Consider the following 144,179-nt stretch of genomic DNA (forward strand, 5'->3'; position numbering starts at 1 on the left):
TGCGCTGTGCCAAGGGCAGGTGAGCTGCAGCATTCCTGGAAAAGCTACTTGTGGGATTGATCCAGGCACTCGGTACAGAGACAGGGAGATGCTGGTGGGATGGAGAAGTCCTCTGGGTAATTACAGAAGATCTGAGGGACACAGGAGGTGCCGGGGGGTCATTTTTGGATGCTGGGTGCTGGCAGAGCCACTGGGCTGCTGTGCATCTGCTCATGTGTAGCTTGGTTTAATTCAGCAGTGAGGAAGCTGTGAAGCAGAGAACTTCACAGGCCAATTTCTGGCTGTCTGCACGTTCTTGGTCCCGATTCTGTCACCCTGTAGCAGAGACAGGCCAAAGTGATGGTGACCTGAACTGTGTCTGGGTTGAACTATCCCAGCTCAGTAGCTTGTGTACAATGTCTTACGGTGGAAAACACACAGGTCAGGGCATCCCAGGCTGAGGAACTCAAGATTCACGTAATTAGAAACAGGTCCTCTGCTCCAGCACTGATTTGCAGACCTAGTGAGGAAGACCACAGGCACTGTGAAGAGATTTTCCAGTCCGTACTTTGAGCCTTCCCAATAAGTGGTTGTCAACCCTGTACCTGGTCATCTCCAGTGATGTTGCTTCGGTGGCTTCTCCACCCATCTGATATCAGCGTTTCATTATCCTGCTCATGCCCTAAGAAACGTGCCTCCACTAACTCGCATCTCATTCATTTCAGTTTAAGTCTGCGTTTGTCCTGTCGACTGGGGCATGGAGGACAGTTTCTCTCTATGGACAAGAGCCCAATGATCCATGAATCCCATGGCTTCTCACCCCAGGGACCTTGTCCACCACTGTTTCCTAAGTGAAGTTTGGGCTTACGTAACAGAACTAAGTCCTGGAAGAGAGACATTAAATAAGTTTATTATCTTAGTGTCTACAAAGAGAGTTCATTTCCCTGAGAGTACTTGGCTCCTGAGTCACCCTCATCCAACCACCTGCCTTGTCCCTTTATCAGCCATCAGCACTTTCTAGGTAGATGGGTGACTTTTACAGCATCATCTCACACAAAGGCAAATCCTCTAAAAACAGTCAGCGGAGCATTTAATCGCCATCTCCAAAGCCATGCTCCCCTCCCTAAGCCTTCTTAATCCTTATGCCTCTAATGTGAGATACCAGGCTGAGGAAAATAACATCAGAAGTCCCAATTCTTGGATTAGGCGTCCTCCTGCAGCTTCTGAAACTTTCCTAACCACCAACAAGGAGTTCGTCGTGCTCTGTGGTCTTGTGCAGAAGAAGAAGGTATTTTCACACCAGGAGCAAAAAAAAAGATATAGAAACGAGAACAATATATTAATGTCCTTCACAGAACAGCTCTTGCAGAAATAACCACTCTCCAGGGCAGAGGAGTCCTCAAAATGATGTCAGACATGCACTGGTCACAGCATGGTACATATGGGAAAATTAAGGAGTTTGGAGTGTTAAAGATGTGGAAAAGAGGTTTCCATGGGGATATTTGCTGTAAAATACTTCCCCTTCACCTCTACTCTGACATTTTTATAAGACAATGTAAAAATTTTTATATTCAACAATGCCATTCACTGTTTATTTAAGTAATAACAATCAAGCTTGCAGGCATTTCCTGGAGATAACCTTCTGGCGAGGAGCTTTCGTGTTTTAACTGCTCATTAATCCCCCAGTGAATATCCTGGTTTGACACCATTATTGAGACTGCTATATGTTCACTGTTGAGACTATAATGCGATCACTTAATGGTAGGTTGTTATTTTTCAGCACTTAATTATAGCGGGGTGCTTGTTGTGTGTTGTTAAAATTACTCCACCGTAAAAATCCCCATTCTTAACCCCCTGTTCCCACTCATAACTCCCCGTGTCGCCAGCTGAGTTATTTCCCCCTCGTGCTCCTCAGTCTTTAGCTTGAGATCTGCATACAGGCAAATCACCTAATTTTTGCTATTTTTGCCCCAAAAGTAATCCATTCATTTCTGAGCAAAGGGAGAGTGAAAAAGATAATAAAAATAAAAATAATTCATGGGCCTCATTATGAAAAAGAGCCGCTTTACATGGTCATGGGTTTTCTGTGCAAACCAAAGGGATGAAAGCTGGCCTGAGGGGTATGGTTATTTATGGCACCTTTCCAGGAGCGTGTTGGGACTCCTCCGTAGAGCATCGCTGCTGGGATCATCTTCCCAGCTCATCCCTCAAACACATTGCCCTTGTGACTCCATCCTCCCATTGCCTCACAGTCCAAGCTTGCACCAAACAACGGCTCCTTCTTTTCAACTATAACTCCTTTCTCCGTGTAGCTCCACCCTTCTGCAACCCCAGAGTTTGACATTTTCGTCTGCTTTTTCCTGAACACTCTCTCCAGTCTTCCCTGTGGAACTCCCCTCCAATGCCTGGAAGGCCACCTCTTGCTGAAGTCGGCAAAACACAGGCTGAAAGTCACAGCTTTTCAATTTTATGCTTATCATCCTGCTCACCTCCTTCGCTTGGCTCCTCCGTTTGCTGAGGCCTGCTTGCCACTTGATTCTAAGTTTTCTACAGAAGAGATCATAGAATCAAAGAATCGTGACATGGTTTGGGCTGGAAGGGACCTTGAAGATCACCCAGTGCCACCCCCTGCCCCGGGCAGGGCCCCCTTCCCCCAGCCCAGGGGGCTCCCAGCCCCGTCCAACCTGGCCTTGAACCCTTCCAGGGAGGGGGCAGCCACAGCTGCTCTGGGCACCCTGGGCCAGCGCCTCACCCCCCGCACAGGGAACAATTTCTGCCTTATATATAACCTAAACCTACTCTCTTTCAGCTTAAAACCGTCCCCCCTCGTCCTACCCCCACCCCCTGACCCAGAGTCCCTCCCCCCCATTCCTGTCCCCCCTTTAAGCCCTGGGAGGCCGCTCGAAGGGCTCCCCGGAGCCTTCTCTTCTCCAGGCTGACCCCCCCCAACTCTCTCAGCCCGGCCCCCCAGGGGAGCTGCTCCAGCCCCCCCAGCATCTCCGTGGCCTCCCCTGGCCCCGCTCGAGCAGCTCCGTGTCCTTCTGCTGTTGGGGGCCCCCGAGCTGGCCCCAGCACTGCAGGGGGGTCTCCCCAGAGCGGAGCAGAGGGGGACAATCCCCTCCCTGGCCCTGCTGCCCCCCCTGCTCTGGCTGCAGCCCAGGATGTGGATGTTTTACTTTGCTTAACATCCCACACGCCAAACTGCTAATTCTCACCTGAGGTCCTGATGGCACATACATTATTTAATTGACACAGGAAAATAATTTAGATTTACAATTGAAATGAGAGTAAAGAAACAGCAGTGTGAAGATTTTTAAGTAGCTGTATGGAAATATGGAAAAGCAACTAGAAATTCAGCACATATTGTGTCCTTGGTGCAGGGAATACTGGAGCACTGGAGCATTTTGGCCACCAGGTCTACGCATAAATCATGTTTGATAATGGAAAAATTGAGTACTCTGTTTACCAATACATTCCCAGTAGAAACATGCTGATCTCTGTTAAAACTACTGCAATGTCCATATTCTTATTATGAGATGTGATTCAATACTATTTTAATGAAAAAACATGAACATTAGTCAGCAAAAGTTACACAGGACCATCTGAAGATAGACCAGGCTGGCAGACCTGGTAGTGCACCTTTTTTTTGGGGGGGGGGCAGTGCTTCAGGCCAGTACCAGGACTGGTCGTAAACATGTGGAGCACGTGGTAGGTTATAATATTTATGTACATAAATCTGGAACGTGCTGAAGTGCGATGGTAAGCTCCAGGGCCGGGGGACTACCAGCACTGCATGCTGGCATGGCAGCTCTAGGGTGTCCCAGACCACCTTCTCAGGAGCAGCAGTTCAGCCCCTTCCCCAGCTCCGCACAGACACGTGCACCTATCATGAGCTACCTTGGGCTTCTGTATCACCAGTATGGTCTCACCTCCAGCTCACAGGGTAGGCAACATCTGCTTTCAGCAACCAGTAACAGAGCAGAGTGATACGTCCCGGGTTTGTAACGGTGCAACAGCCTTGCCATGGGACAGAGGATGGGCTCGAGACCTCCCAAGGCCCCTTACACCTCTGCAGTTTTAAGATTGTGTCTTGGAATTGCTTAGGAGCATATGCAGATCTACAGCAGTGATTGTGCTTTAGAGGAAGAAAGCTGTATTGGAGACAGCATGCTCGAGAAAGCGTTCCTCAGAGTTCCCTGTTGCACAGGCAGAAGTTCCCACCACTGCAGTGGTGGGACATTGTGAGGCTAAAGCAACATAATCTGAGCCCAAACCCACTGGAGTTTGCAGCAACCGCTTTGAGGAGTGCAGAGAACTTGGTCCCCCAGCCAGGAGGACTCGTTACCAGCAGCCCGAGGCACCGCAGTGCCGGGACCTGCACCAGCAGCTCTGGAAGTCGGGCTGTGCCGTGGGGCAGATGTAAGGGGTTGCCCTCGCATAGGAATGAGCACAGGTCTGAAAGCAAAACTCTGCCATGCTTTGGTCTGCAGATGATTGTGAGTGGGATCCGGGTATCTGTCATGTTTAGACAACCTGTACAGTCTCAGGAGACAGTACATGCCACAGTGCTGCAATGTAGACAGCCGTGTAAAGCAGCTCAAGAAAATCCCGTGCTGAATCGTCTACAGTTCTCCGTTGAGTACAGAGAAAACCTCTGGGCCCAGCTCAGATGGAGGGCATCTGCGCTGTCAGTGTCTCAGGCCAGCCGACGTGAGTCCCCACCCTTTAAGACAGAGGCAGCGCTATCGAAAAAAAATATCAAATAGCCTGGAGCTGAGGCAGCCCTTCCGGGCTGGAGCAAGGCCGGCGTTCGTGGCTTTGCAAAGGCCATCACCGCCTACTCATCGCTGGAACAGTTCAGCCAAGGAATGCATTTTCTCGGCTCGCCCTGGCTGTTCAGGGCTTAACCACAGCATCTTCTTAAGGCTGATCTCTGCACGCCGTTAGCAAACGTGCTGGTCGTATCGATTGCCGGAGTCTCAAAGCTGTTCCTTGGAGATGGGTATTATTCTACGTGCTTAAATAGCATATTTATCTCCCAGTACCAAACATAAGCTGACTCACAGATCCCCAGATAATGCCTCTACCCGATGTTGTTTCTAAAACACACAATACTTCTATAAAGACACCTCCTGGGAGCATCTTGTTGCTGGAGAGCCCGCTCTGTTTCCATCTGCATTCTCAAAGACAACCGCAGCAGCAGCTACCTTTGTGTGCGCCGAGTCGATCCTTTTAGCAAACAGTTGCCTCACAAGACAGTTCCACTCTTTCCAAACCAATATTTCTTGTTTTGGCAGGTGTCTCTTCACCTCCCAATAGTCTGGAACCTGCACTTGCACGTCAGGGGGAACGTGGTGCCCGTAAGCCACCCCCCGAGCCTGCTGCCTTTGCTGGTGCAGCATCCCTGCAGCATCCCTGTGCAGGGATGTGCAACAAGTAATGTGCTGAATGGGGGCTGTTTTTTTCCCATTTCTCTACTCCCCACCTTTCCTCCTTTGCTGCCTTTGCTGAGACTGGACACTCACACAATAATGGTGTCGAGGAGAGCTCAAAGCAGTGGAAGAAAAAACGGAAAGCCTTTTAATATTTCTTTTCTAACTCACAGCATATTCGACATTTTAGCAATACTAAATTAAAGTGGGAAAATATAAACCCAAACCCAACCCCCAGACCTTTTTGGATTATAATGAGACACGGTTTCCTCCTCAAAAACCCAAGGGATTACATAGCAATATTCCTCTTAAGCCAAACGTTATGCTTCCTTGAACAGCTGCACAAAGCTGAAATCGCAGCGGCAATCACCCCGGGTTGTGCCACAGAGCTGAGATTCGGCAGCAGGAGGTGGGAGCCTGGAGATGTGAGACCCTCTGGGGCTGCGGATGGGGTGGGAGTACGATTTGCACCCCGGGGCAGGGACAACAGGATGAAGCCAAATAGCTGTGGATGCAGGAAGCCAGCCTCGATGACCTGACGGTCCCTCCTTGCCTCCGACTCCGTGAACTAGCCCATAAATCCTACCCAAAACGAGCCCCGTTTTTCCATCTGTTTCCTTACTTTTTGTCTCCCCTCTCCCTTCTTGCGCAAGCGCTCTACCCTGGCACCCCAGATTTTACAGTGACACCCCGCTGAGCGAAAGCTGTTGCAGGTCTGCTCCCAGAAGCTTATTCCTCCTCCCAATGCCTCCCAAAAATCATGCTCTGTGATACTCCTCTTAATGGAATTATACCGATTTAAACAAGTGAAGAGTGAGCATTCTTCCTTCCAAGTTTCACTCACTCATAAAATTGGTTTAATCCTTTGTTAAGCCCTATAATATGTAGGTGTCTGCGGCTGTACTGGAGTTAAGTAGCATGAAACTATTAATCTTGCTTTAGTGGTCAGAGGTGTTGACTGGCCATTTATTTTCAAGCCCCAAATATCGCTCTGAGGTGGACTGAGCTGCTTGGAGGAAGCAGGGAGAGTCAGACCAGGAGATTTCTTCCAACCTAAATTTTTCTATGATTCCACATTTCTGCTTGCTCCATCCATACGACAATTCATCCCTGTATTTTGTGTGTGCTTTGTACGTAATTGTGCATCCTCCTCTTTTAGGCACTTCCTACTCCCTAGTGCTGTTCATGCAACCTCTAGCAAAATACCTGCTCCAATGTTGTTATTATCTTGGGCTTTATTATCCCAATTATACTTTGCACAACTATTTTGCACTGAGGTGCAAGAGGCATTTGGAGAACTGGTTTCAATTTAAAATCAGTAAGTCATTACTGGTTTGGCCTGTCACGATAGGAGGAAGCAAAACCTGTTGATGTAATCTAAAAACCAAGTTCCTTATGCGCTGTTTCAACAGGGCATGGGCAAGCCCATGGGGAAGTTTCACTCTCATTACGCTGCAGGCCCAAGTTTAACTACACGTCCAGCCACTCCCACGGAAGTCAGCCGGACCATTCACCCCTCTTAATTACAAGTCCGCCTGTAAAAATTCGGATAAAGTATAGTTTAATGAACTTTGTATAAATGCTAGGCTCTGGGTCCCAGGGGACCTATGTTTGCTGAAACCAAAGTAGCCTGAGGTGGCTGAACAACAGGATTTACATCTGTTCTGCAAACAGTCCCCAGCCAATTATTAAGTTGATTTAAACCAGCATAATTTCACCCAGGGAAGCCAGCAGCCTAGCCATGTTGTACTTCTAATTTCACCCAGGGAAGCCAGCAGCCTAGCCCGTGTTATACTTAGCACCCCGTGCTGAAGTCCTGGTTCCCTTTTTGCTTATGCTATGAAAAAGGAGCAGCTCTCCCATAGCTGATGGTGTCAGACTGGTGTGAAACAGGAGCTACGTTCAGGCAGGCTCTTCCAAAGCTGGGCAGGCAATGCTCCAAAGCCCGGAGCCTTGCCGGTGCTGGTGTGCTGTGCACTTTGAAAGGCAACTCAAGGATAAGGCATATGAAACCCAAACCAACATTATTTAACACATAATTTAACTCCATTCCTCTGCCAATATCAGAGAGATTCAGTGCACTTCTGCTACACCAGCCTCTGGTGTAAATCTGGCTGAGAGTAAGCAAGGTGCAAAAACTTTAGGGGCATGCCCACTATAGGAGTTAGTGTTAAAAAAAGATAATAAAGCTTTGAGAAGAAAGGTGCTACTGATGGAGAAGAGCCTAAATGCTAGACTCATGTGTTTCTCTTCTCGTAAAAGTCAGGATGAGGGCATTTGTGCTTCCAGAGACTTTATTTTTTTAAACGGTCTCTCTTTTCTCCGTCATGAAGCCAAGTTCCTAACAGCTCCCACCAGCCCTGCATGAGAGCTAACGGTGAACTTATGGACCAGCAGCACAGCGTGGCACAAAAAGGTCACCGGATTGAGCGCAGCGGAGCTGGAGGTGTGGAGCCCTGGGGTTGTTTTTGTCAGGAATATCGAGGAGTCAGCTGTGGGAAGGACTTTGCACCGGCTGGGTTTTTAGCAGGGTGTTTTCGTGTACAGCCACATCAGGTCTTCAGCAGGAGTGGCTCTCCCGGGAGCTGCTAACGAACACGCCAGATCGTTAGCCTCAGCCAAGGGGCAGTTGCTTGAACAAGTGCAGCCAGCCCTGCACCGTCCCCCGGGGGAGCTCCAGAGGGAGAAGGGAGAGCCCAAGAGGTGTACGCTCCAGGTGTGGTTTTTGACAGGGGGTCACCAAAACAGCCCTGAAGCCCGAGGCTGGTGTCTCCTGCCACTGCTGCTTTCCTGGTCATAGCCAGGGCAGGTGGTTAAGGCTTCAACCGGCTGAGAAAATGGAGATTAGCATCTTCTGCCAGACGGTGAATAACATACAGTCGTCTTTCTCAAGAGCTAGAAGGAATCAGCTTGATGTGTGAGCCAGAGGGAGAAAGGGGGAGAACTGGTAGCAAAGCTAGGAGACAGAAATAAAGCTAACCGGTGTCTACGGGTATGTTTGTGCTTCAATCCCACAGTTAATCACTGCCCGTCGGTGCCGTCGCACCCAGCAGAGGTTGGGTATGGCGCAGGGTCCCTCCGTGCAACAGCCAGAAATGCACTTGCATCCCTGGAGAGGTGCCTGACCTCCCTCTGACGGGGTGACTCCTGTTCCCGGGCCGGTGAAAGCCGTCACGGGGACAGCGGTGCCAGGGGCTGATTAGGGAAGGTGTTTCCATCCCGGGTACGTGAGTCAGCCAGAGCCGGGCTGCACGTCAAGGGCAGCAATCGCGTTTCCTTGTAGCAGCCTCCAGGAGGGTTGGGCAGCACCGTTCGACTCCCTCCAGACAGGGCAAAGGCGAGGAGGAGGGTGCGCTTGGCGAGAGCCTCTACGAATGAGCTGGGGAAGAGGAGGGGATGGGGAGGCCCGAATGCGATCGCGTCTCCTTCCCTTCCTCCTCTTCCTCGCCGCTCTGACGGGTCTACGGGAGGCGAGACCGCCGCACACCCGCCCAGCGCCGTCTGCCTCCCTGCCTGCCGATGCGCCCTTGGTGATGCCAGCCTGGCACCCAGCGCGGGGCTGCCGAGGCTTCTCCCTCCACCCAGCCACCACGGGCAACCAGCTGCTCGCCCAGCCCCGGTGTCAGAGCGGAGCGTCGCCGGGCTCAGACGCAGCAGAGATGCTTCTCCGTGAGAAACGCGGAGCGCGGCCCCTAACAATATGCAGCCTGTCTTGGCCTTTTTTTTTTTTTTTTTTTTTGTTGTTTTGAACGCACAAAACTGGCCTCGCCTCCCTTTATTCTTCCCAAGAATACCCCGCATAATGACGGCAGCTCCTCTCCTTTCAGCCCCTTCCCTCCAGCTGAATGTGCAGAGGGTGACATTATACCGGGCTTCGGCGGCGGCGGCTCTGAATGCCTTTCGCTGTCCTCTCGCTGCGCGCCGCTTCGGAAGGAAGGAGGGAAGACAGAGCTATTTTTATAGCATCTAGGCTCTCCCCAGACTGCATCTAACTTGCTGTTGTTGGTCAATGATCTTTCAATTACTTGCTACACTTGGGACTTTGCTCTGTTCTTGCAAAAAAAGGCTGATGTATTCAACATGCTGTTTCCAAAGAGCAGGGTGGAATTGGGTGATTAGGCTACGCAGAAGAGTTGCTCGCAAACAAAGCCTTTTTTTTAAAAAAAAAAACAGTTTGAAAAAGCAGGGGTTTTTTTCTGCGGCAAATTTGCCATTCTGTAGCAGTTTTCAAAAAATATCTGTCAGAGATGGCATGCTGGAATGATTTTTTCTGTTCCCAAGAAGCGCAAGTTATTTTCTTCCGACATTTTCTTTTTTTTTCCCCCCTTTTTCCTCCTTACTCTGTACAGAATACTCTGATTTTTGTTGGGAAGCTGGAGGTTATCTTAAAATACGCCAGGATTTCAGAGGAGTGGCTTTACAGAGATGATGGCTCTGGGCTGAGAGCCACACTTTCCAGGTTTGAACCTAACTTTAGTCCCTGGTCTATACAAATCAACGTTTTCCCAGACACTCTGTTTTCATAGTTACCCAACCTGAGGTAATCAGATGCTGATCTTCAGAGCCTGCACATCTTCCCACTAAAATCAGTTGGCGATATATGGATTAAATCTTTCCATAACTCTCTTCCAAGACAGGACCTGAAAATAGAAAAAACTACAAGAAAAACAGAAGCAGAGCAGATATACAGCGGCTAACTCGGCTGCAGCGATGCTTTTTGCTGAACCTGAATCGATCCAGCAGCCTTTGTGGTGCTACAGAATTGTATAATATGAAATATTGTTTCTTTTGAATTAGATATAAAACTAAGGTCCTAACATTTCTAATCACTAGAGCTCTTACAGGGTTCTGCACAGAGCCCGGTGATATAACCCAGGTCCATGTGGGGTTGTTACCATCTCACTAACCACCATTTCCACAACAGCTTTGGGAGGGCGCAGTGTTCTTCACTTGCTCTCCTAATTTCTGCAGCTCAGTAACATTTCCCTCTGCCCTAAAAATGAAAGATATAAAACAGCTGTGCAGATGCAGGTATTTTTCAGCTATTCATCATTACTGTGCCTGCAAATCTATCAGACCTTTGTTCCCGGTAGCACTTTAGTTACTGTATTTCATTCCTTATTAAGCATATTTTCAAGGGACCTTTGATCATTACCTCCACATCTAAATGGAGGAAAAAGAGAGGTCAAACTAGACCTCTAGCAAACTCTGAATTTATGCCTAAATGTGTTTAATAATTGGATGTGTGTTGTTAAACATGCTCACAGCAGGATTTCCAGGTGGGTGGATAGAAAATAGAGGGTTTCTGTGCTTATTCCTGCTGTCCTGACACTTGTATCAGCTGGGAAACTTCGGTGGAAAAGCTCCTGATTTGCATGAGAGAAGGACTTGTGCCAGTGTGAGGTCTGGGACATGATCACAGAAACCAGAAGAAAACATGGGTGAGTTGTCTGCAGAGAATCTGAATTCTGGAGAGGAAAAAAAACCTGAAGCAAGCCCTTCAAATGACCCAGAGAGTGTTTTGAAGGAAGATCATGCGGCAGTTGTTAAGTGTAGGGCTGGCCCCCACACCTCCCCAGACAGCAACCGAGCATCTCAAGTGAATATATTTTGGTCTGGGCCCGATCCTGTTCAGACTCAGACTTCACCGGCGCTGCAGAGGCGAAGCACTGTGGGAAGAGAAGCTTTTGGGGAAAACGGGGGAAAATTTTTTGAGACCTCTCAGTTGCTTGGCCTGAGGTTGCATTTAATGAGAAAGGCTTTAGTGCTGAGTGTGAGCTGCTTTTTGCAACAGCAGGAATTTCTTTCTTGCTGTGTTCTTCAGCCTGGAAAGGCGAGGAATTTCTAGTGGGGTGCAAGGGATGCTCTCAGTGCTGGATATCCTTTTCCTTTCTCTTGCTGTTTGAAGAGCAAAGAGGATGTTTTGGATAGGGAGCAAGGACACGCTGCTGGAGCCAGACTGCCCCATGACATCTGGATGCAAGCAGGGCAGCTGGAAGGACCTTCAACAGAAGGAGCAGGGCTGGGAGATGCTGAGGATTTGGGAACGTGAGCAGAGGTTGCAATGGGTGGAAACAGCAGGTCAGTTGAGGAACAGAAAAACTGGCAACACTGGGTCATGAGCTAATTGGAACTAGCTGGTTCCAGGCCCTTGGGAAGGTAGTTATTTCTGGAGTTTAGGGCTCCTGTGAAACAGCTCATCTCAATGGAAGGAAAAAAGCATGTATAATGCAGCATTATGGTTATGGCTTCTTATGATTTTTGACCCCAGATATCACCATGACTTGATCCATTTTGAGTTGTGCAGATAAACAGACCAAGCAACCGGCTTCCCAGGGCAGCTCCATTGTTTACACATCCGTGATATCCAGCTCAGCTGTGACTCAGCCATCAGCAATGATGTTCTGACCTTATTAATATCAATGGGAGTCTTCTTAACGAGGACATAATTTCACCCCAGAGGCCAATTCATTAATTAGCATCCCCAGCTATCCTGTCATTGGGCATATGAAGAGGGTAGTAACTTGGCTTATATACTAAGCAAATATGTGCTGAGTAAATATGCATTCAACTGCACGTATAACGACAACATACAGGGTCATAAAAGTTTGGCAGCAAGAGTGGAGAGAGGTGAGTGCAGCTCCTCACTCCAAACATCATTCAGTGCTGGTGGTACTTGCTCATTGTGAACTCTTGTCCAAAATCAATGTCCAAGGAAATGCTTTCTTAATTATTAGTTGTTGATTCCACGTGCTGCATGAAGTCATCCGAGAGTTGATTACGTGCTGCCCTGATGACATTATTTTTTTTTTTTTTAGCTGTGATAGCTGGAAGTCTTCTGTCCCTCAACGCAATACCTTCACTACGTGTGGTTTGCAACACCACTGTTCTGCTGCGCCTGTTGACAGGAAAGGGTGTTTTAATCATTCTAGTATGTCTATTATGAAATATTTCTGATTTCCAAAATAAAAATAGCCTAGCCTGCACTCTGAGCTAACATAACTCCTTCCCTTCCAAATCATAGTCTCATGTCAGAAAGTTGCCTCCTAACAAAAAAAAAAAAAAAAAAAAAAAAAGGGGGCATTTTTGAACATTCTTTGCATGTTAAAATTGAAAGGATTAAACTTAATTTAATAATAATGATCTCTCACAGTTAATGTTTCATGCAGACAGTGACAGGGCACAGTGTGATCACTAACAAGGTCAGGAAAGGATTTCTTCTATTGTGCAACATTCACGGATGTTAGTCTTCTCTGAAGTATTTGAGATTGGCCACCGCAGCTGATTAATGCTCTATTAGCTGGACTATTGGCTTGTCATGATGTGATAAGTCTCTCTCCCTGCTCTCATTTTCTGGATGATCTTTCTTAACTCTTCATTTAAGAGAGTTGAAGTTTGCTCAATAAAAAGCAACCATCGACCACTGCACAGATGTGATTATTTTAGTTATTTGCTAGAAAACCTTTCAATTTACCAATTTTAAGGAATTACTATCAGCAAAAGGGTGCGGAGAGATATAAAGAGAGATGGCATCTTGTGTTTTTCCACCTAGCTGGAAGAAAACCCCCTACAAATTGCTGAGCACACAAGCAGTTCTTCAAGTTTGACACAGAGGCAGAGAAGTTCAACAGAAGTCCAGGATGGGAACAACTTCTCCAAGTTTATTCTCACCATGTTAACCAACGTTTTTACTTTCAATCTCTTGTACAACAACTAGCTATGTTTGGCAAGAAAGAGGGGGAGCAGGTGTTGTGAAAATTTAAGTATTGTTATATCTGATAACAGCAAGCAAATACAAGTAAGTGGAGGGGGAGACAAAGTAGAGGATGGAGGCTGTATCTGACAGCAGATGCCAAGCCCAGGCCTGAGCTGGTAATATCTAACCACCATACGCGTTATGGGAGCCGTGCCAGAGGAGCTTCCACTAGTGGGAACCCTTTGGCTTCAGCTGGTGGGAGCAACTGCGTGGCTGTGTTGGGTTTGCGTGACAAGGTTTTGGTAGCAGAGGGGGGGGGGCTGCAGGGGTGGTTTCTGTGAGAAGCTGCTGGAAGCTTCCCCCACGTCTGACAGAGCCAATTCCAGCCGGCTCCGAGACGGACCCAGCGCTGGCCAAGGCTGAGCCCAGCAGCGATGGCGGTAGCGCCTCTGGGGTAAGGTATTTAAGAAGGGGAAAAAAAAAAAACCTGCACAACAGCCAGAGAGGAGTGAGAATATGTGAGAGCAACAACTCTGTGGACACCCAGGGCAGAGAAGAAGGAGGGGGAGGAGGTGCTCCAGGCGCCAGAGCAGAGGTGTCCCTGCAGCCCGAGGGGAAGACCATGGTGAGGCAGGCTGTGCCCTGTGCCCGTGGAGGAGCAGATCTCCACCTGCAGCCCGGGGGGGACCCCCCACCCGAGCAGGGGGATGCCCAAAGGAGGCCGGGACCCCGTGGGAAGCCCACGCTGGAGCAGGCTCCTGGCAGGACCCGTGGCCTCATGCAGAGAGGAGCCCACGCTGGAGCAGGTTTGCTGGCAGGACTGGTGAGCCTGGGGGGGACCCACGCCGGGGCAGTTCATGAAGAGCTGCAGCCCGTGGGAAAGACTCAGGTTGGAGGAGTCCATGGAGGACTGTCTCCCGTGGGAGGGATCCCACGCTGGAGCAGGAGAGGAGTGTGAGGAGTCCTCCCCCTGGGGAGGAAGGAGCGGCAGGTACAATGGGTGATGGACTGACCGCAACCCCCATTCTCCATCCCCCTGTGCTGCTGGAGGGGAGGAGGGAGAGAAACTGGGAGCAAAGCTGAGCCTGGGAAGAAAGGGAAAGAGGGGGGAAGGCGTTTTAAAGATTTTATTTTATTTATTCTTATCCTACTTTGATTTGATTGGTAATAAACGAACTAATTTCCCCACGTTGAGTCTGTTTTGCCTGTGACGGTAGGTGGTGAGTGATCTCTCCCTGTCCTTATCTCAACCCAGGGGCCTTTTGTTATATTCTCTCCCCTGCCCAGCTGAGGAGGGGTGACAGAGCAGCTTTAGTGGGCACCTGGTGTCCAGCCAGGGTCAAACCACCCCAGTGACACCGAGAGGACAATCCAGAGAGCAGTGTCACGCGCCGGGTGGGTCTGGGAGCCAGACTGGCTTTTGCTGGCAGCACCTCAGATAATGGCAGCGGGTGGTATCTGAATCCGCAGATTCAGGGCACGCTGGCAGTCGTCTGTATCCCAGGAAAATATATGTCTATAGAAACACCCCCTCTGTGCTTCCACCTCTGTATAGCCTAGAAGATATTTGTAACCTATTTCTCATCTCTCGCATCCTTCCAGTTTTACGTCTCCTTTGGATACCAGGTCAGCCTAGCACAGCATTTTTTAAACTGAGCCCAAGATTTCAGTCTCCTTCCTGAGGCCTCAAGCAGAAAAGGCAAAATATATGAACAGTGGTTTTGTTAGACAGATGCTTGACTGATAAGAAGACACAAACTGATCTTCATATTGTTTTCTTTCCTATCTGCTCAACACCCTTCATTATCCCCAGTAACTCACTTAGAAATCACCCAGACTCCCACTGAAGAACCTCCTTCAGCTCAGACAGGTAACTAGTATTTTGATTTCTAAATACACACGAACTATTTAAATATGGTGAGTTGGCCGTTTCCATCCAGTCTGTTGTCTGTCTTTGCATTACTGTACCTAAACCCCAGTCAGCCTTTTTTATAGGAAAAACTGTGAGTGGTAATTTTTTTTGCCTTTCATTAAAAAAATATATTTCTCAGCTGTTGACATCTTTCCACATTTGAAACGAGGTACTAAATTAACTAACTGCAGATACAATCAGATTAATGGAGACTGACCAAAAGCAACATTTACCCAAGAACTCCAACATCCTCAGCTTTCTCATGTCTCCTCCACCCCACTGAAAATGAAAGCCCTGATAATTTTGGATAGCATCTGTGTTTCTGCTCCACCCTTCCTGCTGCTCATGGCATCCTTGCTTGTGTGGATGGAAGAGTCTGATTCTTTGTTCACAAACTCAGGAGAGGAACAGAGATTTAACTGCTTTACTACTTCTCCCTCAGTCCTTTGTTACAAATTAAGGCCTAGAAGTCCTCGGAGGGCATTAGCTTAACTTGTTTTCAAGGTAGGAAGGTATCCCTTTTTGCAGATCCCCATGTTCTTGTTTACACAATTAACTAGTAAGACAGATGCACAGTCCCAATTTTAAACAGGAAACCTTTACTACCAAGTGATGACAAGCGTCCCACGCTGGCGAGCTTGTTTTTTCGTGCTACTGGAATTCCCGCATGAACAGCAGGCTGCTTATTTTGTTTAAGCCAGACCCGATGATGGCAGATCTCAGCACGAACCAGACCGTCACTTGGACAACCCCAAAGCGTACCCTGAGCACGAACAACTCCAGCGTTAACTTTTGCCACTTCCAGCCGCGGTGAACGCAGCAGCATCCCTTCCCGCTGCCCGCATCTCTGCGGCAAAGCCTCGCCATCCTGTAAATTCGGCGGCCCCACTTCTCCGCAGGGCAACGGCCGCCTCAGCCGCGTGTGGGGATCCCCATGGACGGTTCACCCTTCTCCTCCCCAAAACCCCCCGGGTGTGAGGAGCTGGCAGCGTCTGCCAAGCCACGCAGCCGCGGATGGGAAAGAAGCAAGAGCAATAATTTAAAAAACAAACAAACAAACAAACCAAACTTGGCTTTATTTTTCCCTTTGTTTCCCCCCTCCCTCTCCTTCAGCCTCGAGGCCTCCCGCGTGCCCCCCTCACCCGTGCCTCCCCACAGCGCCTTTAGGGGCAGAGTCTTGTGGGGTGGGGGGGGATCAACCCCGCCTCTGAGGAGGCTTTCCGCGGGGAAGAGGGGGTGCGGGGAAAAAAAAAAAAAAAGAAACAAACAAACCAAACCCGAAGAAAAAAAAAAAAAAAAACAATAAAAACCCAACCAACCAACCAAACCCAAAAGCAGCCCGCTCTGTGCTCCTCGCGCCCTAGAGGTGCCGGGCGTGGGGCCGCTCTGCCCGCCCCCCGCCTCCCCACTCGTTGGCAGGAGAAGCCCCGCTGCCAGTGGCCGGCGTGCGGGTGACGTCATCGGCGGCGCCGCTGCGCGCTCGTCCCGCCGCTTCCCCCCCCCCGCTCCCTCCCCCCCCCTCCCCCCCTCCCCTTTCCCCCGTTCCGTTCCGCTCCGCTCCGCCTTCGCGGCCACCGTAGCGGGAGCGGCGGAAGCCCCCTCACCGGCCACCGTCCCCGGGAGGCGGCGGATGGTCCGCGTTGTCCCGCCGCTCCCCGCCCGCCCCTCTGGGAGTCGGCGGCCTCGGCGGCGGCAGATGGCGGGGGAGCGCGGCCCGGCGTGGCGGGGAAGGAGGCCGCCGCCTCCGCCGCCGCGGCGGCTCCTCTTGGCGTTGCTGTTGTTGTGGATGCCGGCGCTGCCGGGGTTGGGCTCCGCTGTTGCCGCCGCCGAGGAGGCGGTGGGGAAGGAATGCGACAAGCCGTGCGCCAACGGCGGGCGGTGCCAGCCGGCCAGCGGGCAGTGCGAGTGCCAGCCCGGCTGGGTGGGCGACCAGTGCCAGCACTGCGGGGGACGCTTCAGGTGGGTCCCCTGAAGGCTGAGGGGCCGTGGGGTGGGGGGGGGGGGAGGGATCTCGGGGACGTTTCGGGATAATATGGCCCGTGGGGGTGAGGGGTTTGGTTTGAGGAGGGGGTCGGGTGTGTGTGGGGGTTCGGTGGCTTTGGTTCGAGGTGGGTGCGAGAAGCGGGTTTTGGGCCCCAAAAGGTGTGGGAGACGCCCCGGGCTGAGGGTGCCCGGGAGCGATTCTGAGGGCTGTGGGTGCGAGGGGCAGATCCCGGTGACAATAAGGGTGTAGGTGAGAGAGCTGGGTCGGAGCCTGCGGAGGGAACGAGAAGGGTTTGGGTGTCCCTGGGTGAGTTTGAGCGGGGGCAAGGTGTGAGCATGAGGGGCTGATCCCGGGGGGGTGCGGGTGTAAAGGGCTGTTGGGGGGGGGACAGCAGGGGTTTGGGTACAGAAGAAGGTCTGGGGGGGCATGGGGCTGTGAGGAGGGGAGGCTTTGAGGGGTGACGGGAGTGTGGGTGCTAATGGGCTGAGGGGGAGCACAAGGCCAGGTGTTTGGGGGGACAGTAGAGGATGCAAGCGGTTGGGGTGGCGTGGGGGGAGGGTGTCTGGGAGTAATGGGGTTTGCGTGTCGGGTGCCCCACCGAACAGCAGTTGGTGAGTACAAGGTGTTTGTACCGTGAGGAGGTGGCTGTGAGGGGATGGTATTTTGAATGTTGGTTGCACAGGGGTGACTGGGGTTCAGTAGGGTGTCTGAGGGGCTGTGGCTGTGTAGGAGCAGGGCTGTGGGTGTAGGACATGGAGTAAGTGTGGGTCTGGGTGCAATGGACTGTGCAGGACAGAGCCTGGGAGATGATGGGGTGCCAGTGTGAGTAACTGGGTTCACGGTGTAGTAGGTGTGGAGAGAGGAGTGAGGCTGGGGGAGTGGGGATTGGGTAGCGGGACGTATTGGGAGCAGCAAGGGCAGGTTGGGGGCCTGCAAATGTAGAAGTGCGAAGGGTGGTGGGTGAATGGGGGCTGGTTTTGTGTGTGGAGGTGGGTGGGAGCAGTGAGGAGTGGGGCCAGTTCCTGAGTGGGGGCAGATGGGGGACTGGATCTGCCTGGGTGCAGGTTGGAGTGGGAGAGGAAGGACATGCAAGGGGGTATTAGGGCTGGGTGGAGGCAACGGAGGTGTTTGTGGGGGGGTTAAGCAAACTGGGCAGGTGGCAGAAGCAGGTTTTGGTTAAGGGTGAATTTGGGGAGAGGTATGCGTGAGGGAGAGAAGCAGCGTCACAAAGGGGGTAGCTGGCATGTGGGGAGGCTCAGCTCTTGGGGCAGAGGGGTACGTGCAGGACTGATGCTGATTTTTGGGGAGGGACAGTGGCAATAACAGCTTGGTAGGAGGAAGCTCCTGGGTTTGCTGAGGGACGAGGCCAGAGCTGGGCAGCCAGAGGCGATAGAACAGGACTGGGGATGGTGTGAGGGTCCTGCCTCTGGGCATCTGGGCAGGGTCTTTTTTTTTTTTTTTTTTTTTTAGGAAAAAAAGGCTAAACACTGGTTCTGGGCGGGCAGGGGGATGGAAACCCTCTGGCTCTGTGCTTGTCCAGTCCATGTGCCTATGTGTGTGTATGGTGTATGTGGGGGTGAGAGGTGTCTGCACAGGAGGAGAAAGGTGATCTTTGGGCTGTGCAATGCTGGAGAGTGTATTGTCTGCTGTGCTGGGGCCAGTTCTGGTGGTGATGCGGTACTCAGTTGGGTTGTGTGTCTAAAGTCTACCCCATAGGACAAGAAATTCAAAATCTTCATGGGAATAAGTTGGAAATGCACCCTGGCTTCTCTATAAATTTAGGTTTTCAGTGGAAGGGGTTTTTGTAAGATGGTTGCCTGCTTTGGTTTTATCAGCTGTGGCAGTGAGAGCCAGCGTGCATGTCTGCATGAGATAGGTGAATTCCCTGGGCAGAGCTGATTCTTGGAAAATAAGGAAATGAAAAAAGGGGTGATTATTCTAGGCAGCGATTGCTTTTTTGAGGAACTTCTTATGGAGAGTACCATTTGATGATTCTTGCTGTAGATTTGTGGGAAAGGGAGATGTCTGTGTAAGCTGAACTCAAGGAGTAGAAACACTTCGTGTGTTTTAGGAATAGAGGTTTCTATTTTTTTTATTTGTATTTTTTCACAGTTGGTAGATGGGTGTATGATGCAGCTAATTTAAAAGGAGGTTTGGGTGGAAACAATGCCAGGCTAGGCAAACACTGGAAGTTGAAAGCTTCCTTTTTAATGTTTTTTGCCACTGTGTCATGATAAGAATTTTCATTTAGTTGAGGAAGAGCATTGTGAAATAGCCACTTACCTGCTACTTTCCTCGAGCGGTTTAGGATGTTGGTCATTTTAAGGGGACTAGATCTGAATAAAGGCAGAGTCTCCTGAGTGACAAAACTGGTGCTTGTTATATATCCACTGCTAAAGGCCTTTTTTTTAGCCTCTTACCTGTTTTGATAAAACTTCTTCTATCTATTTCACATATAATTCCGGTCTAAAATTGTGACCAGAAATGTACTGCGTGTTTTTCTCTCTAGGTGTTTTATTTAGCTGTTTGTTTATTTATTAGTGAGTTGAAGTTGCCAGTAATGTTTTTAAACTTTGAGCTCTGAGGAAAGTGCAAACAAGTCCTTTTAGGAGTGTTCAGAGCTTTGCAGCCACGACTTTCACGTGCCTTGCGTTTGCTCTGTCTCCTGTCAGAAGTGGCACTGCTGGGGTTTTGTTTTGGTGTGTGGCTGTCAAGCGCTTGGCTTTAAAAGGCTTCACATGTTCCTGAATGCTGTAGGTACAAATGGGAAGCAGAAGGGCAGGTGAAAATTATTTTCTAAGTGTGGTGTATTCCACATGCTTATCTGCTTGACTGAGATGTAATTAAATTTGGCATGTTAATCTTCACGCCCTTATCTAGATGGGTATGATGACTGTATTTGTGGCCTTGACTTTTTTGTTTACGTTGAACACTGGGGTTGTCATGATCCAACTTGTGCTTCCCTGACCTACTAGTGCCTCGCGTCTTCCTGTGTTTGCAATGAAGAACCAACATCTCAGCTTCGCGCTGTAGTCAGCTAAGCTTCTACTTGCTGTTTTCATTGGGGAAGTCTGTTTAAATATTTAGTCTGCAGTATAGGTGACAAACCCGGGGTGGACCATTTCCTTTCTTGTTTCACCCACTCCACAAAAGGGGAGATCGTGTGCGATGTGTTACTGTTCTAATGGGGATGTGTGGGGCTTTTCTAAGCACGTGTGGTGTGCTGTGACTTCTTAAAAAGAGAAGGGCGTAGTAGAGGTGTACCTGGATGTGGTTTGTTAGCGATCGTTCTTGGCTGCAAGACTGCCTTCTGAGAAAACACAGAGCTCTGCACGGATCAGCGATGCTCTTGCGGGGGTGAGTTATGAAGGACTTTGGGTGACTTTCTTTTTTTAAGATGTGGAACCAGCCACTCGAGTTCTTTAAAGATAAAGATCTTGGTTTTAAAGGAAGCTGAAACAGAAAATATAGGACGTGCCTGATGCGCTTGAGTTTTCTATTTCTGTACAAACCTCCAGCGGGCTTCTGTGCTGGCCGGAGCCTGCTGCAGGCCAGTGGCTTCGCGCTGCCGTGGTCTGGGCAGGAGAGGACCGGTGCTGCGAGGCTGTCTGCTGGGAGGGATGAGCAATCTCCAAGTCACAGAGCTGCAGCAGCACGTTGGAGATAATGTTTCCGAGCAGCGGGAGCTCAGGAGCACCAAATGGGAGAGTGAACTTGCCAGCGTTGGGTGTTGCACAGTCCAAGGGATGCTGCGAGCTTTGAGACCGCAGACTCTTCAGAGCTCTTTTGCAGCTGGGTGACACAACCTCTTGCCCTTCTTGACTTGAATTGTTTCAGCTGCCTGGCTGCTGAGGGAGGTAAAGCACAGGTTAAGATATGACCACTGTTTTACGTAGATATATTGATCAGAGATTGTAGAGGAGTGGATTAACAAATTCAGGATAGTGCTTGGCTTCTGGAACAGTGATTGTACGCGGATTGTGTATATAGGCATGCTGATGGGCAATTTGATGTATGATTGTAGCTGAAAATATGAACAGGCTATACAGGCTATATTTTGACTATGGAATGAAATACCAACTGATTCCAGAAAACTGGTTTTTATGTGTAAAGGCACTGGTTCTCCTTTCATGGTAATACTTTTTTTTTTTTTTTTTTTGAGCTGGGAGATGGAAAATGCTAAGCAGTGCTGAACAGTGCAACATGACAGTTGGAGAGGAAAAAAAAAAAAAGATTAGAGTGTATCTTTTAAACTACCTTTTTATTAATTTAATGGAGGCAGTTATGGGCTGCTGATTGAACATTATTAAGGAGTTGGTGGTAATACAGTGTCCTTGGCCAAAGAATATTACAGTGAAGAGGAATTTTATCTCTAGGAGATTTGGGTAAATCATAACCTGAGAGAGTTTCTAGCTGGCAAAAAACTATCGCAGTTCCCGTTCTTAAATGAATGAGAACTTTTAGTCAAAAGCTAGTATGCGAAACCATTGTCTTTAAAAAACTACCTGAGGCAGTTTAAGGCTTTAGAAAAGTCAGGAAACTACTTAATATATCTAAGGATGTTGGCAATTTGAATCAAATCAGTTTAAGTGCTCAAATTAGATTTGGGTTCTGCATTTGTGCCTGATCGCCATTCTGTTTCTCTCTTTTCATTAGTACATTATCGTGCTTTAAAATGATTTTCTCTTCCATGTTGCTGTGTGAAAGGCTCTCTCAAATGTTGTGCACTGGTAATAAAAGAATAAGCTATTCAAGTAGGAAATAAATATTTAAGCATTATCAATTTTAAAGAATACACTAGGGGAAAAAGAACCTTTATATGCTTTTATTTAGTTCTTGGAGGCATTATTTCCAACTCTGGATTTATAATTTTGCTAGGAGGTGTGTGTGTATATCTGTCTACATATGCGTATCTCTATTTCTGTCTATCTATGCCTGTATTTAACTTGTCTGTTCATTGAGAGAGAAGCTCATGGCTAATATTTCATCTGAATTTTAATTGTTTTATTGTTATACCCGCTGTTTTATGGGACAGTCTGATATTTTACTGGGGCTGTTTTAAGAACAAAAATTAATCCGTGAAATAATTCAGTATTTTTGCAGTATCTTGAGGTGTTCTATACTTTTTGCCTTGCACTGAATGGCTAACATAAATATTTGACTTGTGTGAGGTTTTGTTAATGTTTGCAGTAAGCTCGCTTCTTATCATTACTTTTCAGTCTGCTTTATAGCAAGGAGTCAATAGCGGAAAATTCAGAGCAGTAAGACAATGCAGTGCACGCTAGATCCTTCCTGTCATCTCTGCTTCATGCACATCAGATGTCTTCATCGCTGGAGCCTTAGTTATTGGTATTATTGAGCAGCTCATGGTTTCAACCTGTGAGAGAGAGGAGTAAGTAGCATCCAGCTGCTGTCTTCCTGCTCAGCACGTCTGAGCATTGAGATCTCTGGGAACGGCGTGGGTAGAGGGTAACGTTCCTCTGCCTGCCAATTCCAGGAACGTATTGCTGCCTCAGACTCGCTTGCAAATGCCTCCTTTTCTGCAGTGGTCAACACGGAAGACATTTCTGTCTCATTTCTCAATGTCTGTTTGAATATCAGGGCGTAGCTGCGGGCGTCGGTTTAGCAGAAGTTGTCTGACACTGCTCTAGATTTTCCCATTAATTCAGTCTCAGTTACTTTGTTCATTATGGATCCAAAATAAGCTCATGTCCAACTGGGTGTTTGTTACCATCTTCGTCAATTTATACTTTACATAAATGACTTCTATTGAAATATCAGCAAATGACTGAGGTTAGCACTGTTTTCACAGAAAAGGTCTTTTTTTTTTTTTTTTATTAATTAAGCTTTCAAAAGAACTACAACCAGCAATGCTTTTATCATGCGTTCTGATAGATAACATTTGGAATGCATGTAATGGATTTCACTTTCCTGGCTTGTTCCTCTGAAGCTTTCAAGAGCAATCGAATTTAAAACCATGAGCTTACTGTCCCTAAAGTGTCTATGAAGATCCACGCTGAAAATCCTCCGTATACTGAGATAATGCTGCTGACCAAACTGTTGTATTATTGCATTAATTTATGTTACCCTTGGGTGCCCTTTCCTTAAACAGCTGGTTTCCTTGAAGAATTTTTTTCCAATTTGAAGTTCCAAGCACTGCTCTTGGAATTAGTTTCTTGATCTGGTAGATCTTTGTTTTTTTTTTCCCTGCACTCAAAATGTTCTCAGCAAGTAGTTCTGTAGGAGCCCTTACATCACATCTTCTAAAGCATGGTGAAAAGATATAGTAAAAAAATGCAGAAGACGGGATTGAGAATTACTTGATTTTGTAGGTAAAGTGGGTTTGGTGGAGGAATCAGCCACTGCAAACTGGAGTTCACCCTAAGGAAGGGCTGCAACAATTTTTTTGCAGTACTTTGGTTTTGAATAGCCATGTGCTACCATCTGCCTAGGTAACCACTGCGGTGTCTTGAAAGCGGGGCTGGAAAATTTGGTAATCAATTTTACAGCAGAGAACAGAGATAATAATTTGCTTTTGTGCATGGCTTTGAATCACTGAAACACTGAAGCAGTAATGATATTTGCTTTTTGTTTCCTGCTTTTGTTCCCTTGCTTTGTTTGTGGCAGATCCACATGGAGTTTCTTTAGAGTCTACTTGAGACTGTCACTAATGTCCTTCCCTCCCTTTGCTTAAAATAAATATTTATTTGATAGAGAGGCAGGTTGCTGTGAGGATTTGGGTGGATGTGCTGCATGCATACGATTCAGGGCACAGTTCTGGCTTATAGAACCTGAAATCCTTGGGATTCTCAAAATGGAAGAGCTCTGTCCTGATCATGGAATTGTGAAATTGTTAGGGCTGGTAAGAGACCTTAATTCCACACAGCACAGTCTTCATGTGAAAATCTGATGAGCTAAAATGAGAACATCAGAATAATGGGGGATTTTTAGAATAGTGTTTTAAAGAAAATGGACTCTATTTTGGGCTGATAATAGCCTTAGTGCATCTCGCATGATGAAGAGGAATTTAAATGTTTTATTCTTTAGCTGAGCAATATTCCTGCGAAAGAAGCCATGTGATCTCTAAATCAGATTGTATGAAATACTTCTAGAACACCCCAGGATCTAGTTAACATTCTTGGTACTGGTTGTGGCTTAATTCGGTAAAACACATTTCCCGCAGTATCATCAGATTCAGAATTTACAGTTCTCTGAAAATGCATAAGTGGAATTAAGCTGGTTTAAGGGATATCATGTTAGCAGAGGTGGTCTGGGCATTTGAACCAAGGGTATTCCAACATGCAAACTATCTTTTTTTTTTCCTTGCCACGGCAGCTGAACTTGTAGCTGCAGAAGAAACAGTGTTACCGTACACAACACTCATCTCGGGTGTGCATATTGCATATCACAAAAACTCAAATAGGGCTTGTTACTTCGTGTAGGTACAGAGTGTTACATGTCCTGTTACGGGTGAAAATTATCTGTAATGTCTTTTACCATCAGCCAGTGCCACTCAGCTTTCTGTAGAGACTAATGCAGGATGTATGAACGCAGATGTGAAAATCCCAGTTTTTCTCTTATTTGTCTTCTCTTTCTATTTCCTGTGGGTTTTTTGTTTTTTTTTTTTTTTTTTTTTTTTTTTTTTTTTCAGAAACCTTGCGTTTTTGATTTGCTAGTTTCTGTAATTTGAAAGGATGCAAAATAAGGAAGGCTATGCTAGGAAAACACCCTTTTGAAGACTTTTTTATTAGTCAGTGCTTGTATTGCACAAAAATTTAATACCCATCTTCAAGGTGGTGCTTGTTTATTCAAAGTATAAGAAGCTTGGCACAGATGAATTAGCATTTTTTTGTAGACTCCTTTTATGAGCTCAAATACAGAAGGTGAGAACTATTTTTCCATTCAGAAAATTTACATTGGATTTAATATCATTTCATTGTGAAGTAAAAGAATAACTGTGTCCTCAGTTACTCCCCTTTTAAAGCGGTGGTAGTTTTCATCCTTGCTGTTTTTCAGTCATTAGTATTGCTATGAAAAAAAATTACACCTCTAATGGATTTAGCTTTGGTGAGTTGCTGCTGGTATAATTTACAGCTTTGTATTGAGTGGTTTTTCGTTTTTCGTGGGGTTTTTCTGTTTTGTTTTGTTTTTTTACCCCCCCAGTGGCTTTGTGCATGTGTCATTATATCCTTCCTTTCACAGTTTTGTAATGCTCCAAGTGTTGGTATTGTGGCACTGTTGCCAGATATTTTGAATGTAATTGCCTTATCTGGAGAAAATCTGTGATTGAGGTTCACCCTGTGCGCAATTTTTGGTTTTCATTACTGGTTACGATCGAGAACACGTTTGAGTGCTTGTAAAATGAACTTTTCAAGATGGCTTTGTGAAGGTTTTTTTTGTAGCAATATGCAGCACGTTTCCTGCCAAAGTTGTGCACCTGCCTGTTTAATGATTAATTCACACGACCGATACCCTATTAATGCAGAGCGGAGTGTCACATGAATTTTATAGTGATTTCAGAGCTTAGTATCTCCAGTGTCTGCTTTTGTTATATACTTTGATCTTGTGTGGAATCAGCAAAGGTGATGCCAAGAAAAAAATTTCTAGCCGTTGCAAGACCTGAGATGCAAAGTAGTGTGGAACTGAAATGCTGACTGTGCAGGTCGGTGTTACATGAAAAAAATCAGGGAGAACTCCTGTGTTATTTCCCATCAAGGACTTCTGTGCTGCTAGAAGAATATATTCTACTGTATCTGAATTGTGAGCAGACATGGAAGTTTCTGGTCGGCTGGAAGAAAAGTATTGAATTCCAAATAATATATTGGGATATAATTACTTTTGAGGTCACTGATGGTTCTGTGATTTTCATTTTTTTTTTTCAAATGGAGATTATGAACAGGCATAATTGTATGGTCAGTTGCTTTTATTTCTGTTGAAAAATTTGGACCTAAATTTACTGTTGTACAAGATACACTCAGTATTTCCAGATGCAGTTATTTATAGTTGCTGCCTGCTTGCTTGACAGTATGTTAGTGCGCTTTTGTTAACTGATTGATTTATTGCATTCAAACATATAGCAGGCAGATCTTTAAATTTGGGTCAGTCGGTATCTTTCTCACAAGCACAGGTTGCAGCAATTCTTTCAAGTCAGTGTTTTTCATTTTGGGAATGGTAATGGGTGTTTAAATATGCCCTTGTTCAACTTTTGGAGTATGAATCATTTTGTGGAGGTGTTGAAGTGGTTCAAAGTCAAAAACAGAACTTGACTTCCCGCCTATGCACATTTTTTTCTAAAACATCCATTCTAATGTTGCTGGAATTATTATTTTTTTTTTTTCCTAGTGGATATCGCCGATACTCTATTAATTTATTTAATCTGAATTTATATGGTGAGCCCAAAGAAAACTCAGAGCTATGTAGAGCATAATAATGTTAAAGTAGTAATTCTTGGATCATTTGTAGCTATTCTCAGGAACCTGAACTGTTGAAGATTTCTGGGACAGCAGGCGAATGTTGCCTCAATATGTGCATAATTCCCTAATGCGAATGGCATAATAACAATTTCTATGCAGGTTTGGTGCTTGAATGTGAAATGATGGGGATTTGGATTTCTGGTGGAAAACAGGAATGTGTGATCTGACTGGAAAAATGGTAGTGAGTTTTTAGCCTCTAACTTTTCTAATGGCACTGAAGGGGGAATAGAAAAAGGGTTAGGGAGTCCTGAAAAAGCGAAGGGAGTGAATAAATGACGAACTGCCCAAGGTTGGCACACTGGTTGGTTTTATAAAATGCTCAAGTTGTTTCTTCTGAGATGTGTCTGAAGGGGATGCTGGCTGGCTGCACAGCTGGAAATCTCTGCAGGGCTTCTGTCACTGTGAGCTGACACAAGGCTGATGGATAAGGAAATGGGGGTTCCTCTTGCTTCATGCTAGCTGGAGAGGGGCTGCTATGTGTTCTGGTAGCTTGGAGGTAGAGTGTAGCTTTTCTTAGTCCACATTTCCTGGTAATGTCGTCTTAAGCAAAGATGCTCAGGTTTTACATTGCTGTAAGTTGTGGGAGTGGCTCCTCTGAAAGAAAACGATGGTATCACATCTAGCATTGCTGCTTTTTTTTTTTTTTTTTAAATTATTTTTTTCCCCTCCTCTTCAGTTCTGCCAAAACGCTTTATTACTTTATCAGTTTATCTGTGTGGTACTTTGAAAAAGTTTGAGGTTTGTTTTTAAAGACTTGGTACATATATTCAAGAGCTATTAGCCTTGGCATTCGTTGGGCATGAGTCCCTTGAGAACAAATGGCCACGCAACTTTAGGACTCAAACAGAAATATGGTTCATCATCTAATCTTCTTGGTTTAGCTTCCCTATCTATGAAACAAGGACAAGTCATTTACGTTTTAAAGGTGTTCTAATAATGACGCAATTTACATAGGAATCTGGAGGTTTAGAAGCATATTCTAATTTTTGCGTGGCAACTGGTATCCAACTTGTCTATTCTGAGGATAATACTGTCCTACAGAAGAAATGTGGTTAATGTTACTATAAATATGCCTAAATCATCTTCACTGAGGCTTATGAAAAAGGATATTGTGTGTTAAAAGTGATGAAGTTTAAATGTGATCTTAATTTCTCTATTCAGTGCTGACAGGAATTTGTCATGTGGAATTAAAGAAAGAGATCCCTATGTGAAAGTCATGTTATCTGATCAAAGCTGGTCAAGACATCAGAGTATCTTATGTGCCCGAGGTTTGCTTGTTTTCAATACAAGATGAGTACGTATGAGCCTGCATGAGATGAGACAGTGTGCTGAAGAAGACATCCTTTGCCATACTCCCAGCCTCCTAAAACCCACCGAGCTTTCAGCATCTCAAGGCAGCTAGAACAGAAACAAACACGAGTGGAGACGTGAATGTACCATGGCTTTCCCTATAAAATTGTATACCTGGCCTCCTCAAGCAGTGAACCGTGGTAAGCCATATTTTACCGGAAGGTTTGCCAAAGTTGAGGAGCTGTTGCAGGAGGTGGACTGCGGGTGATGCCATCCTGCAGACCCGCTGTGCTGGAGAACAAGCGGCATCTTCCAGAGCACGTCACTATGGCTGGGCTGGAGGTTCTCCCCGGCAAGGTGGAGAGAAGTTTTCCCCTTTTTTTTGTTGGCTGATGTGACTTCATACATCTTGTTCAGGGGTAAAAACAGAGGCTGTGCCATGGGGCTCAGGGCACGCACAGTTGCTGTGATCCAAATAGTCTTGCTGTTTCCATCTTTTTCTAACCTTTGTGTTTCCTCCTCAGTCCCTGGATCTTTCTCTCTGTGCAGGCTTTATGCAGCTTTCTAGGAAGGGGCTGTGTTTCTGTAATGTCTTGAAGGATTTGAGATCTTCTCTTTACACCACGTATGAGGAGAGGGAAGGATGCTCTGCCTTGTTGCTTTGCAGATCCACTGCAGTTTGGAGATAGTAGTACAGAGTGAGCTTCCCTCTGTTCTCTATAGATCCTGATTCTGTAGCATCACTTGAAAAAGAGATAATTTTTTTCCTCTGAGGTTGAAGAACAGGAGAAAGTAGCTCTTGGAACTGGGTTCCTTGCTTTTATCTGTGGATTTGAGGAAGAAATTCTGTAGGAGACAGCTGTGTACATGTCCATTGATTTCTGCTTATACTTCATTTTTTTTTCATACATTTCCCATTGATTTCAAGTTATGATGTAGTCATGGACATCAGCAAATTTGCAAAAGCTGCAGCATTTCATGGCTAGCCTTCACAGGTCTTCTTTGGGCATCAAGGCTGTCTTGCTTTTCTGTAGCAAGGTCGATAGTAAGTGAACAGTCATTCACCGAAGGAAATCTTACTGTTCAGGTGTAGGAAGACTTACAGGATGCTGTAGACACAGCAGGAATTGCTGATTCCTGTAGTGTGTTGTAGCAAAATGATTTTGTGAATGGTGTGGCCAGAAGCAACAAATTCACACTGAAAATTTACAGGTAGCTGGATGAAGGTCACTAACCATCGATCTTGGAGGAGATAAACCACTAGGAATGTTTTCTTGAGGTATCTTTGTCATATCTGAAGAGGAAAACCCACTCACTTTGAGGCCAGAAAGTATTGTGGAAAAATTTTAAGTTCTCCTAATTTACACATGTGATGAGTAGTACAAGGTGCTGTGCCTAACGAACGGACTGAGCATCAGAAGCCCTTTGGGAGTTTGGGCTGGTGATGGGCTTGTGATGGGCTAAAGATTAACAGCAGGTCAGGACTGTGATTTGGCACAAGATGCTTTCCCTTTAATCTCCAATTAAATAAAACCCCCTGATAGCTGTAATTTTAATGGGGTTAAATATATATACACACATACAGATATATATCTCTTTCTCTTTCCTCTGACTGTCTGGCATTTTGACAGAGATTCTCCTTTCTGCTAATGAATTAAAGTGGGAATGACTCTGTAGCTAAGAGTCTTTAGAAGCTTTTTTCGTTGGTCATACACGTTCATTATTAGTTCTTGCATATATACGCAAGGTCTTTAAAAACAAACTGGAAAAATTTGGCTCTAATTAGTTTTGTGTTGCTGTAACTTGTGTGTGGAGTGAAAAATGGTAGGAGTGGTAAGGTTCTAAATTTCTTTGTTGGGATGTTCTTTTGGCAGTTACCTCTGTGCCTTTTATGTGTAAAACACTTGTAGGAAAAAGCTGTACAGTTACCTAGGTGTGGAATTAAAATAACTATTGTGCAGGTCACTTGACATTCCTTAACATATAATATCCTGTTTAAGTGATGGAGCTAAGGAGGAAAGACCACCAGGTCAGCCGTGTGAAATAATTGTCCAAAGTAGTTTTGATATCTGTAATGTAAAGTATGTTATCTATCATCTCATCCTAATCTTGTTTGCAAAGGTTTTGCTGATTATACAATAAAATATCTTAAAGACACGTTTGCTGGCACTGATACTCTTTCAGACATTTACATGTAAACTAAACCCAGACTTTTCACATGTGGTGTTTTGAAATTAAACCCTGCTTGGGATCTAAGAATGTAAGTAAGATGTGACGGGTTGCCTTCTGAGCACCACTGTCCATAGACTGCATGGGAGATGACCGTGCTAACATAGGCACTGAGTATTTTAGGTGACTGAAGTTAGATGATGTCAGCGTGCCACCTTCAGCTTTATTCCAGGTCATCTTCAGAAATGTTTCTGCAGGAGCTTAGCATGTGCAGGTGGAGACAGAGAACAGCATGCTTCACTGCCGCCTTTGCTTCCCGCTGATATCAATAACAAACTCATCGCTGCAAATTGCAGCAGGATTGAAGATGGGGAGAGGAAATCACCTGTCCATCACTTGGTCTGATTTTGGTGTTTTGTTCGCTTGTTTTTGTTTGTTTTTGGTGTTTTTGTTTGTTTGTTTTCCCCCCACAGCTGTGGTTTGTACCTTGACTTCTTCCCCAAGTTTTCAATGAAATTTCAGTTCAGAAGGGTGTAGCACACTTCTCCAAGTGAATTAATGCAGGATAGAATTACAGGATTGATTTATGAACTCGTTAACTGCTTTGATGCCTAATTGATTCAGTACAAGCAGATACTTTGCAGCCCTTGTAGTCTGAGGCTGGGATGTTGTCAGACTTCTCATGCAAATCACAGTTTTAGCTGTCAGTCTAAAACTGGTCTTAGAGAGCTGTTTTCCACACCAGTGTTTTGGCAAATGAAGAGTCCTTTCCCAAGCTGACTGTTAAACTGTAGAGCTCATCATGAGCACTGGAAATGAGAACGTGGTACATATGGATACATATCGTATTACTTATTTGTACTGAGGGAGTATGTAGGAGTCCTAGTCATAACATTTGGATTGTGTTCCCCCTAAAATAGTCTATGTTGTACGTTGTCTTGATTATTTCCACCGATGGGATTCATGTTCACTGGCTCAAATCAAATTTTCTGCCTTTTTCTTTGCTACTCTCTTAATGCTTTGGTTAGGTTTTTGGAAGTTGTGTTATAACCTCAGTATCCTTAATTCACTTTTTAAATCTTTTCTCCATGTAATTATAATCAAATTGTGCCCTTGGGCAGGTGTACTCATAATCTTTTAAGAGCAGTTTTAAAAATAGTGAGGGTGAAGAGCTGGTCATAGAAAGTATTACATTAGTTGAGCCTTTGGACTGTGGAATAGTGATGTGCAATGTCTATTTAATAAAAAAAAAAAAAAAAAAAAAAGTTGTGGGAAAGATGATCTGTATGTCTACAGACCCATCAATCTGACCTTGAGAGCAAATGAGGCTTTAGAGCACATTAAAGGAAATAATGACTGGAGACAGGCAGAAATTGCCAGGTAGGTTTGCTGTTTGTAAGCGATGCTATTTGAAACAAAATGTATCTTTGCCAGGAGTGCTAATGCTATATGTGGGGGGGGGGATGTTTTTTAAGCATCGTTTAGGATGAAGGCATTGTAACAGATAAATGCTGTGTGGACTTTGGAAGCCTGTTTGAGCCAATGTCACCTGGAATATTGTTGAAATAGAGAAGCTGGACTACACTACGTGACATGTGAAGACCTCCTCACCTTTGGTGCGGTAGCCAGGAAAACTGGAATAAGCTGACAACTAAGTTTATCTTCCATCCTGTCATTTCTATTGATATAAAATTAATCGGGCTCCTTCTCAAACGATAGGTATCGAAGGGCAGGAGTTGATGAGCTGTTAAACATGTGGAATTTAAAAGGGGAGTGTTTCGTAAGAAGTTGGAGCTGCAACCCGATTTAATATTTTCATTCATGACCTGGGTAGAATGCACATGTGTGCACCGATTACATCACTTATGACATCGTTGGGGAGCCTGGCTACCGAGATCATGCTATCATCCTGGAAAAACAGGGTTAAAAAAATGACAGAACGGGGATGAAACAGCATTGTGTAACGTGGTGTTACTAAGTGATTAAATTATACAAAAAAGACCCAGATACAGTAATTGGCCTTTGAATGGTCATTTGTCACCGGGATGCATTTCAAAAGACAAAATAAAAAGGCAGTGAGGAGAAGAGGGGAAAATAATATTATGGTTCAAAGCCCTGGTAAGATCATCTCCTGGGTAATATCATTACCCTCTGATCAGATGTTTCTTCTTTTAATCACCTGTTAGCAAAGAGGTTCCTTCCGCTCTTATTTTTAGGGGGAGTGGTTGTCATTTATGCTTAAGTTCTTGATGTCTATTGATTAGCAAATGCTCTTGCCTGCAGCTATTTCTTATCAGCATAAGGAATGGATAGTACTCATTCCGCAATGCTTCACGGGTGCTAGACATAAACTATTATTTCAATTACTGAAGGTGCACTTTGCCAAGCATGTAAAGCTCGTCCTGTGATTTGGAAAAATGGAACACATAACGATTTTTGAAATGAAACAAGTCCAGATGTTTAATCCGGAGGGTTTGATGATTCGAGTTTGATTCACTTCAGCACCAGTCATTGGGTGATGCTGCGCATTGCTCGCGGTACAACCGAGTGACAGCTACTCAGATCTCAGATGTGTTACAAACTGGAAGCCAGTAATTGCAGAACATTTTGTCACGCAGTCTTCCCTTTCTTCCCTTTTAAAACCTATTAAATTGTATTAGAACTACTTTTTTTTTTTTTTTTTTTCCACACGATCTCCAGCTCACAGCTCAGACCGGGAGCAGATAAAGATATTTTGTTTCCTAATCATTACTATGTCAGTATTTTTTCAAATGGAAAAAATATTTTTAGATTCAAATTCAACTATGTAAAAAGTTCTATAAAGGCCTGTAAATCTCTTAATACAGAACAACGGCCTTGAATGGAAACAATTAAAGTAAAATAATGTGTTTATGCTGTTGCTCAGCACTGCCCAACATGGTGAACTTCTGATGGCAGAGCAGGCTGGGTGTTCTCACCCTATGCTTTTGCTCCAGAGCTGAAGTTAACCCCAGACCCACTATTAGAGGAAGCCTGATTTTTCGGGGGCCTCGCAAGAGGTCTCAGGTGCTTTTTTGTATATAAAATTAATTTTCAGGAAGTTCAGTTTTTAAATTGCTTGCAGAACTGTAACATTTGGGGTTTGGGTTTTGGGTTTTTTCAAGTGCAAGGTTTTATGTTTCCAGCTTTCTGCTGGAAATTCTGTTCTCCCAGTTCTGATCATCTGTGTGGTGAACCCAACAGTACATGGCTCTGTTCATGTGACAGAGCGTATGTGCTTAACTGCTTATAGGATTGAAACATTATTTTTTTAACCATTTTGGCTTTTAATGATTTGGAAAATTCAAATAAAATCTCATGTGGGAAGTTACATTATTGGTGAGGAACGGTGGAACCTGTACAGCAGTGATTATATATGTTACAGTTTTTATGTAAAATTTCAGTAAGGCATATTTACAAGTTACTCTTTTTTTCCTCCCCTTGATTTATTTACATAAATGATTTTCTCATTTGTTGTAACCTTCTTCTTTGGTTCGAAAAGCAATTATTTTTAATACAATTATGTTGTTAGTAACCTTGCAGTGGTTTTGCACTAACATGTAATTTTTGTGTAACGCTTCACTACGCTGAGACTCTCAAAATACCCCTCTTGCCCATTCCCCCATGCCTGGGAACCGTGGGAGTGTGCCTAGGTTAGGCAGGATACGAAATGCTGTGCAGAAAATTAGTGGCCAGACGAGGTTTTGGAGTCCCAAGGCTTGTTTGGCAGAGCAGTATATGCTCACTGACAAGTCACGGCACTGGTCATGTAGAAATAATTCTGTCTCCAGAGCAAAGAGGACAAAGAGCCATGGGAAAACATCTGCTTTTCGGTTCGATGTAGAGCGGTGAGGGTCACAGGCGAAAGACAGCTCTGAACCAAACATGTAATAAATGAATCAGCTGTGACTTTTGCTACCCCCTCTCTGTGTGTGAATTAGTTATTGATCGTTACGCCAACCAGCATTAGCAGTATGAAATCCTCTGTCTCACTGAGCCACTAAACCTGCCATGCAAATACCAACTGAATTCATTTGGGTTCAGAAGCAAGAGCAAGCTGTGCTACGTTTAACTCCCAAGTTTTGCACGAACTCTGTAAAAATGTTCTGTTTGCTCTCTGGTGGTAAAAGGGGCTGTTGTGAAGGGTCCCGCCCTGCGTGGGATGGGTCAGTTTAATAATTGTCTTTGGCCGAAGAGCCCTGTCTGCTTTCAAGGATTTTGTATGTTTGCTGTTCATGAAACGCTGTTGGATTCCGCGGTAGAACTGTTGACCGCACATAGCAGAAAACGGTGGCTCGAGTTCAGCTTTTAAATGAATGGCCCAGCTCTTAAAAATGACGAGCATTCAATATTTATCAGTTCTTGCTCTTTCTGTCTTTAAAATACCTTCAGACAATCATTTGGGGGGGGGGGGAGGGAGAGACAATAATGTCATAGTTTGTTATGTAGTTGATGGCAAGGGTTTCAACGCGGCTGGTACTTTCTGCTTTTGTGGTGTTATTGCCCATTAACCTTCATTTGAAACGGGTGGTATGCTTGTACCTAGGGCAGCTGCTGCTTTCTCACCTGTAATATTTAACTAAAGGCGAGCAATTACCATGCTTTAATTTTACAGCTAAAATTTGAATCGACTTGTTTCCCAGGGAAGGCCATTTCATGGTTTGAGAATTGTCGGATGCTTCAAACTCTGCTTGTTAAACTTGCTGAGATGAGAAACGCACCCCCTGAGTAAAGAGTTATGCAGCTGGAGAATCTAACTGAATACTTCCACTTTCCCTAAAATAGGGTTTGTAATTAGTGGAACAATTTGACTATGAGCCAGTTTGAACAGCCTGGCTTAATCTAAATAAAACCAAAATGCTTTGAGCAAGTTTTGTCTCCCTTTTCCCAAATCAGGCTTTAATAAATAAATAACGAGATGCAAAAAGGTCAAAATAGTACTGCAGAGCTCTTGGCAGGCAAGAAAGCATCTGTTTCTGCAGACAGGATGAAGGGGAAAAACAAGTTGGGTCTCCATCCTCATCTTGCTTGGCCCTGTGACAGCTCTCCTTCGGCCCAGAGCTCATCCCGGCTGCCGGTGCTCCTGAGAGCTGGTCACCACCTTTTTCTCTGCTTTCCTGTGAATCACGTTTGCTTTTTGAGGTTGTAACTCCGTGTATTCATGTATAAAAGGGCTCTGACGCGGTCTGGGCGATGGGAACCCCACCCGGTCAAGCGCTCTGTGCTCCTGATACTTGGGGTGCTCGGAGGGGCTCTGAAATTGGCCATGGGAGTTTTAAGATTTCTGAGGAAACATTGTGCAGATGTCATTTGTATGTTTGTTGTTTTTTTTTTTTTTTTTTTTTTTGTCTGAAACCATGCGAACCTTTTGAAGCTCATTATTAAGTCTGTGGAGTCTGCTATGAAACTTCTCCACTGTGTCAGCAGTGGTTGCAAATCTATTAAATGTGCCCGGCTGCCTTTAAACTGCAGAAGACACCAGCCACGTGAATTTTTATTTATACCTTTGCATGGATAATTTTAGCATAAGAACAAAATGGTTCCTGAGAACTATTGTCCAGTGACTGGTACCTTTGTATTTTTCATGTGTCAAAGAGGAATTTATTACCATGATTGCTTCACTTCTTATTCCTTGTTCTATAAATTATCTCTGACAGATTAATTTAAAGCACAGATGAGAGGAAGTTACTGACCTTATGATGCATTGATACGTCTGTGGTTAGGTCTGGAAAGCATTCAGCTTGAAATTTCCTCCCTTTAATAACCTGAAATTTGGTATTTGTTGTGTTAAATAGCAGAAACGAGTACTGAGACACCAAGGTTGCCTTCAGTGCTGTGCCCGTGCTCATTCATCAGCCTGACAGCAAGAGAGCTGCTTCGGGCCAGGAATAAAAGTACAGTCGAGAGGAAAACAGCCTTGTAGATGTACAAGTCACATCAGTACCTTGAAAAAATCCTTCCCACGGACACGGAGTGCGGCCAGCCGGACAATGCAGCAGTGTTTGAGCGTGCTGGAGGGAGGCACTCGACGTGAAGTGGGTTATTGCTTTCTGCTCCGGAGGACTCCGCAGAAGTGGTTCCCCTACTCCATCCTGATAGAGTACATCGAAGTATCACGTCTTAGTTTCAGCAATTTTAAGGCAGGAATTAACTTTTTCTTACAGGGCTTAAGGGCGTTTACAGTAGATGGTTGGCGCTCCTCTTGTAAATAATGTTTTAAGACATCTCGGTTACGAATACAGATAATTAAAATGAAAATGTAAGAAGCTAACTGGGAAGCTGGAATGAGGCCAGATTGTTTTCTTTCATGCTTTTCTTAATAAACTGTTGTGAACAGAGCAACGTTTTGTGCAAAATTCCTTGTGAGTGCAAACATGCTTTTCCTATGGATGTTACTGCAGTGAGGAAAGAAGTCGTGATGACTGAATCCTAAATAAGGAGGTGGGATTTTTTTTTTTAGAGACAGTTAGTTGAGAGGTGGCCTGTAAATCATCCTCAGCTTGATAGTGGAGCAAGGGCTTATTTCAAAACTTTGCATAAGTAGTGTTGAGCCACCGTCTTTGTCTTTGTTGTTACAGATCTGTTGGGAGCAGATGGAATTTAGTTTTTTTATCTGCTACTGTCCAAGAATAACTCCTTTCTAAGTCATTTCAGAGGCAATAGGAAAGGTGCATATGGCAGACGTGGAGATGGAAGCAGTGATTTTTTGGCAGCTACGCCTTCCCTCGGGGAATTTGGCTCTTTGCTGGATTGCTGCGAACTCTGCAGACCTGCCCGCCCCGACTCCTACGTGCAAAGGGTGCCCACAGTTGTGTTATTTTCTGGACTGACCCCAGAACTGGTCAGATAGTTTGTCTGTTGGGTTGATTGTCTTGGGGATTGTGGTGTTTTGTTGTTTTTTTTTGTTTGTTTGTTTGTTTGTTTGTTTTGTTTGTGTTTTTTTTTAATTTATTTATTTTTTTCTCAAGGGAGAGTTTCTTTGCTCTGTAGCGATTATCAAGAGAGCTGTATGTTAGACTCTGCCTTACTACAAGAAAAGAGGAGAAAAAAAAAAAAAAAAGTAACATATGTATGCATACCCGCCTCCGCAACTGAGAAATCAGTAGGCTGGTGGTTGTGACCTTCCTTGCACCGCTGAGCTATTTCCTAGACAAACACTCAAGAGCTACTTATTGTATAAAGAAATGCTAACAGATCTTGGATTATAAAGATATTGTAGCGAGTCTGTTGCTAAGGCTACATTGACACAAACCATGAATTCTGTATTATGTGCCAATGAGAGTACTGTTTCCAAATTTTCAACATGTATTCCAAAAATAAAACAGTTTCCTATAGCCTTTGGTTGATTAAAATTAACTTAAAAAGTCTATTCTTTGTAAGGATTTTTTTCATTTTTTATTTTTTTTTAAAAGAGAGTTTTCTTGCTGCTTCTTCCATCCTAGTAAGGAATCAAGGCTTCGTGTTTTAACAGCCAAGAATCTGTCTTGGTGGGTTAGGAAATATCTGATACGGATTGTAAAATTTATTGTGCAGACGCATTTAATAAAGCATAGCAGTTTATAGTGGCTAAAAACCCCCTCTTTTCCTAAGGGATTTACAGTTGCTGGTCACAGCGAGGCTGTCAAACACGCTCTGATATTTGAAAATTACTCCAACTCCTCACCTCCTTGAGTTCAGAGCTACTGAGTTACTGGATGTCTTTCACGTTTGATTTATTTTCTCAGGCTCTTAAATAAACATTGTGGTGGTTTGAGTGGCACGGGTTTACTTCATTTTTTGCGAGAAGCTAGTGGAAAAGCTTAGGCTAGCTCGTGGAGTAAGCCGAGTGTGGTTAAACCCATCCGTGCCAGCAGTAGAAAGTTTTCATTTAAGGGATTAAGGTGATTTAATCAAATTTGCATAAAAACTATCATTTTCTCCATTCGCTAAGCCAGGGCAGTGGCTGTGTATTTGGGTGTAAACCTACAGATGCCTTCCCTTCTCATAGGTGTGTTGTATCAAGACCCGTATTTCTCTAGAGCGGCAACTAAATAAGGGACTCGTAGAGCATTCATCGCGTTGATCAAGTTTGTTGGCTCTTCCAGAGGAATTTCGCCAGCCGTTTACCTTCCCCTAATAAAAGTCTGCGCGCTGGAGAGTTTGCATAGGTGGATTTTTGTGCTCACCCACCGTATGGCTGTGTTGTGCTCACCTTCTTTAGCATCAGCATTTCTGCTGCCGAGTCGAACATACAGGTTAATGTATAGATGTGCTAGAGTTGCATTTTGATAGCACATTAATTCGTGAGAAGCTTTAGCGTTCTATATACTCTTTTTTTTTTTTTTTTTTTCCCCCCTCCCTCTTGTTTACCATCTTAACGCCAGATTTTTTCCTGTTGGTATGTAACCTATTTTGGCAGCAGTGTGACTGTGTTTGGGGGCGGATCGTGTAGGTTAGCCCAGTATACTGCTGCAGCAGAAGCACAAGAGTGAGAACACGTAGCTGTACGAGCGCCCAGTATTTGCATTTTTAGTATGTAAATGTGGCCTGCCTAAGTACAAGTCATCTGGATTATTCTTTATTTTTGAGTTCTGTTCTACTTAACAAAGGGGAACTTCTCAAGAAAGCTGACTGTGTACATCTGACTTGATTAAATACTCGACGTATTCAATATTTAGCTCCTTTTTTTTTTTTTTCTTTCTCCTACTTAGTGTGAAATTGTTTTCATTAAAAATGAGTCATTTGGGGAAAATACCACTCGTGCTTTTTGGCAAGGGGTTACAAATCGTGCCTTTTCTCGCTGTGATTAAGAATTTAGCATAACTGTCCATGGGATAGAAGAACAGCTGGCTTGAACTGGAAAATGTAAGGGAAGGGGAGAAGGATTGATATACTAAGTATTTATGGAATGTGTATGTGGAGATGAGAAGTCCCTTTGAAACCAGAAATTACAGGAGAGAGCTTTGTGTTCCCATATTTCTTTCCCCTTGGATACTGGCAATTTTAAGATAAATATTGCTTATTCACATTACGAAGGTAGGTGCTCATCTCCAGTTGCTTCTTGTAGGTGCTGAAAGATGTTCAGTGGGAGGGGAATAGAGCCGGAAACAAAACCAGACGCTGCGGTCAAGAACCAACGAGGAGCTGGGCTCACGGCGGTGAGCCGGCGGTCGTGGTCCCCGGTTGAATGACCGTTGATGAGCTTTCAGGTGTACATGCTGGAGGGTCTGTTAGGAGAGAGAGCTCACGTGGCTGGAGAGAATATATCAGGGAGCAGAATTCACTGAAAGGAGGTACAAAATGGAACGTTTGAATCAGATTTTAGAACACCGTACTGATTGAAAAAGCTAGGTTATGTTTATTGCAGGTGCTTTGTGAACTTCTTCATCTCCCCTCAATTAATTTCTTCTCTGTCCCCTCCTGAAAGCCGAATAATATTTACACGTCTTTCATTCTTAAAGTGCTACATGCAAGAAGAACGTTTTTTGGGGAGACAGTATATCCTTGTGTGATACGAACATGCACACTTTATTTCTAGAGGACCACACTTGTCTTGTTCTCCTGAACTTAAATTAAATCCTCAGTGCTTCTGAGGGCTCCTATGGATGTTGCATTATTCATACCAGTGCTATCCTTGCGAACAGTTTCCTTATTAGCATGTTTATCAAGGTCTAATTAGATTATTATCTTATCTGAAAATCTGTTTCATTAATAAATACAATATTTTCTTCCCAGTTGGTGTTTGGATGCTTAGATGTCAAATGCTGACTTGATATGTCACTGGTGTCAAGAACCAGAATAAAAAACTGTGCTGCTTAGTGCTTTTTATTGGGTGTAGGAGCTTTTGTGAATATTCAGTAAAAACTGTTGCAGCAACAAATTGGTGTAAACAAACCCAGCCTGCCCCAGACACACGTTCCAGCCTGGATTTGTCTTAGAATATTGATTCTCTGCTCTTTGCCTGACCTTCTCCGTGTTGCTTCAGCCAGAAGCCTGCTTTAAAATGTTTTCTGTAGGTTCACAAATCCTTATCTGGATCTCGGGACAGACTTTATTATTTTAATGATCTACACCTGAGGACGTGCGTCAAAATCCTTTTTTCAGGTCAGGACCAAATGGAAGTTAGCATTCACACCGAGCTGTTTTCGAACTCTTTTTTTTTTTTTTTTTTTAGGGAACAATTTTCCCAGCAGGTAGCACTGATATGTAGTAGCTTCGAAATTTTTTAATGTCAGGCAGGAAATAAAAGGAATTATTTCTATCCCTGTTAGGAAAGTGGGTCAGGCTGTGATATTTATTTATAGGATGTCTCAATATTTTCATTTTCCTTTTTTTTTTTTTTTTTTTTTTTTTTTTTCTGCAACACTGACTGATCTTTGCCTTGAGCTTTTCTGTAAATGCCGCTATCAGGTACTGTGCTCTGCATTTGGCCTAGAAATCAGCAGTGATGGAGGGGGGACACACACACATACGCAGCTAAACCAGACTTTAAACGTGCTTCCTGAGGGTTCAGATGGAATATTTTGAGGTGCAGTGGTTAGGAAGAATTTGGCAGCGGCCTCACATGTAGCATTGGAAAGGGGAAGGGGCTGCTGCTGCTGATTTTGCTTTTCTAGTAGCGATTTGGGTTTTTGCATGTGTCTTGGCAAAATGCGGCAAGATGATGGTTCTCTGCTCCATGGGGATGACCTTAAACTCCGTTTAGTTCTGATTCCTGCTGGGTGGAAGGTTAAGTCGGCAGCTCAACCCTGTTTCATTTGCAATACAACACACGTCCCACCAATGAACACTTTTTTCCTGGGTTTAAATGCAGGACCGATAACTTGAAAGCTTATCAAAGTAAAGTGCTCTTCAACTGGAGGAGAACATTGACGTGGCTGTCAATTCTGAGCATGTGCTTTAAAAATTTTAATTATGATGCCTTACTTACAGGGTACACAGGTGTGGTGTACTGCAATTTAAATGCTTGTACGTGTACTTAAGATACATTTTTGACTAATTGAATGGGTCTAATTTTGGGAAAGTGCTGAAAAATCATCCGACAAACCTTGTGCGCTATTTGCAACCGAGTGTGAATCACAATTAACTTTTGAAACAGAAGGGAGGGCAGAATAACGAGTGAAAAGTTGGTGACTGCTGGAAAAATGGATTCAAACTGGTAGAATCAGAAGTGCTAACTGTATCTTGAAATGGTCTGAAATAGCTGATTTGTAAAAAATACTGGGTTTTGTGGATTATTAAGCCTTTGAGCTTGTAATATCCTGACAAAATTGGTCTAGATACATGTTAGGTTTGTTTCAGCTTCTGCATAGACCAAATATGTGTAAACTCTTTTCTGTTAAAATTACACTGATTGCATATTACCCTAGTATGAGTTGGAAATCATGCACATATGAATACAGATGATGTAAGCAGAAATTATTAAACTAGAATCTTGCATAGAATTTGTTACATTTTGAATTTCTAGCCAAAATTTAACTAGCGCACGTTTTATTTTTTTTTAGAACAGACTCTGTAACCTTCTGTAATGGGATGATGAATGTAGATAATAAAGGATTCTGCCCTCACCTCTCTAGAAAACTAAACAAAACCCTAATGGTTGGGGCTAAAGTTTGATAAATGCAAAGTAGAACTTGGACGCAAATTAAGAAAAAATAAATAAATTCAATGATATGGGTTTTTTTTTTTTAATCCTTCTGAGTATATTTAGAACCATTATTTTTTCCTAGAAGATATACTTTATTTAAACATAGGTTATAATGTTTGTTTTATATATTACCTGAAGTCAGGCAGGATTATCTAATGCACTGAATTTTTTTTGATCTTCCAGTGGAAGGCCTTGATGGGATCTGTCTGGCTCTGGAGATCTTTCATCGTTAGCCTTTGATGATTCTCTTTGATAATCTCAATAACGTGCTCTCTCCTTCCTTTCATCTTGCACGGTGTTGACTTTTGGGTGATGCTGGGGCAATTCGTGTGGGGTAAGACTGTCTGCAAGGGCTCTTGGTGGCCGAAGGCTGTAAGGACTTGTGTGCAAGGGACAGAGAAGGGTTGGTGTATTCCTTTTGCTGCTGCAAAGTTAGGTGGTTTATGATGTGTGAGCTTTATTTGCTTCTGCTCTGCGCTGTCGTCTCATCCTGCCTGGCGTGAAGCAGACAACTTACTGCTATAAATGCCAGGAGCGGTTCAGGACCTCCAGTGAAGGGTGAGAGTCAGGTTTTTCCAGCAAACGCTTGCAACTAAATTATCTATATTTCGAAGAACTAGGCCGAGCTCCAATAAATGGGTGTAGGAGCAGATGGGGAAAGCATAGTGCAACTGTTAGATCAGCTTAATGGACAGCTGCTGTAGCATACACCACCTGCATGGCCGTTGTCTCAGGTGTGGGCGTTGGATAAAGGTGGGCTTCGAGGGGGCATCGTGAAGTGGCCTTCTGTCATGGTAACATTTCTGTGTCTAACACAGGCACTGGGGAATGTCTTTTGAAGAAAAAGAAGGCTGATGATCAAGATAGGATTTGTTACGGTGTGGAAGCAGAGATCGGTGATAATATAGACAGAGTAGAGTAAAGCCCCAGAAATCTGCACTTAGAGTATACTGCTTGTGTGGAGAAGACGCTCCTGCGGTGTAATGATGAAGATCTTTTATTCTTTGTTTCCCCCAATAAATTTGAATGGGGGGAAGAACTTGCAGTAGTCAAGGTACACAATAAAGTTTACATTTACACTGCAGCTTGGATGTTTGGTTTGACGGAGATAAAGCTGAGGTTGCGCAGTGAGCAGTGCGGTTCTGTAATCTCTGAGATGGGGCTGGGAAGAAGTAGGAGGATAGACAGCGATCTAAATTTGAGGTATTTTCAGTTTGAATTTAATAGCTGGAGAAACTTACAGGCAAGAGCTTCAGGCGGAACTACAGCATGTTTCTGGTGGGTCCAAACACGGGTGTTATTTCTAGGCAGGGTCTCTAACTGGGGGTTGTGAAACTGGGGAAATGCCGGTGTCTTTCGGGATGCACCACAAGTTGGGTTTTTTTTCAGTGCATCTGATATGAGGAAACGGGGTTGGAGGAGGGAAATCAGCTTTTCTTTCACTGTGTCTGTTGTCTGAGTGTTGAGGTTGGATAATTTGGTGTCTTGCCAAATGATTTCTCCCTGGATATAATTAGTTATAATAATAACTATTGGGTTTGTAGGGTAAGAGAGAAAACAAGCTTCTTCCGTAAAGAGGAGCCTAAGTGCATTTTTAGATTAAATGTCTTTGAAATTCCTCTCCTTCCCCAGCAGGAGAGCTGGTTGGGCGAGCGAAACTTTAAAGGAATAACTAGACAACTGGGAGGAGTTCCAGGTGTGGCTCAGTTTATTTAAGCCAAGGAAGGGATGTGTTTCAAGATCGGCGCTGCTGCAAGCAGCTGGCAGCTCCAGCGGGGTGACGGCAGAGGCACCAGCCAGCCCCCCAAAGAGACGACTTGGGTGGCATTCATTTTTGGTGACAGCAGAGGAGCAGGAGCTGGGAGATTGTGTCAAGATTGGGAGCCCAGCGGAGATACTGGTGGCCAACTGGAGAGGGGCAATGTTTGAAAATACTTGCTTTCTAGCATGTTGACTTCATGATTTTTAAGGCTGTAGCATCATTTGTGCCTTCTGATCACTCTCTCAGGCTGTCCACAGTCATACAGTCGTCTTTGGAGCAGAGCTGCTTGTCAGATCAAGGCATATCTTTGAGGAGCAAAGAGGGATTTAGCAGGTTTCTGGGTATTAGTGCTGCGGGTTGCGACTCAGACAGGAGAGGCCGTGTTGATATGTTTTACCTGCTGCATTTTTTTCTGAGCATCCTTTCTCAGAGCTCAAAGGGCTTTCCAGGCTCTGCCCTTATCTCTGATCAGCAGCCAGGAAATCACTTTCCGTATTTTTACGTATCTCACACAGATGGGCAAATTAACTGTGTCAGTCATTCAAAAAATTATTTTTTTTCTTCTGAAGCAAGACAGCTCTTTAGTGTCAATTCAACTGTACCATGGAAAGTAGGATGAAAACAGAAGCTATTAAATGTCGAACATGATCATCACTCCTCTCTGACCTCTTTGCCACGGTGAGATTGGCAGAGTGGTGCGGAGTGACCTTGAAATACCTGATTGGGAGGAAAACTCTGATGAAGGCGATGCAGAGGGTGGTTTTGCTGACGCTGGAATAGCAGCACGCTGCTGTGAGAATGGTTGAAGGCACTCTTTACTTGCAAAGCCATAAGATGTTGTAGGGATTTCATGGCTCCGGGCCTCTCTGTTGGGGAGTATGGCAGTATATGGGATTCTTGTGGGAATTTTGAGCTCTCGTTTTTTATATTGAGCGTTTGGGTCGGCAAGCGTTGTAGCAAACTACTGGGAGGCACCTTCACCTCCACTCGGTGCAGCTCACGGCCCGATGGGAATTGCTTGAGTGCTCTTTGCTGGAACTGTTGAGGAGTTGTCCCCGTTGAGGTTGGGACTGTTACCGAAAATAGTAACCAAGAAAACTCTAAACCAAATGAGGTTTCAGAAAGCCGACATCGGTTTATTGCGGCGCTGGGTGCATGGGGGATCTCTCCTCCTATCGTGCACCCCGAGAGCCAAAGGCGCTTCCTTCATACACATTAAGTAGATGAATACTCATACAGTTTCCATGAATTGCACATCTATTCCCGGAATTCTAATACATATGCTAATACATTGTGAAACTATGCCTATGCGTGCCTAAGATGCTGCTTATCTCAATGAAGCCAGGAGGTACAGAAACATCCCGCTAAAATAATGCTTGTTTTAGCCAGCAAGGTCAGGATGTGTAGACACATGGTACTCATCTTTTGGCATGCTCTGCTTGTTTATACAAGGTTTACGTAAAGGGCCTTATTCCACCTGAATATTCTTTCTTGGCCAAATTTGGTATCGGGACTTTTCTTCAGATCCTGTGTCAACCTGCCACCGCCTGAGGAGGAGGACATCAGCTCAGCTGCTTCTTGAAGAGGGAAAGTTGCACCATCCAGAAGCTCTTACCCCAGAGTTTTGGAAACCACATGGCAGAGCTGTCTTTAAGCTGATGCAGAAACTAGGGTGGTGATAGCACCATGGAGGAGTCACTGAAAAATCATTGGGGTGAAGGAGCCGTGACTTTGCACCCTTAGTTGTAGAGTTAAGGTGATCTGATACGACACTTGTGCGATTTATGGCGACAGCAGTGACTTTTGCATGAGTTTACTCATCTCGGTTGCACTGGAGGCTTCGGACGTGGGAGGGGAGTCCCTGCATACACCCAGAGTAGTTCATAGGCTGGTTGGATACCTCTTGCTGCAACGGTTAAATCCTTATCAAACTTGATTTTGCAGCGACATCATTACCTTCATCGATGTGAGACCTGGCATGTAATTAATTGTATCTTCCCAGCTGTACCTGTGGTGTGGTGCCTGGCTGGCAGAAGAGGGGATTTAGCTGTTATACATTAGAAATTCATGAAATAGAAGCCTAGGTTTTTTTGTTTATCTGCTTCTGTCATCCCCTATGTGGCTGATCGCTATTCCATGCCTATAAATTAGGGCATCTGCTTATAGCACACCCTAGAAGGACATATCCTTTAACCTCCCTGCATTTATTGAGAAAATGAACAAAGCTATATTGTTAATCAATTTAGGCTAGAATGCCATTGTTCTGGTAATAGGCTGTAACAGCCTTTTCTTTATTGGCTTCAACTTCAAATTTACCCGAAACAATGGCTTTTAATTGTGGTGTGCTTGAGGCAGCACAGCAACACTTGGGGAGGGAAGGGGAGAGAGGAGGAAAACTCATTGTTTGCATCAATCTCTAGATTTACCAACTTCAAAATGAGGATAAGCAACTGGATTTTGAGTTTGTTTGGCTTTTTTTTTTTCTTTTCCTCTTTGTTTTTTTAGTAGAAAGGCTGTGCTGCAACTCGCCAGACAATATGCTGATAAGTCTTCTGTGGCATTCTAAGTGTTGCTGCAGTCTTACTGAAAGCAATACAAACCAATTTTGAGATCCATTGATGACCTCCTAGAGGTTAAGGTTAAATGTATTTTATAAACCAAGCCAGCCTTCTTACCTTTTGTGATGAGTAATGAAAGAAAGGCAATCTGTATTTTCTCTTTTGTATATCTTCTGATGAAAATAAATATATTCAACATCCTGTTGCCAGCGTGTAGTGTACCTGTAATGTTGCAATGCTTTGAAAGTAAATGCTGCAAAATGATTTTATCTTAAGTTATAAGCGGTTCTCAAGTTTGTGACTTTTTATACTCAGCTATTAGCAAGAGGGTTGCTTTAGATTTATTAGATGGTAATTAGATAACAGTTTTGAGTCTTTGCCTAGTTGTGCGGTTCGTATCTCTGTAGGAACTTTGTCAGTGTATACTAATTTGTATTTGAAAAATATACACTGCTAGTATTATTTGTGTTATTATTAAAACCACACGGATTTATCTGGTATGCTCCACTACTCAGATTTGGCTTTTTACCCAGGAGATGCCATTGCTTTTCTTGTGTCGGTGCTGGGCTTTTCGGGGGCTCCCAGAACTAGCGGGGAGTAGCTAAATACACAGGATTCTTTTACATAAAATATTCCTCTTTGAAGCCAGCTCTTTTTTTGTGAGATCTTCATTCTTTTAATTTCTTTCCTTTTGTCTTTGTTTTACAAAAAGCTGAAACAGGCAGCACTCAAGGTTCGAGCCCTTTGAATACGTGTGCTGTAGATTCAGGTCCCTAACTCCCTTTTTTCCCTTTTGACCTATGAAATATTGCAGTCCACTTGAAAAATCAGTGAAAAATTTACACCACCTGTGTGTAACACTGTTGCCACTTTCTAATATTTGAAACATGCCTTAAGTAGTGTGTGTATGCACATAAATAGGTATTTTTCAATATATAACTGTATAGTTTTAAATCTGAGTTTTGTAAACAGATCTTGCAATAGTTTTTCTACGCTGGAGGTTTTAAAGTCAATATTGTATCTTTGTAGGTGCTAAATGCCTTATCTGTGCTTTGTGTATCTTTTTCCACCTGCATGTATGTGTGTTTATGCATCACAGAATACTTAAAGGACCTTGCTTTTTTGTTTTCTTAAGGTGTAGCAACTGCTCCTTGCAGAGTAGGAGATGTAACACCCAAGTAGCACAGAAGTGCTTTGTGTAGAGTAGTAAAACGTACTACCAAGTTAGCAAAGACAAATGGGAATCCATACTTTTCCATACTTTATGCAATCTGGTTTATGCATCTGAGCGATAAAATTATAAATATGCACAAAGCATTTAGTAGGGCAAAAGACCCCAGATCCTGGTGGAGTTGGTAGCAGGTTGCCTAGGGGTAAGAGCTCTCTGGTGTACGTCTTGAGAGTGTCATGAAAATGTCCTGTGTTGAAGTAGAATCATAGAATCACAGACTGGTTTGGGTTGGAAGGGACCTTGGAGATCATCCAGTGGCCCCCCCTGCCCCGGGCAGGGCCCCCTGCCCCCAGCCCAGGGGGCTCCCAGCCCCGTCCAACCTGGCCTTGAACCCTTCCAGGGAGGGGGCAGCCACAGCTGCTCTGGGCACCCTGGGCCAGCGCCTCCCCCCGCCGCACAGGGAACAATTTCTGCCTTATATATAACCTAAACCTACTCTCTTTCAGCTTAAAACCGTCCCCCCTCATCCTACCCCCACCCCCTGATCCAGAGTCCCTCCCCCCCTCTCCTGCCCCCCCTTTAAGCCCTGGGAGGCCGCTCGAAGGGCTCCCCGGAGCCTTCTCTTCTCCAGGCTGAACCCCCCCAGCTCTCTCAGTCCGGCCTCCTAAGGGAGTTACTTCATTCCAAGTGTTTTTCCTCCTCGAGTTACTCATGTATTCCCTTCCGGAGACTTTGCTCAAAGGCAAAGCCAAAACATCGCGTGGGACGTGTCCCAGTTATCAGTGCCCACCAGTACCGAACGAGACGCCGTCGCGTGCAGTGCAAACAGGACCGACTTGGAAGGGACACGTTTGCTTTTTTTAGCTGTAGCTGGGCGATCAGTTTAGCTTTCCCTATTGAACGTAAAGATAAAATTCCAGCTTCAGTTTGCTCTTAGTACTTGGTATTTATTTCTGTCTGTCCTGGAGCATGTCTCAGGGAGAGTGTTTATAGAGTTATGTGGATCTGCCAATGTCCTGCCCGTGCCTGGCAGTATGTGGGATAGGAACTTAGTTCTTATGTCTTTTGCTTTCAGAGATTTTAACTTTGATTTTTTTTTTTAATATCCTGTATTTCTTCATAATGACAGCAGCTTCTAAAGTTTAGTAAGGAATCTGAGCAATTTACAGCTAAGTTACTAATAGCATATTAAAGAAATTTGACTTTTTTTTTAAATTAAATCCTCTGTTTTGTTTTTGCATTGCTGAAAGGGGATTAAATTATGTTGATGTTGAAATGCTCTTTTTTTTTTTTTCCCCTCCTTGAGATGTGGCATGGCTGGGACTACAGTACTAACAGGATTATTTTTTTTTTTTTTTTTTTCCATCACTTGATAGCATTTCTGTGGTGAGTGATTTAGTAATTGTTTCCAGAGAAAATTGTTCAAAGAGTTTTCTGAGCAGAGGCTCTTTAAGAGCTTGGCAGATTGCATAAGGTTGTTTTTAGTTTGTGAGACTTGCTCAGGTTTCCAGAGTGTTTACTCTCGGTTGCATGCAAAGTTCTGTCAGTGTTGAAGCACTGATACAGTTTGATTCCTAGCTGTTCCACATATATTAGTTTGAAAAGGATGAATTTTTAGATAAAATGTCTAGATGTTATTGCCTACAACTTGGAATTTGCATCTGTTTTTGCAAAATCCTGTTTGGTAGATAAGTAATTTGAATTTTCAAAGATGTTGAAGCCTTAAAATACATATATGTATACGTGTGTGTGTGTGAGTATGTTTGTTTATCTACATCTATACTTACATCTACATTTATCCATGTCTCCATAGAAAGTACAGATACTTCCTGGGCTGCTGAAAATTAGAGTTGTTTCTTCGCATGTTTAAATGTAGATCTCCTGCAGAACTTCAGTAACTGGCTTCAAAAAATCTTAAGCTAAATTTCTGAGGTTGAAAAGTTTTATAATAAATTAATATGGAGGAAGAGGAAGGTGGATTCCAAAATTGGTGGGTTTTGCCTTTTTAATTTGGATCAGAGATGAATCTTAAAAGCACTCTATGGAAAAGATTCTGGAAAATATTTAAAAAGCATTAGATGATAACATTAACAGGTCGCTAGGAAAAGACACAGCAAAAGGTTCCAAGGTACCGGTTTTGGGAACTTCTGATCTTGTTTCCTTTTCTCTTCTGCCAGATTTGATTTTGCAGAGTGTTTTTTGTTTTACTAAAGCTGTGCTCTGAGCAGGACGATTTAATTTTGCCAGAAGGCTGTGGCTTGCTCCAGCCACGTGCCATAACCTCCCCAGGTCAGAATCCTGTTTGTGGTGCCGGTGTGTGCTCTGCCGGAACGTGGTGCTTGGGCATCTTCAGATACTGCTTCCACTGGACGTCACCCTTCCCTGGGAATGTGTTTGCAACTGTTTCTGCTATATTTCAGCTATTGCTTAAACCCAGTCTGGAATATTTGGACTGATGCGTATGAGACGGGAACGTGTATCCCTACAGTCTGGCTCTTGGGTTTTGTCTTCAGCCCCTGCGTGCTCCCCCCAGCCTCTGTGCTAAGGCAGAAGATGCAGAATGTCAGTACCTGTTTTTTGGGAGCCCAAGTGACGTATCGATCCGCTGCCCCAAACTCCTGCCAGATTCATCTTCCTCAGCCTCGAAGAAGTGCGATTATCTTCGCTGTTGTCCAGGGCCTTTGGAGAAAACATACCTTGTTAAAACCTATGGGAAGGCGAAGTTATAGCTGCAGCCAGTAGATTGCTGCCTTCATTTTGTCTTGCAGTGGGGACGTGTTTGGTTGTCGCGTTTCGAGTAGGAGCAGTGGAAATGTCAAGGCAGGTTTTGCATGGCTTCGCTCAGCCTGCATTCGTGCTCATTACAAGTAATGAACGTACCAAGTAACGAGGAGGAATATCAGTTTCCTCTGTACCACCGCAGAGGGTTAAGCGTAGTTCTGAAATCCGTTCTGAACTTTTCATCAAAACACCCGTCTGAGCTCGGGGCTGGGTTTGCTGCTGCCTGTTTGGACATCCCTTCAAGCAGTGCCTAGACAAATGCGGTCGTCTAGAACTGGCACTGTAGAATGTTTTGCAGATGTTGACAAAAGTTAATCCTTGGCTGGCTTTGTTCCCGTCTCGCTTTCAGTGGCGTCTTGAATTTTTAATGGTTTTAAGTGCTGCCGTTCACTGAGTGTCCCGGGATGCATGATTCCAACTGTACTTTCTGGTTTTTTTCATCCTTCTCCCGGGTCTGTTGCTACTGTCAAGTTCTCACCTCCTGTTTATAGGCGCAGAGGGGAAGGATGTTCACAGCAGAGTCCTGGCGCCATCTGGACGGTGGGGACCGTTCAGCTCTTTGATTTTGATACATAATACGGGGTGACCTGGGGATGGGAACATGCTCCCGAAGGTGGGGGGTGCCTGGGACTGCCGTGCTCTGACACTGTTCCGAGTTATTCAGCCCTTGAGGCCTGAGGAATGAAGGTCTGACGGTGCACTGGAGGGTTATGGGGGTTCAGTCTTCCATTCAGGAGGTTGCCGAGGACTTTGTGAAGAGTCAAATACAGGATGGATGAAATGGACTTCATCTGGACTTTGTGCATGAATTGTGTTGTTTGTCTAAATAAATAGTTTAGGAATAACTTCAGCTCTTCTGTTAGGGAACTCCGTTTGCTGGCTGGATGGTATTAGTCTGTGTATTAGTGTTTGTGGAGGAAGGTTTCTTCTCCTAGGGTGCTGATCTGAAACAATATCATCAGTCTGATAGAGAAACATCACTTTCAACTGGCTGTTCTCTAAGGACTATCATCAGAAAGCGCGTACAGAGAGTTTAACAGGGGAATCCCAATTGCCTGATTGCTTTGTGTTGCATTGTCGGTTTGTCTGTAGTGGCTCTTAAGTAAATGAAAACCTAGTGAGGGATCTTCTAAATTTAGGAAATCCTTTATGAATGTTTAATATCATTGGAGACTAATGCTTTTTTTTTTTTTTTATTTACAGACTCACTGGACCTTCAGGGTATGTAACGGATGGGCCTGGAAATTACAAATACAAAACAAAATGCACCTGGCTCATTGAAGGAAGGTGAGTATAGTAAACATCTTGGTTCTTAGTGTTGCTTGTTGTGACTTTTAGGTGAGGTTTATCTGCATTTTTAGATCTCAAGATTCTTTTATTGCTTTTCTTAAAACTAGATAGGGCAGCACTTAGGTATTCTTGGTAAATAAGTTTTTTCTGTGCAACTGAGCCTTCCTAACTAGCTTCTGAATGAGGTTTGCTGTGTAAAATACCCTTCATGTTGAAACTGCATGTGGAAAATGAGAATAAATACATCTCTGTATATAAATAAAGAACGAGTAACTATTCAACTGCTATTGTAGTGGGCCATTCGGTGTTTGGGATTCACTATAGGAGGGACTTTTTGGCAGTATGAAAAAATAGAGAAAACTGTATTAAAGCCCTTATTCATGAAGAATTACTTCCTGTAATGATACTCTTCAGACACTTATTTACTCATTAGGCTTTGAAGACTTAAGAGGGACCACTGACCCTTTTTGGCAGAGGCCTTTTAAACTGTGAGAAGTCCCTTAGACATCATCCTTTCATTTCCCTGTCCTTCCTGTATTTATTTGATCCTTATATTGCTTATAGTGATTTCTTGCAGAGGTTTTAGGAGTAGCCTGTTTAGTGCATATCCTCTGTTTGTCATCAGACTGATGGTATAGCAGTTCAGAGCCTCTGACTTGTTGAAATATATTTTTCATATTACCAAGCCGATGTCAGAATTGTAAAATCAATTTGTTTAGTCTCTGAAACTTTGCATGGTCAGTTATGACGCTGTGTGTTAACAGCTGTGCATTAAGTCACCTGCCATACTGTTCTCTGAATCTCTAAGTAGAGAGGTTGGTGAACAGGAACAAGTCATGTGAGATCCTGAATGATTTCACTTGCGCTTGTAAGCTGAGATCTCTTGGCGTCTTGGAGGATCAGAACTTACTAAAAGGCCAGGGTGCACTTTTTCTTTAGTCTTCTCTTTATATTTGGGAGGTCTAATGGGTGGGGGGAATTGGTATTCACCTCATTTACTTCAGACATTTATTTTGGATGAGTAGTTTAAATACCTAAGCTCCCAAGATGTTCAAAGGTGAGGACTAAGCTGTTCCAGAGAGCCACATAGAACACTGAAATTGGGAGCCTACCACTCACTTTTAACTATATGAGGAGCCCAGTTCTTTAATGTGGTTAAGATCAAAAGAGAGATGCTGTAAGTGGCAACACCTCTTAATTTTTGTAGCTAATAAAAATACGACTGCAGCCAGTTTGGAATTACAAATAATTAAAAATTGTTTTGCAAGGATGTTATTACAGACAAACCAGCCTCAGAAATTCTAGTGCAGTCAGCTTAACCTTCATACCTTTCTTTTGTAAAGGATAAGGTGATTCATGTTTTCATCAGGAGTGAAGTGCTCATCAGGGTCCCCAGTAATGTCACCGTAACTGCTCCTTCAGCCCTTGGTTGCAAGTACTGAGGGGCTTCCTAGAGAACTATTGCTTCATGGGGTTTGAAGTGAGATCCTACTTGCAGTGAAGAGGTGTACAAAAATATTCCTTCTGCTTTTGTAGCCAGGCACTCAAATCGGTGCCCTTTTCCTGCTTCTGATTGTTTGTACCCTGCTATCAGAGGATGGTGGTAAACAGAAGGGAGATAATCACGCTGATTAAAACAGCTGAAATATGCACCCTTGTGAAAATAGCCCAAGCTCTCTGCCAAATGTGAAATTCCCAGAGAGATCTGGATTTGGAAAACAGCATCTGCAAAGCTGTTAAATTCTGCTGAGTGCCCCCACCTTGTTGCTAGCATACCAGTATGTGGAGGGCTTTTGAGGTTAGCACGTAGAGGTACAATCCAAATGTGCAGTTGAAGATGGTAGATAAATTCAGATGTAAAATAAGCCATGTGTTGCTTACTGTACTCATTTCCTTTTTGCACCGTTCCTGACTCTTCTTGGCTGGTGTCTGTGCCATGTCCTCATGCTGGGGGTGTCCTTTTAATTTTTCCCCAGGAGCATGAGACGAGGCAGATGAGATCCACCCAACCCAAGGATCCCATCTGAGGCAGAACCTATAGCCATGTGCCTCGCCATTCTGCAAATGAGTGCTCTCTGTTAATGAGTTGTTAGCTATAGCAAAGATAATATCTTGCTTTTTGTTCTCGGTCTAAAGCTTTTATTGATTCAGTATTTCTTTCTGCTCTACAGCTGTAAGACCGTTAGAATAGAAGCAAACCCCCTACAATTTCATAGGCTGCTCAGTTTTGAAACGATGAGTGCTTTTTGTATTTTTTCTTTATCCTTGAGTTATACCTGCTGCTCTTTTTCCGAAGGCCTGGAGTAGATCATTGTGCCTATCAAAAGTTATTCTTTTTTCAGAATAACTCCCTAAAGAATTCACCTTCTGTGGCAATGGAGTCTACGGCAAGCTGACATTTTATTAATTTATTTGATTAGGCTGAACAAGGATTTCATATGAACCCAAGGCCAATGCTGTTGAAGAGATCCTAATCACTTGCATCTATCCTTTCAACAGCTACAGCTGTGGGTAGGAAAAAGCAGTGCCGCTATAGATTCACTTTCTTTTTATCTCAGGGTCCAGGCAGAATGTTAGTGGTGTTTTCACCTTCCTCGAGCTGAGCCCTAAATTAGATATCTGCTGTGGCTTCTGCCTAATTCTCTTTAGATGTATCTTTGTATATTAGCCATGAAACTAATGGTATCTAAATTTACATTACTTGGTTATGGCTTAGCGGGCATCTTCTGTGCATGGAGTGAAAGAAATGCTGATGTGTTGTGGTGTGGTGTCTGAACTACTGTTTCTATCCCCACATCAGCTAAATAAAACCTTGTTCTTGCTGATACATCTCAGAAGATCAGGCCCCTTGATGATCTTCTCTTGACTTAGTAAGTCAACAGAGTAGACCCTTGACCAGTGGTGTTAACATCAGGGTGTGCTGGGCCCGCTGCATTCAGGTGAAAGGCAGCAAGTCTCTTCCCAGGACTTCCAGCTCATTCATTCTCAGCTGGTCCCAGTATTTCTTGAAACACATCTCCAGAAGGAAGCCAGACAACTTGGTTAGCGTTTGTAAGGCATGAGGGGCAGTGAGTGGTTCCTACATCTCGACAGTCCCAAGTAATAACCAAAGACCTTCCTTTTGGCAAAAGGTAGAGCCCTAGGGCCTCCCATCCTGGAGAAGACAGGTCTCCTGAATTCTCTTGACCTGTTTTCTCCAGCTTCCAGAAGGTGGTGAGCACGACTGAGAATTTCTACAGTTTGCATCCACTGAGGCATATTTCTAATTTCCAGTTTGGAGGGGCTTCCCTCAGGAGGGCCATCCTGCAGTGCTGCACAAGTAATAAAGTAATTGAAGAAGGATTTCTACCAGCTTCTGGGCAAGTAAATAATCTCAGGCCATCGTAATCATATCAATCTGCAGAAAATCCCTTGAGCAAGAAGAATAGCTCTGAATAATTCCCTCATGGTGTCTGTGATTCTTCATAGAATCGTTTAGGTTGGAAAAGATCTTTAAGACCATTGAGTCCAACCGTAAACATAAGACTGCCAAGTCCACCACTAAACCATGTCCCTAAGTGGCACATCTACATGTGAATGTATTGTCTACGTAGATTTTCCATGCCTACCCCTGCAAAGCCCTGTCATTAGCTGATTCAGTACTGGTAAAGGGCAGAGGGCTGCCAGTGCCTGCTCTTCAATTTCTGCCATCGTGGTGGGGGAAGGTTTAAGGACACAGTTTTTCTGACCATAAAGAATCTGTTGCTTAATACCAGGGGAGCGTCCACACCAGAAAAGAAAGCCACAGCATGTTTGCTGCATCTACAGTTACACTAAGTCCCTCAGTTTTAGTCTTGTTTAGAGAGGAGCTTCACACTGGAGGGGTTTGTTGGAGCGACTTTGCCATGTGTGTCAGGTGGCTCGTCACAAATCTTTTCATTTATTATTCTTTTTCTACAGGCCAAACACAATCCTCAGGCTTCGATTCAATCACTTTGCCACAGAGTGCAGTTGGGACCACTTGTATGTCTATGATGGAGATTCAATTTACGCTCCCTTACTGGCAGCTTTTAGGTGAGTTCCCCTTGGTAAGAATCTAACTGTATGCAATGATGTTTCTTTAACTTGGAGCCTCAATTCTAATGTGGTTTCTAGCAGTATAAGCACGTTCCAGTAATGTAAATATATAATACTGTAAATACAGCACATATAGCAAGTGTCCTTTTGTGCAGTCATCGTCAGCATAAACAATTAAGGAATTGTTTTTGCTTTTACAATGAACAGATCATGTTACTGCACTGTATCATGTAAGCATTATGTTTTCATTTCCAAATCCTGATTATTTGAGAGGGAAGAAAAAGCCTGTCATCTGGTTGAGCTTGAGGTGATTCCTTATGCAGGCTCCTAAAGGAGAAAACTGCCCCATTTATCCTTTTTGAACATGACTTAAAGTTTAACTCCTAGTGTGTCAATGCTGAAGGAAGGCAAAAGCCAAGTAATGAACATGTATAGGACTCATAGAACTATATATATCCTTATGTACCTTTAATTTTTTAAACTCTTTGGAACATGTTCAGAAACAACAACGATGGGTCAGACCACCTTGTAAAAACACGTGTAAAAATATCTGTTCTTCTGATGGATGACGGGTATTTGGCTCATCTGTCTGTGGTGAGAGACCGATTTGTGGAAGCTGGTTAACAGTTGACATTTCACAGAGAGACCTAAATATAACTTAAGCATTTATGTACTTCAGTCTTGCAGTGACAAGCACCACCTTATGTTTTCTATCCTTTTAGCTGAAATTAGAAAAATAATCCCAAATTGTGTACGGAAAAACTAATGGTTCCCTTTGGATTTTGCTTGTTCCAAGTGGCTGCTTAACTGTTTCCAGAATTAACCTTCTGCTGTGCTTCCTTTCATTTGTGAAATGAAATTCTAAAAATACTTCGTGTTTGTTCTAAAAGATCCTTGCAATATCTATGAGAGAAGATCGGCATAGGAACAAAAAGTTGATAAAAAAAATTAAACACACCACTTTTTTTTTTTTGGTCTTCAGCTGAAAACGCAGAGTTGTTTTGTAGTGAAAGAATGCTTTTTGTAAACCTTCAGTCTAACCTGAGGTCAAAACAAGACACAGAAATGAATTATTATGTTATTTTCACTGCATCTGAAGAAGAAGAAACCTTCTCTCTTCTAAAAAACTCCAAAAACCTGGAAGTGCAACCTGGAAGCACTCTCCTGGTGTCATGCACTGAATTGATATGCAGGAAGAGGAAGAAATGTCATCTTGACTCATAGTCATTTTGCTCTAATCGAGCTAATTTTTAATATGCTGTTGAAAAGGTGAAATGATTGTGATTTGTGCCTGTAGTTTCTTGTGTGTTTTCCAAAAATTAATAGGCTTTTTAAATTGAGGTTATAAGTAGTTCACAGCATTAACAGTTATGGTTCAGACTTTAAAATCATCTGTAAATCACTGGGAAGTCTGTGCCTGAGGACAAGCAAGCGTGAGTTTAATACAATAACATTTTTGAGGTAGGAAAAAAATTCAATTATTTTTTTAATTGCTTCTTTAGATGACATTTGAATTTCATCTTCATTAGTAGTGAGCTGTGTTGTTCGGTAAGCCAAGTTCAGGAAATAGCAGATGCTTCTAATTTTGATGAAGTGGAAAACAGCATCTATTGAAAAATACCTTCCTCTGATACCAAAATAAAAGCACTATAGTTTTTAAGAGCGCTGTGCATATTTTATCTCTCTTCTTGGCTTGTGTTAGATTTTATTATTAACCATAACCGTGTTTTACTCTTCGCTATTTTTGCACTGTGCCAGGGGATTTGCAAGACTGAGCTTTGTTCAGTTGGACACTGCAAACTTCCAGAGTTTGTTGATAAAAACTGTAAATTCCTCCCTCTCTAAAGCTCAGTTGTTGCCTCCCTGGCTTCTTACAGCAGTTGCCCGAGCCCTCACTTTTCACTTCTCTCATCTTGTTTTCTTGACCTTCTGATGCTCGCTTATGTTTGTTCACAATATGGTATCTACCCTGAATATAAGATGATCTTGGAAATCCTCAGCACTGCGCTATGGAGAAACTTTAAATAATGGTTTTATAAATTTTTAACTGTGATAAATATTTGCATAATGCAAACATTTACACAGTGCAAGTGTCTGCATAAACTGTTTACTAAACTCCTCGTAGTCTGAGTGCCCCCAGGGCAGCCTGGTCCTGTCCATGAAACTTTTTTTTCTATTAAGCAAGGTTAAAAATATCTTTGCTGGTTTATATTTGTGATCGTAGGCAACATGAGACTGTGTAAATGTGCTGCTTCAAAAATGAAATAAAAGAACGCAGAGGAAATAGAAATCCAGCATGTTCCTTGGCACAGAACGAAGAAATCTGAAGCAGATAAACTACTCTCATCATCCGTGAACTTTGTTGGTTTTGTTTTTAACTTTGCTTCGTGTTAAACATTTACTGGAGCTGCTTTTGCACCTTTATTTTGGTTTTGTGCTGGTCAGTACGTGTGTGGGGAGGGGGGGGTTCCTCTTCAGAACCAGTCATTCCCGTGCCAGCCGTCCGTGGTGGCCGCTGTGGTACCTCCGTGGGAGCTCTTGTGCCCTCAGGTCACGGGAGCTGCTCACCTTCCTTTTGTGACTTGGAGGTGACTGTGGCACTTGCACACCCATCCTTGAGTAGGCACAGGGCGTGGGGTGAGCTGGGTCGGTATCCCAACCCACTCTGATCCCTCGCCCAAAGCAGGACCAGCTCCAGAAGGGGATCAGGCCCTTGCTCAAGACTTTGTCCATTCAAGTGGTGAATTTTTCTTAAGGGTGGAGATCTCCGTTGATCCTCTGGGCCAACGTTCTACTGTTTGGCCACCCTCATGTTAAAAAAAAATTAGTAAATGAATCTTACATCTAGTCACAATTTCCTTTGCTGCAATCTGTGTCTGTTGCCTCATGTCCTTTTTCTGTCAACCCCTGGTGCTATCTCCTTTCTAATCTCTCCTTAGGTAGTCAAAGGCAGCAATTAGGTTTCACCCCATCTTCAATTGTCTCTCCTCCAGGCTAAACAAACCTTCCGCCTGTCCTCGGACATTGTATCGTTGTCCCCCTTCTATTTTTTTTTTTCCTTCTCTTGCTTCAAATCTTTGCCAGAAATTGTAACTCAGGTTGCTGCCATGGGTACACACAAAGGCTCTTGCTGTCCTCAGTGTCCTTCCTGAACTAACCTGCAAACCCTGCTTGCCCCCCTCATCATCGCCTTCTCATATTGGGGGGTTCAGCCTGGAGAAGAGAAGGCTCCGGGGAGCCCTTCGAGCGGCCTCCCAGGGCTTAAAGGGGGGACAGGAGGGGGGGGGAGGGACTCTGGATCAGGGGGTGGGGGTAGGACAAGGGGGGACAGTTTTAAGCTGAAAGAGAGTAGGTTTAGGTTATATATAAGGCAGAAATTGTTCCCTGTGCGGGGGGTGAGGCGCTGGCCCAGGGTGCCCAGAGCAGCTGTGGGTGCCCCCTCCCTGGAAGGGTTCAAGGCCAGGTTGGACGGGGCTGGGAGCCCCCTGGGCTGGGGGAAGGGGGCCCTGCCCAGGGCACGGGGTGCCACTGGATGATCTCCAAGGTCCCTTCCCACCCAAACCAGTCTGTGACTCTATGATACTGCTTAGAGCAAATGATCAGAGGGGTTGCTAAGGAGGATTAATTATACAGGGGAAGGTACCAACTGTGTTGAGTCAGTACTGTTTGTGTTACAAGAATATCCAGAGGAGCTAATCAACTTAGAGCTGATGTTACACAGATTTACAGGAAGAAGTGGTCCTTGCCTCCGGCACGTATATGCAGAGAACAAACTGCGGGTGTACGTGCACTGCGTCAAGAAGACGAAGGGACTGTTTAATGCTCAAGTTTTACTGCTCTGTTCGCTTCGAAGCATGTTTTGTGTGTGCTTCACTCATGTACGTAGCCAGGTTTTTCCCATATTGATGTTCTTGCCCTCCTCTGATGGAGCTGGCACTTGGCATGTCATCGACCATCACCTCCCAAATCAGTTTTTATTCTCCTTCCTAAGATAGGGAATATATTATATCACAGCCCCACGCTGGACTGTGTTGCAATACGGTCATCATGCACACACTCAAGTTCATGGACCAGTCCAGTTGACTTTTTGTCCTAGCAGCCTGTCCTCTAAATAATTATTATTTTGCTCTCTTTGCTTTCTTCACATCCACAATAACTTCTAGAGTATTAAAGTCAAAAAAAAAAAAAAAAAAAGAATATTGATATAAGATGAAGAGCAAATATATTTGGGATTTTGCTAGAAATGGACCTGCTGAATGGGGTTCCTTTGTTCACATTTACTCCATGAGCCCATCAGTGAGCCAGCTGAGCCTTGGATTGCATGAGAATTGATTAATCAAAATGTCTTTGTGGTAGAAAGTCTAATTTCTTAGGGAAATGTAGATGCATTATATCAAAATTGCTTCTGTTCACTAAACCTGTAATCCCCTGAAACCAAATCAATTTGACAAGATGGACAAAGAGAGTTTCTATCTTAGGGTTTTGAAAAGATATGTGAGTTAAATCAAGGCCTATAAAGGAAGTTTAGAGCAGAGAGTTTCTTCAGTCCTTCACTTTCTCAGTTCTTTTTTCTTAAATTGTTTCTGATGGACTGAAGAATGTAAATTTTATTCCATTAATTCAATTATCCTGTACTGAGCTTTGTGGGTATTGTCATCGTTCAGTCTTTATGTTTTAAAAAAGGAAAAGGCATTTGCACCATGGCTGGTATCCCAGTCTGTCTCTCCAGGACTAGATACTAAAGTAATTTTTTTAACTTTTAAAGTATTTCTTCACTATAGTGGAAAAAGAGGTGTTATTTCTTTTGAGGCTTCTCGCTCACGGTTCTCTTGAAATAAGGCTTTTCCAGTCACACTCACCACGTGACGTAATCATTAAAAATTACTGTATGGCTCATAAACCTTTTAATATGTTGATGGTTTGTCTTTGTTCTACTGTCTCCAGAAGGAAGAGCATCTTGTAAGAACTGTGCAGGTTTTGGGGGCCATCCCCCCGGATCCGGAGGGCTCTGTGGGCAGGCAGGCTCGCCCTGCGCCGGCGCTGCAGCAGCTGGGTCCATCTGTAGTGCAACAAGAGAAGATGATTTCAAGAAAAACTGTACTTTGGCATGTCGCCAGCTCTTATTAATGAGTATTTTTTTTTATTTAAATAAGTGCATTGGTTCCTTAGAAGTCCATATTTGGGCGTCATCTTGATGCACAAGATTTGTAGCTTTTCCTTTAAGAAAATAAATTTGAGATGTCTCCTTTTCTCCCCCCCTTTTTTATTTTTTGGCACTGATTTATTTTTAATCTCTTGTAATTTCTATTTTGGGTTTGTTTATTTTTACTCTTGTGAATATAAGTGAGGTGCATGGGCTGTTTTTTTAATAAGGGAGAAATGGTGTCATTTTGCATACATGTGTCCAGATGGATCAAAGTATTTAAAAACTAGGAGAATTGTTTCGCATTGCATTTTGATAGATTGAGAAGCCAGTGTACTACTGATTTTTCAGATGCTTATCCTTTCACTTTGTTGTGATCTGTAGGCTGTATTTTCACCTTTTTTTGTCTCCCATCTTCTCTCTTTTTGACTGTTTTCGGCTCAGTAGAGCGTCTTACGCTTTTGATCTCTGCCACGCAGGCAGGTTGTGTCTCAGGAGAAAATGATGAATACATCGTCACCATAATGCCTGCATAGCAAATCGAGGAAAAGTAATAGAGGAGATGCCCTGCCTTTTAAATAATTCCCATTTTTCTACGGGGTAGGGGAGAGAGCAAGGCAGGCAGTGTGTGCGGGGTGATAGAGAAGGTTGGTTTCCTGGATATTCTTCTTCACTCGGCTGATGACTACAAATCCGGCGCGCAGAAAATAAAAGTTGTTTCAGGGCAAACCAGAGGTTTGCCTTTCAATGTCTACGAAGTGGTGTCATTGGACAGTTTGGCTGAGTAGGAGTATTTATTTGCTTTGGAGTAGTGATGGTTGCGAAATGTTTTGAAACCTTGTAAAAAGAAGTAAAGCGGTACATTGTGAAAGAGGCTAATCTTGGCCGGAGTGGAGTCTCTGAGAGATTCTGGATTGCACTTTAAAGGAAGTTTTGCATAATCCTTTATCGTTCTGATTCTGCCTACTGGATTCTTTTTCATGGCAGATAAGGTAAATTCTGTTTCTGCTGATTTATGCAAAACGATGCTGTGCACACACTAATTTATTCACATTTTCTGAGGTTCAACCTTTCAAGGACCTGATCGTTATCATTGTGTTATGTTCTCTTCATGGCTTTCTCTGAAAGAAATTACAATCTATCTCTTAAGTTTCATCAGCCTGTTTTAAACTTGTGTAGGTGGGATAACATCCTCTTTAGCATATTTACATACGAGTCATTGGAAAATGAGGGAAAGACAGGAGCAAGCGGGAGAGGTGGTGAGAGCATCCGCTGCAGAGGTACCTGTGTTCTTCCCAAACAAATCTCAAAATCGGTATTTTGAAGCGAAAACAAATAATTGTTGTGTCTTAGTCCTTTTATTAAGAAAGGTTATTGGGGGGGGGATTTTTTTCTTCTCTCACCATTGCTATACACTCTGTACTCTTATCCTTTGCTGCTGTTACTCCCCCCTCTCCAGGGCTTTCCAGTTAGATCGCCCTGTAATATCAGTGATAAGTGCTGCAAGAATAAGACTGAAGAAGAAGAATAAACCAGAACAAAGGAATTTTCTCTTGTCCCTAAGCTGTAGTTTGCCTTTCCCTGAAATCTGTTCAGATGTCTGTTTTCCTGTGGCAGAGACTTACTGTCCTACAGTTTGCATTACAAAGGAAAACTATGAACCAAATAGCAAGAAGTTTACTAGACCTTTTTGTTCTTTGGTGTTGTGGGAGTCAGTCTTTTGGGAGAGGTGATCTTAAGATCATAAGTCTCAAATTTTAGAATGAAACAGGCACTTCTTTCACATGGAGAAAAAGGCAGTGAATTTTGCCCTTTAATCCCATATCCTTGAGATCCGAAAGAGGAAAAAACAGTTGGCTTTCTCATGAGGAACTATTTACTGAGCTCAATATCTGCAAATGTGCTGGAGCTGTTTAGCCAAAACATGGGATCAGGTTACTGAGGTTTTATGGCATGTTGGTAAAATGAAGGATATCTTTTTGTCTGCGATAAGACTTGTTGAGCAGGAAGGGCCGTTGTGCAGTTTGCAGACTTAGGTAACACACTAATCTGCTACTCTTGGTGCAAACACCCCCGATTTCTATAGCAAAAGCTTTCGGAAAGGCACACTGGGTGCCTGTGTTATTCTTTGAGCACACCATTGTATTGTATCACAGGGACAGAAAAATTCAGGTCACAAAAATGTGCTTTACAGGCAATGCGAATGGGTTGCTGTGGATATCTGTGTTTTCCTCGGGTGTAGAAACTCGTTTACTCTGTTCTAGGGAACTGTCTTCAAATGCATTTGCTTTCTGTTCTGAATAGATCTGAAAAGAGGGAAAGTAAGTGCTTTTCAGGGGGGAGGAATTCTTTTCATCGTTGCTTTTTTAGTCGACGGTGCCCTCGGATATTCAGAAGTCGCAGGGCACGAAACCAGGCTCGGCTGCTTTCCCAGCGGAGCTGCTGCCCGAGCTGCCTTCGGTTCCCGGCCCGACAAGCTCCGCTCTGGGATTTGGAGTCACTGCTTTGCAAAAAGCTTTGACTTAGCCTTTGAAAATACGACCGAGGCTGGGGGAAAGATGGTTCTGTACAAGAAAATAACCGCTGACTATGAATAGGTGGTGGTAGACAACACGCCTTGCTTAGATAAAGGCTTTTAGAAAAATAAATTCAATAGACTTCAAATTTATGCTTGCTCTTATCGCTTTTGTATGAGGGAGGAATTGACTTCTTTGTTTTGTTGTTGTCAGGCTTCTGTTAAAAGAAGAATAAACATTCCTTTTCAGATGCAAACTATTTTGTGCACTAGGTAAAGAGGGTAGTAGTTACTCTTTTCAAGGGACATTTAATCTCCTTTTCAGCTTACTTCAGGTGTTTTGGCAGATCATTATATAAATATGTACTGCCTCCAATCTCAAATACTGCACATAGTCTGGCCCTCCATCCTCGCCTTGCTCCTCCACCCCTGGAAAAATAAGAGGCTGGAGAATCTTGCACAAGCTGGAAGGGTGTAGAGAAACAGCCAGAGGTGACCAAAAGTGTGAAGCAGTGACTGAGGTGGGAATAGTGAGCGTGACAGCCTTTTAGGACAGAAAAGGCAACAAATGTGGATGCGATGAGTCGGATGGGCTTTTAAGAAAGAGTGGATGTCAGGAAGATGGTGAGTAAGGGTGACTGCACTTAACTTCTCCTAGAGGAAAAGCCCAAGAGGCAGCGGTGGATGATGAGGCAGCGGATGTAAAGCAGAGTATAAGTCCTTCCTTTACCATCGGAGAGTTAGTGCTGACCCCCAGCTGCAGATTTTGCAGGTGAAAAGGGTATAAATGGTCGAGAGAGGATAGAAGCATGGATGAATGACTTATTTAAATGTGCTGACTCAGGTGCATTCCCCAGGTCAAAGCACCTGAACTGTGGGTTTCTGGAAGCTGGATAACACATCGCCAGAGTGTGCCGTACTTGCTTTATTTGTCACAGTCGTTCCCAAGCGTCTGCTGTAGCCCATAGTCAGGGGGAGATGCTGGGCTTGGTACAGCAAGTTTTATGCTTTTGGGACACAGTGATTTCTGCTTTCAAACACGCCACCTTGTTTTAGTAACAGGTCCTGTTTAAATCACTGCAGAATAATAAAGAAGGGAAATCAAATTTTTGGTAATAATAACTGGAATTGTAAAGAGCCTCGGGTTTACTCAGGTTAAACACCTTCAATATACATTTATCTTCCAGAAGAGCCAAGTTGATTACTTCAGGGTTTTCTATTTGCATTCCTTTGTGCAGCTATTCCTTCTTTTAGACCAAGGTCGTGCTTATTGAGGGCAGCAGTAATGCCACCCTCGATAGCCTCAGCATCCTAATTTGTCTGCACTCAGTGGTCAGTAACATGGCCACTGTGTTGCAGATAATTAAGCCAAGCGAGAGGGCTTCATAAACTGGTCCCTGAAGAATGTGGGTTTATCTTTCTGAGAGGGTTATACCTTTGAGAATGAGGTTGTTCTGATGGTTGGTTGAGTATGTATACTCACAATGTTGAGACATTTTTTTTTTAAATATTTAAGGAGTTCTCTTGAAGAAAAACAATCCAATAACACTGCTCTGTGAAAATGATGGTTATTTTATGCCAATGCATTATATTTCAAGTAGATGCAAATGAATACCTTGAGTTTCAATTGTTCTATTCATACTGATCTATTTAGTATTGTTGGTTTGCTCCCTTTTATTTCACTTCTAACCTTGTTTTGTTTGTTTGTTGTGTTGTGTTTTGTTTTTTTGTTTTTTTTCCCTTTTCCAGTGGTCTTATTGTTCCTGAGAAAGACAGCAATGAAACGGTACCAGAAGTTGTAGCTACTTCTGGATATGCCCTTCTGCATTTCTTCAGTGATGCTGCCTATAATTTAACAGGGTTTAACATCACATACAAGTAAGTAGTACCATGCCAAAGTGATGTTGCTGGTTGAAGCAAAAGGAGTTTTCTTCTTTTCTCAGTTTTGTCTTGAAATAAGCAATTGCCACTGAAGCATGTAATTATGAGTAGATACTTGAATTTAGATTTTTATCTTTATTATACCCTTGCAATGGCTAATAACTGTGATGTACTCAACATTAACTTCAGTTGTCAGTTGTAAGCGTGGGCAAATGTTTGCACAAGAAGACATAACATTATTTATTTTATGTTATTAGATTTATTTTATCATATTCAGTCAACCAGAATTGATATATTTTGTGCATGTGTGGGCTCTTATGCATTCTGCAGAGATACTTCTTCACAAACCTGCTTTTGCATAAACACACATTTCACTTGGGACTCTGGACTGTACCTACTGTTGAGGATCCTCTAGCAGTTCTTTTTGGGATGTTCTGTCTTATTCAGTCCTTGAATTGCTTAATCTGTCTCCTTTTCAGTCTGGAATGGTATTGTGATGTTCTTTGGTTCATATTTTAACTATTATAGGTGGGTGCTTTCTGTTCACTAACATCTATTTGTTCCTCATTGATAAGCTTTTTAAAAATAATTCTAGGGTATTCCCTCATTCACTGATTGGTTGTAGAAAGGTTTTGCTTTGAAGTAAATTATTTCAGTGTGGACGAACTAGCAGAGGTGGAATTTCTTGCTTCTGGTGGGGATCATAGACTTCAAATTTTTCTGCTCCAGCAGATACAAATTACGTTTCTGTTGCACTGGGAGATTTTAATTTGAGTGTAATTTAGAAGTTCTCACCTCTCTCTCAAAAAAAAAAAAAAAAATCAGCTGCAAAAATCCTTGGTCACAACTGACTTTTGCAAAAATCGAAATGCCTTAAAATGAGGCGCTTAGTTTTATGAATGCCAGTCCCAGTTCTCTCATGCTTATTAAACAGATAGATATGCAGTGGATTCTTTGAAAAATGCGAGGCGTCTAGCAGCCCTTGAAAGCTCCAGAAGAAAACGAGGAACCTTTGCAAAGTTACTTGAAACAGCAGCTGAAGCAGCAGCATTTTCAAAGTCTGGCTGATCCTATAAACCATGACACCACCTCCCGCCAGCTGTCGGTATTGCATCATTGCAATACACTGGAAACATTCTCGTGGAGAATAACCTGCCTTTTTTAAGTTCCTTTAAGATATTTTAACGTTTCTTCAACACTTTGCTTTCTTGATCATTTCAAACAATTTCCAAGTACTGTTTTGTGGCTTGTTTTTCCTATGTGTTCTGGTCATTAGGTTCCCTCCTAACATTTTTTCAGAGAGTAGATCAAAGGGTGTATTTATTTCCTTCGGTTTAACGGCGTTTATAGTTATTACTGGATGTAGGTGCTTGACAGACACTTGTGAAATTATGGTCTGGGAGGCAGTGACTCCTCACTGTCATGCGACAGGTTGATATTGGGTAGTAATCCCCATCTGTGAGTTATACTGGTTGATATGCTGGCAAAAACTGAAATTTGGAAATGAGTAGGGTCTCTGAATTTGGATCTTCACCAAGGATGTATCTGGTTTTGCCTCAGCTACACTGCAGATATTATAAAATCTGAAATGATTCAAAACAGGCACATCTTTGGCTTGGGATTCATCTCAAGCGTGTTCCCTTGGTAAGCAGATCCCAGAATAGCACGTAATTGTGAGTAGTTTAAGTATAAATTGCACAGACACCACAAAAGCCTTAAGCGCTGATTAAGTTCTTCACTTACTGTTGGGCGTTTTAAGGCAATTCATTTGCATTACAAATGGCTGGAAATCATATTGATAATTTTTTCAGAGGAGTTGTAAGTTTAACTCATGAAGTGAGGCAGCTCTGTAGGTGATAGAGAAGAAATCTCTACAGGCCCGTCACATCAGATTCTAGCTGAGCAGCTCTTGTTGGTTTGTATGTTAACAAACAGCCGTGTTGCATTTTGTTCACCATCACTCTTGTACTCGTTAATAAGGGGTGCAGCTTGGGAATCTGTTTCATTACTGACAAACCTCCTTTCCCTGATGTTCCCAGTTTCAATATGTGTCCCAATAATTGCTCTGGCCGAGGAGAGTGCAAGCTCAATAACAGCAGCAGTGCTCCTGAATGTGAATGTGCCAAATACTGGAAGGGAGAAGCTTGTGATATTCCCTACTGCACCGATGATTGTGGGGCGCCCGAGAGAGGGAATTGCAACATTAATGATACCAAGGCATGTTCGTGCTCTGCAGGCTGGCAGGGTAAGTCTCCTGAGTAATACAGACCAGCTCTTGGATGCCTTTTCTGTGTACGGCTCTTGCAGTTTAATTGGGAGTATTTGACAGTGTTCCGTTTGACAAGTATTAGCGTTTTGACTAGGAATTAGGGTATCTAGCTTTATCATATCAAAAGATCATCCTTCATTTGTAACAAATGCTTTTAAAAGCAGCCGTGCTGCCATACAAAGCAGTACCAACCTGTTGCGTGCAGGCGTGAGATACAAACGTTAAACCTCGTTCCTGTGCACCTAAAGCAGCTTTGGTGGCAGTAGTTAACCTGTTTGAACACGCCAAAAAAGCCTTGTTCTCACGTCCAGGTGTGCTCTTCAGCCAGGTCACTCTTAGCAACAGTTTGGAGCAAACGCACGTGTTTCTTTTGCAAAGATACACTGACGTGGAAGAATTAGTCTGATGGGAAATGCAACCAGCTACAGCACTGGCAGCACCTGCTACCAGCACTCAGCTCTGCTGCAAAACCAGGCAGCATGTTGGGCACTGCGGGGAGAAGCCACGATGGGTATCTTGAGGAGGATGCACCCAGTACGGAGGTTGGCATGTCTGTGTCTTGGATAGAAAACCAGGCACAGGTAATACTTCAGGGCTGGAAGATCACCTCCCCCCTTCTGCAGTGCAGTGCCTCCTGATGCTTTTCTGGGGTTGTGCACTGAAAGCAAAGTTGGGCTTGTGTTTGCGCAATTTTTAGCCGACCTCTGGTTTTAAGCTGGCTTTTATTTCTGTAGTAGGCTAGCGTGTAATGGGGAAAAAAAACCAAACAAACCAAACCAAAGCAACCCACCAAAAAACCCCCCGAAAGCCCTAAAACAAACCGTAGCAGAATGAGATGCAAGCTGCTCTCCCCTTTCTTCCTCTGAAACTTTTTTACATCTGAAAATGGTCACTCTGCCTCAAAAACCAGGTGTTTTTTCAAGGGTAATAAACCAAATTCCAGTCTGCTTTCCTCAACTGGAGATTACCGCTGGTAGAAACTCAGCAAGAAGGAGCAGATACTATCTCTTACAGCTGAGACCACAGCTCTGTTACACAGCGATTCCCTTTTATGACCCCCTAAAGGCTGTCCTGATAAACCTATTCCCTTTCGAAGGCTTGAACCTCTTCAGCAGGTTCTTTGCTCTCGGTTGTTTGTGGTAACCCTGTGTGTGTGGATGGGGGGGGTCACTGGGAAGAAGGGAGAGCATCCGTGTGGCTTTTTATTTTGCTGAGACCTTGCCGCTTCCTGCTCCTCTTCTGCCATGGCTTGGGGAACTGTCAGCCAAAAAAGTTGGTTTCAGCGAAGCAGGAATTCAGGAAAAAAAAAATAAGTGAACAGTTCACAGAAATATATTGCTGAGGAGGAGAGGAATGAAAAGAGGGAAAGATAGCCAAAGACCCTTGGGTTTTTATAGCATATTGCTGAGCAGGTCGCCTGAAGGTTTTGCAGGTTGTGTTGGGGCTTCTGTGGGTACGTGGCAGCCAGATAAGCGCTGGAAGATTCCTTCTTACTGTGGTGTGGGAAGGGGTCTGCACCGTGCCCCCCCTAAAATCACAGTGGGGGAGAACAGCACGGAGTATCTGCTTTCCTGCATCATCTAGTCGGGGACTGCTTTTTAGTTCTGAAAACCGTTTTACATTTGAGGTGTGTGGTTACGGTTGGGAGATCACACACCAGGTCCATCACAGACGGCTGGTGCGGGCAAGGAGTCGAGGACCACAGTTTCCACCTCTTACCTGGCCAGGCACCATCTTTGTCACCGATGGTGCAGGGTGTTGACCTCCACCTGAAATAGAGGCTTTGGGGAAGAATTCAGCTAAATTTTTAAACCTTATTTTCCTCAGGGCCTGGCTGTTCTATTCCTGTTCCTGCAAACCAGTCGTTTTGGACCCGGGAGGAACACTCACTTCCAAAACTTCCCAGAGCATCTCATAAAACTGTAATCCATGACAATAAAATGTGGGTTGTTGGAGGCTATGTCTTCAATCATTCTGACTCTCAGAAGGTTTTAGCGTGAGTATAAACTGAGATAATAAAGTCTAAGTAGAGGAACTTAGATTTGGGAATTATTTTTAGAAAATGCCATCCGACATGCTGTGCTTTGGCCTACGCTCCATCTCCAGGGGAAAACAGCAGTAATAAAAACTTAGACTCATGTTTGAGATGTGGGAACACGCTGCTAAGGGGTGCTAATTTTGGAAAAGAAGAAGTGTAAGGTTCCTGATGTTCAGTGAATTTTTGATTCATCTGCTTATGACAGCATTTAAGTATTCACTATATATATTTCTAGGCTAGCTTCTAAATTTTATCTGGCCTCGTGTTCAAAGAGGTTAATTTTGCTTCTGTGTTTTTAACCCTTCCTTATATCTCTGTGACTTCAGAGTGTTTGGCTTCTTAATTAAGTCATACTGATTACTGTGGATGTTTGCCCATAGTGGATGGGATACCAAACAGGGAGTGGCTTTTAGGATGATGACATTTCTGCAGTTAGTTGAGGAGATTTAACAGTAACTAAGATATCAAATAATAATTGTCTGCCTGGTGGAAATCCCCCACAAAAAACCCCAAACATTTCAAGCCACCTCTTGAGCTTGATAGTATTTGGGCAGATCTGGATTTTTTTTTAGGATACCTGTACACCTCGCTTTCATGAACCTAAGGGAGAGCTGTGTGTTCTGCACTCACGTCCAGAGGTCATAGCTCTTGTAGGGGAAATTAAAGAGGAGCCAAAAATGCACCCTTAGTTGTAGAATAGTTGCTGATTACATCCACAATTTGCTCTTTCAAAGTCATGCCTGATTTTTCAACAGATACCCTGTGGCTTCGTTGAACACTTTCTCAGAGATTATTTTATCTTATAAGGCTGTAAACCTGGCGAGTATAGTTCATTCTTTTATCTAAAAAGCCACAGGCCGTTTTCAGGGGAAAGGGTTTATCTTGTTTCAAGTTCACATAAAAAAATATGCTTGAATGACAAAGACATAATTTAAAAATGCCTTTTAAACACTGGCAGGTTTTTTTACGAAGTAGTTGGAACTTATCTGAGCTTAGCAGAAAGTTTCTCTGCTCTTTTGGGTGGTTTGTGTGGTGTAAGTTGTTATAACTTAACAGGCAACGCATTAGCTCTTGTTTTTGCCTGGGAAAGAAAACTCAGAGTAGAGCAAATCAATATGTCGACATTAAGTAACAGAGCAGGCTTGACTGGATTTTTTTTTTAATTCATAAATAGTCTGTGCATGCTTTGTGCACGTTGAAATCCTGGTATCTAAGACTTTTGTTAAATAATTTCCCACAAATCCTGGAAAGGGTGAGCAATAATTTCCTGAACTTTAATATCTGCTACTTGGGGAATTAATTCCATTTTTATTATACAGGTATGATCTTATTTCTGAAGAGTGGCTTCCACTGGACAACACTGTGAACTCTGTAGAGATGAGATACGGTCACTCGTTGGCATTATATAAGGTGAGTTCAGCACTTCAGATTCACCTCCCGGCTGTTTTCCCCTTCTCCCCTCTGCTCTCCACCCCTTTCCACAGATCCATCTTGCTCTGGGAGAAGCATTTCTCATACAAAATCTTGTCTGTGGTGAGTCCAGCCTGTGTACTCGTACTCCAGGGAATCCTTGGACTCGTATCCTAGGAAGTCTGTAGTGCCTTTGCTTGTGTGTTCATTCTTTGCCCTTTTCTCAGAGATTTTAAGGCTGACTGAGGTTAGTGAGTCCATTATTTCCTTCTTACTGTCTGTGCTTGCAAGATGTGCCTGGCAGCTAGAGTTTACTGGAGTTCAGCTGGTTCCCCAGCTGCCTTTTGTGTAGACCACATAAATATTTTTATGAGCTCTCTTGTCCAAGGCACCAAAGCAGAGCTGATGAATTAGGGATTTTTGGAGCCTGCTCTGCTTCTGCAGTAGACCCATGAATCTATTTTTCCAGCGTCTGAAATGCCAAGTGGATTTGACTGCTTCTTACTTAATTTCTCACCTGCACCTGGGTGCAGGCCATGTGAGAACAGAATGGCAAAGTGTTTGAAAAGGAAATGAGCTAATCCTTTGCTGACCTTTGGTTTTGGAACGTTAATTAAATCATCACAGTGCAAGCCTATATAAAGCATAATTATAGACACTTGAAAAAATCCACACAGCACCATTCACAAGCAGAACACTTGAAGAACCTGGAAGGATAGAAATTCCTACCTGTGAGGGCTCGATGCACATTCTGCAAATAACTGTTTAAAAGTAGGGGATGATAAATGCGTTTACCATCAGTGATGGGCAGTGGTTCTCAGGAATTTCCCAAGAAGCACCAGCTATAGTAGAGAATTTCCCTTTCTGAGATTATCACCTTGTCATTAGGGAGACTGGATTCCACTGCACACTTTGATGGATTTATGACTGACTCTGCCTGGAGAAACCCACAAAGGAAACTGGATAGAGTTTAGGGACTTAGCTTTTACAAGATGATGAATAAAACTCTGTCCGACTGTCCTGGCTCCTTTCTTTCTAGAAGGGTCCTCATTTTTTGTCAGTGCATGAACTTGGAAGAACAAAGCTTTTCACGTACACACACGGAGTGGTTTCCATCACAGCTGCCTTTCTTCCCTGCTATCTTCTGCTGTTTGCATTTGCAAGCTATGGGAGGGGTTTGGTTTGCTTATTAAATCACCCGATTTCAGATGCTTAACTTGGGGTGCCTTTGGGAGCCTCTGAGCTCCGTTTACAGTGAAAACAGACCTAGTCAGTACAGGTGGTGAAATCTGTAGAGCAAGTCAGCTCACCCAAAAGCAGGCACACCTTTGCTGCTTTGGATCTGTTGAATTATTCTCCAGGCTCCACTATAACTTATATATATATATATTTAGACATTCAGTTAGCATACAGGCACCTAAAGTTTTATGTCTGTCATCTGAAGGTCAATCCTGCCCCATGCACTTCTTCCCCTCTGTACACTGATGTAGGGGGAATTGTGTGTGTTTAAGGTATTTTGACGTTATGGACTTTGGGTACAAACCTTGGCAGTCGTGGTTGCTTTTATATCAAATGTGACCGGTGAAGGAGATAGGTTTTTCCTTGAGAGGTGGGAAAAACTTAGGCCGAGAGAAGATAAAATAGAATAACTTAATTACTTAGATATTAGCCCTTTCCTAAATGCCCAACTCGTTGGCCTCATTTTAACTCTAACTGCTTTCAGGATGATATATACATGTATGGTGGAAAATTAGATGCGACGGGGAACGTGACCAGCCAGCTGTGGGTGTTCCACATTCCCACCCAGACCTGGACTCAAGCGACGCCGAAAGCCAAGGAGCAGTATGCTGTTGTTGGGCATTCAGCACACATCGTCACCCTGCGAGACGGGAGCGCGGTCATGCTCGTCATCTTTGGGCACTGTCCTCTTTACGGGTATATCAGCAATGTCCAGGAATACAGCCTGGGTGAGTGGGGCCCTACTTACCGTTCAGTTGGTTTGAAAAGCATTTAAACCATCCGTGTTCACATAGCAAAACGCAGATACGTTCTTCTCTGTGTGTATTTACAAGAAGTTCAGTCTAACTTCCAGTGTTTGTGTAACACAGAGTGAGCAGGCAGCCGCCTGCCTCCAGCTTTATACAGTTTGTTAGGTCCCAAATACAAAAAAAGCTGTAACTGAGAGACGAAGCGGGATAACTGTGGGACAGTTCAGATTCATTTTCCTCTCTCCCTCTGACAAACACTTTTGAAATTATTTTTGTATCCTGTGAATACAAGAGCGGCTGTAACAATTCAGACTGAGCATCTCCTTAACCTGATACCCTTGTCCCCGGTAGTGAATGCTTAGGGGAACGGGCAGTGAGCTTCTGGACTCCCATCTCTCTGATGTGATCCGATCCCCGTATCTCTGGGAACAGTCCAAACTTTGATTTTTCGAATCCAGAGATTTCCAGTATCACCAGCTCTCCAGCTGAACTGAACATCTTCACTTCAGGTGCTCTGAAATGGCTCTCTGGAGGCGTGTCCCTTGTTCCACTGACCTGGTAGAGAGCACAGTTAAGCACAGGATGTTCACAACATGAATATGCTGGTTATTGTGAGAAACACTGGCCCTGTCTGCACTTCCAACCTGTTACCCTTGTCCTTCAGTCCTCTCGATCCAGAGGATCTACTGGAGCTTACTCTGCTTCACTGGTGTCCACGTGAGCGAGCTTTCTTCCTCCAGGAGAAAGCTAGAGAAAAGCAGGATGTGTGGGGCAGTGATTTGTTTCGCTACTGTTCTGGTTTTCCCACATGTGATCTTACAAATTGTTAAATTCCTTCGCCTTTTGTGTGCCTGATTTGCCCTGGAGTTAGGAAGCCTGTGTAGGGTTTCATTCTGCACGTGCTGCAGGGAATTGGTGTGTCTTTCAACATTTTTGTTTCAGTTGCCATTATATTATGTCTAGAGTGCTTCAAACCAATGTTATTTTAGCGAGTGAGATATAGGACCATTAATCACATATTAGTTTTTAACTGCAGGTTTCTTCACAGTCATACTTAAATTGGCTTCAGTGCTGTCTGGCTTTATATATATAAAATAAAAGTGCTCCTGGGTACCATTCCAAATCAAGCCATGGTTCTGACATTTTCATGTCATTGAAATGCAATATATTATTTCTGTACTTTTTTTATCTCTCATTTGCTTAGCTTGTCTGCAAAATGTAATAATCAACTGTAGACAAGATATTTCTGGTCTAATTAAAAATACTTGACAATACTTCTTGACAACAAACTCTTAGAAGGAGAATATTTGCGGGTATGAAGCGATAGAGACAGTGCCTTGATCTGAGCCAAGGGAAACCCAGTTTGCTTCACCACCAGATTTGTTGGTATTTGGAGATAAATTAACCATGGTCTGTCACTCACATTTTTCATTTCTCAGCCACAAATACATGGAACATTTTACAGACGAGCGGCGCTTTGGTGCAAGGAGGGTACGGTCACAGTAGCGTTTATGATCCAAATACAAGATCAATTTATATCCATGGAGGATACAAAGCATTCAGTGCCAACAAATACAGGCTGGCAGATGACTTGTACAAATACGAAGTTGATTCCCGTATGTGGTAAGTAGTTCTTCCTCTACACCACCCCGTCAGTTTGGTTTGTGGAGGGGGGGTATTTGATAAGGGACCTCTGGAGCGTAGTTACCTGCATTCAGGATAGACAGTGTGCTCTTCTGTCTGTTATTTTATGTCCCTTTATGAATAGAGAATCATATAATCGCATATAATCAAGGCTGTGAACAAGCCAAAAAATCCATTTTAATCTATTGTTGTATTAAAGCTGAAAAGAAAATATTGGATGGGATTTTCTTGCCAGCAGTACAGTCTGTGCATATGAGTGCAGTTACTGCAGTCAAGTGAGTGATAATTCATTCTGCAGTTAAGGCCGCAAAAGAATTTCTATTATAACCCCATTTTCTTCTGGCTCTGTAACTGCTGGAAACATTCATTTCTTAAGCTGAAATCTTCTGTGATTTGTTTATGCCCAAAGGTGACTTTTATTAAAAAGCTATAGCAAAACTCCACAACTTTGAGCTATAGAGGTGAAATACATTTTCCTAAATTTTGCGCTTTTCTTAAAGTTGTTTTTAAAGGCTCCTGACACAAAGCCTGATCTTTTGAATTAGCACATGTAAATTTGAGTCGCCACATTTCTCTTTTTGAGGGTTTAAAATATCTTGTATTTCTGCAACAACTGTTTGTGAGTCTGTACTGATGAGTGAAGTAACTAGTGACTAATTTCCCCAAACCTTCCTCCCTGCTCGGTTGTACATGCAGTAATAACCGCGCTTCCTTTCTGGGTTCATTTGATCTGTCACTTCAGCCGCGGAGCGGAGAAATCTGGCTGAATAGGCAGAAAATTTCACAAATGTGACAGTATTCTTCCAAACTGCTGCAGCACCAACTTCCTTTCATCGCATTTATTTTGTCAGTCTCGGGAGGACTGTCAGAGCAGGCGAGCAGTCGCCTTGCAGCGAGACACGTAGGAGTGTCTGCTCATCTTTATCTATACTTTTTTTTTTTTTTTTGGTGCCATTTACTCCTTTTTTTTTTAAGTCTTCAGTAATTTAGGCCTTCTCCCCCTCTTGTGATTTCATGGGAGGGCAAACAAGCAGTCCTCTGATCTTTATTTTGGCAAGTGTGTTTCTCCCCATGTTCCCTCCGGTGTTTCGACTGGCTGTAGCCCTGGCAGGGACAGGGCAGCGCTCAGAAAAGCCCCTGCGTGCCGCGATACCGCAGCTCTCGTGCCTTAGGAGCAGGTCCCTAATTTGCTGAAGATTTCACCCTGCAAGTCGGGGCTTCGGTGCAAGCTGTGTTCTGCAGAGCTGGTGTGACACCGCTGCCCGCGACACAGACGTGGCCACATCGGAGTTTCCCTCCAATCCCCACCCTCTCAGAATAGCAGGGAACTTCTGCGGAGGGTGACCCGTTGTGTTCAGTGCCGTTAATCGTGCTGATTAAAGGTGGGCTCAGTGGCAAGTGTGATGAATGCTTCCCGTGATTTAGTCATGGATGAGGCGTTGTGTTCTGCAGGTATTAGGCTGCAGGGCTCCGTTATTGGCAGCTGCACAGATTTCCTTAAAATAGGTTTGTTAGTTTTGAGCAGCAGGTGATGCCTGGTTTAAAAGAATCCTTTAGGTTACCACAAACGTAGAGTTACTAAAAAATATTGGAGTCCTCCCAGGCAGTGTCCAGATCAGCAGGTTGAGCTGACTGTGCTCAAAAGCCCAGTTAGAGATTATCAAGTTTTCACACTAGGGAAGGAATTAATGATTTTAAGATCCATAGCTTTGGAGAGAGGCTTTCATAGATATATTTCTCCTATAAATTGGCAAGCAGATGGGAAGATGAGACAGTGAAATTACAGGAGGAATTGAATAGTGTGGAAAGTTGATAAATACCTCGTTAGGAGCAGTAGTTAACTGCTATCCCCCCCCTCCTCCCTGCATCCCGAAACCTCCTTCAACTCGGATTTATGGTTTGTTTTGTCTTTGTCAGGTACTAACCAGTTTCGTTAATGCATACGTTTTTATTTCTGAAGGACTATTCTTAAAGACAGTAGATTTTTTCGCTATTTGCACACGGCTGTGATAATGAGTGGAACCATGCTGGTGTTTGGAGGGAACACGCACAACGACACCTCCATGAGCCATGGCGCAAAGTGCTTTTCTTCGGATTTTATGGCGTATGATATTGGTAAGTTCTTGCAGAAATAATAATAATAAAAAAAATTCTTGGATAGTCAAAAAGAGCTGTCGTCTTGAAGACTAATTTACATGCTAAGGATATTATACCAAATGCTACTCTAAGCATGCTGCAGAAGAATGTGTAATCAGGAGAGGCTCATTTAGCTTGCTACACATTACCGAGCAAATGAGCTGGTGCAGTGATTTCTAGGCAAATACAGCAGCAGTTATTTGGTCAACCGTTTATACACAACCATGGGCGTTAAAAATTATTTCTTAAACAGAAAGCATGTTGTTCTACTGCCTCAGCCATAAAGCTATCCTGATGTTTTGGGTGTGTTTTAATCTGCGATTTATCAAAAATGCAGGCTGTTAGGACAGTTACAGGCACTGGACCCTGCTGAAACTCAGCTTATATATTGCACACTCTTGTTTTGCAGGCTGGCTGCCTTGTTTGGCTGCGCTGTTTGTAATGTCAGATTGTTTATATGTGTGCTTTATAAGCATAAATATCCCCATAAGCACTATTTAACAATAAAGCCGAAGGATTAGATTTTATTTGGAAGGGTTGGGTTTTGATGAGTTTGAATAGCCAGAAGAGGGCAGCATTTATTTGTCAATTTGGAATCCAGAGACGGTGCATTTAAGAAGAGGAAAAGAGAAAGAGATGAAATTATATAAAAGAAGGTGCGTGCACATCCAGATAGTTCACGCCGGAGAAAAACACCATTCTGTACTCGTATCACATTTTCCCTTCTGCTCTCAGAATTCCTTAAATGTGGGGTCTCCTGATTGATTCCCTGAAGTAATCACGTAAACCTGAATTCGCGGAGTGACTGACCACTGAGATGTCACTCCTGGTTTGGGAAAGGAATATGCAAGGCATGGATTGCTTTCAGCAGCAGGGTTTGGCATCCTTGTTTCATTTTGCTGTCTGTTACAGGGATCATCCCCTTCTTTTCCTGTGATTTTAGGTTGTATCCCTGTGGAATTTATTGTATGCTCCTAGCTAGCTTTATTTTGAGTTTTTTCTTGAAGAATGAAAATCTTAATTAAGGTTGAAGAATTAATCTTGAAGTATTAATAAATACCTTATTTTAGCTGTCATGGAGAGAGTAATTTTTTTAAACTTTGATGGCAGCAGTGGTAAATTTTTCTTGCTACATTTTGCCATCTTCCCTGACCTATTGAACTCTCTATTAGGTGTAAAACACAAAATTGCGTTCATTTGACAACGTATGAAAATAATTATGTTCATTTTGATTCAGTTTAGTTAACAGGCAGTTTCCTGTTAAATGAAATAAATGTTGTAGTCAATCTGCCTAGTCCTTAGAAGTTTTACGTTGAAAATTAGAACTCGCATTGATTGCCCTTCATGTCACAGGGATGAGAGGTGTTCTGGTGCTCTGGGTACCCTCATTTCTTAGGGCAGAGACTCAGCCTGGAAAGACCAGCCTCTTTTCAGAAAAAAAAAAAAAAAGAATGCTTTTTCTATTCTTTTCATGGCAGGACACCTTAGGCATGATTTGCCTTATCCCATCGGAGCAGGAGCACTACCAGGAATACATTAGGGTGCTGGCTGGTCATCAGTGTCAGAGCAGAAGCAACTACTTGGTGATTCTTCATGTATGGTCTCTGCAGGAATCACACTGATCATGTTCATGCTGGTCTCCACGGGAGTAAGCCCAGATGCTGTGGGGAAGCATTGTAAATACCAAGGACCACCATACGTGGATATGACTATCTCATCTTTAATATTAGCACGCTTATGTGTTTGATATCTGTCCCTTAATGCTCCCAAGGCTCAAGCTACACAGGGGAAAACCAGGCAGCAAGGTCGATTGGTACTGAGGCTTAGTAATTGGCTGCCATACTCCTTAATTTCGTAGTATGCTGTCTTGCTAATTTGCTAATTTTAACATCTTGTTGATGAAGGTAGTATCTTCGTGATGGTAGCGATGGTTGGAAGACTGGAGAAAACTGTGATTAAAACACAGTTTAAAATAAAAGTCTGCAAACCCAGGTCTTCTCTCTAACCTTTGCCATTAAAACTTATTTCTGCAACAACTTGTTTTATTTACCTCATGAGATTTTTTTCCATTTTTCTCTCCTCAAATTTCTGAGTAATCAGACCACACGTATTGGGTGTTGTGAGGACATATTCTCTTCTTTTTTGTGTGTGCGTGGGATGCAAACAGATGTCGCTGAGATGTGCGCTGAGTTTCTCTGGGGGTTTAGCAGATTAGGTAGATCTGAGAATGCATTAATGCTTCACATCTATCCTTTTATCCTCCACTTGACCGTGTTGAGGCATATTCAAACCGAATTGTCCAGGTAATGCCCGGTCCTGGAAGGTTTCGGGGTAGCAATCCGGCTGTCTGTGTGTGTGTGCACTTCTTGTTGCTCCTCGGGACAAGATTTTGGGTTGTGTTGACGTTCAGGTTGGCCGAGTGCTTGGGTAGAGCAGTCGCACGATATTTTTCCTATGTTGCACGCTGCAGTGCCTACTTAGCGCTTCCCATCCCCCAAATCAGTCTCTCTGGCCTCCGTCAAAGGTTTTTCTGCTCTGCAGCAGTTTTGCCTCTGGGTGGACAAAATGCCTTGTTTAATCCTCTACCTCCTCCCGTCAACAAGTCATAGCAGCCAAGGAGCCAGGGGGGCAGCTGCAGCCCCTCCGTGGCTACACGTTCGTCTCCAGGCGTGAAAAAGCGAGGGCTGGGCTCCCCAGAGGGCCACCTCCCTTGCCTATGGGATGTGTCTGGAACAGGAATGGGAACTTCCCAGGCAGGTTGTCTCAAAATGCAGTTACTCACAGTGGTTAAGTAACCATACTTCTCTAAGTAAATTTTAACCTTTTTTTTCTTTTTTTTTAAAATAACTCGGCATGAAATGTGCTGTACTTGTGTAATGATCTTTAATCCCCATGGGAGAGAGGTTAAAGCTTTCCTGTTTACCCCATCAAAAATTCGGTTCTGATGACAAACATGGAAGGAGGCTGGACGTTTTCATAGCATATGTGTTCTATTTAAATAGTCTATTTAATAAATCCTGTGCACTGTAAATTTTAGGCTTGGCTTAACTCATAAGTCGAAAAGGAGAAGATTCTTTGTAGTTCCAGAGTTACTCATTTTTTCCAATACTTGATCTTCAGTTAAAGATGGGAAAGAAGCTTAGAAAGCAAAACATTCCAGGCCTTTTATTAATCTAGAAAAATATGTTTCTTGGACTCACATAACTCACAACTTGATGGATAAAATGCTTCAAATTGCTGTCCAATTTTGCTGAAGTCTCTTGTTAAAGATTGGAGCCATGCATGTTTGTCTCAGAAGTGATGCTGGGCTAAGTGAAATTCTTTGAAAATTGAGCAAATCGTGTTTAAAAATAAACTTCAAAATCACAATTTATCAAAGTATTAAGTCCAACCAACTGGGTCTTATGTCTTTTATTGATAAACACTCTTGAACAAAAGTTTCTGCTCCAGCAGAGGTTAGGATCAGTTGTTTTACCCAACAATTCTCCAAGTAAATTTGGCAAAAAATTATTAAGGTGCTTTTTCTTTGCCCTCTCGGTTATCTACGTAGTAGTTTGGGGATTTTTTTTTTTGTGAGGTTCGGTTCACAGCACAACAGTTTTATCTTGCTTTAAAGAATCTTTGAGTATTTGAGGGCTCTGTAGATCTTCACAGCAGATTGACTTTTCTGTCTTAATTGCATAAATTGCGTGCAACCACCTCTGGGACGTTAGCCCCCAAGATGATCCCATTCTACTTTATGAAGTTTAAGTGATATGAATTGGACTCACTTTTCCTGCTTTTGTTCCTTTGATTGCTCAGTGGGTTATATGTTTCTTAGGTTGTTTTTTTCCACGCTGCCTAAAGGAAGAAATTACCTGAGAAACCAAGTAAAAAATGAAGCAGAACTTAAAAATGTTATGCTAATAGAAAAAGATGGAATAATCTCACATTATATTAAGAGAAAAAAACAGCTACAAATCCTTAAGCTATGATGAGTGAAAAATGTTTTTAAAAACATGGATATCTACCCTCTAGGAAAAATAATTGCAAAGGAGGGGGGGGGGGAGTCTCTGTTCTCAGTGATACTGGTTTGGGGCAAAACTGCACGTAATACATATATAAACAGATAAAACCTGAACTTGTTATGCAGTGAAACATTCCACTAGTAAAGTAGATAAAGCAACTCAAGCCGCCACCGTTGAATTACACGTGATTGCCAAAAAGCTAATAACACCTTCAACACAATGCCCTGAAACTTTCCTTTTTTCATGAGCTCTTTAGCTGATGGAGCAGAGCCGTCACGTCCTTCCCTTCCCTTTGTGTCATACCGTGGCTGGTGGGGTGAAGACTGAGTCTTCAATCTTGCAAAAGATGATAAGGCAGCACTTGGGTGAAACGGGACAGTTTACCAAAGTGCTGCGTTTTGGTGGTGGGTGGAATGGTCTCTCTGTAGTTATTAAAGTTCTTTCGGGAAGAAATGTGCTATTTAAGTTCAGTCGTTAATTATACTGAGGGACTTTCCTGAAATGAGCTTCCTTTAATCCTAGCCTGTGATCGGTGGTCTGTTCTTCCTCGCCCGGGTCTCCATCACGATGTGAACAGGTTCGGACATTCTGCTGTGCTGTACAACAGGTGAGGTTACAAACAACCTGGGGGGTGTTTTCATACCCCCAAAAACTTACACACCTGTGTGTGTCAGTGCACGTGTGTGTTGGTACATGTAGAACACTAACACTGAGACCAGACTGTGGCAAACCTCTCAAAGGTCTCAGATCTTGCAATGTCTTCAGTATTCACTTGTCCATGTCAGCCTTTCTTCTTCAGTGCAGTAAACTGTCCCAGCTCACCTAATTCTTTCAAAAATTTTGCTTTTTTTTTGTATTTCTCTTCCTTTTCTTAGTTATGCCTGTATTTCCATTTCTTACTTACAGTTTTGTAATTTCAATTCTTTCATAATTTTGTAATGTCGTTTATTTCGTATTTCCGTTTTTTATTTAGCTGCAGTGACAGCTTTTACCTCCAAGTCGTAATTTCCCTCACGGTTTCTGAATTCATCCATGCTTCAGTTTACATCGCTTATGCTGTGTGTCTCTTCCTTACCAGTCACATGATGTACACTTTGTAGGTGAAATCATCATGAGATTTCTGCTGTTAAGCGTTATATCTCTATAATAATATCTGTGCTCTCAGGTGAACGTCCGTTATTGTATCTGAGTCTGTGGAACCAAGTTTGAGAAATTATATTTCTTAGGAGTTTTTCATTCCGGTTCCTTGATCCTTTGAGGATACTTTCTGTAAATCAGGAACTTTATTTAAAGCTTTGTTTAAGCCAGGCAGATAACTGTCACTGCCTTGAAAAGGAAAGTGTGCTTCTAGATACTCCTTTTGTCTCTAAAAGCTCACTACCTACTTGTTCCAGCGTGTACTGAATACCAGCTGCATGTTTGCTTCCTTGAAAGATAACTAAGGCTGTGCATTAATTCTTCTTTTCATCCTGTTTTAGGATTAAAATATACTTACTATTCAACCCAAACTTTTATTTTCAGTTGCATTGACTCTTTTTAACTGCCTTTTTAAATGTGCATTTACAGCCGTGGACGCGCAGGGTTTTTTGGGTGGCATTTTTGTGTAACTGATGAAATTTGATGTTTTGCCTGAAGCGGTTGTGATACTAAAGAAGGTTGAAAAAAGCCGCTTCCTGCCCCCAATATTATTTTGTTTTGGGTTTTGTTGGTTTGGTTTTTTTTGGTGGACACAATGACTCTGCTCACTTGCTAACAGCCATGAAAATAACTGCGGTTTTGTAGCGAGACGTGACAACACTGAATTGTTTCGTCACAGTTTCTGAAGGCTGGTTTAGCGGTGTGATACAGTCTCCCTGACTTTCAGCCTCCCCTCCCTTCCTTGCCACTGTTCTTCGCAGGAGGATCCCGCATTTCTGCAGCATTTCACGCATGGTCCTGTTGATCAGGTGTCACCCAGCGTTTTGGCTGCAGGGGAAGGTTGGTCCATGACCTTGGATAGGTTTGACTCTGTCTCAACACCCAGGTGTTGCGACCCTCCGGCTTCTCCGAAACAGTGGGACTTGACTGACCTTTCCTTTAGTGCCTTCCTTAACCAAGAGCTATTTATTTGAATTTATACATGCTGGAGTGTCGTAAAAACACTTTGCCCTCATCTTGAATCGCATCGGCTTGCAGCGGCGCACGGTTAATAAACACGGGCCACAGGTATTTATATCTTTGCTCGCATTTTGTCTAGCACCATGTATGTGTTTGGAGGCTTCAACAGCCTCCTCCTGAGTGACATACTGAAGTACACACCCGAGAGGTGCGAGGCTTTTGACAACGAGACGGCCTGCGTGCGGGCCGGTCCTGGCGTCAGGTGCGTGTGGGCTGCCGCCCCGCCTCGCTGCGTCCCCTGGGAAATGGCGACGGTGGAGCAGCAGCAAAAGGTCTTTGAAGACTGCCCTCCCAAGACAGGTATGTGTCATATTCTTTCCGTTTCCTTTTCCAAAAAGTAGGGTCTGTAGACCCGTGTAGGGTGTTTTGTTTTTTTGTTTTTTTTTTTTTTCCGAATTCCATCTTGCATTAGGTGCGTGCCATTGTCAGATCACGTTTAAGATGGCGGGATGTAGTTCTGCTCCCGTACGTGCCCTGGGACACCTTCCTCTGAGCAAGTGGCTGCAGTGGCTTGGAGATGTTTCCACCTCTCCAGCCCCCTGAAGCCGCTTGCTCGTTAGATTTTTATTTTTTTTTTTTTTTTTCTTCCTACTGCACTGCTTGTACTTACGTACCTATCCCAAACCGACATCCTCAGTCAGGAACCGGGCCGGGACCGTTGCTCTGTAGATGTCTGCTCCAAGAGCTGACCTTGTGAGAGCCAGCAGTTTGCTGATGAGCAACACGGGGCATGGGAGGGGGATCTGGGCCCTGCGGGGTTATCCTGTGCTCTTCAAGAGAGACAGCAGGGAGATTGTTTTAAGAAAAATTGCTTTAGTTCTACTTCTACATCGTTGTATAGATAGGGGCACACAAAAACAATGTTTAAGGTCTGATTCCTCTGTTCTCCCTTATGATAATTTTAAAACAAACTTTTCAGTGCTTTATCCTGATGCATTCATTGCTCTGAAATGAATTATACCCGCCTTGATTCTGTAATAGATGGCAGCCTTTAATTATTTAAAAGAAATTGATGTAAAGGACATTGCTTTGATGGGCTCTCAATGTATAATAAATTTTCACAAAACACAGGCGATAAGTAATTGGAAAGATGAAATGGGAAGCTCAAGCTTTGCATGAAAATGCTTCACATAATTGAAGGCCAGGCTTGCATCAGAATGGGTCTGCGGTGGGAGATGTTCTCCATCCTTGTGAAATGTCCTCGTGAAATGACTGACCATACATGCCTGGCCTTAGCTCGCACGCTTCCATGTCTCGGTGCATTTTCTGGTGGTGTGTTTTACAGCTCTGTGGGCACTAGAAGTGATTGATGCTGCAAATGAATGCAATTTTCTATCAGTTCAATCACATGAAAGTATCTGATTTACTAAGTAGTCGATAATGGAAAATCTACAGGCACTGCTGTTTGGTTGTGTCTTTTGCTATATATAATCAAGTTCTTAGAGCTCTGTCAGGAAATGTCTGTTTTTGGTCATGCAGGTTTTTTTCTTTAATAGTTGTAGACAATGAAAAATGTGATCAGATTACAGACTGCTATAGCTGTACAGCAAATACAAACAACTGTCAATGGTGCACTGACCAGTGTATCTCAATGCATAACAACTGCACAGAGGAACAGGTAAAGTCTCTCTAATACTTCTGTAGTTTAAATTTAGCCTTTTGAAATACCATATTCCTAGATGCCTTCATCTGTCTGTGTTATGACCCCTGTTGTTTTGTTATTTCCAGTGCATGTCTAGCTCTAAACTGCTAATGTGCTTGAATTTTTTTCAAGTTGGTCCATGGGCTTTTCATGGGACTCTCCACTTAAGTTAGGAGGATGGCTATGGCAGGGGAAGAGGTGGAGGTTACACGATGCTGTGATTATTCAGTAAGGCATATAGCCATTTGGGTTTACTGTCGGTAGAGCCTTCCCTAGGGAAAAACATAACCCTGTTGTAAAAGCTCTAGTAAGGAAAATGTGTCAGATGGTGCCTTGGGGGAATATCTTGAATACACAGTACAGGCTACGTCCAGTGTCACAGCTCTTGAATATATAGGTTGCTTTTTGGGTCTGAACCGTGAAGTTTAGTGTGGTAGTCGTGGCTGTTATAAACCGACAGTGGTTGGATGGGAAAAAGCCTCATCTGTGCTGTTTATTTTAGGTTCCTATTACTCTCTATGACAATTGTCCTAAGGATAACCCTGCCTATTACTGTAACAAAAAGACAAGTTGTAAAAGCTGTGCCATGGATCAAAACTGTCAGTGGGAACCTAGGAATCAGGAGTGCATTGCTTTACCAGGTAGGTATGGGTTGTATTTGTGTAAGAAAAAACAAAACAAAACAAAACAAATTCACCTAGTCCAAAAGTTGTGGGGTTTTTGTTTGTTTGTCTGTGTTTTTTTACCCCCAAATCTGTAATCTTCTCATGCTAATCTGGAGTAAGTAATGTTGTTTAATCATACCAGCTTTGGTATGAAACTTTAGTAAATTCAGCAAGTCGTCTGGAACATTTTTCAGTCCCAGTTGTCTGAAGAGGAGTCTGATCGTTTGTATAATTATTAGGCTGTATTTCATCTCTCTCTTTTCATTTGGTAAAAGCAGTACTGTTGATATAATAGGCTTCTGCAAGATATTAGATTTAATAATGCATGCTATTTAATTTTAGAAACTAGAATTGTGCAAAAGCGTAATGGCACATACTGGACAAATTAGGCAAATAGCACCTAAAGTGTATAAGGAAAATTCTCTTATTAGAGTGTTTCCAGTGGGAGCTCACAGGAGTTGATGATTAGCCCTTCTGTAGTAACTTTTTTTTTTTATCCTAGTGTCTGGGAGAGAAATCCAGCCTCTTCAGTGATTCACATTTGCAGTTAGTAAGATACAGAGAAAGGGAAAAAACAACACAGACAGGATGTTTTAATGGGCACGGGAAACCTTTCCCTAGTAACTCTCATAGGTCTGGACGTGTCCAGATCAGGTGTTTGCTACTCTGGAAGAGTGAAAAGCTGAAGAGGCTTCGGAGGAGAGCCATGAGAGCGAGAATAACATCTTTTAATGAGATAGACAAAGAGCTTGGACTGTTTAATTTGTTGTAGAAAAGGGAGTGACTTGCTCATGTGTGTAGAAAGCCCATCTGAAAAATTGACACTTGAGAGCTTTTCAATCTGTTAGCTAAATCTAAACCAAGATGTTGGAGGCAGACAGCAGCTCTGCAGAAATTCACACTGCAAATGTCCATCAGGTGTTTTTTTTTGTAAGGGTGGTTAAGGGTGAGGGAAATGATTAACCACAAAGTCTGAGGAGTTTTTCAGCAGTGGGCATGGCTGTGCTCGAGATGAAACAGGGATTAATCCTGGAAGTCAGATGTTGTGGACAGGATTAGCACAATAGCCCTCTTCTGTCAAGAGGTATCCTAACAACTGCGGTGGAATAAGTGGCTTTAAGCCATCAGCAAAGTATTCATTTGCTTTCCTTTGCTCGCTCTTCTACAATGATTTTACTATTTGATGTCATAAGTGCTTCGACTACCTACTGCAGATAACTAAATGCTGACATCACACTTCAGCTCCCCAAAACAGCTTTCTTTTATCCTCCAGTATTTTTATATATAGATATTTCTAATCATGCCGATAAGTCACGCTGGTTTGGGACGAAGCTTTAGCTTTTCTTTTGATGGAAGGGCTCTTTCACTGCTTTGAACGTTGTAAAGGTCACTTGCATCTCTGGGTTTACTTTCTTTCCCTCCCCTCCCCAGAAAATATCTGTGGAACCAACTGGCATTTGGTTGGCAACTCCTGCTTGAAAATTACAAATGCAAAGGAGAACTATGATCATGCCAAACTGTCCTGCAGATCCAACGGGGCTTTGCTGGCTTCTCTCACGACCCAGAAAAAAGTAGAATTTGTTCTAAAGGAGCTGCAGAAGATGCAGTCTACGGTGAGTGCTTCTCTTTTATAAAAGTCCCTTGAGTAATTAAGCTCTTGCTGTGGAAAAGTCCTTGCTGTGGTATTGTATGCTCTGTACAGAATAGACATGCCTCTTAACCGAAAAGGACTGATTTTTCTTTTGAAATTCAACATACCCTATGGGTGCATTTGAAATGAAATGGTAGAGAATGTAAATGGGCAAGATAAATATAAACATACACGGTGCCTCAAAGGTATCGCTTTCTATAATGAAATCACATGCACATTTCTCTTGTGGGATAAATGAGTGCAGCAGGAGTCCTCTCGTGACTTGTACACAATATTTTATAAATAAAGGTCCCTTTGGGGCACCAGAGGTGTTTAATGCAAAGCATTTAAAGTTATTTATTCCGCTCAGAAAAGCGGCTGTTTAAAATGTCGGCTTCTTACTCTGCAGAGCTGCTTGGCTTATTTGGAGTTATTTATGTTTGATTTAGTGGCAGGTGCTTTTCTGTCAGAGCCAGTGAGGAGTGAATTGGAACCTGTCCCTCTTCATGCATCAATAAAATAAATATATATTTTGTTCCAGTCCTTGGCAGAAGCGCGGAGGTATTCAGGGCAGGTTGTGTAGGTGGTGCTAAAACCCTGACAAAGAACGATGCTGTGCAGCTTTGCTGAAATCCTGGTTGAGGCTGCAGAGCTGCTGTGGCTTGATGGCACATCAGAGTAACTCCTCTTAGGTCCCAGAGGCCACGGTGGGCAGGGCTGGCAATCAAGAAGAGTTTTATGTAGGAAGAATGAGACTGGAGGCAGTAGGATTGCTGCTCTTCAGAGGAGAATGCACTTCAGTGCTAAAGAGAAATATTCCCCGGTTGAAATGAGAACATTCCCTGCTTTGACTCCCTTTGTAATTTTAAAATGGCATTTCAGCAATTACGGGGTTTTAGAGGGGATTCAATTTAGCTAAGAAAAGGCAAGGTGTGTTTCAAGCAAGCTTGTTTGTTAAATCTTTTGTAAAGAGGGGAAGCCAAGCCTGAGATATTCTAAAAGTACGTGGTTTGAACTGCTCTAGGTGTTTCTGGATATCCTAGTAGTTAAGTGTAGTGTAAATTCCTAAAGACACATGGCAGTCCTTCCCTAATAGTGTTTGAACCCTTACACAGGGGAGAAAAAAATTGCTAATTTATGGTTTGGGTTTTTTGTTTTTGTTTTTGTTTTTTTTCATCTATTGTGTCCTTGAAAAAGTGAGCCTTAGAAATTTAAAGAGACTATTAGCCCTGTTTAGTTGATATCAGTATTGAGTGCTCGTGATGTGGGAAAATGCCTTTGCTAAAAATCCAGCCTGTATCTGGTACTGGAACTTCTGCCATTCGGTGGCACGCTGCTGCTGCTGCGCTGGGAGAGGCTGTTACTCCTCTTTTAAGTAAGCTGCATACGGATGTTTTGTAATAAGAAGAAAAGGTGTTGGCGTTGGCACGTAGTGCTGTGTAACCCTGTTGCAGTTAGAAGTTGCTGCTCTAAGGTTTAAGAGTGTGTAAAATCAGTTTGAAGCAGGTGGTGGTTATGTGTAGCACTAAGACGTATGGTCTAAAGCCTCCCTAGGGCAGCCGTGCCACCGAAGCGCTCTGATGGAGAAAAGATTTTAACAGCAAAATAACATACTGTACCAATAGTGTTAAAATGCCTCTCCTCGAAATAAAAGTGCGCCAGAAAATAAATTGCCCGTAGAACTAGTTGTGTCACAGGTTCTTCATATGGAGAATTTTATTGCCAGCAACACTAATTTAGATCTGACCTGCCCTGTCTTTCCGCCCATCCACACATACAGACCCTTAAACAGCGGAGTTCTCCCAGTCAGACTGGAGAGTAGGTAGATTCTATCATTTGATTTGTAGAGAGGGCTGCTAGTTTTCCTCCTCATGTCAAACTGTAGCTCCAGAAATATTTCTTGTGTCTAGCCATTTGCAGGAGTCACAAGCGTATAAAGAGCAACTTGCAGTTAATCTCGTAGTCTCGGACGTTTGACTTGTTCTTCTCCTGGTTTAGATAACTAGAAACGTAGTTTGAAAAAAAAAAAAACCAAACTAATAATTGGTGTTTCCTGAAGGATTCCTCTATCTCTGTGGCATTAAATTCTGATAGCACTAACAATTATTTCCTTTATTACATTTTTGTATCACCTAACCTGGCAAAGTCGTTACGAGCATTATATGGTAACGTGTATTTTCTTTTAATAACTAAGGTAATAAAACTAGGTATTAAATCTACCATTTTCCTTGATTTCTAGCCCAAAACTTTGACTCCGTGGGTTGGACTGAGGAAAATCAACGTGTCTTATTGGTGCTGGGAAGACATGTCTCCCTTCACCAACACCCTGCTCCAGTGGCTCCCCGATGAACCGAGCGATGCTGGATTTTGTGGTTATTTGGCCGAACCTTTCCAGCAAGGACTGAAGGCAGCAACGTGTATCAACGAGGTCAACGGCAGCGTCTGCGAGAGGCCAGGTAACCATAACTGACGTGTGTGTCTTGTGAGGGGCAGGCTGACTAGTAAATATTTATACTTCCTAGAGAGTAAAGAAAACCCCATTTATTCCATTTAAAATGAGCCGCACCACCGCACCATGAGTTTGGCAAAGAAAAGTGGCTCTGGAAAAATGTCTCGTGTGGATATTTCATATAGGAAATGGACATTTTAAAAATAGCTCTACATTTGCCTTGCTAACTGTAAAATGCTTGAAGTACGTTACAGTTTCAATGATTTTTTTTTTTTTTTTTTTTTTTTTTTTTTTCCCAAATTGCATCCCTGAATGTGACATTATAGGTTAATTATGGTATGGAGCAATCTCCTATTTAAAAAATAAAATAAAAGCTACTTCCAGTTGATTTCCACCTTTTTCCCCTCCCTCGCTCTGTAGCCAGAGGAGGATTTTATCAAAGTTTGAAGTGATTTGGCCAAGACACTTTGGAGAGATGAGAACTTTGAAAAAGAAGCTATTTGCTTTCGGGAAAAGTTTTCTAGCTTTGTTGGAACTGCGTATCTTTTAAAAGGGCTTAGTCTGTTAACTCTCCATTTTACCTGATTATTTCTGAATACCAATTAGTGGTTCTACGTTTTAAGAAAGTTGGCTCATGACATAAAATTTCTAAGCAAGCTACACCACTTTAAGTCATTCTTTGTGGAAGTGCAGGATGCAGATCATGAATGTGAAACCTGCACTCAAAATTTTGTATATTTTAATTTGCAGCACTCTGAATTGGTTTGAGCTTTTAAGTTGTGATTTATGGTCTGAGAGCAGTCGCTTGAATCAGATGATAAAGCATTTGCTCACACCAGAACCTCCTGACTTAGTTCTGCTTTCAGTACTCATTTTATGCGTGGAACTGATCAAATAACTTAAAAACATGTCCCAGTGTGCTCACATAAAACGTGGGGTTTCTTCCCAACGCTTTGGCTGAGAGAATAGCTAAGGAGCACATCAACAGACCTGCAGAGAGATAAAGACTGCATTCATTTAAATTGTTTTTAAGGTGAATACCTTGAACTTCTCTTTTACTCTATTCTTGTGTAAAGTTTTATTCTATACTTGTATTGTAGGCTTCTTGACTCGGGTAAATACTTGAAATAGTAGTGTGTGGTAAGAAGAGACACAAAGCAGATAAACAAACTGCTTTTTAGCCTTTGCTTCTGGGTTGGCTCATTTCATCGTTTTAAGGTGAAGACCTTAAAAAGCATGACCACTCGTGAAGGGTACGGAATAAGAGAAATGATTTTTACAGTCCTGACTGCATTTCTCACATTCACTGTGGTGTCCCTCCAGCTCCACCCAGCACCACCGCCCGACAAAACAAAGCGTTCCGAGTCGGTGACGCTGAGCTAGTTTTCAGCCTGAGCAGCAGCCAGGGCTTTTTATCTTCCGTCTCTCTATCTCGGGGGCTGGTTACCCCTTCCTTCCTGGCAGCAAGCTGACTCCTGCCCTCCTGCCCGCAGCAAACCACAGCGCCAAGCAGTGCCGCACGCCCTGCGCCCTGCGGACCGTCTGCGGGGAGTGCACGAGCGGCAGCTCCGAGTGCATGTGGTGCAGCAACATGAAGCAGTGCGTGGACTCCAACGCTTACGTGGCCTCTTTCCCCTACGGGCAGTGCATGGAGTGGTACACCATGAGCAGCTGTCCGCGTGAGTAGTTGCTTCTGCGTCGCGGCCGGAGCTTTGCGATTGCTGAGGTTGGCTAGCAGAGGTGGGCGAGCTCTGCGCGTGGGTTGGGTGGGAAATCCCTTGGGTGGAGGTGACAAATACATGACCCCAGGAGCTTAGAGGGGGCCGGTCAGTCCTGCAGCACGTGAAGCATTAAACAGATCCCGGTTACAGGATCTATCAGTTAAACTAGAGGGTGGATAGGGAAGGCTTTCAAGTGAGATGATGAAATCTCCACTTTTTTTTTTGACGATGGAGAAGCCGTTTCGGTATTTGAATTCCTATCCTTCAGATGAATTGTTGCATAATTTGATGGGATGATCTCCTTTTTGTATCTCTTCTATATCTCTTTTATTCATATATGAAGCCATGTAATTTAGTATTAGATTATCTTTATCAAATCCCTAGTAGGGTTTACACAAGGTTTCATTCTGAAGTACTGTCTGCATACAGCCCGCAGCAGGAATCTCTAACTTACTTTAAATACATTATGTTTGGTTTCCCGCCCCCTCCCCCCCACCCCCTTTTAGGTGGATGTGAGCAAACTGCAAAAGCTTTATGATGCTCTGGAATATTGATTTCTGTTTTGAAACCAGGGTAAAATAGTCTAGAAACGTAAGAAGTGGTCAAACGGTTTTAGAGATTATTTTTATTTATGTTGAATTCTTTAGGAACTAAATGTAAGTAGGCGAGTCAGGAAAGCTAGGGCTCTCGGGGTAGCAGAGGGAGAGGAGTGCCTGTGTTCCCCAGGAGGGAAATTGGGCAGTTTGAGGTGCTGCAGTTGCTCCAGGAACTTTTGGATGCTGATGAGAATAAGCCAGACTGGCTCAAAGTGTTGCAAAATGAGAGATGGAGAAAATCAGTTTCAGGTAACAGTCAAACATGAGAGTGTGAATTTCCTGTATTGCCAGAGGTCTAAAGTTGGAGGAAGCATCAGGCAGGAGATGAGTAGGCTGAAATAATGGAAAACAATGGTATTCTACTACTTTTTTTTTTTTTTTTTTTTAAAAAGGCAAAAATTGTCAATTTAAACATCAAGACAGAAAGCTTGCTCATCTTGGAACACCAAGAATCTGCAAAATATTTTTTAATATGGTATTGGGAAAGGAATAGAAAAACTTTCCTAGATATAATGAGGATATAAAAGATATAATTGTCACCCCTGAAATACAATCCCATTTGAGAAAGGAACAGTTGAAGGGTGACGATGTTTTTTTTTTCCCTGATTCAGCTGATTGCTGGGCCCAGGGGATCTGCATGTGGCACTCTGAGCGTCCTACGAAGACAAATTTTATTCTATACTTGTATTCTACACTTCTTGACTCGGATAAATACTTGAAATAGTAGTGTGTGATATTAAAACGTGTGGTAAGAAGAGACTCAAAGCGAGTAAACAAACTGGTTTTTAGCCTTTGCTTCTGGATGGCTCATTTTATCATCTGATCCGTTGTAAATCAGTAGGAGATATTTTGTACTGGGGAACATGAACCTCTGGTTTTATTGGGTAGTGTGTAATGGTTAGAAAGACTTCACATGGGCATTGTGTTGTTTCGTAGCTCACTGATTAATGCAACCTTTGTTAGTAGTTAGACTGTAGAATAAATATGCTGATAGGAATGAATCTACGTATCGATATGTATGTGTGTTACTGTGAATATCACAATAAATATTTACAGAATTGCTGAGATAAACACTCAGGGTCACAAAAGACATAGAGGGGTTTCTGCGTTTGTTGTCACCTGTGTTTTGGGACAGCGATTTATTCCACAAGTTGACGTTTGGGTTTGTTTTTTTTTTTTTTTTTTTATAGCTGAAAACTGTTCAGGCTACTGCACGTGTGCTCACTGTTTGGAGCAGCCCGGCTGCGGCTGGTGCACCGATCCGAGCAACACGGGGAAGGGGAAGTGCCTCGAAGGGTCTTACAGAGGGCCGGTCAAGATGCCGACCCCGTCGGCAACAGGGAGACACAGCCTGGAGCCCGTCCTTAACGTCAGCACTTGTCCTGTGGAGAACAACTACAACTGGTCGTTTATTCAGTGTCCAGGTAAATGAGCAACGTTTACTTGTTCAAACATTTCAGCCGTAGAAACAATTAAATGCAAGGGGAGAGACTTTTGAAGACTATAGCGATGTCTGTGTCCCCTCCTGTTCATGGAGGGAGGGAAAGAGGAAGACAAACAAGAAATAGCATGTTTTGAGGTGGAAGGAGTTGTGCAGGTAGCTGCAGGTGAGCTGCAGAGGGTTGCTGCATGACGACTTATCTCTGCATTAGTCTAGTGAAATCTTTCTCTAGAAATCTTTACCCAGTTTTTAACTTCTGTTTGTTTATTCCTTTCAGGGTTGTTGGAAAGAAAGGCAATTCTTTCTTCGAAGGTTGATTTCACTGTTAGTTATGCTCAGGGTGATTCTGAAATAATATTTTCGACACAAAACGTAGAGAATAAAATCACCTGGACTGCTGCTACACCCTTTCTTCCCCTTTTCCCCTTGTAAATCTCTCCCACCAGCTATTTCGATAATGTCTGTCTAATAAGCACGTGATGTTTTGGAGTTCAGTTTTCCACATGTTGCTTTAAATTTCAGGTTTTCAATGCATGCTTCTTTTTGAGTTCATGTATCACTAGCAAGACTGCAAGAGCCTCTCTGGAAGACACATGCAATGGTTTCATTCGGCCTCTGCAGAACACAAGCTTCTGAGACTCTATGTGAAGCGCTATATTTGAGCCCAGAATACTCATCCTTTTCTCTTTTCTTCAGCCTGCCAGTGTAATGGGCACAGTAAGTGTGTAAATGAAAGCATCTGTGAGAAGTGTGAAAATCTGACAACTGGCAAACACTGTGAAACTTGTATCTCAGGCTACTACGGTGATCCTACTAACGGAGGAACATGTCAGCGTAAGTGATGCCTTAAATCTTCCTGTGCTGAAGTCTTTGATGTTTTCTGCTCTTTACTCTTTCCTCTATCTTAACTGAAATTATATCCTGATAATACATTTTTTTGTTTCCTGCAAGCAAGGCACAATTCATGTTTCTTCAAATCAAAGATACGGAAACTGCTTGATGAAATTCTTTGACTTTCATTGCACAAGATAAAGATGATTTCTTACCTTCCTTTGTAAACTTTAAATGACCAGAGTGAAAAATGTGTGCATTTTAGTGTTTGATGATCTTGTTTTGAAGAGAAACAGTGTTAATCCCAATGTCTTGAACAAATTTCTGCTTATCTAAATTCCACCTTCTATTACATTTGGTTAATGTGATGTGTGTTTATTGTTAGAATTGCCTGCTTCATAAAAGGCTTGCCATATCTCACTGAGGAGTTGGCTGGATTTCAATAGAGGATTAGGTGATCCCTGTTAAAATTGCATTTTAAATTTGTAAAGTGCTTTGGAACTCTTTGGCACAAAGAACTTTCTTCGGTTCTGCAAGATCCAGTTAACAACCTGGGGAAAAAAATTCTTTCATGAAGAACCAATACAGGTAATACTGAGAAATGCACATGGCAGATTTGGAGTTCTGCCCTTGAACCTTGCAACGTTATTCTGAATTTCTGTGAATTTTGTGGTGTCGTAGCATGGGGAGACCAGCTGTAAACCAGAAGCCACCTGTGATAGGTGATAGGCAGATGTAAGGGAAGGTGCTGCTTGCTCCCAAGAGCTTTAAAGGAGCATAGTTAGGTGGAGTGATACAATTACATACAGTGATGGAAGAGGTGGAACAGAAATAACATTGTTTGGTGTCAGAGTAGTATCAGTACTTCCATGAAATGAGTGCAGGTGGTTTTTAGGCATCCCAGAAGTAGTAAGTAAAGGTGATTAATGAGGGGACGTTGAAGTCTTTGAGTTGCTCCTTCCACGTGTGGAGACAATCCGGTAGAAGATACTTGGAAATTCATTTAGTATGTTTGCTGGAAGTAGCATGTAGAAAATACTTGGAAATTCATTTACTATGTTTGCTGGAAGTGTCATCGACGTGTGGGATGAAGATGAGAGTCAGAAGCAGGAGCGTGAACGTCCTGTTTGCTAAAGCAAGAACGAGTTGGTGATTTCTGAAGCTACAAAGAAGAACCTCCCAGCGGACAAATAGGAGGAAGGGGGTGAAAAGATCACGGACAGGATCAAGGCAACCTTACTTAGAGAAAAAGGTGTTGCAGTAGCTGGGATATGAAATTACAACAGACAGCACAACGTCATGGGTAGAGAGGAGAAGGTGCATCTCTGACACTTCATTTCAAAACATTATCTGCGAGATTAAATACCGCTGATATTCGTAAACTCATTTCATGTGAAGATAATTTGAAGTGCGGGAATGAATAAATTGAGACTGAGTTGGCCTGAGAAAATATATAATTCTGCTCTGAGCATTCAGGTTTAATCACTGGATCACAACGTGCCTTCTGGTATTTGTTGCTTTTCTATGTATGTGGAAATTGAGAGTAACTTTGGACTCGTTTGCATGAGGATTGTCCAAAAATAGTTTGTTGTTGAGATAATGAATGATAGACTAAAATCATCCAGATGCCTGAAAAAGAAATTAGAAAAGGTGTTGAGAGACTGTGGAACAGCATTCATTTGTTATCTGATGGAACTAGTAGCTCATGTCAAAAGTGCTTTGCTCTCAAGTGCTTTGGGCCCAGGTTTTTAATTTGCTGTGATGTTAACGCTGTTCACTGTGAAGGCAAAAGAATGAGGGAGGCAGGAAGCTGGGCAGAAAGGCAGAGGTGGATCAGAAGAAGGAAAATGAGGGCAAGTCATCCGATCTGATGCCACCAGAGCGACTGCTGGCCATCAGTAATTTTTGCTTGGTCAAAAGGTTTCCAGAGGGGAATTCTTCAGGTGAGGATTGGCTGGCGGGCAACAGAGCCAACTCCTGCTTTTTCCCCTCCTTCCTTTCCCATTAACCACGTGCTGGGTCAACTCTTTTTTTTTTTTTTTTTTGTGCGTTTATGTGCAGTGTCGCATGCCGCTCTGTTTTTAGAGCCCACGGCCACATCCGTGCTGGAGATGGGCGTTGGTGCACGCCGTCCTGAATGCGTAAGCCTCCCTTGTGTTTCCACACTTCGTGCCCAGTGTGAGTGCTTGCACTTCGGTGTGGAGGTCTGCAGCGTCAGCCCCGTGGCCCCAGCAGCACAGGGACCGTAAATACCCTCAAAACGGCAAATATTCAGTGCTGGAAAAAAGTCGTTAGTGTTTGGTATTTCCCGTTTTGCCGAGCCATCAGGAGTTTGAGTGTCACAGCCGGCGTAGCAAACGGGTGAGGCTGTGCTGAGCTGGAAGTGGTAGCGAAGGGGTTCAAAATCCAGGGAGAAATAAGAAGGGTGGATGGCATAAGATGCCTTTTCCTGCTGCTCTGTGCCACCGGGGCAGGCGAACACTGCTGCATCCCTCGTGTCGGGAAAATTTTGACAAACTGCAGTTATTTCTCTGAAAGAAGCGTTTGCATATCATCAGAGGCATTGGTGTTTGCGGAGCCGGGCGGATAATAACTAAATGGTAGGTAAATCACTCCTCAGCGGTTGCTTTTAGGAAGTGTCCAACGTGGAGAAGTGTTAATCGGGCAGGGCAGGAAACGCAGCCCGTCAAATGTAAAAATAGCTGCAAGGTGACTTCTCTGCGTTCAGGATTTTTTTGAATTTTCTGATTAAAGCTGCACATGAAAATATGCTGGCGGTAGATAAGCCAGTTATTTGCAAGAGAGCGGAAGGCGCTATTATGCCTGAAATCAGATTGCTGCTGCGGCAGCGCTTCCCAACGCCTGCTCCCCCCCCCCCAGCCAGGGCTGCAGGGGGGCTTGGGGAGGGGGGGGGACAGCAAAAACACTTGGCACGGGAAAATGGTGTTGGGCAGGTGGGTGATGGGGTTGCCTTTGGTAGGCTGGACCGTCACGTATGCAGGAGGAGGGACAGCGGTCCCCATGGCCGTCCCTGAATGTTCCTGGAGAAGGTGGGAGGTGGTTCACCGGCAGCCTGGCACCACGTTTCAGCATCAAGAAGCCATTTCTCGTAATTTTGGCTTTCTGCTCTAGCGTCAAACTCCGGAGGGAAATTTTCAGGCTTCAGCGAGGGCGTCTAGTATGTTTTGTCTGTAGCTGGTTTCCAAACCTATTAGTTGTTTGAAAAGCCGTGGGAATAGTTCTCTTTGTGCATATCCCAGTTCTTTAGTGAATGATCTCCAGTTAAGGTGCTCATAGGAGAATGGATAAATAAGCAGACCCTGTTATTTTAAATAAGGATATCTGAGTGTTCAGTCTTCTTGACAAGCATGTGGCTAAAGAGCAGGGTGAGGAAGCATTAATGTTTAGCGCTCAAGATACTGTGGTCTGCATCTAAACAACACGAAATTTGAAATTCCTCCTAATTTTTATGCATGTTAATGCTGAATACTGATTAAATTTCAGTTTGCTTACCTTTTGCAAATCAAGGGAGGGAGTACAAGACATTCTCAGTAGTATTAAGATTATTTTTTTTAAAGTGCCACTAATGAGAAGTGTGTTTGCTTCACAGAATACAATTATTTTGTCAAATCTTCATTCAGTCTACTTGCTCCCACAATAGGCCTTTATGCTGCTTCCTATTTTGTTCCGCGTTGCTGCTAGGAAACCACTCATCCACATCTAAGAAGCACAATTAAGTGTCCCTGATACAATATAGCTTCCATTACATGCCAATATAAAGAAGACATCAAAAGGATTCATAAAATAAGGTCCAAGGCTGGCAAGGGTATTCAGGATGGGGATTTCGTGTGTAAGAGTCTGCAGGTACATTGAGTGGCATGTCTTCTTAATGAGAAGGCATGTGTCTTCTTAACGAGGCGGCCCCGGCCTTCAAAGCATACTGTATCCAGCAAGCTCGGGGAGCTCAAATGAAGGATCTTCACTTTGTGTACTTTTTCCCTTCTGGCACCGTGCACTCTGCACGCCCAGCTCCAGGTGAATGCACCTTCCAGTTCATTGGTAGAACAACTCCTAAAAGGCTTCTGGGAGCGGTTGTAATACCCTTTCTTCTAGTTATAGTGAAGATTCTAGCAACGACAACTGCACGTGTTGGTTTTGCTGTTGTTTGTTGGTTTGGTTTAGGTTGTTTTTTGGGGGGTTTTGGTTTTGTTGTTTTTTTTTTTTTTTTTTTTTTTGCATATACCTCCTCTACTTCTTTATGAGGTCTCAGAGCGTGTCAACGGTAGCATTTTAATTTGAACCAGGAGCATTCTTTTGAAAGAAATCTGAATGTCCATACCTTGGTTGGCCTCTCGGGCAGGCTCAGGGTAGATGAGCTGGTCTGTCTTGGGCATGACACAAACCCAGTGTAGTCTAGGGGCATGCTGATTTGCTTCAGCCACAACTCGGTGGCATTCAGCACGCGAGAGCAGCCTAAAGCTACTCTAAAATACATCGGGGCACGTGCCCCAAACCACTGACAGCACGGACCTTGTCTTCTTAGCACCGGCCGTTTTACCATGCAGATACACTGACATTGTTGATAATGACGTTATTTTCTCAAGGGCTTTATTTATTTCTAGAAAAAGCCCTAAAAGCACCACGAGCTTTGCTTTATTTGCAAAAAAATAGTCTTCGTTCGATAGGCTTGAGTTTGGCTGAAATGTGTTAGGAAGCCCAAAGCTATTCCAAATATTGTCCTTTTCTTACCAGTTACGACATCCTTAGTGCTATCTAACAAGAGAGGAAGTTAAATCACTGTTTGAGGCTAAAAAGCACAGTCTGATCATGATTTCCTACAGAACATCAGTCCTGGAGCCCGCACTCACTCTGTTTTGACGCACAGTTCTATTTTTGGCTGCCTTCTGTATCACAGAGAAACCAAAGAGTACCAAATGGGTTTTCATATGCACTTTAATTGTTGATGTTTCTCAGTTTGGCAACTAAAGGGCTTAATTGCTACCGAATCTGTTTCTCTTGCCTCATTCAAAGTTGCGTCTTTTCCCCCCTCTGCTCAACAGCTTGCAAGTGCAATGGCCACGCGTCTGTCTGCAACACAAATACAGGGAAATGTTTCTGCACCACCAAGGGAATAAAAGGAGACGAGTGTCAACTGTGAGTTGGTTTCACTTCGTTATTTGAAATCAAAGGGCCGTGCACGTCCCGGCATGGAACCCCCCCACATTTTTTACTGATTGGATTTACGATGTCTCTGCTCATCTCTTCCCGCTGACAGTTGACTAACTTCACTGACGGTGCAGCCAGCCACGCTTCCCCTGGGGGGATGACATGAACAAAATGATTTCCTGAAGATTTCCGTTTTTAAGAACGTTTCGGCTGGCAATGTCATGCGGAAGGGATGGGGGAAAAAAATAATGCCCCCCCACCCCCCAGACTCTACATACCGCTTCGCTTTATCCCTCAATAGTTTCTTTTTAATTGGTAGATTTTTACTGTCTGTGCACTCTGGGGCTGTTCTGGGGGAGTGTAAATATATCTGAAATAAGACTCTGACATTCAAGCGTTTTAATGGAGCAGTTTCAGAGCCACAAATTTGCGGGAGGTTTTTCTGTAACGTAACAGAAATGCTTTTAGTGTACTGTTAGTGGAAATAATTTCATTCCCAATAATTTCATTGCCAGGTTTATTTTTAAAATGTTGCTCACATGAGTAAACGTTTATAGGACTAGATCCTGGAATAGCTGTAATGTAAATGGAAATGTTAGGTTTTGACTGTAGTAATCCAGTTGCATGCATTGTGAAGAGCTAATAAATACATTCCAAGTGGATGCAAAGGTTAATATCCAGAATTTTATATTTCATTTTTACTGCATATTAGTTTGACTTGCAGGGATCGTGTAATTTCTTCAGCAGCCCAGTATAGCTCAGACATGCATCTTTAATTGTGTACTGTTATCGGCAGAGGTGGTGTTTTCTGGTTTTCAGTGGTGGGGAATAAATAGAACTGAAAAAAAAATCCTTTTATTAAAAAATATGTATTCTTTTTAGGTGCGAAGTTGAAAATAGATATCAGGGAAATCCACTTAAAGGAACGTGTTACTGTGAGTACTCCTGGGATTTTGTTTGGAGATGAAAAATGTGTTTGATGTTTAAAATGTCTTATTTAAAACTAGTTTTAGTTGCTTCAACGTCTGTTTAAAATACAGGGGATTAAGGGAAGGACTGAAAAATAGTTCTCACAAAAGTATTGTTTAAAGAGAATGAGAGTGCTCTTCTTGATAAGGTCTGTGTGATGATTGGAGCTTTCAAAACAACTTTTGACTGTTTTTCACCTGACTTTGAAATGAAATCTGGTCTTCTGGAGACTGCTCTAAAATATATACCTAATAAGTCAAAACTCAAGCATGTCTTTAGAATTTTTGGAAGTGCAAAATACTGTTTTGTTTGGGGGTTTTTTGAATTCTGTTCTGTGTTAGAATGGGTAAGGTTTCAAAATTGCCACGTTTCCTCTGAAAGGAACAGTTGGATTCCCGTGCAGTTCGAGCAGATACTTTGCCAAGATTCCGATTACTTAATGGAAACTCTCCAGCTTCTATTTGCAAATATTAGCAATCAGCACACTGGCAGGCATGGATAGATGTAATCTTAAATTACATAAAGATGCAAGTCTTAAATAGTATTTTTGTGCAACGCAGAAATTATCAACATGCTGTACTTAGCAAATTTCAATGCTGCTTGTGCAGCCAAATGAGGACACCGATGGCTTCTCATGACAGTCTTTATGCAAGGATGACCTAATTCATCGCTGCCAATGGCAGGGGTGGGAACGTGGGTAAAAAGGGCAAAAAGACAGGAGTTGACTCTTACAGGCACAACCTCGTGCTATACAGGTTCAGTCTCACTTGGTTTTCTTCATTGAAAAATCTCATAGTGCTTCATAGGAGTTGTGAGTAGATGTCAGAAGGTTTTCTAGCTCATGTCTATTCAACGAGGGGTCTCCAGGAGGTGATAAGAAAGAAATAACGCCTGCTTTTCTAGCTTCACATTGATTATTGCTTGGAATATCTCTGCACGGGTTCGCAAATATCTACAAGTCATAATACTGCGGTTTAATAAGAGGATACGGCGACTGGTGGTTGTGTCCCCAAAACTGGCTGTGCACTGTCGATTAAGAGAGGTGATACCCACCCCTAGGCAGACAGGAGCACGGGAGGGTGGACAGGTAGGCAAAAAAACTGGTCCTGGCATGGCTGGACAGGATGTGACCCAGAGTAGGGAGGCAGCTGGGTCCATGAACAAGCAGCTGCTCCGCAGAAATTTTCCATGTACACACAGTCCACTGATGTGCAGAAACTTATCATGCGTGGAACTTAGTCCCCTCCCAAGCGCGGATTATTTATTTTATTTTAATAGCATTCCCTTAGTACGTGGAGGTATTGCAGTATGAGAAAAGTAAACGCCTTGGCACGTTTCTTACGATGCACAGGTATGAGCAGTCATTTCGATTAAGGCTGGAGGCTATTGCCTAGGAGATGTAAGCAGAATCTTTTTTCCCTCTAAACTCAACCTAAAGATTTTTGTCCCGATGTAGGTTGGAATCATTCATAACAGTGTGGTGACTCCTGGTTGTGCTCTCAGTGCAAGAAACGCTTCAGAGACATCATGCCTTGCTTTGCAGACGTTTGTTTCATTCCTAGACGTGGGATAACCTTCTCCATGCTTTCCTTACAGATACTCTTCTCATTGACTATCAGTTCACCTTCAGCCTTTCTCAAGAGGATGATCGCTATTACACAGCAATCAACTTTGTAGCAACACCCGAAGAGGTAAGATTTTCTACTTTCCCTTGAAAACTTCATCCGTTGGGTATGCGTTTGTCTTCTCTGAGCCACGGAGGTGATGAGTTGTTACAGTTCTGCTCGTCTCCAGATGTAGTCTCTTAACGTGGCATGTCGGTCAAGCTCCACAAAGCAACCAGAAGTTTTGGAGCTTGGCTTGGCCATGCAGTTTCAAATCTTCATGGTAAAACTTCCTAAGGAACCACAGCCGATTCTTTACGGCTGTTTGAACAACTGCTGAGCAATTCTAGTTGTGCTTGTTCACCCAAAACGTCATGTCTCTATTCTTCCCGTTTATGCATATGACTTGTTTTGTTCTTTGTTATGCTTGCCTTGGTGAGGAGAACACTGCTTTCAGAAAATGTAAATAGTTTTTTAGCTCGATGTAGTTGCTTCATGTAAATAACAAATTCCAAGATTATTTTTTTCAGTGAAGATTTTCTAGGAAACAGTACAGTAAAATTGTTACCCTAAAAATAAGCTTTCTTTTTTTTCTTTTTTTTTTTTTTTTTTTTTTTCCTCCAAGCAAAACAGAGACCTGGACATGTTTATCAATGCATCTAAAAACTTCAACCTCAACATTACTTGGTCCACAAGTTTTGCAGGTAAAATGAGCATAATCTGAGTGTCTCGGTAGCTTGTTTCAGTTACCAGGTTTCAACAAATGCAAGTGGGGAAGTTTTTTTTTTAACCCATGAACGTGTTCTGTAATGGTTTTAAATGTTAGGCCTGGGAGGGCAGAAGCAAAATATTAAAAAGAACTATGTTATTCTGTCTTAATAGTGTATTTTGGAAACATCAAAGGTGCAGATTTGATTTTTAGTAATGCAGTATTTTGGCATGCAGTGATTTTGATAACGCAATGCAGCTTAAAATAGTAGTGTTCCGATGAACAGTTGATTTGGTAGCATTAAAATTCAGGATGCTTTACCCTTTTTGTTTGCCGCTGAAAATGTGCATTGAAACATCTTTTCTTGCTACTTTTTAACATTCATTAACAGCTGGCACGCAGGCTGGGGAGGAAATTCCAGTTGTTTCAAGAACCAATATAAAAGAATACAAGGACAGTTTCTCCAATGAGAAATTCGATTTCCGCAACAATCCAAACATCACTTTCTTCGTTTACGTCAGCAATTTCACCTGGCCGATAAAAATACAGGTAGGAGCTGTTAACATGTATATAATTATTTAAAAGTACTTTTTTGTTTCTCTCAAGCAGCGTGGCAGTTCGGTGTGCTTTGTGTTGCCCAAGCTGAACCAGCTCTCAGTATAATCCTGCAGCAGACAAAGGGTTTGATGTTCCCGATTAACACCAAAAAGTTTCACCGTCTTCTGATGTTGCCTCAGCCCAGTGGATTTAAAAAGGCACAGTGAAATAAAGCGGGATGCTTGCTTATTAACAGGGCTATGTATTAATGAGGTTTCTGACTTCAAACGTGTAGATGTTGATGTTGAAGAAAACATAACGTCTTGTTCTCAAAAGGCACGGCTTGAGGGCCATCCCCCTTTCTCCGTGTGCTGCCCGAGACTGGTGGTACCTGCAGAAAAAGATGAAGCTTATTCTTTCCCTTAATTCAGTGCAGTCAGTTAACACACACGTTGCCTCAGGTGGCAAACTGCCGGCGGTGATAAGGTTAGTGCCAGAGAAGCAGTGGATGAAGCTTGGTGAATCACGGAAACACTCGTAGATCACCGACTGCAATCACAGAGACTCGGCAACTGCTGCGGCAGCTCGTAATTCAGAGGAACCTTGGCCACACCACCTCCTTGCTCTGGGCTAAGTCAAGTATCATAGCACAGTGTACTCAGTGATACGGGCACCTTTTGAAGGACAAAAGGACTCCTAGGTCTGGAGCAGAGATCTCAAATGAGGCTCTGTACATTTGAATTCTGCCTTTTTTAAGAAGCTTGGTCAAATGCGGGAACCCAAATTCTTCCGTCTTCACCTTTATTCGACTAATTATTATGTGAAGGCTGACAACTTCACATTAATTTACTTGATATTTCCGACATCAGTCACACAGATTCACTGTAGGGGTCACTTCTGACGAAGATAATGCACATGATAATATTGAGCAAGGAAATGAGGTCTGCATGGGTCCTTAAGCTATCGTGATATTTTTCAAGGTATTTCTTGAACTTTTAAAATAACACTAGGAATACATGTGAAACGTATGCATCACCTTCTGGTAAAAACAGTGAGTTTTAAGTACTCGGGAAACATTGTCTTGTTGACTGCAGACCGGTAGATTTAGTAGGCTGACTTTGGACTGCGTTTTGGTTCTTTTTAATATTACTCAAAATACTGGTAATCATTTTACAGCTGGAGAGGTTTTACTTTACAAATTGGTAACGTCTTAGTTCGTTGTCAAATCCTAATTTGTAGATACGGAGGAGTTTGCAAGAGCTGCAAGGTAAAACCTTTATGTTATTGGATACTCAAGCACAAAGTCACTGTTTCCATTTCAGATAGAGAAAGTAATGTCCTGTGTATGTAAGTGGGCACTTGCACAATCATTTTTTTAAATATCGAGGCTCATTTTCTATCAAATTGGTAATCACAGGAGTCAGAAGAAGAAACAATATTTTATTTAACTTACAGATTTTGCTGGCTGATTGTTTACTTTCCATAATTGGTCCTGGACTTACCCTGACTTATTTATTTGCTATTTCGTGATGTAGAACCGTGTGTTAGGACTTGGTAGCTGTTGAAGAACAGTGTGTCTCCTGTCCCTTACCTCTCCTGTGTTTACTCCAGCCTCCACCCTACCTGTACTTAGGTGAATTTTTGCTAGCTTTTCCTATGCCAGTGTTGTCACTGAGCTTAAATGTCCCATCTGTCTTCTTGTTTGGCAGCTGGGTCTCCGGTTTTCCCTTGGATGATTTTGGACAGGTCATATCCTCTCTCAGCCTTTAGTGTTTATTTGTTGGCTTAAGAAAGAGAAACCCTCCTCCTCTTGTCCTGTGAAACAGGTTATTTGGGTTCAGTTGCCTCATTTGTTTTTCCTCTGTGCTTGCTTGTATTAATCTCGCTTGTGCAGTTTTGGTCAGCCGCGTATAAGGTCATGGAGATGAGGTCTCACCACTGCTTTGTACAGCGGTATCTCTGGGTTCTTTATGGACCATTCTAGGTCCTTTTATGGCAGTATTTTGCTTTGCTCATTTTCATGGCTGCAGCAGTTAATAGTCCTTATTCTTTTTAATATGGACTAATATCCCCGTTCTTTCACATCCTTGGTTTCCAACTGATGAGCTCACAGTCTTGATAGTGAGCAATCTCAGTCCTGGATAACATCATAAAATGTTATTCCGATGCTGTTAGTGGATAATATTGACAGTCCTGGGCAATCTAGTTGTTCTTCTGTGTGTTTCTTGTCTGTGTTTTTATTAATGATCTCCTTTGACTTTGTCAGGAGATTGTGCAGGTAGCCTGCTTTCGTGTTGGGTCTGTGTCACGAATGAAGGTATTGGTTCAAGTGTGTCCAAATGCTATCCCTGAACTAAGTTCTCTCCCCCTTAACTTCTATGATTCTTGAAATAATCCTCACCATCTTTATCTCGCTCAGGAATTTCCAGTGTATTGAAATCCATAATGAAATTTGGATTAGCTCAGCTGTGCGTCCTAGGTCTATATAATTAATTTATTTTTACAGGCAGAAAATAGTGGACTGGCATATCACAGTTTACCGTAGTCAGATCTATTGCTTGCTGAATTGAGTTTTGCATTTACTACTTTGGTTTTTATATTCAGAACTTGTCCTGAAACTTTGTGTACTATTGAGGTCTTGAGGAGCGTGAATGTCTAGATTCTCCCTCCTCCTCTAAATACAAATTTTCGATAGTGCCACGCTTGGGTGGTAGGCTGCTTTCACAGCCTTGCTGTTATTTCATGTACAGTTTCTTTGGAGTGCTGAGATGCATGCTGTCTGCTTTCACCGACTTTGAACACATCGAAATACTTGAGTTTTTTCTCCGTCTTGGTTGAGTATCTTTTTATAACCTTACTCCCACGAGGCACTTTGTCTTGCACCTATGTTCAGTGTCCTTATCGTTAATGAAAACCCTGCTTTCGTTTTTGGAGTGCAATTGATTGGTTTTATTCTCTTGCCTATCCTTACAGCATACCCTCTTCCCTTTCCCTTTCTGGTCTCCTTTACTTGTATAGCTGAAACATCTCTTGCTATTTTGTTTATCGTTTGTTGAGATCTAGCACAGCTTGACATTTGGCAGTTCTTATTTTATCTCTGTACTACTTGTTGGCTTCTTGCTAATGAATCCTTTCCCTTCCGTAATACATAGACTCTTTAATTGTTCCTAATGTCCTTTTTGAGGTTAGTTCTGAAGGATACAGCCTTCAAATAGTTTTGCATCTTTGACTCAAGAGAAATACTTAGATGGCTGCTTTCCTATTCCTTATCTCCTTAGCCCACTTGATTTTACTGTCTTATTTAATTTCTCGTCGTTAAAAAGAGTGAACTTTGATTCTCTTACAACACTTACCTCGTTTTATCCGTAATTTAATATGAATGTGCTTGTGTGCACTCAATCCAAGCTAATGTTGCATCACCAGCTCTTCTTAATGTCCTTGTTACTTGCCAAAACAAAGTCTAAAATAGCATCAGCTCTTATTGGTCGAGAGTCTCTTTGTGAAGAAGTCTGGCAGCAATACCGCATCCAGGAATACGCGGTCCTTACAATTTCTATTAGCATGCTCTTCAGTTCATATCTGAGAAGCTTTTTTTCCCCGAGTTGATGTTATTCTGTCATCTTTCTCTGATCACCTGTTGGGGTTGAACATCTTGGTCCTTTCTCCTGTTTGCAGTAGCAGTTATTCGTTACTTTGCTATGGCTTTGTCATCCTTCTCCAGGAAGCCCCCCTGCACGTCCTTTCGCTGGAGATCTCATCGTAGCTCAACACAGCATTCCTCCCTCCTTTCTCACAGCAACCCAGCAGCATTGCCCGTCTGAGTGTGAGATAAAACCAGTTTCCTGCGGCATCCTTTAATAACCATTGGGAGACTCAAGTCTGCCTTTTGCATTCCTTCCTTTGACAGACGTGGTCGTCTTCACAGAATTCCAGAGCGGTTAGAAGGGACCTCTGGAGATCATCTGGTCCAGCCCCGCTGCTCAAACAGGGACACCTAGAGCCAGTTGCCAATGACGATGTCCAGGCAGCTTTTGAGTATCTCCAAAGATGGAGATTCCACTTTTGTGGGCAACCTGTACCAGTGCTCAGTCAGCCTCACTGTAAAAAAGTGTTCCCTGATGTTCAAGACAGATCTTCCTGTGTTTCGGTTTGTGCCCATTGCCTCTGTTCAGTCACTGGGCACCACTGGAAAAAGCCTGGCTCCATCCTCCTTGCGCCCTCCCGTCAGGTATTTATATAAATTGACATCCACCTTGAGCCTTCTCTTCCCCAGGCTGAACAGTCCCAGCTCTCTCAGCCTTTCCTCATATGTGAGATGCTCCAGTCTCTTCATTTTTGCGGGCCTTTGCTAGACACTCTCCAGTCTGTCTGTGTCTCTCTTGTACCGGGGAGCCCAGAACTGGACCCAGTACTCCAGGTGTGGCTGTCGTGATTTGAGCACAGAGGGCAACTGAGCACCGAACAGCCACTCACTCCTCCCTTCCCTCCCAGTGATGAGAAGGGACAAATGAGCCAGGCTTGGGATCCGATATAGGACTGGGAGGGGCAGATCACCTGTTATAGTCACGGGCAAAAGGCAGACTTATTAGGGGAACTAAAAAAGAACACAGATTTATTACAGATACTAACAGCAACAATTAACAGAGTAGGACAGTGAGAAGCATTGCTACATCTTGAGAACACCTTCCCTCCATCCATCCCTTCTTTCTGGGCTCAGCTCTGCTCCTGATATCTCTACCTCCTCCCCCAGCGGCGCAGGGGCAGGGAATGGGGGGTGCAGGCAGTGCTGCCACTTCCTTCATCTTTGGTGAGGGGAGTGTCCGGAACTTGTTCCTCCTGCTCCATCGTGGTCCCCCTCTCACAGGAGACAGTCCTCCACAAACCCTCTCCAATGTGAGTCCCTCCCATGGGCCGCAGCGTTCCCCACACTGCTCCGTCATGGGTCACTAACTTCCTCCGACTGGATTCCCTCCCACGGCTGCAGCCCTTCCCGAGCTGCTCCGGCGTGGGACACCCCCGCATGCTGCAATCCTCCCAGCACTGAATTACAGCAGTGGGGCTGCTTTTTCCCATGAGACCCCGGCCTTCTTCAGGCACAGCACCTTGATTATGTCAAGCAGAAGCCACAGGCCATAAATCAGTGTCTGCTCCACCGTAGATCTTCATGGGTGGCAGGGGGGGGCCACCCTGCCGTCTCACCACAGGACACAGGGGGGTCTCTGCTCCGGCACACCTCCCCCCTCCTTTCTTCCTCCGTTCCTCCACTGACCTTGGTGTTCATGCAGCTGCAGCAACTCCTCCTCACCAGTCGCACTGCCCGTCACCACGTCCCTTCTTAAATACGTTATCGCAGAGGCACAGCTGACTGACTTGGCCTTGGTGCAGAGGTGGGGCCGACTTGGAGCTGGGGGAGCTTCAAGAAGCTTCTCACAGGGACTACCCTGAGTGCCCCCTCCCCTGCTACCAAGAAAACCCCACCACTCACTCAAACCCAGGACAGTGACCTTGCCAGTGCTGAGTAGATGGGGCAGGATCACCTCCCTTGATGTGCTGGCAGTGCTTTGTCTAATACAGCTGTTGTGTTCTGAGCAAATACCCTTGGTTTTCTTTGCCTCAAGGGCACGTTGCTGGCTCATGTTCAATTTGATGTCCACCAGGACCCCCCGGGGCCTTTCCTGACGAGCTGCTTTCCAGCTGGGTGGCCCCCAGCACATACTGGTGCCTGGGGTTGTTCCTCCCCAGAGGCAGAACTTTGCACTTCCCCTCGTTGAATGAGGTTCCTTTTGGCCTGTTTCCAGCCTGTCAGGATCCCTCTGGATGGCAGCACAACCTTCCGCTGTATCAGCCACCCAGTTTAAGGTCGCCTGTAGACTTGCTGGGGGTACGCTCTGCTCCATCAGCCGGACCATTAATGAAGATGTTAAATAGGATCAGACCCAGTATTGACCCCTGGGGTACACTGCTAATTACTGGCCTCCAACTAGTCTTCATGCCACTGGTCACCACCCCCTGGACCCAACCGTTCGACCAGTTTTCAATCCATCTCATTATCTCCTCATCTTAGCCCGCATTTGCTATGTCTGCCCTGGTGAGGGGTGCCATGACTCCCTCGTGAAGAGCCTCTAACCATATAGATCTGCTTTTTGGCTGGTATCACACCATACTTTCAGTCTGTTCACTATCTGGTGTAACTGTGCTGTCAGATTTGATGCCACATGAAGGCTTTTCCACACTGGATGCTAAGGCACTCTACAGTTTGACACGACACTTCCCACACCACCCTAGAGTACTGCTTTACTCTAATTCTTTTTCTTTCCTCACCATCCTAATTTTTTTCAGAGCGGTTGATGAGTAGGAGATGGTTTATGAAAAGTGATGGCTCCATAGAGGAAAAACTAGAGAAAAGTCAGTATAAAAGTATGATTTGTCTCCAGGACTCAGTGTGTCCTTTCAGGTCTTGTGCAGTCTTCCGTGGTGGATTGAGCTGCCCTCAATTGCCCTTAATTGCAATATGTGCTCCTGCATGTCCTTTCTGTACCTCTTTCCTATTTGCTTCCCCTATTTTTTGTGTTTTTGTAAAGTCTTGGCTCTCTGTAGAACTTCAACTTCAATAAGATAAAATAGAAGGTAAGTCATGGTATGGAATTTTGGGGTAAAGACTTCCTAGCAGTCAATCCTTGACCAGGGTTCACTACAAGATTTAAAATAGAGCCATGGGGTGACTTCTTGACCTCTCTGCTTTCCTGACTGCTGCTTCAGCACTCATCCCATGCTCCTTTCATAGGAATAGTTTTTGTTCAGACCTTTTCTGTACTCCCTCTCTTATTTCTTTTTCTAAGTGGTCATCCCTTATTTCCCCGCATAAAAGTTCCTATGCGGTTGGGTTCAGTCCTTCAGGGCGAGTTGACTAGTTAATTAAAACAACAGGTTGCAGTATGGCCAGGATGCAGAATGTTTTTCTTATCTCTGAGACTTTCTCCTCCAGTTTTGCTCATTGGAGTTACACTACTAAACTTTTTGCAGCTACAGAACATGTTTCAATTTCCCTTTTGAAATTAGAATGTTTTTAATATAAGGACTATGATGAAATCAGTGAAACTCTGCTGCTGCCAGACTGATGGAAAATATTCTCTCCTTGTGTGTGTGCGTCACCTTGCAGCTTACGCGTGTGTTTGGTCTGTTCCTGTGCAGTGCAGCATGTCCAACTGATATTTTGGGGGTTTTTTTGTTTGTTTGTTTGAATATCGTAATAAACAGTCATTGTGTGTAAACTCTCTTATCCTGGCTTATTTTCAATTTAGATACAGTAAATGTATCTAAACAGAAGTGGTTATATATGTAGAAAATCTTGCAACAGAGAACTTCAGAAATGTACAGTCTTTACTGTGGAGCAACTAATCTATAATCCACGTTCTTTTTAAATATTAGAAACTTTATTCTGAAGTCCTTGATTGAAATCTGTCTCTCTTTCCCTCTCTTCTTGCCTGTTAAAATCTGGACTCGGAGAGTATAAATGCTTTTTTGTGTTTGAGATAGCTGTGTCCCTGCCAATGCTGAATTCTGGCTTTTTTTTTTTTTTTTCCTTCTTGCTCCACCTCTCTTCAAAACCACTTCAGCTCGGGGCTGGTTTTTGTTGTTTTTTTTTTTTTTTGTTAAGTATATTGGTTTAGGATGTTTTTCCCTGCCTGCTTTAATGACTTGAAATGATTATTTTGTAAAAGAATTAAAGCTGCAAAATGCAGAAAGCCTTCAAAATACAGCAATCTGCTTCCTAATACCTCCTGTGTGAGTGGTTTCCGAGTATGAAAACTGCGTTGCAGAGTTCACTTAAAACCTTGGCTTGCCAGGCTTTCTTGAAAACCCAGGTAAGGTCACAAATGTCTCGATATTTTCATTCTCTCTGTTTTTCAGCTCCTCTCTGCTAACAGATCTTGTCTGGCACGGCCACAGTGACTTTATAAGCGTTGTGCAAACCACAGCTGTTCTCATTTCTCTCTTTTGCTTGGAAGACACTGCCCTAAATATTCCTTATCCTCTACCAAACTGAGAGTGCACCCTTTAGAAAAGGACAATAGTGAATGTTGTTAGGGTTGATGTTTTTTTCTGTAGTCATGTAGACTTAATATGACCTTTTTCCCCACTGTTTTTTCTGTTTTCTTAAATCTTTTTTTCTAAGTTTGCTTTGTTCGTCTCTCAAAGTATATGTCAGATTAGTAAAGAACTACAGAATACAAATAACAAGCTCTACAGTATTACGGTAAGAAGCGAGGGAGTTCAGTGCAAAAGCTCTCAGGGAACTTGTTTTCATGGGTTTCAAACCAGACAGAAGTCAGCTCACTCAGAGGTGAAACTTCAGTTCTGGGGCTGACGAGTAGTTGATGGTGAGAATCTGAAACTCACGTTGATACTTGTGCAAACGTCAGCAGTTTTTAACAACTTTTAAACTAGCACGTATTTACCTGGAGCAGATTCCAGCAAGTGAGTCCCTCTCCTTGAATGCACAGGGGGGTGAAAATCACAGTTGCTGATACAGCTAACTTCAGCCCCTTTTTAACGGCTCTAAGCCCTCTGCTCCATCCCAGCTTCCTCATGATGGTGTTTTCTACCACTCACTAAATATAAACTCGTGTTCTTGTCTGGTTTCATACCCAAACTATTGTTTTCATTAACATTCTGTCACATTTCATTTTAGATACTTTTCTCCCAGATTCAGAGCCCTCACTATGAAGCCTTTTGAATTGTTTGCTACTTTCTCAGTATATGTAAGACGCCTAGGAGCCGATTAAGGAAAAAAACACAGTTTGTAATTGTATCATTAACTGGCAATTGCCTCCTCTCTTTCCCTCACGTTGGTTGAAGTATTTTAATTTGAATGCGCTTAAATGTTAATTATGAGCCAAATGCTTCAAGGAACAAAAAGAGGCAAACGGATTTTGCAGCCTCTTGCATACAAAATGCACCATTTGCCAAATCTCGCTAGATATTCACTGTGTGTTGTTTGCTCGGCAATTCGTCATCAAGTTGGGCTCCAAAAAAAGTGCCACCGTGACCGCGTAGCGTCACTGCACGTGCTGCTTGGAGGAGGACTGCAACAGCGTTAGACAGCTAACACCGGTTGAGGGCTGGAGGTATTTGATAACCGATGGGAAAATTTCAAGTCACTTAAATTGCTGCCTTCCGCTCCGATTTCATAAAGGCTGTAATGGAGAAATAACTAAAATTGCTCTGCTGTTTACATTTTTTTTAGTTTCTCAAACTTCTGCATTGGGCTGTTGAAGCTTTTTTTGGGGTTCCTCCAGTTGATTTCTGTCAGGACTGTGGGTCTGTTCTAAAACTTCTTTCTCTTCTACGCAGGAAGTTAATGCACTGTGGATAGCTTAATTCAGTCATATAATGTGTTGTCATAATTATACTCGATATTTTAAAATACGCTGTTTACCGTGATAGGGAAATATTTGTGAACCCAAAGTGTTGAATTGCTGTCTAGTTCATCTGCTGAAACTGTGAACGGAGAACCCAAAGGTGGAAACAATTTCTCTCTCTTAAACCCATCGCTGCTTTCCAAGGAGCCGCTAAAAGTTCCAGCGCAGAAACTGTTACAAATGAGCGACCTGAAAATCGAGGACAGCCCCCAACGTGCTGTAATTAAATCAGCCTTTGGTTTGCAGCGCTCTCCGTGGGTGATGGACGGGGTGACTGTCACTAACCTGCGTGTACACTCTCGCGCATCCGTGCCGGAAACCGGAGCGTGCGCCGTCCCGGGGAATGAAATGGAAATTGTTACGTGCAAACCTCTTGGATGATGTACTCTTTAAGGAGCTACCTTCCTTTGGGGCTGTTGTGGTTTGGGCCTGATGGGCAACCAACCCCCGCAGCTAATCACCCTCCCTTCCCCCTCCCCACCTGGGAACGGGGGAGTGGATTAGAGGGGTGAAGGGAGACACGCAGGCTGAGATAGGAACAGTTTAATAATGGCAATAAAATGAAAACAATAACGATGATGGGGGGAAAGCAAAAAGCAATATATAAACAGGCGATGTACAGCGTAATTGCTCCCCACCCGCTGACCAATATCCAGCCTGTTCCCGGCCAGCGACCCCGAGGAACCAAGATCCCACAGTCGCAATCCCGGAAGCCAGAGAGCTCCTTCCCAACCACCCCTCCTTTATATAGTGAGCATGACGTGCCATGATATGGAATATTTCACTGGCCAGTTTGGGTCAGGTGCTGTGGCCGTGCTCCCTCCCTGCTCCCTGTGCCCTTGCGCACGGGCAGGACATGGGGAGCCAGAGAGTCCTTGAAGTCTCAGCAGCAGCTGAAAACATCAGTGTGCTATCAGCATTTTTCCCATACCAAACCCAAAGCTAAATCCAAAACACAGCACTCATCTAGTCCCTGAAAAGGAAGATTAACTCTATTTCAGCCCAAACTAAGACAGGGGCCCTCCCGTCGCTGCCTTGTGTTGCTTTTATTAACTTCCCTTCGGCGCAGGCGTTGCCGGGATGCCTGCCTCCAAGTTTTGAAGCAAAGTACGGGTTTTAGTGCTCCACTCCAGAGCTGTGCTGCTGCGATCGCATGAGGTATCAAGTTAGATGTGGGAGTACGATTCTGCTCCGAATAAAGCTTTCAGAATTGACACTTCCCTGGATTCGAGTGCTTTGTATATTAGAGCTGTGACTGCTAATTTTGATACGTTTTTGTGACCTTTTCTTCTTTCTTTAGTTGTTTGACGAAGGGAACAGCCCAAGCTCTGGTTGTTCCCATACATCAAAAGACATCTGCTCTGCCTCTCGTTGCAACCGAAGGGTCTGCTCTGGGATTGTATTATTTTCACTAATGGCCTCCTTTGACCTGTGAAACAATTCCCACTGGTAAGCGATGATATGCTGAAAATATATGTAGGAATGTAAGAGCAGATTCTCTTCACGTCTCTTTGGCTTCACAGGGCTGGCAATAACGTTGTAAATGTGTCTTTTTCTTAAGCCAGTAGATATTTCCTGTGTTAGTCTGTAGGCAGAGTTCACGTGGAGCCATGTGCTGCTGGTGTCAGCTGGATTTCAGAGTGGAGATGAATTATAACCTAGACAGGTTCTTCTAAGGAGTGGCGCTCTGGCTGATTAAAGCAGGCTCGTTTTCTCTTATGCTGTACGTGGCTATTTAAGTGGGAAATAGTGGCCAAGATTTTATAGAGTGCCAGGAATTACGTTCCTAAAAAGTCTTCACAATCCTCAGACAAAGCTCTTACACTGAACCTTTATCATCATTATTTTAATCTTTCATGGTTCTTGTGTCCAGCAGTATGCAAATACTGAAATCTTCCCGAGTTCTTATTTTTCAAAGGAAATCTCCTTCATTAAAGCAGTTGTGTATTAAATTTCTTCTTCTGATAGTCTTTCCCCATCCTGCTATTTTTATTGGCCATGTTAGCCATAAAACAGGTGGTCTCCATTAGCATGAATCTTAATAACAGTTTAAATTAAGCTTTAATTTTACTCGCTATTCAGTGTTTAATGTGGTCGGGAAGCATTTCTTTTCTTGCAGAGCAAAACGGTGGATGACACTTTGCTACAGCCAAGGAAAACTTTGGGGTACCCTTAGCTCCTGCCAGGTGAGGGAGGCGGGACCCCTCGGCTTAAAAACAGAGCTGGAGGAATGTCAGATCCCACGCTTCCACCTTCCTTTTATTTTAGGCTTTCGACCTCTTTAAGGTGACATGAATATCGCCAGCAGTGCTGCTCTCTGGGGTTACCTCTTTGAGGTTTAGAGCCTGACTAAAAGGCTTTGATAATGCACGGAATAAGACAGAGTGAAGAAACTGTACCGCAGTTAAAAAGCAGGGTCTGTAACTGCCTCTGATACCCTGGTTCGTCTCTGGAGGAAACAATAGGCATTTGATACAGCACATAAATATCCCCGAGGACTGGACATGGCCTGTGGAGGTTTTCAGCTTTTCTCTAAATTAATGTCATTCTGTAATCAAAAGCCACAGGCTAATCAAATGAAAGCTCTCAGTAAGGGGAAAGAAAAAACCTCTTTGTTGTTGGCCAAAGAGAATAAAATACATATAGATAAGTAGTGATTGCTTTGATAAAATAATTATGTAGGCTTGAAACCGTACTGAGGATGGTGATCTTGAGAGCTTTCCTGCCAGGTCCTCGCTGTGCCTCATGTGCCTTTAATGAGGAGAAGATCTAGGTGCGGAGATATAATCATCCTTAGCGCTCTGAGACCTTTCTGTTCCAAAAATGTTCTTTTGCTTTTGCTTCTGAAAGCACTGGAATGCCAAAGTTGTTTGCTAATGAAGTCCCTTGCCTTTATTTAGATATAACTGCAGGTGCTTTTGAGCCTCTTTCACTGCATCTCTCTCGCTGTGGTGAGAGGTTTGCTTTAAACCGAACAATGAGACGTAAATCAATTTGTTAATCTGATGAAATTTGCTGTTGAATGTAATTACTTTTGGAGACATGCAATTACATGCTGATTTTTCAGAACAGGCAAACTGACATCTTCTGCTGGGGATGGAAAGATTTAAAACAGAACAGTTAAATGATACTTTAAAACATGAAACAGCTGCTTCCTTTTTATCTGCTCCTGCCTTCTTATTTTTGGCATCAACCGATGACATTTTTCTCCTTTTAGAAGTTGTTTCCTTTCATATTAAGTAATATTTTTGTTAGCAGCTTCTTAAATCCTTAAAAACTAGGGTTTCTCTCAAAGGCAGTTAACCCTTGCTAGGACGTGTTGCAACTTCAGTACTTTTTACTGGAGGTGGTGGCTTCAGCAACCTTGAAAATTGCTCGTGATAAACTTTCTCCAAGTGCTGTATTATTGCATGGGATTTCATCCCTTTACCCAACCACTGGAATCTTGGGGTTTTATATCCACAGCTTGAGCTATACTTTGGATGAACTGCAGTAACTCACATATCTTTGGTTACGAGGTTTATTGTAATATCTTCATACAGCATTGGAAGTCTGCTCGTGTGGCTGTTGCAAAACTTTAGCTGCATAAATAAGAAAAGTTATAGGAGAACAGAGAGACATAGGCTGAGATTCAGATTTAATAATACCAGGAGGATTTCTTAGGATAAGGGGTTTTTTGATATGAGAGTAAGATATGTATGGATTGTCTTACTTTTAAGGAAGCTGATCTTCTTTTTTCATCTTTTAAGATGCAAGGCTGGAAAGCATAATGACAAAAAAAAAAAATATGCAGAATTACTTTTCTGTGGAAGCAAAGTCTGCATTAGGCAATTAATTCCTGCTGGGTGAGGCCCAGGGTGATGATGTGCTGGTTGCTTGCAGTTGCTGTACCTCTGTGCTGAACATCTCTTGAAAATACGTTATGCCATCGCTGAATATAAATGCAAACCCCAAGTTCAGATATATTTCAGAAAACGAGTGATGTGGGCCATTGCTGGGAAGCTTTTACAGCTACCAAAAGAGCTAGAGATATATTTACTTACACGAAAGCTTATTTAAAGAGTCAAAGAATAGTAAGCAGAGTTAATGAAGAGGAGAAAAGTGCGCTGCCAATAAAATATAAGAAGCCAGCGTGCTCAAATGCAACAGTAGATACAGCCCGGCAAAACCATGGGGGAAAAATAGATCCTGTAATAACACAGGGTGAGAAAACCAAAAAGCCTCTGCCTTGTTTAGCTAACCGACATGAAGACACAGCCACCAGCACTCGAAAAACAGCTCTCGGATGGCTCTGTGGTTCTGCTTTTGTGAAAAACAAACCAGTCCTGGAATGTCGCTAAGGCTTCTTTCCCTCTCACTTAATTTCCTGAGTTCATATTATTCAGGTTTTTTCTACCTGATGGGCAAATCTTGCTCACAGCAGCGTTGGCAAGCAGCTTGGCGAGTTAGGGTCGGGGTGATGTAGTACTATCACAGCTCAGTGTAATAACAACTTTCTTTTGGGGTGATTGGGTTTTTGTTGTTCGTTGTTTTGGGTTTTTTTTTCCTAAATTAGTTTATTTTTTTTCTTTTATCCTTGATTATGAGTGTCATGCATAGTTATTCATTAAAACAGTTTGTTCTGTATGCAAGACTAGCACCGTCCTGGTTCCTACACCTGGACCCAAAGTATCTTTAAATTATCTGAATATTTTGACCAGGAGGATTGAAATAAATCACGATACGTTGATTTGTCAGTTCAGTTTTTTACTGGGAAGTTCTTCATGACAAAATGGTGAAATACACGTACTAGAAAGCCTTTAGTGATAGATAGTAACTACCTGTCCTTTTTTAATGCTAGTATAAGAGCTTATATGTATAGGTTGTTCATTTTTTCCCTACCCAGCAGTGTTACTTTTTTTCATGTTAAGATTTCTTTAACACAAAATCATAACCCAGGCTCTCAACCAATAAAACCTTGATGAGTAAACCAGCCCAGCCTATGATTCCTGACTTCATAACTCTTTCAAAACTGTTACTGATCCTGAGTAAGGGCTTGCTTACCCTGTGCTCCACAGCATAAAGTTTCCTTCCAAAAATACCTGATGTTTTTTCTCTGGTTTTATGTTGGAAACATGGACCAGGCTGCCAGTCTTACAGCTTAGGGGTATGCAGTGGAGAGAACCACGTGTATTAAAGCTCCCAGAATTTTATTTCATAACTATGCTAGTGCATCATTTAAAAAAAAAAAAAAATCTTAAAATGGATTGGACTTTCAATTATTGTGCATATCTTTGGTTCTTCTACCTTCTTCTTTTTCCTCCCTGCAGATAGGTAGTTTGTTGACAGTAAGCTTGTGCGTTTTTTTTTTTTTTATTACTGCTGCTTCATGTAGTAATGTGACACCAGGTTTGAAACAGCGTGTGGCTTCAGTATTGTGTAATAATGTGAGAAAAGTTGTTGCTAAAAGGTATTTTTATTGGGTTGTTCATATAAATACATGCTTACTTTACTTTGATCTGGATATATAGTTTATATATATATAAAATATATATACTAATATTACTACTTTATTTTATGAAGGGCGTAAAATCCTTAGAATTTCTGTAGAGACTTCTCTGGCTGGCGCATTGCAAACCTTTTGTGATACAGATTGAAAATGTTTTAAATCTCTCATCTCATATGATCCTTAGAAATCATGGCTTCCTCAGAGAGGCAGACAGAGTTTTTTCCTCCAGTAATATTTATTACTAGTGTTTTGTCTGGTCACAAATGATGCCAGACATAAGGTTTTGTCCATTTGCATCTGTCAGCTGTTTTGCAGCCTTAAAAAAAAAAAAAAATAATTGCTAATACATATTTCGCTGCTTTACTCTTCTTTTTATTCTTGATTTCCTGTTTTGTACTTACATTGCAAGCCCTTTAGGGAAGCAACTTCCATTCCTTTCAAGCTTTTGGCACACGAGTAGTTGCAGACTGTAAAGCTCATCTTCTTGCAGGACTTTCAGGGTCTGAGAGAGTGTTGCGTGCTCAAGTTTTAATTTTTTTCTTTCCACGTTGAAACTCTCCAGAAATAGTTGGCATGCTGACGAACGTAACTTACCCTGCACACAGATGGTGTCAGAGCTCTGCTCGGCACGAAGCCAAGGCGCGGGATCCTTCAAAAATGCATCCAGACAGCGGTGTCTGAAACTGGAGGGAGGTGCTTGAGGACTTGCAACTGGGAAGAGCGGGGAGTTTTCATGCTGGCAGCTCACTTTCTGTGTCTGGCTTCGGCATTTTTATTTTTAATTTTTTTTTTTTTTTTTAAGTAGCTCAAAACTGCCTCGTCTCCGGAATAATTGTTGCAGTTGCGTATAAATCCAAATCCATTTGAAATAAGGAATACAACGGCGTTTTTTTTCTCTTAAAAAGACTCATGCGGTGGCAAGAAGGCTCACCCTGTAACCAAAACAATATTCTCAGCTGCAGTTTATAACCTTTTCTCTTCTTTCTGTGGCATGAGCAAACTGCTAAGCACCCCGGCACGGCCCCTGCTGCCAACTTCAAGATAACTCGAAACAGCTTCGCAGCAGAAACGCCTCTGAGGTCCGGTAGAAGGGTTGATATTTTGTATAGGTTTTCAAGAAGTCTCTTGTTTCTGAACTCGGTGCTTTTAAACCAAGCAGTGGAAAATGTGCTTTTTGTTTTGTTTTGTTTTTTAACTGAGGAATTTTATTGCGTTGTTTTTCTCAGCTGAATTCCTCTTAAAGGAGAGTGAATTCCTTACCTCCATTTCATCTAATAAGGAAGACCTTTTAGCAACGCTTTTTTTTTTTTTTTTTTCCCCTCTAGTTAAACGTTTAAAGTAGAAATGGCGTGAACTTTTTGTGCTGTGCTCGAGAAAGTACTGTTGCGTAGAGGTTGTAGAATTAAACCCGCCAACTTAGAGGATTGCTTCAAGGATCCCTTTTCAGGTAACCTCCAACCTGTAGGCCAGTCTTCAAGGTTGGGCATGAACAATGGTTTGTAAGCAACAAGAAATTCCTTCTTAGACAGAAAGAAGCACTTTGCAAGTGAGTCGTTTGTGGGCAGGACCAATGTGTCAACATCTCTTTTATACTTTTTTTTTTTTTAATAACCCTTTTCCTTTGGAATTCCGAGCATAACGTTTGCATTCAAAGGTATTCAGCTGGACACCTTATCACTACATAGATTTTGAGAGGCTAACGGTAAGTAAAGATTTTTGTCTGCAAGCAGTATGCGAGGGTGTGAGAGTCTTGCTCGTTCGGTTCTGTTTCCAAACCCTTAAAATAGTTTAAAGCAGTTTCTTTTCTAGAACTGAAGTCTGTGGTCCTGTTTACTGCTAGAAGTGATTAATGTTGCTAGCTTTGTCTCCAGTTGATGATAGTAATTTGCCTGAACTTAATTGCCGTTATCCTGAAATACACTATTTTTAACACTAGCCTTAAGAGCGAGTTGTTATGTAAAAATTCACCAGAATTCAACAAGTTGAAACAACTGAACAATCAGTTCAAGAAAACCAGCTGAAATAACCGAGTTGTTGTTTGCAAGAACCCAAATGAGACAGAATTATCTGTGTGCTGTGCTCTCTGCTTTGGAAGGGATCGTACCTGAGGTTTGGAGAAGTTCAAATGCGCCTTAGACGTCTTCTTCCCCATGGAAATCCACCTTACTGAGTTTTTAATTATAACTTGGCCATCTCAGCTTGTTGGATCAGTTCCTCATCCTCCTGAACGCTGCCTCTTCACCGAATTTTCCCTTAAACTTCACAAAGTCAACGGGAATTTTTCCCGAGGTTGTTTGGGAGGTTGCTCCCTGAATTTTGAGGTTCACCTTGGCTGCTGTGCCTTCGGAGTCGCCTGCAAGGTCGGCCTTGTTGCTGCAGTGCAAACCCCAGGACTTCAGTGGGAAGCCACCGCCTCGTCGATCAGCCTGAGAGGTTGCACTTCGCATCTCTGGGGCGGGATTATAGGTGTGAATTCCTCCTCTAACCCTCCGTGGAGGCTACTTAACTGCTGGGTGAGAGAGGAGTTGGGACGGTACCTCTTACAACCCACGGCAGCAAGGGTTATCAGAAATCCTCTTTCACAACCCTTTAATTCCAGCCCCAGGCATGTCACTGTTGTTCGCAGCCGCCACAGAGCGGGAGCTCTCGGGAAGGACCATCCAGCCACCGGCCCCAAACTCCGGTGGCAAAAGAGAGTTGACAAGGCTGTGAATTCTCCACCTGTATTTTCCTACAGCCTGACACCACCACCGGTGCCTGCACAGCCACCACCACAGCCCTACCTTGGCTCTTACTTCAGCTGCTCCCTCTTGTAGCCATAGCTCTGAAAGCAAGAGCTAGGGCCTTTTTGGTTTGTAGCCATTGGTAGTTTAAATTTATTTTTTTAGTTTTTATAAATTATTAGGTTTCATTAATTATTTCTGGTTTGTTAATTATTTAGTTTTTATTTCCTTTCCATTCATTTTTTGTTTTATTGATTTTCTAGTTCTTTATTTTTCTTTTGGTACTTATTTTTCTCTCCTGCAAAATTGCTACACTAGCCTCCAGCTACCTTACCTCTCTTCTCTTGCACGACCATTGCCACCTTCGGTGTGTGGACGGGATAGAGAGTGGACACAGCAGAGGTCTGTGGGAACGGATCATCTTTATTTTTGAGGTATTTCCCTGGCATTCAGAGGAGCTGAGGTTTTTCTGGCCCTGCCTCAGGTTTCTCGTGGCGTTTGGTTGGGCATTACTGGAGTGCCTAGGTGTGCGGGGTCTGATCTGAGATTACTGTTCCAATTGTGGGACTCCACAGAACATTGTTGGCTAGCCCACTTTAAATTTAGATGAGCATCGCTATTCAACACCTATCTGTTTCTTGAACAAATCCTTCCCGTTTGTCAGATTTGTGTGGTAATTTTTCTGATGCAGAGAAATGGGGGACTAAATCTTAAGTGCTATTTTTAATTTAGAGGCAGCTATGCCCGTGTTTGCTCCGCACAGCAATCGGAGAGTTCGCATGGGGAGACAAAGCATATATAATTGGCATTTCTGAGCCAACTGCTGACTGCAGCCAATTAGCTGAAAAGTGACAATTTGTGACTACTGCAGTAAGGCAGCACAGTATCGGAATATAAATCGATTTCCATCTCGGGTATAAGTTCAGAAGTGAACTAGTTTTTATATTTGCACAGTATCAAGTGTTTGTGCCATAAAGCTCAATGGCTTAGTTAATATTGCAGCAAGTGAGGAGGAAGTCATTTATCTCTTTCATTGGTCCTTCACACAGGAGCAACATGGCTCGTAGTAGTAGGTGTGAAAATCAAATTTTAGTGGAGATTTTATTTTTACTTGTTGTAGAATGTAAATCTGAGCATGTGAACCTCTCCAGCTGCACCAAGTCAGCCAGAAGTTTTTCTTCTACAAAATATAAAGCAGCAGTCTGTTGAGTGTGCTTGGATGCAAATTGCTTTTTGAGTTTCCGATGAGCAATGAGTAACTCTTCCAGTGCAAGCAGGAACAGATCAGTCTGGATTTATGTCTGGGACTACCCTGCTTTCTGTGATCCACCTCTCCTGGAACTTTAGCTGTCAGATCAGCTGGTGTTGCGCCTACGAATGGTTTTCCCTTCCTCAAATTTGTCAACTTTAATTGAGCATCACAACTCCTCCTTCTCATGTCCAGACCTACACCACCAGGAGTATCCCAGACTCTCTGGGATCTCCCACCTCTGAATCGTGCTCCACTTCAACTTGTTGCGTGTCAAGAGTTTTTCAAGTTACAATTAATTGTCCCAAGGCCCTTCCTTCTCTCGGACTTACGGTTCCACTTTTCTGTCTAGAGAACCTTTCCCTGTGGAAGAGGTTGCTCTTGGAGCTCTTGAAGACTTACAGGGGGTCAAGTCAGCGTAGATTTTCTTTCTCACCTCAAAATTTGGATGCAGTTTTGCTGTTCATTTAAAATAGATCCGTGGTGCCTCTGAAAGGGAATGTCCTCCTGCCTCTGTGGTGTGGCATCACGTTGCTCAGCGGCGCAGTGTGACCGGGGTGTGGATCCACCTGACAGCTGGCTCGGCAGAGATGAGTTCCCAGCTGCAGTGGGTGATGTGATCTGGTTTACTACACAGCTGCAAATACACTGTACGCTCCTGCTGGGTCATAGGAAATAGGGGAACCAACGGTTAAAGGGAGAGTATGGAGGAACACTTGGGCATCAGCAGCACTTACGGAAGGGCTGAAATGATGGTGGAGTCCTGGTCTGTAACAAACCTTGCTCGGTTCCCGTAGGGGTGCAGATATCTTTTGGTTTTTCAGAGTAGGTGTCTTGTTCTGCACTTAACTGAACATTAACCCTGCACAGAGGCAAGGAGTTGTAATGCTTCTCTTTCCTTTTGGAGATTCAACATCCACATTTCACTGTCAGATGTCTTCACTGAAATTTGTATTCCATTATCCATTTTTTAAATTGAGAAACTGGACTTGGTACATCTGAATGCAAATAGTTTGGGTCTTGACTGAGACAGGGCATAATGCTAATCAGCCCTTTTCCAGGTGAAGATGGACTGAGGGCAGCAGATGCCCTTGCATCCAAAAAGAAACTCTCTTTTAGGATACTGTGAGACAGGGTTCCTGAAACAAAGCTCATATATGTTCTTCTAGAGCATCAACAATCCAAACAGGGTTTGTTACGTTATTTGAAGATCATGGTTTCTTTCAGCTGTCAATCATCCTACTGCATTTGCCCGTTACCTTTTATACCTAGATTATAAACATAATGTTTTTGTTCTCTAACATTTTGTGAGGCGTTAGCCCACATTCGTTGTCCCCTAGATCCACCATAATACAAAGAAGTAAAGAGCTAGCAGGTATTAATGAGCTTATTCTTTCCAGGTGTGTCACACAATGTTAGTGCAAAGGACAGGTGGTCTTGGGTTCGCCTGCTCTTCTCTACTTTGTGGTTTACTCCGTGGCCTGATCTGAAAGACAGAAATGTTTGTAAGAATGATGCATTCCCTCTGTACTTACATCCTAATGTTGGGACATGCTGGTCATGTCTCTGACTGGATTTAGTTGCCTTTCCAGGCTCCTACAGCCTGAATTTGTCTGATTCATCTTAGTCAAGTTTGCAGATTTGTATTTTGGGCTGGGGAGAACTGGGATGCAGGCTGTTTAGCCTGCTTATCAGGCTTACAGCATGAGCTTTTCCCTACACTTTGCCACTCTGGATCAGACTTATAAAAATTAAGGCGTACTTTTAAGCTTACCACCACATCGAAGAGCTTTGCAAGAGGGAGGAAAAGTGGTTCTTGTAAGCTCGAATCGTGGATTTGAGTAGCTCTTCCATTCAGTGAAGTTCTCCCATCATCTAAGCTTTTAGCACTGGGGCATGCTGACCCAGCTTCCAGTCTCTCCGTGCTCTTGACACTGAAGTCAGTAGCCACTTTTTTGGTTGTTCAACATCTGCTCCGGCATCTGCGTGCACTTACCACGAACAGAGCTGCGTTCAGGCCAGCGGCATGATGCGATATTCAGTGCCTAAACATGGCCATGAAGTGCCATGGGGGTGGCAGATAGGACCTGGGATCTGTCAGAGCCCCGTGACCTTCTGCAGCAGCAGCCGGAGGCCAGGTGAATGGCAGCAATAGGTTACCCCTATTTAGGCCATTAATGAAGCTTCTTGTGCATCCATGAAACCAAGGGCCAAGGATGCACTGTGGAAAGTTCAACCATCTAAATGTAGGGGTCTACAAAGAGATGTCTTCACGTGCCTTAGGTGTTAAAGGTCCCATTGTAGATGGAGACGTAGATTTGGAACTGTTCAGCTAATCCTGTACTAGACCTACACTGGCCAACTGAATCACAGATGAGGTTTCTATTGAGCGTAAAGGGTTGATCAGCATATACTTGTGTGTTCCTGTATTTAGATATCTTAATCTGTGTCTGAATCCCATAAACCTCATCTGCAGAGGTGAACACATGCTTCCTTCTGAAAAGTTGTCCTGGGAGCCAACATGGCTGAGGGGATTTGAGAGCCACCTGCCTGAAAAGAGTTGTCTTGTCCCGCTCCTCCTTTGGGTTTCTACTGGGTTTGCCTCAGCCCTCAGTGAGCAGGGTCAGCTCAAAAATACCAGCAAAAAGCCCCACATTCCTACGGTTAGCTCTCTGCTGGCTTAATTACTTGCCTCGGCTCATTAAAGATGTTCACAGAACACGTGAAACAGCAGCAGCAGCAGCATCTGGCAGAGCCTCAACCACCTTTTAGGTGGTGGAACTGGATTGCTACATTGGCTCGGTTTTTCCCGAAACCTCACCGCCGAGGCTGTTGGAATTGGCTCGCTGCTCCTCTTGAGTGGAGAGCACCAAGAATAATATTCGTTTTCTGCCATGTGTTTCAGTAGAGCACGTTGTATTTGTGTTTAAAGGAGAACTGAAACAGGGAACGATATTTCTCTTGAGCAGAAGAGCAGTCTTTCCCCGCATCGCTATCGTAGAGGGCAAAATGAATGTTTTGATGACTTTGGCATCGCTCAGGAATATTTAAAACCCATTTGTTTTTCAGCTGGTCCTTTGACAGAAGCGCAGGCACTCAGCATTCAGGCCGCGGTGTTCTGTTCCTGTTGTTTGTATTCTTCAAGGTCAGATTGAATCCTTGCCTCTAACCATTAAAAAAAAGAAGAGACAGGAGGTGCTGAGGAGCAAATAGAGGAAAATGTACATAAATGTCATCTGCAGCTTGTTGGGCTGTTGGCTTTATCTCTTTGGAAGCCCTTGGAGCTCCCAGCTTTTCCGTCTTAGGTGCTGCTTTTTTGTTCGTTAACCTTGGTGCTGGAGCTACATTGAAATAAAAAGTAAAGCAGCCTGAAGTCTCTTGAGTTTCTGTGGTTTTCAGTGCTGTGTGGTCCCGTAGACTTTCAAAACACGAGCGCTGTAGCGTTCTCCCACCTGCTAGGGCAGGTTAATGGATCTAGCAGTAGGGACCTTTTGATATCTTCTGAATTCACAGCAAGCACCGCGCTCCAGTAGCCCGCTTCACGTTGCGCCTTCTCTGGTTTCATAAGTTCATTAGACTTTTTGGTTTTTCTCTCCATTGCCATTCTATTCTAGGAGTGTGTCCTATTCAAAATATAATTTCCAATTTCTCTGCTTCTCATCCCTAATAGAAGTAGGGTTGAAAGGAAAGGCAGCACTGGTGTGAATTTGAGTCACCTTATGCGACAGAGGAGGAAGGCAAAAATATGGCAGGATTATGGCATGTTTCAAGCCCTGAATTGTTAGCAGGGAAAGAAAAGTTGTAGGAACAATGTTTTCTGTGTTTGTTCGTGTTTTCTCAAGCATTTAGATACCCCAAATGTACCAAATTATGTTGTGAAAATGCCATACTGGAAATGTTCTTTGGTACACTAGCAGTTTTTCAGTTAAAAAGTTTAATTAGGAACACTAGTATTATATATAATACTAGAAATTATTTGGGTTTAGAGATTTGCCCCATCCCTATTGTGTCTAATAGTTTGGCTTCTATTTCTCTAAAATAACAGTAACTTCCAGCACAAGTGGAAGGAGTTAAGATGTGATGATTTATCTGTAGATCTGTTTGTTTATTATAGGGAAGTGAGAGGAGTTACTCAAATTTGTTTTTTGCTATATTTAATGAAAAAAACTGTTGCTACAGAATTTCTCTTTAGGTTGGTGATAGTAATTTTTCTTAGTGGTATGTGAAATTCAAGTACTTTTTAATGAGTTCAGAGCACTTGTAAATCAAAAGAATGGAGGCTTAAATAACTTTAGATACGGGCTTTGCGCTTGCAGGCTTAAGGTGAACTTGTTTCAAAGTAAGAGGTTGACTAAGATTCAGCTGGACCTATTTTTGTTCAAAATTATTCTCTTGAAGTTATTCTGCACTTTCTTTTCCCTTGAAGCACAAACTTGGGTACTATGCAAACCAATTCCTGGTATGTAATCATCCCAATTTGTTTGTCAAAATTTATATCAGTCACAGGCTGTAGTTTAAGTCCAGAAGTATTTTGAGTTTGAAATACCAACCGTTACTGAAATGTCAATTGGGTTCAAATTGCTTTTCCTTTACTCAAAATATTTTGTGGCCCAGTTACTTGCTGGTAACTCCTTTGAATTGTGTGTGTACTGATTTCAAAACTAATGCGCTTTTGAGATGCTGTTGGCTAGTTAGAGGTTGCCAAATTTTCTTCTTGGCTTAATATTTTATGCGAATCAAATGATAAAGAAAGTAAGGCTCTTAATTATTCATTTTTATCAGTCCATATAGCCAGCTATTTTTGTTCAGCTCAATTTTTTTGATACTTCAAATGATGTGGCATTAGAAAAAGTGTGGTAGGCTTTTACGGGTACCTTTTCGCATCAGATAAATGCAAGCTTTATAATATTTTCTGGAACTAAGGTAATTAATTTTCGGGTCTGTTTTGATCTTAACTACTTAAAGATGCTGCGTTATTCCTAAGATCAACACACATAAAATATCTTTGCATGAAACATCTTTGAAAGACACGTATGTAATGAAAGTGGCGGTTTGATTTTGCTGCTCAGTACCTGGAGGAGACCCTCCCAATCCCCAGCGCGAGGTACACGGTGGTTTCCTGCAGTTACACTGCTTATTCCTTTGGTACAAAATTAGTCTTTTCAGAATGGATAAATGAATCTTCTACTGTCATTTAAACTTAATTAAAAATCCATACTGCTAAGAAGTTTGTGCTGTATTTTTCCTATATCCAGAATGAACAGCCGACTTTTAACAGCTATTTCTAACCAAACTTTGTATGTAACTGAATTAATTAAGTCCTAGGAACAGATTACATTAGGGGAAATTAAGCTCTAAGTAAGCAAACCATTAACAATTACAGTACTAAATTGCCTGTGACACAGATTGGTCAGCTTTAATAGCAGCAAGTGTTTTCAGCTTGTGAGAAGTAAATTGTAGAAACCAACCTAGGCTTTTTTTTTTAATCTGTGTATGAGGTGCAGATCCTCAGTTGGTCTTTGCAAGAGAAGAGCTCCAACCGGTAGGCAAAGAAGCCACCGCTGCTAAAGCATTTATAGTGCTGCTGTGTGAAACAAACGCAAATTTTCCTTCTCTGTTTTATTTGTTTCCTACACTTGTATTATCAAAAAATGAGAAGCCCTTCTCTGGTAACAGTTTAAAGATGAGTTTGCAGTCTCATTAATCTTTCATAGAACCTGTCCTTTTATTTTTTTTTTAAATTAGTGGATACGTGTTCCTTCTTTTAATTGGAGCAAGCTTTGGTTTCCATCGCAGAAACTGGTCCTGATGATCGTCTGCAGAGGACTGACCCATTGATAATTTCTTTGTGCTTTTAATTTTCTTTTTCTACAGAAGGATTTTCAGATATAAGCTGTTGATACATAATAGGTTCTTTGTTTTGAAGTGCGCCTTTTATAGTCAGCATCATAGTTATTGTCAGACCATATTTTTCTGTATACTGGATATATTACATGTTTGTATTTTGGGATGTGATATTTTAGTAAGAAAATTCTTTGCCTTAAAGAAATGCCAGAATAATTATGTGACTATAAAACCACCTCGGTTACCATGCACTGAGTTTTAAAATAAGAAGTGAAATCATATTCACTCTCTCGTTCTAATCAGAAAACTACTGGGAAGCACTTTATGGGGAAAAAATCAGCAAGAAACTATGTGTTTTCTTGTCTCTTTTATGCAGTAATATTGAGGTCACAGGCATCTGGTCTGCAGGTTTCGAGTTAGCTTTCCAGCAAAACAGACGTTAAACACTGTAAAGGAGCTTTCAGCTTAAGAGCATTTTGATATATTCATAAGAAAATTATTTTGGTCAGCTCCTATACCAAGTTACAATGGATATTTAAGGCAAATATGATAATAGACGGTGTTCTTGAGCAACAGAAATCCAAGCAATAACTCGTTTTGCATAATTCATGATTTTTGAAATGTGACTGTTGCTGGGAGGGCAGATTTGTATGTATGCCATAACATGGAGTTTATTAAGGAAAGAAAAAAAAAAAACAAATGACGCCTTAAGTGAACTTAATATCCATGGAAAGCTTTTGTAAGTGCAGATTTCAGTTTAGTTTTGAAATAAATTCAGTTACTTCATGAAAGAGTTAATCTCCTGTTCTGGTGCTGAGATTGATAGTCAGAGGAAATAGGAGGTACCTGGAAAGAACTGATTCCGAATATTGCAGAAGTTGCCTTTCTCTTGGCTTGCCTCCCCTCTGCTTTGTTATTTTTAACCAGGCTCCCTAATCTTTTCTTTTGCCTCTAACCACCTCCCAATTTCCTGTTCGCTTCTTCCCTCTGTTTTTCGTCCAAAATATTCGGTTGTTTTTCACTTTTCTTTGCAGTTTGAGTGGATTGCAGGAAAGTGAGTTAAGATGAATGCCATAGCTGTTTTTACAGTATCTATTATCTTCTGTGTTTCATGCCTTTTTGCTGCTCTTGGTGTAAGTTACTTATTCAAGGAGATTTTGACGTAAGAATATTGTTTGAATAGGAGCATGCATTTTGAACTTTTTAATGTTGTACTTTGGGTTACTGTGCACACAATAATTAAAGATGCTCTGATTTTAGCTATACGAAACTTATGTGTTCTAACGTTTTGAATTAGTGTTTTCTCCAAGGTAGTTACTGTGCACTGAACAGTGTTTGGAGAGAGAGATGCTACTTGTTTAAATTCATTTTCTGGATATATGGTTTCAAAATAATGCAAAGTTATAGTTTGTTTTCTTTTCCCTCAGAATATGTCAGTGCTTTTTCAAAACAGTGTTCAGAAACGTTAACTGACTTAAGACATATTTCATTGTAATTTTTGATCCCCACAATAATGCATTTTAAACATGAATTTACTTTTCAGTAAGTAATGGAAAGTGTTTGCTTCTCTTTTGCAGATTGCATTCTCACAACACAGCAACTTTATGGACCTGGTACAGTTCTTTGTGACATTTTTCAGGTACTTTTCATTTAAGACAGCTAAATGTTTCTGCTTTAGGAAAGATCTTTGGGTTTTGTTTTTCAGTATAGTTGGGGGGCGTTGTTGTTTTGGGTTGTTTTTTTTTTTAACTTATCCTGCCTACATCACAGCCTAGAAAATGGAAATTTCTACTATGTTCGAGTATTTAATGAGGAAATGTTAAGAAAATTGTCTGCCTGTCTTTGCAAATGCAGCTTGTCCTGTGCACACAGGGGAAAGGAGGTTGGGGGTGCAGGAGGCTCTTTGAAATGGAGAAGTTAACTTTTAAAATGGTATAGAAGACATCATCTGAGTTACCACATCGTATAAATAATGTGTGACTTCTAGAAATTGCAGATATTCGCACATCAGCAGGCACAAATCATAAATCAAAGAAGTGATTTTGCAAAGAATTAAGCATGGGCTATTTTCAGACTCTTTAGGTAGCACCTTTTGATTTTAAACTGAACTCTGAAAATATGTCAAGTTAAGTACAAACATACGTTTCAACACAATTGAAACCAAATTCCCTTCTGTCCTTCACGAGCTGGTTGGTAAAGTTCATTTCTTAGTGGGAAGTGAACTGATGATTCCCCAGGAATTAGAACCAATAGAAGCAATTTCAGTCCTTGTTTCCTCTTCCGCCCTCCAAAAAAGTATAGCCCTAAGAAAGAGGTTAAATGTCTCCCAAAGCATAGCAGGCCATCTCTTTAAAGTTTCAAAATCTAATGTGTTAGCCTCTATTTTAGGAACTGTTAAGATTCCACAAATATAAATCAATACTTGATCAATAAGGAGAACTCCCTCAGGAGGAATATACATGGAGTAAACAGCAATCCAGGTCTTACAACCTGTTTTAAAGGAGGCAATATTATGCCCGTTATAAAATGAGCAACGGGAATAATATCTTGCTTTAGATTCCATGTTAAATTTAATTAAAATGAGGAGCTCCAGATGGGTCCTCAGACAAGTGGTTTATATCAGGTTGGTTTTGCACTGTGTAGCTTTTTACAGAGTGGAGTGTGTTTTAATACAGTCCCAGGTAAACGCCAGGCTTGAACCACCGCCTTGCTTCCATTGATAGGAAGTGTTTATTCCTGGATCAGCCTTAAGCATTTGTTCTGCTGAATCCATCTCAGTCAAGGTCTTCCCTCAGACTCTTTGTGGCAGGGTAATTACTTATAAGGAGAACAAACAGGGAAGCGGTTGGTTCCTTAGTTTTTAATGCCAAAAAAATCAATCTGCACTTTAAAAACGATCCGTTAGTTCTTTACAGACCCGGATCCACCTGCGTGTGAGAGTTTGAAACTCTTCAGTGTGATTCCTCCAGTTCCATTATTGGAAGAGAATCACGGTTTGAAGCAGAAGATATGTGCGTTCTATATCTCAGTGAGGACGTGCAGCTGAAAATGCACGTCCGAAAGTTGAGCAGATTAAAAATAGTCAGCAGTGATTTTCCTTCCCTCCCTCACTGCTATCACGTGAATCTTCTTGAGACGTAATGTTACAATATTATTTAACATCCTAACATTCCAGGGGAATAAGAATGTGTGTATTTGGGAAAAGACAGTTTATTGGTGTTTTCCAACTGAGCATTTATAATGTATTTAAAAATTTGTTGATTCTTTAACTGTAACTACTGCTAAGTTCCTCTGCCAGTATTTTATTTTACAGTCACTATAACTCGCTAAATAACCAGTGTATTAGAACAGCATGGTGATTCATCTATGCTGTTTGTAGGGGAAACTGTTGAAACACTTGCATTTTTAATGCTCGAGGGTGCATTTCATAATTACAGTTGAATCCAAGTTAGACCATAAATAAGTAATATCTGATAGCCCCCTGTGATGTTAATGAGATAGAGTTGGCTGAAAATTTGCACACTAAGTAGAAGCAATGAAAATGCTTCCTGCAAAGCCTAAAGACAGTTTGAGATATAGGCCACCTCTAACTCAAAAGCTGAGATACGTATCAATTCTTTGAGTGTAATGGACGCAGAAAGAGAGACTTTGTTTTGGAAAATGGATGTTTAGAATGACTTTCTGTTAGCACGTTCGAGGTTCTTGCTTCATTTTGCCATTCTGCAGGCAATTTGGGAATTTTTTTTTGTGCTAGTGACACCGTAGCACTATTCCATCTTCTAGAAGTCATCTCCTCCACTTTTTGTAACCCCATCCTAAACGTGCTCTTCTGCTGTGCTACTGGAAGAAACATCTGTGCCTTGAGCATGGAGAACTGTACAGGCAGATGAGGGGGGGGGCTGTTTAGATTTTCAGTTTCATTGCTGACATTTGTGATGATTTAGGGCAAGTCAGGTCCTCCAACGGGCGCTGGCGCGCAAGCTGGATTGCCGAACTCGCAGCGCTGCTGAATTTATGGAGTACCACAGGCACTGGCTGGACTGACTGTGAGGCACACAACGTTACATTGCCACCAGGAACCTGGCCGTGCATTTAAACAACAGCAGGCAGTCCGGAGCAGGATGAAACGTGGCTGCTGGATTTGATTTCCATTTCGTTTAGGAGCTGGGCTGTGCCGCACATTTAGAGGTGCTGTTAGACTCTTGGAGCTCCTCCCTGGAGTCGGTGTTCAGCGTGAAGTCGGGTGTGTGGCTGTATGTTAGCATTATTTTATTTTGCAACACATTAGCATTTTGAGCTAAGAAAATGTCAGTGGATAAAGGTTGGGTAGAACAGTGAAGTTACGGGGTCATTAATATTGCATTATAATTGGACCCGCAGGAGAAATGATATTCTAACTGTTGTTAACCTTTGCAAAGCTAAATTAATTGCAAGCAAACTGTTTTTTGTTGGTTTTTTTGTTTGTTTGTTTGTTTGTTTTTCCTGTTTCCTCCTCTCTGCTTGTCTTACCATATCTCTTTAATTTACACATCTGGCTGTTGTCTTTCAGCAGATAGCTTGAGCTCTTCCACAGTCTCCAGTAAAAATTTTTATTAGTATCTCAGCTTTGTTGTCTTTCAAAAATCTATGTGTGCCACCACACCTATACATAAATATGTATTTCTCACCAGTGTATTTCTTCTGTGCTTCTCTGCTTTATTGGCCAGTTCTGTAGAGATTTATAAATAATAGGAACAGTTTGAATTAAATAAAAGAAACAGCGGAACAGGAGTTAGAATACAAGCCATGCTTTCAACTGGTGGCATAAAGCAGTCAAGGATCACCCTGGTAACCCTGCAACTAGTCAGGAGGAGACCTCTTGCCCAAAACTACAAGAGTGGCAGCAAGGTCACAGCACAGAACTGCTGTCATTCCTTTTCCTAGTATAGCAGCCCTAAAAAACTCAAAATGAGGAGATGGAGGTATTGACCAACAGACTTGCCTAGAAGGTCAGAACCGTGAAGCGAACAAACCTGGAGCCAAAGGGCCCTGCCAAAGAAGCTGTTGAGCCCTGCAGGGTATAAAATACCTCTAAACCCTATAAATCAGGTTTGCTCTCTCCAGGAAAGAAGCCGGGAGATGTGGCGAGGACCTGACAGCCAGCATCGCTTGTCCTCTGTGTGGGACACAAGTGATGCTGGCCAGACTAGCTGGCACATTTGGCGGTTTTGGGTGTGAGAGTGTGAGTGGGTATACTCGATTTTTCTCTGAGGTTTTGTTAAATATAATCACCTTCAGGCTGGGGAAGGCTCTGGGGCCACCTTACTGTGGCCTTTAAGTACTTAATGAGGGCTTATAAAAAAGATGGGGCCAGACATTTTAGTAGGGCCTGTAGCAGTAAGAAAAGGGGTAATGATTTTAAAGTAAAAGAAGGTAGATTCAGACTAGATATAAGGAGAAAATTTTTTACAATGAGGGTGGTGAAAACCTGGACCAGGTTGCCCAGAGAAGCTGTGGCTGCCCCCTCCCTAGAAGGGTTGGACGGGGCTTTGAGCAGCCTGGTCTACTGGAAGGTGTCCGTGCCCGTGGCAGGGGGGGTGGGAACTAGGTGGCCTTTAAAGGTCCCTTCCAGCCCAAACTGTTTTATGATTTTAGTCTGGGATCTCATCCTGAGCTGTGTTACACTGATTTGCCATAGATCTCTGATGTCTTCTACCGCACTTCTGTGTCCTTACCTGCACAGCTCACCCCATTTCTTGACAGCTTTATGTCTCGTTTTTCATGTCTGCCCTTGAAACGTCCTTCTAGGAGTGTTCAACGCCGACTCTCTCTAGTCCCATCCCAGTCTTACAGTGATTGTCAGAGAAATTGTATCTCACGAATGGAATGGAAGTCGCCAGTTTTGTGTTTTCACGGCGGCACGTGAAACCTCATGTACCTCTTCTAAGGTCTGAAGATCAAATAATGTAACTTTAGTTTGGTGCAAATAATTGGACTTGTTCCTCATGAAAAACTTCAGAGCAAGCGGTATTTGTCTCCATACAACAGCCAGACAGATGGTTTAATGTGCAGTATATTGGTTTTCCTGGCTGTAAGCATTTGCCCAGTGTTTTCAATAAGTGGGAATGGCCTGTTACAATAATATAAATCTGGAGTTGTGCTGCAGATATTTTATTTACTCTTTTTGCTTATTAAATAGTTTCTTACTTCAGCACAAATGGCATTACTAAATATGTGCCTAACATACATTCTGAATCCCTTTATTTTTTTTCTGAGGAAAAGGAAGCGTTTGGGAATATCTTCTCATTATTTCTAACAAGATGAAGAAGTTTAACAGTTCAGCATCCATGACTTCTTCCCCTGCTATCGTCGTCACTCTTTACTTTGTCCTCCACAACGGTCACATTGTGGAGGACAGAGCAGTGAGACCATTTGGTCTCTCCTTCATTAATCAGTCCCATCATTATCTGTGCCCATCTATGCTTTTTGGCCTCTACAGTCTCCTGTGACAGCACAGTGGTTTGGGGTGTGATAGAAGCACTTTGGGGTTTTAAACCTTTATCGAGTGGGATTTAGTTGATAGCTTTGGCACCTTAACTTAGGCTTCTGTTTGTGTTGTCTCCAGCTGATGGACACCAAAGATCAGTTCAGTTACCAGACACAGGTGTCCTCTTCAAGGGTGAGCCACGCACCTCTGGCTGTAATTCACTTGGGTATTTCTCACGAGTTAAGTTGATAAGATGACCAGGTTAGTGCAGGGACTACAGGAGAACTGAGAATGGAAGGAGTTTGCAGGGCCAACACCGTGCTTGGTCCCCAGTCCCGCTCGTAGCTACATCCTGCTGAGACGTCCCTGCCTTCGGAGTAGCTCCTTGTTCTGCCTGAAAATAGTATGGAGGAAAAACCTTCATATCACAGGTTAAAATAATACTGATTTCCATCCCCGTTTCATCACGTGTCCTGCGATTTTTGGTGTGTTTCCTTAAAGCTCCATCTTCTAGGCCTGCGGGATGACTTTTTTCCCTTTATTTAGGGTTTACGATAGCACAGAAGGACTTGCAAATCTGAGCCCTGAAAAGCGAAACAAAAACAAATTCAAAACCAAACCCAACAAAAAAAAGGGACAAATACATTAATACCTGTTTTCCCAAAAGGCCTCAAGCCTCTAGTTAGACTGATCTTGTGTTTATGGAAGCTGCCACCGTTTTACAGGGAGCGGGATTGGTTGTACTAGCCAGCAAGTAGATTTTGAAAGCAGACACAAAAGAAGCACCTGCCACAAATAAGGTGGGTTGTGGCTTGTTACACCTGGGTGCCATCTTCAGCAGAAAGATAAGGTGATTTATCTGTAGATGAGATCTGTTGGCTGCAGATAGCTCTTTGGCAAAGGCCAGCTGTGCAAACCCTCCACTCTCCTTCAGCATTATGTACTTGTTCCAATTATTTTGAGGTTTAATGCATTGAGTACTTAAAAATGTGTCCTATAACTCTCCGGCATATTAAAATTTACTTTTAAATAGCACTTAAATAGCTTCCAATTCATCAAAATAATTTGGGTTGTGTTTCTAGTAATCATTGCAGTGCTTTCTGAAATTATTAAGTGACCTATATATGTTAAAGCATATTAGTGTTGAAGCTGCTGTATTTTTGGGCATTTAAAACTGCCATTTTTTACTAGCAATTCTGATGTTGATAAACATTGTAGGAGAGTTTAATAATTGGGCCCTAATATGCCAGATGGATTTTTCTTCTCTCCTAGTGAGAATGCATCGTATCAAAGTGCTGATGAAGTTTTCCAGCGATTTAAAAATGAAAGCATACTTGTTTGAAGAGCTTTAAGGATACCTGGAGTGGAGAGAATATCCTCTCTGCTATGAAAAGGAGCTTAGAGTATAGAATAATACCAGACAGGGTGTTTAAGTTCAGATTTTTGTGTCAGGGTGGGTATACCCTGTGGTATAAAGAGCACTGAAGGCTTATCAGCTAACAATTAATGCATGTGTTGAGGCCAGCTGAGGGGAGATTACGTATAACCATGTTTCTCAGTTATTGTACTTCGATAATCCAATAAATAATTAAGAATTACTTACTTAAGGAATTTATCAAATAGGATGTTGTCCGTAAAATGTAAATGTAACTTCTCCCTGTATTGCAATATTTATGCTGCGAAAAGATAAACTTTTAAAACTTGTATAGGCCATTGAAAGCTGCATTTTGGGTAGGACCTGGCCCAAATGAAGAGTCACGTTCAAATTTCCCTGGGATGAAAAACTCTCCAGGGGTGTTAGATGTCTCCAGATGGCTCTTTTTCCTTCCAGTCTGGTTTCACATCTGAGTTTCCAGTTTCCTTTTTTTCTGTTGGAAAAAAATCGAACTGCTCTCAAGCTGGCCTTAGGAAAATGGAAATCCAACAGCTGATAATTCAGGTAGAACTACTGGACGTGCTGCTGCGCCTGTACGTGGTGTTTGCAGGACTGTGTACAGGCTGCACGGGGATGTTAGAAGCCCAAGAACATTTCTGTCCCCTTTATCTCCTTTTCGTAGAGATGGGTGAGGAGAAACCATACAAAAGCATTGTTTGAGTTGAGGGGAGGTGTAGAGAGAAGACTTGAATGAACAGCGAGTGTCAGGGATGAAGGAGGCTCTGGGTAGGCTGTTATTTTTGGAGGAAAAAGAAACAGAAGGAGAAGGTAAAGCAAGTCCAGCAGCGAAGGTTTATTTTGAAAGCCATTTGGAAATGGGTGGATATTCTTATCTGGCAGAGAGATGGCTGAGACTGTTCAAGAGAAAGCAAGGCAGAGCACGGTGTTTGACCGGGACTCTGCCAACCGTAGGCTTCCACTCCAAATTGTTTTCCAACACGGCTCTCGTTCCACACAGCTGTTTCTTTCCACTGCTTCCATATTTACACAGTTGCTTTCCAAGAGAAGGTATGGGGGGGGGGTGCGTGTGTGAAAAAAAAAAAAAAAGCTTCTTCAAAGCTACTGATGTGGGGACAGGTCTTTGTAACTTATTTCAGGATGGTTTAGGCTGAGTAAACCCAGCAGATAGATCTTGACTTCGCTCTGCCCCCGGGGCTTTTCCAGCAGGTGATGGACTGCGCCCAGCAAGCAGGCACTGCCTTTTATTCCTCCCCAAATGCTGCCAAGGGGAGGTAGTTCAAGGGGGGAAACATATTTCCTTAGTGATTTTATAGCTTTTGTGGGTATTTGCTGCCTCCTTGTGACGGTACAAAGATGTATGGTGCTGTTCCTCTGAAATACAGGGTAGTGTGGTGAGTGTTTTAGACAGAGTTTTTATTAGTCCTTAATTGTTAATTCCTCTCTGTGCTTTCTTCAGAAAGTCTTGGCTGTGGCGCCAGAAGTGAGACAGGAAAGAGAAGCTCGTGAAAGACTCTGGCACATACAATCTTGTGCAATCTTGCATTTCGGAAAGGGGATTTAATATGAGGATAAAGGTGATCCACTTAGTTCTCCACTCTAGCTTTCTTCTCCAAGGGAATAAATTAATATGTAGGGTGATGCCGTGTTCAAATCAACCAAAAATAAGAGGTTCATACCTGATGTTTACAACTCGGTGAGGTCGCGTTTTCCCTAAAAAGGAGCCACCCTCCTGGGAGTTCAGCCTGTTTTGACACATATCTTAAGTCTGGCGCGTGTATTTCTGGTGCTGTCTGATAGACACGTGTGAACGGAGCACAGACGTCTTGTAAGGGTCGCCCACGGAAAGGTGGAGAACTCGTTCACTTTGCTGGTTGGCCACGGCACAAAGCACCTTCACCTGTATGCTGGACTTGCTGAGAAACTCCTCCTGAAGGTAAATCTCTCTGAAATGGTCTTTAGAATAACACAGAGGCACTGGAGATTGATGAAGCATCTGGCCTTTTTCCTCTGCCCTTTGGACTTCCATCTCCTTTCCCCCAGATAAAGGGATATCGAGGAGGTAGACTTGGATGAGCCGTGGCAGTAGCCATTGCCCGTAAGCTGCATCTAAAAAAAAAAAAAAAAAAACGCTTTATCCTGAGGTGAAACTTCTCTCTGGAGTCGTGACGTGAACGCGATCGCCTGGCAGGCGTTGCGCTTTGGCAGCCTGTGCTGGGGACTCCTGCAGATGCTTTGAATATTGTTGTTTTCATGGTCAAATTAAATGTGGAGCCAGGAACGGTTTTCCCCGCTGCCTTGCATATTTTGTTTTATTTCTACCCTCCTATTTGTGCAACGATGTTGAAATGTTGCTGAAAACAAAGCAGACCAAAGGTTTAGCCTCATGGTCTTAGCTGTGCTGGTTTTGCATAGGTAGATTTGGGATTTTTGCTCTTCAGGGAGCGCTGTCCTCTTTGGATCTCGGAGATACAGCAAACATTGCACCTTGGAAAGGTTTTAGGTTTCTCTGAGAAAAGCAGAGCTTAAAGGAAGGAAAAAAGCTTGCCAAGACCATTGAGTAAGTGTGGTGGCATTCGTGCCATGGGGAGCTAACAGGAGTCCCAAGACAAATGTGGGCGCTCAAAAATTTCACTAGTCCATCATTCACTTGTGCCTGTTCAAGTGTGGCATAAGTGAAAATCCATCTGGTCCAAACGTGACCTTGTCCAGAAGAGAAATACTGTTTCCAGGTGGTATGGATAGTCTGCCATCATGCTTAATACAGCAGCGAGGAGCTTCAGGAAAGAAAGGAAAAGATGAAGGTATGAAATCCTCAATTATGAATAATGCATGTTAGCTTCTTTACCAAAATAGCAATTAAAGATTTAATGTATACACTTTACTAGTTAATGAGGGCACATTGGTTTTTTACTGCAAATGTCAGTGATAATCCCGTACCTCTCGAAAAGGAAAATAAAATAGCCATTAAAAGTGCTTGTCTAAACTATCTGTGTTTGCAGAAAAATGGCCAGGCTTTTACAGTGAAATAATGTCAGATTTTAACATTTAGAGAAAATGTGGGGGAAGTGATTTGGAATACATACCTCTTAAAACGAAAAAGGCCAAACAAATCTCTCAGTGATCCTGCTTAAATTTATAAAGAAATAGGCACAGTAGGAGTCTTTAAAAGCCGTGCAGATGTTTTAATGCTGAAGTCACACGAGTGCCAGTTTTTAAATATCATATACTATATGATAGTAAAACATATTTCTGTGCATATCTGCGCCTGAAAAATACCATCAGGTTGCCTGCTGGCTGCTCCTTGAGCATTTGGTGCCCGACCGCACGCAGTTTTCATAATATATAGGTTATGATAGTGATACGTAACCAGGAGCAGGCTCTCCTCCTCCTGCCTCTCAGGGAGTGGTTCCCACTGCCTGCCCTTTTTTTAATGGTAAATATTTCCACGTCTTTGCACGGCTCTCTGCTAAAGAATTTGCCGTTGTAAAGTTGCCGAAGCGGCGCTTGGAGGAACAAAACCTGCGGTCCCTCGTAGCTCGTCCGCGGCATTTGCGAGGAGAGGGAACACAGCGGGGCGCTGGTGGGGTGAGAGGTGCCGTCCCTCAGCAGCAGCTGTGGGGTTTGTTTTTTTTTTTTTTTTCGGTCAGCGGTACAACCGCGGCTTCACGTCCAAGCAGAAGAAGCCATCGCGGGGGGCCACGGACCTTTTGTATGGCTGGGGTGGGAGGGCACGGTGGAACCCACGGCGTCGCTCGGAAAGGCGAAGCTCGGGGCTCTGCAATAAGGTTTCATTTTGGGGAGCTGAGCTGAGGTTGTTTTCAAGGCCCGGTCGCGCTCCCAGCGGGGCTCCCGTGGGACCCCCAGGGTGGCGAGAGCCGAGCCGTGCCCATGTGAGCGGTCGCAGTCGCGGGTAGAACTTACCTCCACCCAGCAGATAAGCCGGCACTTCTTTATTCCAGCGCTGGGGAACACGGGGGGATAGCTCTGCCTGCCGGGCTGGGCGAGCCGAGGACCCAGGCCAAGGAGGAAGAACGTAGCCGACTCAGTATGAGTGATAAAGCGTGCTTCAGTTTATTGATTTTTGTTACAGCTTTTTATAATCCTTCTACTAATTATGCCTACTAGTCACTAGCTGATTGGCTTAAGCTCTAAGGGTCGTATTCGCACGGTCCACCTACTTGCAGTTAGCTTACAGCACAAGCTTCTCATAACACTAAGTTTCTCATGCCACTATTTCTGATTCCTGTTGACTTGTTTTCGATACACGACAGTACCGTAACACAATGTTTCTCAGACCACCGTTACCATAACACTGGGTTTCTCAGACCACTATTCCTAATTCCCCTTAGCCTGTTTTCGACACACCACGGTACACAGGGCTGAAGCATCCTTGACATTCCTCCTGTATCAGCAGCTGCAGGCAAACCCTAGTGAGGCCCAGCATCAGCAGCCAGAGCAGGCTCTGATCATACAATTGCTCGGTGGGCTCAGGACCCTTGTCTCTGAGACATTCTCCAACACTGCCAAAGACGTGTTCGCCGACAGATACAAAGCACAACATATTTATACACTTTTTCAGCAGAGTCACGGTTACGTAAGATCAACAAAATTCATGAAGTTGACCTTAATAATGACTGGCTTTCAGCTATCTCACCTTACCTCTATTCCTATTTTACAGAAATCATTGGTCATCTTTACTGATTGATTTAAATAGAATGGGGGGAGGGCAGTGATTAGCATATTGGTGTTATTTCCTGGAAATTGTTATCATATGCAAACGGCCCTAACGCCTGCGTGGTTATGCTGGACGGGGGTCCTCTGGTGCTCGTCGATAGTCTTCCTCACTGTGTCGGCGGATGGAACTCCATCCCTGTGGGTGCTCACTCCATCTCTGGTTAATGTTCACCTCTCCCTTGGCTGATCTTCCCAACCAAACCCGTTTTCCTCTGATACTTATTGTTTCAAGTCAAGATCCATAACCAGCACCTATTGTGTTAATTCAGAGCCCATAACGATTGTTACGGTGTTCAAGGCACACAGCACACTAGTTGCTTAATCCTAAGGGCCCCCGTGTACTCCACATTCTCATAGCTACTGTAGCTTCATGTTAAGTCAAAATCATACTTTTAAACTAAAATCAAAATAATATTCTGGGATCCCAACTGTTTTATTAAGGTAACTGCAACACCCAGAGGTGGGGGGGGGGGGTGGAATCACCAGTTCCCCCCCCTCAACAGAAATCCCAATTCAAGCATACAGAGCACAGCACTCGGCATAAACAGCACACTTTAGGAAATAAGCCATCTATTGAGGTCAGTCTTTCTTTAACCGCCCTCCTTAAACACAGGCTGGAGCGTGGGGCGGGAGGTTTGGAGGCATTTGCTCTTTCCCACCAGTGCGGCACTTGGAGAGGCTTTCACTGGGGTTCAGATACACAAAAGGAAAAATTTCTCTCTTAAAAAGCTTGCGTGCCTTGAAGTTGCTCATTAAGTATTCAGTGTGATAAGATCGTAACTGTCAATGAAGTTGCCTTTTATTATTCTTCTTATTACTGTAACTGTTTTTTGTTAAATCAGCTTCTTCACATTTTCCCTAGAAGTTGATAAATCTGTTCATCCTTTTCTCCTCTTCAGATTTAAGAAAAGCAATATAGATTTGGGGAAATCAAGAAATGCCTCTAGTTCTGCAACAGCCCGTTAAAAAGAATCCAACTACTGTATACTTTATCTTATTTCTGTCATTTGGAAAAGAAAAAATAATCAATTTTCTCTTCTTCTTTCAAGGCTTTTCTATTTTGGGTTTTCCTTTCACTTTAAATATCACTAAAGATAGTCAATACTGGCTTTTCCAATTTGATTAAATCTTTCGGCCTTTACTGTTCTGATTTCCTGGTGAAAAATGGTGAATATCTTATAAGGAGGACAAATTAGGTAACGTTGGAGCAACAGTTTTCTCTGAAAATAGATGTGCATCGTTCCTCAACAGGTGTCATAAGCGCTGATCTGTGCAAAACACTTTGCACTGCTGCATTATCTGTCATCAAAGTACCTCTAACCTATAAGTATTATACAGACTTCTAGTCTAGTTTTTTTTTTTTATTATTATTTGCTAGAGTTTTTCAGCTGCTGTTATGACATGAATAAGGACAATAAGATTTTTTTATTTTTTTTTTCCCTTTACAGTTGTTTCCTGTCTTTGCTCCTGGTGGCAGCTGTGGTTTGGAAGATTAAACAAAGTTGCTGGGCATCACGACGAAGAGAGGTTGAAATGCCAACATTGAATGCTATCTTTTAAATGACTTTATAGTTGTTCTCTTTTGTATTTATTCACGTATGCATAGCATTAACCTTCAGTTAAGGATAAGCTCCACTAATCTATAAATGCTTCTGTTTGGGGATTTATAATAGTGTACTTTCGATTACAGTTTCAGTGACAAATGATGCTATTTTAGTATCCTGATGCTGCAGTTTCTGTGAAGCACAGAAAATAGGGGTGAATGTCCTGTGTTCCCAGAGCTCTAAAGGGCATAAACACAAACCCACCACAAATTAAGAGATTCTTTACATCTGTCTTGAAAGTGGAAGTTTCTGTGCTGAAGCTCAGAACCACATTAGCTCCCACTTTAATCTGATTAAAAAACGGCTAATCCCCGTTTTTAAATTAAAAGCTTATCTAAATGTTTTGGGGGGGTTTTTTGTTGTTTTCTTTTGCTATTTTTTTTTCCCCCTGAAAGATAGTAGTAGAAGAGAAAGGTGGGAAAAGCCACCCATGATTTGGAAAGCTTTAGTGTATTACTTAAAAATGCAACTTTTTCTTGTTTGCAAATGTGAAAAACCGTGTGCTTTACACCCCCAAAATATGGTTCCTCCGTGTTTATCCCTGATGCATTTGGTGATTTTTTTTTTGTTTGTTTTGGGTTTTTTTTTTTTGTTTGGGGGGGTGTTTTTTTGTTTGTTTGTTTGTTTTTTGTTTTTGTTTGTTTTTTGTTTTTTTTTTTTTTTTTCACCATCCTTTCTTCCTGCTTCTCAACTGAAGCTAATTTCATGTTACACCCAAAGCACGCAGGGTGGCCCAGCTGGGATGGCCCGTGTGTCTTCCCTCAATAACATAAAGAATGTGCCCTGATTTCTCATTTTTAAGCAGAAATGTATAGCAGAGCTGTGTAGGGAAGCAAGTCCTGTGTGCTGCAAGGCAGACAACCACACGTTCCTGGGGTTTTTTTGCTGTGGTAAGCACTAAAACCATGGAAGGCAGAGCCCTGTATAACGTACAAATATAGCAGAGGTTAGGCTGGGCTGCGCCTGGGATTATTTTTAGGAGCTTTGTCTTGTGCAATCTGTTTTTTTTTTTTTTTTGTATGCAAAATGAGAGAAGCCAGGCTTTATTCAAGGGAGTGCATGTGTATTTTCTATATGTAGGTGTCTGTACGTTGTTGCCCAGGAGCAGGTATCTTTCCCCAAGGACTGAGATGTGTTTCTCCCCTGCTTTTGGGTTTTAGGGTGAAATCTGCCCATTCCCATAGACTTTCCTCCTGGGTCTCTTGCTGGGATGAAGCTCTTGGCAGCTGCAGACACCCAGACGTGTAACTGTTCTATTCAAGGCTGTTTTATTCATACGTATTAGCTGATCAAGAATATTCTGGGGATTAATTTTTACCGTGCTGAAATTCTGTGCAAGTGCCCGTTTCTTGTATATCTTCAAAAATCTGTATCTGGTTGTGCTTTCCAGTGCAGTAGTGGGAATTGTATAAATTTATTCAGTCTGAGGACCTCCTTTCTTGTAATAAAGCAGGAGGGTGTCTGATAACTCTTTTCCTCTTCTTCCTCATTCTGCTTCAGATGTTTTTGCTGTTGCTAGTGAACTCGAATGTATAATATAATCAGTGGTTTTCAAACAGATAACCCTTAATCTTTGAAATAATTTAAGTCTTTGAGGTTTCTGTATTCTCTGACGGTAGATAAATTTTTACCAGGGCGGCTGGTTTTTTCCTTCTCACTGTCTTGGCAAGAAAGTAAGCTGGAGTCAGCATAATGTTCCCTGTTGGCTCCTGAGGTTAAATGTTATCTAGAAATGTATATGGAATATAGACTGAGAAATAAATGCTGTGCTTTGGAGCTCAGTTAAAATATTTTAGCAGTAGCCTCAATGAAAAATGTCTCTATAAATTAAGTTACTTTCAGCCTGATGCATGTTTTAAGGAAAAACATTGGAGTACTAGCAACGTATTGGCATGTTTAGTCTAAATTCAGTTTACATGTGGGACTATTTGATGGGCAGTTCATCAGTGCATTCTTTTCCTGGCAGACTCCTGTCTTTTTGCTGTTATTTGTCTTGCTCCTCCTTTTCATCCAGTGACTCTATTTTGTAGTTTGTAGATTTCTGCTATTCCATTCCTCTTTTGTTAGAAATACCTGTAAAACTTGAGGAAACTGTTTTAAATATTTGCCATGCCATTATTAGCTATATTAATAAAGACTGTCTCCAGAAATAAAAGTCTGCCCAAAAGTTCTTTGACTTTTTGGTATTGTCTAAGATGATTTTATAGCTTGCAGGATTTTTTTTTTTTATATGGACTCTCAATAAATCCTGTCAAAGCTCCCTTTAAACATTAGTGCTTAAAATAATGATTAATGCAATACTGCAAGTTTTAAGTGTACGCAGGTTTATCCATATGTTGTTCTGAGGATGGTTTTGAACTGTGTGACTTTTAGATTTGCCATTCTTCCCTCCTTTGGAAGTGGCTGCTCTCTTTGATTTTCTGCATTACCCTTACAGGAGTCGAGGGTCACAGAGCTTGCAGGCTGGACTGGGAAAAAACAGATTTTGTTTTATCACTTCCCCCCCCTCCCCCCTAAATTGCTGATGCAGTTGATGGAGACTACCTCCTCCCACTATATTACAGTTTAGAGGCAGGATGAAAGGAAAGGTGATTAAGCAGCAGTGGCAGGACACACGATTCAGACAGCATATTGTAAGCTTTAAGTTAATATATGCTGCAACTCTGGAGGAAGATATTTCTCAGGTTTGGGCTATATTTTTAGAAGTAGTCATGTTACAGTTGCCTGTCTCCCATGGGTTGTGCTGTAGTAATTCTGCGTGTGTTTTCTAATCTTAACCCAAAAGTAAGTAAAATATAATGCAATCTGCAGGTAATTCCCAGCTATCAATCACTTCAGCTTCCAATATAAGCACTGCAAGTGCCTAACTTCTTATCGCGGTGCCGAGTGGAAGGTAGATAGCTGAAGC

The 144,179-nt window shown here is 42.9% G+C and overlaps 1 protein-coding gene across 1 annotated transcript; it reads left to right on the forward strand.

Annotated features, from left to right (window-relative positions):
• The first annotated feature begins 16,550 nt into the window (after positions 1-16,550).
• On the forward strand, positions 16,551-112,202 carry ATRN (attractin). The gene is made up of 25 exons (XM_042808375.1): positions 16,551-16,978; positions 51,055-51,138; positions 55,081-55,194; positions 64,605-64,733; positions 66,776-66,981; positions 68,833-69,001; positions 70,363-70,453; positions 72,177-72,420; positions 73,881-74,064; positions 76,046-76,200; positions 80,751-80,835; positions 82,465-82,685; positions 83,882-84,003; positions 84,530-84,668; positions 86,124-86,305; positions 88,562-88,778; positions 90,265-90,450; positions 92,279-92,512; positions 93,226-93,363; positions 98,421-98,514; positions 99,409-99,461; positions 101,092-101,186; positions 101,725-101,803; positions 102,200-102,357; positions 111,038-112,202. Exons 1-25 carry the CDS (start codon positions 16,650-16,652, stop codon positions 111,080-111,082), a joined length of 3,753 nt encoding a protein of 1,250 aa, XP_042664309.1. The 5' UTR covers positions 16,551-16,649; the 3' UTR covers positions 111,083-112,202.
• The last annotated feature ends 31,977 nt before the right edge of the window (positions 112,203-144,179 follow it).

This window comes from Tyto alba, unplaced genomic scaffold (assembly GCF_018691265.1).
Source record: "Tyto alba isolate M040663 unplaced genomic scaffold, T.alba_DEE_v4.0 Super-Scaffold_6, whole genome shotgun sequence".
Lineage (NCBI taxonomy): Eukaryota > Metazoa > Chordata > Aves > Strigiformes > Tytonidae > Tyto > Tyto alba.

Coding starts and splice junctions, on each gene's coding strand:
- ATRN (XM_042808375.1), top strand. CDS start 16,650: ATGGTCCGCGTTGTCCCGCCGCTCCCCGCCCGCCCCTCTGGGAGTCGG. Junction 82,686..83,881: donor AGACTGCCCTCCCAAGACAG/GTATGTGTCATA, acceptor TTTCTTTAATAG/TTGTAGACAATGAAAAATGT. Junction 90,451..92,278: donor CACCATGAGCAGCTGTCCGC/GTGAGTAGTTGC, acceptor TTTTTTTTATAG/CTGAAAACTGTTCAGGCTAC.